This window comes from Liolophura sinensis, unplaced genomic scaffold, assembly GCF_032854445.1.
Source record: "Liolophura sinensis isolate JHLJ2023 unplaced genomic scaffold, CUHK_Ljap_v2 scaffold_23, whole genome shotgun sequence".
NCBI classification, from domain to species: domain Eukaryota; kingdom Metazoa; phylum Mollusca; class Polyplacophora; order Chitonida; family Chitonidae; genus Liolophura; species Liolophura sinensis.
In genome coordinates, this window is record NW_027017962.1 from 1 (window position 1) to 110476 (window position 110476).

Below are 110476 nucleotides of genomic sequence, written 5' to 3' on the forward strand. Positions count from 1 at the left end.
AGATGTACCCACCAAATATTTTAGGGATGGTGCAAAGTCTGGGCACACAATGACACATTACGTGTTTTGGCAGAAGTGTCACTACAGGCCACACACCTCCATTATTTTCCCTCAGCGACAATGTTAACATTTTGCGCTGAAGCTCAGTCCCAAAAATTTCGTGGCCAATAAGCTTTGGTGCATGCCTAGCCCAGTCTGTGAGAAAGAAGCCATAAAAATCTTGACCCAGGTTAACGGTGAAAATCCTGGACCTTTCTATGCCGGCAGCATAGGTGTGCCTAGCAACGTCAAGGAGACGTCACTCGCAGCCTCATCACCACCTGTCTCCTTGTGTCTTCTCGCCCAGAATTTCAAACTTTCATCATTAAAACTCATACCCGCTCACAGCTTAGACAATTTCCATCATTTTGATAAATGTAGAAGAAAATCTGCAGACTGGCAGCAAATAAAAAAGACTTTACAGCCTAAATTACAGGGAATTACATTCGTCCCTCCCGAAAAACGTAAGTTGTGTTGGGGGTGTGTGTTCATAAGCCAGAGGTCCGTGGATGGAAACGACGCCTTTCTCACGCTTGTTTTGTCTCTACTGTGCTGTGTAAAATTCCACTGCCGCAACGATGGCGGGTCACAATTCTCCAGTTTATTGAGCAACTGTCCGTGTGATAAAATACTTGGTGCGACGGCCGGGAATCGAACCCGGATCGACTGCTTGGAAGGCAACCATGCTGACCATTACACCACCGACGCAATCTTATAGGATGTGAGATCCAGCCAAGAGGTTTATTTGAACCCTCCTAGTAGTATCTGGCGTTTCTTGTTTGGCACTTTTTGGCTTGTTTTGATCAGATGCAATTGTGACGGTAGTGATTGTGTTGTGTATAGCGCAAACCCTTTCGTCTAACAGCAGAGTGGCGCAGTGGAAGCGTGCTGGGCCCATAACCCAGAGGTCCGTGGATCGAAACCACGCTCTGCTAACACTTGTTTTGTCTCTAGTGTGCTATGTAACACTTAATTCTAGCAAGCATGCCTTCTCACAAATCTCCAGTATACTCAACAACGGTCTGTGTGGTAATTGGATTTGTCCAATGTCAGCCCCAAAAAGAGACATTTCAAAAGCCAGGAGTGATGAAACGTTGTCCGTGTTTGTTCCAGCTTACTCATACACCCGTACTACCCTCAACCACAGAGCATTTTTGTCCATATTTAGACAAATCGGATATGTGGGGAAAATATAGCATTTAAAAGCTTTAAAACTGCTCAATCAAGTTCCATGCCAATGCAAACCACATCGCAGATGTACCCACCAAATATTTTAGGGATGGTGCAAAGTCTGAGCACACAATGACACATTATGTGTTTTGGCAGAAGTGTCACTACAGGCCACGCACCTCCATTATTTTCCCTCAGCGACAATGTTAACATTTAACGCTGAAGCTCAGTCCCAAAAATGGGAGAGTGTGCTAGACGCCGAAGTGAACGGACGTGTCGGTTATTTTGTGCTGTTTACACATTTGTGCAACAACAGCGTTTGTTTTTGAGACTGATTTTTTGGTGATCTGGGAGCCCACAGAGCTTGAGTTTGGCCAGTGGTTACTGTTTGGTGAAGGGCGTGTGCCCCGTTGGATCAGGTATGTCCAAGCCCGTGTCGTTTTCGCCTGTAAACAGGCCAAGCAGAACTTTGTCTGTGTCAATCTCTACACGAAGCAGCCCGGCATTTTCTGCGGCTGTCCAGAGGGACTTTATTACTTTTCTGTCAAGTGTGTTAAATATCAAGACAGAGCTAATAAGTTTTTAGAAGAATTATTTAAAGAAACACTTCTATCTCCGCGTGTCTACAGTGGCTGGGCATAATGCCCTAGTGAGTAAATCCAATGTTGTTATAAATGGAACGACGTGGTCCATTATGCCCGTGTCGTCAGTTTACCTGAATCTGACGGCCCACTGGGCACCGGATGAAATGTCAGATGACACTATCGAGGCAGCTTTGAAACCCTATGGTGAATGCCTGGGTGTGACGAAACCCAGATTTTCAGACCCGGAGCTCTCACATGTTCGGACAGGTATTCGGATTTACAGATTTAGGTGTCACAAAGTTCGTTATGTACCAAATTTTATTAATTTCGGTGGTGACATTGTTATGTTTACCTACCCCGGGCAAACTTATGAATGTCGGAAGTGTGGCCAAAAATCACACAAGGCGGCAGAGTGTAGAGCACTGTGGTGTTCTAACTGCGACGGTTTCTCCCCCCATGAGAATCCTCATACAGAGAAGGACTGTACAAATCCATGCCGAATGTGTGACTCAGGGCTTCATACGGTCAGTGACTGTTGTGCGAGAGCAATGTCGTACGCGGCGCGAGTTAAGGGAAACCTACCGACTATGCGCCAGTATAATAAGGAAGACGTCGTAAAACAAGATGACATTGATGTTGACGTCAGCGACGATGAAGACCCATTCAACGCACCTGCTATGGAACTGGTTCAAGACAGCGAGGAGAACGAAGACGAAATCGACGGGAATGGTGACGACAGCGCCGATGAAGACGTCAGCGACGACAGCGAGTCTGATAAGGAGATGGACGTCCGGGAGAATACTAAGAACACCGAAGAAGTGGATGTTGGTGATAATGAAACGTCATCAGCTGTCCCAAGGGTGAAGAATGTGGTCGTGGCTGACGTGCACGCTCCCGACGTGCGTTCACCAGTCCCAGTCGAGGAAAAGCGAGCTAAGTTGGACAATGGCAGTACAGCCGAAGAGGCAGCGTCATCTATCCCGCCCAGTTCCCATCCTACTGATTATGATGGTGTTGATGCCGATCAGTCGTCAGACTGTATGACGCCGACTCCATCTCAGGAGGGGGACACCATGCTTCTGGAATACAGGAAAAGAAAATCGCTTGCTTCTCGTGCGAGGCGGGGCCTCCGTGGCTCAGTCGGTTAAAGCGCTAGCGCAGCGTAATGACCCAGGAGTCCTCTCACCAATGCGGTCGCTGTGAGTTCAAGTCCAGCTCATGCTGGCTTCCTCTCCGGCCGTACGTGGGAAGGTCTGCCAGCAACCTGCGGATGGTCGTGGGTTTCCCCCGGGCTCTGCCCGGTTTCCACCCACCATAATGCTGGCCGCCGTCGTATAAGTGAAATATTCTTGAGTACGGCGTAAAACACCAATCAAAAAAAAAAAAAAAAAAAAAAAAAAAAAAAAATCTCGTGCGAGGCAGCGAATGAAAAGAGACAAATGATTTGTAACGTAATTAGGGCTCTCTTATTTGACCACAATGGGTATGTACGCTCTACCTTTACTTACTTGTATAATGAGCTTAAATAATATTCGTTTTGGGACTTTAAACATTAATGGTTTACGGGATCCGTCTAAACAAGAACATGTCAAGCAATTTTTTTCGATAAAGGAATTGATGTACTATTCTTACAGGAAACACACTTCGAAAACTATAATGACACTAAATATTTGCAAATCCCAGGCGATGCAAGGTGGGCGTATGGGTCAAATCGAAGTTGTGGGGTGGGAATAATTATTAGGTATTCGGTAGACTGCTTTATACGGAAAATACAGAGGTGCCCTAACGGTCGCTACATAAGCCTTAGGGTTGAGCTCAACAACACTGCTTTAAACCTTGTTTGTGTATATGCCCCTAATAATCCAAAGGAAAGAAAAGAGTTTATTTCTAATCTAGATAATGTGATGCAGGGCAGTGAGTTGGTTATTATGGGTGGGGATTTTAATTGTGTTGAGAGCATTGAATTAGATAGAGCTGGCTGTGCCACTAAAGTAAGGAATGATGGAGTGGACGAAATTAATAATTTGAAAAGAGATTTTGGTATTTGTGATATTTTTAGGAAACTGCATCCGGATAAGAATTGTTACACGTGGTCTAGGCGCCAGTGTGCCAGTAGATTGGATAGATTTTATATCCCTAACGCTGTGTTTAAGTATGTAACCCAGTGTGATGCTGTACATGTGTCTTTTTCTGATCATTCGTGTTTGTTTTTTGATATCTCTTTTGAAGATGTCATTTCATGGGGGCCGTTCTACTGGAAGTGTAATACTTCTGTGTTAAATGACACGGAGCTTGTTGATGATATTAAATCCGTCTTCCATGATATTTTCTCTGTCTGTACAACTGGTCATGCAGATCTAATAGACAGATGGGAGACATTTAAAGGGGAATGTAAAGACAGGATTCGGAGTTACTGTAAGGAAAAATCTATGAACAAAAAACGTGATTTGTTGGTACTTGAACAAGAATTAAATGCGTTGAAATCTAGTCCAATCATTAACTGTGAGCGTATTGACAATGTGAAAAAGACTCTAAATGCCCTTTATAAGTCGAATCATGCGGGAGCGGTTATCCGTGCTAAAGCTGTTCATTTTGATCAGGGAGAAAAACCAACCAAATATTTCATTAGACGAGAAGTTGGTAGGGGCAGAAAGAAGATGATCAAAAGTATTACTTGTCATATTGATTCTTCAATATCCCATGAATCTCAGGAAGGTATTGCTAAGTGTATAAGGTCGTATTATATGAAATTGTATACTGAACAAGATACTGACTCCTCCATTCAAGATGAGTTCTTGTCATCGCTTCCGATGTTAAATGACGATTGTAAAACTGCCTGCGAAGGCCTTTTGACTGAACAGGAGTTGTTTTTTGCAGTAAAAAATATGTCTAAAAACCGTTCGCCGGGATGCGACGGTTTGCCAGCAGAGTTTTATGTACAATTTGGGCCACTGTTTTCGGGTGTGTTTACGGATGTAGTTAATCACTGTTTTAACTTGGGTAGATTAAGTAATTCACAGCGTTCTGGGTTAATCACACTATTATGTAAGGTCCCCGACAATGCCGAAAGCATAAAAAACTGGAGGCCAATTAGCTTACTAAATGTAGATTATAAGATTGTTTCTAAAGCTTTGTGCAATCGGTTAAAAAATGTGATCGATACAGTTGTACTTCAGAATCAGACATGTGGAATACCAGGCCGAAGTATTTTTGACAACCTTCACTTATTACGAAATACATATGATTATGTTGAACAAAAAGATTTAAAAGGATGCTTTCTTAACTTAGACCAGGAGAAAGCCTTTGACAGAGTAGACTGGTCATTTTTTGTTCAAATGTTTAGAGAAATTTAACTTCGGACCCGACTTTTGTAAGTGGGTGCAATTATTATATACTGACATTACAAGTAGTGTTATTGTGAACGGGCACATAACAGAAGAATTTAAACTGAGTCGAGGTGTCCGACAGGGTTGTTCTTTGTCACCATTATTGTATGTTTTGTCCTTAGAGCCCTTTATAGCCGCCATTAGAAACAATGACGAAATTAATGGTGTACGGTTACCCGGCACAAATAAGGAAACAAGAGTGTCGGCATTTGCAGATGATACGACTGCAATTTTATCTGAAGTGAGTTCTGTTCCGCATGTAATTAAACTAGCAGAAAGTTATGGAAAAGCCTCAGGAGCAAAACTCAACTTGTTGAAAAGCACGGTTCTTCCCATTGGTAGCTGGGACGAAACTAACGTGCACAGTGGTGGGCTTAACATCACTACAAATTCAAAGATTTGTGGGGTATTTTTTGGACCAGATCAAACAGAACTCAATTCTGAGCGTGTTTTAAGTAAGGTAAAGAAGCATGTATCAGCATGGAATGGAAGATATTTGACCCTACGGGGGAGGTCTGTGTTAATTAATACAGTTGCTTTAGCTGTTTTATGGTTTTCTGCACAGTGTACTCTGTTGCCACCTAAATGTGTCAATCAATGTTCCCAAACTGTGTTCAGATTTTTGTGGGATAACAAGCCCGAAAGTTTGAAGAGAGTTGTCGTACATAATAAAATAGGGAATGGAGGTCTAAACGTACATAATATAGAATGTAAAATAAAAGCACTTGTTACTCGGCATGTTTTAAAATTAATTCATGGAACAACAGCGGAATGGAAATACTTTGCCATCTATTGGTTGGGTTTACCCCTAAGACATGTTTGTCGTGAATTCTGTCGTTCCAATGTCCCACATTCTGAAAACATTCCACCTTTTTATAGACTGGCCTTGAGCGCCTGGAGAGAATTTACCACAGGTGTACAGCAACCTGTAACATTGTGTTCAAGCAGGCATATTTATGAATATTTTGTAACAAAAATAGTACATTGTCCAAGAGCAATGGTGTCTATGCCGCATTTGGACTGGGTTAGAATATGGAAAACTGTTTTTCATCAATTCTTAGATCACAACTTGGTCAACTTCAGTTACAAGTTGGTTCATGACATTTTGCCCGTTAAGGAAAAACTTCTTAGGAGAAATGTAGCCACCGATGACTTGTGTGTTTTTTGCTCCCTGTCTGAAACTCGGCAACATCTGTTTGTACAATGTAAAATCGTTCAGGATGTGTTTAATGACTTTAACCGGATATTTGTTTTGTTTGCGAACTACCTACCAAATATGGACTCGGAAACATTAATTTACAAGGTATTCAATTCCACTTTTAACCAGGAAGTTAGAGCTGTGATGGTGTATGTCATATGTGTTCTTCAGTTTAGTATTTGGTGTGCACGCAACGACATAATATTTCAGAAAAAAAACAGGGATTCTGTTGGTATTGTTAAGGCCGCCAAAGGAATAATTAAAACCCGTATTCATGTTGACTTTTTTCGACTAGACAGGCCATCTTTCGAGAAAATCTGGTGTATAAACAAAGTCTTCTGTACATTACGGAATGATAAATTAGTGTATTTATTGAAATTAGCAGCTAATGTCCAATTGTTCTATTCACAAAGCAGTCATCTTTTCTGTGATATTTTATTTTAATTAAGACTGCCTTGTGATTTCAAAAGTTTGTGATAGCCGGGTATTGTGAAATCTTGTGTATTTGATGACAATCTGGGAATAAATTCAACAATTTTCAAAAAAAAAAAAACAACGGTCTGTGTGGTAATTGGATTTGTCCAATGTCAGCCCCAAAAAGAGACATTTCAAAAGCCAGGAGTGATGAAACGTTGTCCGTGTTTGTTCCAGCTTACTCATACACCCGTACTACCCTCAACCACAGAGCATTTTTGTCGATATTTAGACAAATCGGATATGTGGGGAAAATATAGCACATAAAAGTTTTAAAACTGCTCAATCAAGTTCCATGCCAATGCAAACCACATCGCAGATGTACCCACCAAATATTTTAGGGATGGTGCAAAGTCTGGGCAAACAATGACACATTACGTGTTTTGGCACAAGTGTCACTACAGGCCACGCACCTCCATTATTTTCCCTCAGCGACAATGTTAACATTTAGCGCTGAAGCTCAGTCCCAAAAATTTCGTGGCCAATAAGCTTTGGTGCATGCCTAGCCCAGTCTGTGAGAAAGAAGCCATAAAAATCTTGACCCAGGTTAACGGTGAAAATCCTGGACCTTTCTATGCCGGCAGCATAGGTGTGCCTAGCAACGTCAAGGAGACGTCACTCGCAGCCTCATCACCACCTGTCTCCTTGTGTCTTCTCGCCCAGAATTTCAAACTTTCATCATTAAAACTCATACCCGCTCACAGCTTAGACAATTTCCATCATTTTGATACCTGTAGAAGAAAATCTGCAGACTGGCAGTAAATAAAAAAAGACTTTACAGCCTAAATTACAGGGAATTACATTCGTCCCTCCCGAAAAACGTAAGTTGTGTTGGGGGTGTGTGTTCATAAGCCAGAGGTCCGTGGATGGAAACGACGCTTTTCTCACGCTTGTTTTGTCTCTACTGTGCTGTGTAAAATTCCACTGCCGCAACGATGGCGGGTCACCATTCTAAAGTTTATTGAGCAACTGTCCGTGTGATAAAATACTTGGTGCGTCGGCCGGGAATCGAACCCGGATCGACTGCTTGGAAGGCAACCATGCTGACCATTACACCACCGACGCAATCTTATAGGATGTGAGATCCAGCCAAGAGGTTTATTTGAACCCTCCTAGTAGTATCTGGCGTTTCTTGTTTGGCACTTTTTGGCCAAAGACGGGCTTGTTTTGATCAGATACAATTGTGCCGGTAGTGATTGTGTTGTGTATAGCGCAGACTCTTTCGTTTAACAGCAGAGTGGCGCAGTGGAAGCGTGCTGGGCCCATAACCCAGAGGTCCGTGGATCGAAACCACGCTCTGCTAACACTTGTTTTGTCTCTAGTGTGCTATGTAACACTCAATTCTCGCAACCATGCCTTGTCACAAATCCCCAGTATACTCAACAACGGTCTGTGTGGTAATTGGATTTGTCCAATGTCAGCCCCAAAAAGAGACATTTCAAAAGCCAGGAGTGATGAAACGTTGCCCGTGTTTGTTCCAGGTTACTCATACACCCGTACTACCCTCAACCACAGAGCATTTTTGTCGATATTTAGACAAATCGGATAAGTGGGGAAAATATAAGCTTTGGTGCATACCTACCCCAGTCTGTGAGAAAGAAGCCATAAAAATCTTGACCCAGGTTAACGGTGAAAATCCTGGACCTTTCTATGCCGGCAGCATAGGTGTGCCTAGCAACGTCAAGGAGACGTCACTCGCAGCCTCATCACCACCTGTCTCCTTGTGTCTTCTCGCCCAGAATTTCAAACTTTCATCATTAAAACTCATACCCGCTCACAGCTTAGACAATTTCCATCATTTTGATACCTGTAGAAGAAAATCTGCAGACTGGCAGCAAATAAAAAAGACTTTACAGCCTAAATTACAGGGAATTACATTCGTCCCTCCCGAAAAACGTAAGTTGTGTTGGGGGTGTGTGTTCATAAGCCAGAGGTCCGTGGATGGAAACGACGCTTTTCTCACGCTTGTTTTGTCTCTACTGTGCTGTGTAAAATTCCACTGCCGCAACGATGGCGGGTCACAATTCTCCAGTTTATTGAGCAACTGTCCGTGTGATAAAAGGCTTGGTGCGTCGGCCGGGAATCGAACCCGGATCGACTGCTTGGAAGGCAACCATGCTGACCATTACACCACCGACGCAATCTTATAGGATGTGAGATCCAGCCAAGCGGTTTATTTAAACCCTCCTAGTAGTATCTGGCGTTTCTTGTTTGGCACTTTTTAGCCAAAGACGGGCTTGTTTTGATCAGATGCAATTGTGCCGGTAGTGATTGTGTTGTGTATAGCGCAGATCCTTTCGTTTAACAGCAGAGTGGCGCAGTGGAAGCGTGCTGGGCCCATAACCCAGAGGTCCGTGGATCGAAACCACGCTCTGCTAATAATTGTTTTGTCTCTAGTGTGCTATGTAACACTCAATTCTCGCAACCATGCCTTGTCACAAATCTCCAGTATACTCAACAACGGTTTGTGTGGTAATTGGATTTGTCCAATGTCAGCCCCAAAAAGAGACATTTCAAAAGCCAGGAGTGATGAAACGTTGTCCGTGTTTGTTCCAGCTTACTCATACACCCGTACTACCCTCAACCACAGAGCATTTTGTCGATATTTAGACAAATCGGATATGTGGGGAAAATATAGCATTTAAAAGCTTTAAAACTGCTCAGTCAAGTTCCATGCCAATGCAAACCACATCGCAGATGTACCCACCAAATATTTTAGGGATGGTGCAAAGTCTGAGCACACAATGACACATTACGTGTTTTGGCACAAGTGTCACTACAGGCCACACACCTCCATTATTTTCACTCAGCGACAATGTTAACATTTAGCGCTGTAGCTCAGTCCCAAAAACTTCGTGGCCAATAAACTTTGGTGCGTACCTAGCCCAGTCTGTGAGAAAGAAGCCATAAAAATCTTGACCCAGGTTAACGGTGAAAATCCTGGACCTTTCTATGCCGGCAGCATAGGTGTGCCTAGCAACGTCAAGGAGACGTCACTCGCAGCCTCATCACCACCTGTCTCCTTGTGTCTTCTCGCCCAGAATTTCGAACTTTCATCATTAAAACTCATGCCCGCTCACAGCTTAGACAAATTCCATCGTTTTGATGCCTGTACTAGAAAATCTGCAGACTGGCAGCAAAAAAACAATAAAACACTTTACAGCCTCAATTACAGGGAATTACATTTGTGCCCCCCCCCCCCCCCCCCCCTAAAAAATTAGTTTTGATGGGGGTGTGTGTTTTTAAGCCAGAGGTCCGTGGACCGAAACGACGCTTTTCTTACGCTTGTTTAATCTCCTCTGTGCTGTGTGAAATTCAACTACCACAGCGATGGCGTGTCACCACTCTCCAGTTTATTGAGCAACTGTCTGTGTGATAAAAGAACCCAGATCGACTGTAACAGATCGACTGCTTGGAAGGCAACCATGCTGACCATTACACCACCGACGCAATCTTACAGGATGTGAGATCCAGCCAAGAGGTTTATTTGAACCCCCCTAGTAGTATCTGGCGTTTCTTGTTTGGCACTTTTTGGCGAAAGACGGGCTTTTTTTTATCAGATGCAATTGTGCCGTTAGTGATTGTGTTGTGTATAGCGCAGACCCTTTCGTCTTACAGCAGAGTTGTGCATTGGAATCGTGCTGGGCCTATAACCCAGAGGTCCGTGGATCGAAACCACGCTCTGCTAACTCTTGTTTTGTCTCTAGTGTGCTATGTGAAACTCAATTCTGGCAACCATGTCACAAATCTCCAGTATACTCAACATCTCTCTGTGTGTTAATTGGATTTGTCCAATGTCAGCCCCAAAAAAGAGACATTTCAAAAGGCAGGACTGATGAAACGTTGTCCGTGTTTGTTCCAGCTAACTCATACACCCGTAATACCCTCAACCACAGAAAGCATTTTTGTCGATATTTAGACAAAACGGAGATGTGGGGAAAATATCGCACTTAAAATATCTAAAGCTGCTAAATTATACTCCATGTCAGTGCAAACCACATCGCAGACATACCCACCAGATATTATCGGCATACTGCCAAATGTGAGTACACAGTGACATATTACGTGTTTTGGCACAAGTGTCACTACAGGCCGCACACCTCCATTATTTTCCCTCAGCGACAATGTTAACATTTATCGCTGAAGCTCAGTCAAAAAAATTCCGTGGCCAATAAGCTTTGGTGCATGCCTAGCCCAGTCTGTGAGAAAGAAGCCATAAAAATCTTGACCCAGGTTAACGGTGAAAATCCTGGACCTTTCTATGCCGGCAGCATAGGTGTGCCTAGCAACGTCAAGGAGACGTCACTTGCAGCCTCATCACCACCTGTCTCCTTGTGTCTTCTCGCCCAGAATTTCGAACTTTTATCATTAAAACTCATACCCGCTTACAGCGTATACATTTTCCATCATTTTGATAACAAGCATGCACCTGTCCACGAAAATCGGCACACTGGCAAAAGACTTTACAGCCTAAATTACAGGGAATTACATTCGTCCCCCCCCCGAAAAACGTAAGTTGTGATAGGGGTGTGTGTTCATTACCCAGAGGCCCGTGGATCGAAACGACGCTCTGCTAACGCTTGATATATCTCTTTTTTGTTTTTTTCGAGTAAGAAGTAATTTAATCACATTATTCAATTCAAAAGATGTATACAGTACAATTTACAATATTACGTATATCCTTACACGCAGTCCATTTTAAAAATTCAATATTACAAACTTTTTTAGACTGGTGTAAGATAAACCACAAATGACTTTAGCATAAAGATTAACTTGTCATCCTGCACCAAGGCCTAGTAAAACTGCTCCTATCAAGGAAATTGACATTAACCCTTGTGCGTATTTTGTTTTTAGCGGCGGCTACAATGCTGGTGACATTTCTTTGCTTTGCAACTTGAACATCAATGTTCTCTTATCTAGAATGGGCAGAAACCCAGCGTACAAGATAAAGCACGACGGAATTGAAAACATCTTGCACTATTCTGCATTGAACAAATAAATGATGCTGGGTTTCGGAGCCAGCACAAAAAACACACAAATGATCAGTTGCCACATGTCGCCTTAATAATCGCTCTTTTACAGGTAAAACATCATGCACCAATTTAAAACAAAATTATCTAAATTGTGGTCCAGGAATGTATGAAACACATTTTTCCAAATAATATGCCACCTTAACTGAGGTGAAGCTAACATAACGCGTGGAATCTGAATAACCCTGGTAATCAATACATTGTAAATAAATTTGCTGCAGTACATAACACTTGGTAGCTGTTGACCGCAATACAACTCCTTTCAAGCACTTATGATAAACCTGTGAAATGGTTGCACATTTTCTGAGTGGGGAATGTTTAGGACAGACCTAACCAGTAAACCGCAAAATATTTCCAGTCAGCGGCTGTTCCATAGATCAGCTTTAGGATGTGACGAATAGCCAAAGCTTCACTTTTACACTCAACATGGTGCACATGTAATCCCCCACATGAGTATTTATTAGGAAGCACATCTCTCTTTAAACTTTCAGGTTTGTTGTCCCATAGAAACTTGAACACAGTACGTGAACACAATGTTGTACATTTCGTTGGTAATAACATACACTGTGCCGTAAACCATAACACTGCAAGAGCTACAGTATTGATAAGTACTGAACGACCTCTTAGGATAAGATTACCATTCCAAGAAGAGACATGTTTCTTTACTTTGCCTAAGACACGCCCAGAGTTCAAGGTTGCACTCCCTTTCCCGAAATGAAATCCACAGGTTTTTGCGTTCTTCACCATGTTGATGCCGACATCGGATGTGGCGTTTGTTTTCCACTTACCAATCATTAGTGCTACAGTTTTTGAGAAATTTTTCCCATGACTTCTCGGCCAAATCTAGGACGGATGACAATGGCTTTTCTTCCGACAGCATTGCCATCGTGTCATGTGCAAATGCAGACACCTTCGCTTCTTTTTCCGTTCCGGGCATACGAACACCCCTGTACCTCAGTAAGGTATCGAATTAATAAAAGGTTCTCAGGATAATACATATAATAACGGTGAAAAGAACAAACTTGACGCACACCTCTACTCAGAGGAAATTCCTCAGTGATGTGTCCATTGAAAATAGCATTATTCGAAATATCTGTATAAGGCAAACCAACCCATTTACCGGCCCATCAGGCCCAAATTTAAACTGCTTCAAAATCTTAAACAAAAACGACCAATCAACCCTGTCAAAAGATTTTTCCTGGCCTAAGTTCACAAAACATGCCTTTAAATCTTTTTGCGCCATATAATCATAAACATTCCGTAATAAATGCAAATTATCAAAAATACTCCTCCCAGGAATGGCAAATGTTTGATTGGGCAAAACAAGTGAACTAGTTACATTCTTCAAACGATTACACAATGTTTGGGCCACAATTTTTCTAATCCATATTAAGCAAACTGTGAATTGTCAGAGTCTTTACAAAGAAGTGTAATTAATCCTGATCGCTGTGAGGAACTTTTAACGTCCCTAAAACAGAAGTTAACAACTTTGGGAAATAACTTCCCTATTACAGACCAAAATTTCACATAAAACTCAGCTGGTAAACCATCATGACCAGGGGAGTGGTATTTAGACATGTGTGAGACCGCATGAAACAGTTCTTGCTCTGTTAGAAGACTCTCACATGCCAATCTACAATCTTGTTTTAACTGCGGCGAGGTAGACAATAATTCATCCTGACAATCAAAATAGGTGGCTTGTTCAGAATACAGCTGCATGTAACACGTTCTAACACAATCAGCTATATCATATTGATGGACATGAGAAGCAGAACCATTCTTGTGACAAATAACGTTTTTAATCATCTTTTCCCCCTCTGCCAACTTCCCTCCTAATAAAATATTTCGTCGGCTTTTATCCCTTGTCAAAATGTGAGGCTTTTGCCCTAATAAGAGCACCTGCATGAGCGACTTGGTTCATTGTATTGATAGCTTTCTTAACATTTTCAATTTTTCCACGTTAGTAATAGGGTCTGACTTTAATTCATTCAGTTCTTTGTTCAGTTTTAAGAACTGACTCTTTCTTTTGAAATATATGTTCTTGCAATATTTGCGAACGACTTCTTTGCAATTAGCTTTAAACATATCGCATCTCTCTATTATATCTTCACTATAATTCTCCTCGATTTCACAATCATCAAATAAATTAACAGAGAACTCTTTAACCTGAGCAACAAACTCTTCATGAATTTCCAGTAGAAAGGTCCCATGCAATTATACAGTCAAAATTAATATCAAAATACACACAAGAATGACCGGAAAATAACACATGAGTGACATCACACGCTGTAACGTAATCTTGAACACTACATAAGACGTAAAATATGTCTAGCCTGCTTGCGCTCTGGTTTCTAACCCAGGCATACATTTTCCTGTCTGGATAAAGTTTGCGGAAAATATCATTTATACCCAAATCTTTTTCTAAATCGTTGATTTCCTCTATACACTCGTTTCGAGATTTAACACCAGAGCTACCTCTATCTAGGGCAATGTTTTCTACACAATTAAAAGCACCACCGAGAATTATAATTTCACTTCATCTCATTACAGTATCTAAAATAGAAATGAACTCTTTCCTATCCTTTCCATTATTGGGAGCATAAATACAGATTTTAAAAGATTTAAAGTTGTATTACTTACATCAGCCTTAACACTGATAAAACGTCCATGAGGACATCTAGTTACATTTTTAATAGCGCAATCTACACTGTATCTAATGATAATTCCCACCCCACAACTTCTGGCAGATCCGTAAGCCCATTTCGCATCCCCAGGAATTTGCAAATTCTTAGCGTCATTAAAATATTGAAAATGAGTTTCTAGGAGAAACAAAATATCAATATTATTCTCAAAAACCAACTCTTTCAGCCGTTCTTGTTTAATACATTCGCGCAAACCATTAACATTTAAGGACGTAAAGCGAATACTACTTCACTTCGCCACAATCAAAAAGGGAAATAATGTAACGTACATACCCATCGTGAACGTATGAAAAAGCAAACTCAATCCTTATTCATCTGCCTCCTTCGAGCGAACTCTTTCCGCTCTTTAACTGTAATTGCCAACCATCAGCAGCTATACACGGCGATGTTGATTAATCGATTGCTTGGCTATAGTCTTAACGCAGCAATCTGTAAAATGAAATGAATATGTGGCGGTTAAAGAAACACCTGAGATAAGAGAAATGTCCAGAGTAAAACTTTGGTGTTTGCAAAGTAGCTAACACGGTTAAAGAAACACCTGAGATAAGAGAAATGTCCAGAGTAAAACTTTGGTGTTTGCAAAGTAGCCGTCGGGTTAATTCACACTTCTCGGACTATCTTACGCCTAGAGATCGAGCTTAGAGCCTACGCCACCTTTATATCATACAAAAGGATCTCATATGGATTTGATCAGCAAACGGTTAAACAAGGCCACAACTAAAGCAAAAAAAAATCTTGCTGGCAATTTTTATTGAATAATGTTAAGAAACACTGTTGTGAAATTTCCAATGCACAGCTATGTTTACATTTTAAAAAAAAAAAAGAAAACATCCATTTGTTATGATGATTACAAGAGAAATTTCGACAGTTTGTAAAGAATCAACTCTTTCTTTTTTTAACGGTTTATACATGTTATGTCGACAAATAAAGACGAAAATAAAAAAAAATTGGGAGCTGGTGGAAATGACAGAAAGTTTTCTCTGAGATTATTGCATTGCCAACACCCTTACATATATAAATGGAGTAAAGAGGTTTGCAGCCGTTAGGTTTTGTTTTACAAACACAGGATTTTTAAGGAAATGCCTGCAATGTCTCATTTTGTGGCAGAGCTTGATAGTTTTACGAATTCCAAAATGTATCAAAAAAATAAAACTTCATTTTAAAGCCCCCAGAGAGAATCGAACTCTCGACCCCTGGTTTACAAGACCAGTGCTCTAACCGCTGAGCTATGGAGGCTTCATTTCTCCTTAATAGACATGAAAAGCTCTTTGACTGTAATTGCCAACCATCTGCTGCTATACACGGCGATGTTGATTAATCGATCGCTTGGCTGTGATTTTAACGCAGTAATCTGTAAAATGAAATAAATACGTGGCGGTAAAAAACAAATTGAGAAAAGAGATAAGAGAAATGTCCAGAGTAAAGCTTTAGTGTTTGCAAAGTAGCTGTCGGGTTATTCCACACTTGTCGGAGTATGGTACACCTACAGATCGGGCTCAGAGCCTACGCCACCTTTATATCATACGAAAGGATCTCCAATGGATTTGATCAGCAAACGGTTAAACAAGGCCACAACTGAATCTAAAAATATCTTGCTGGCAATCTTTATAGAATAATGTCAAAAAACACTGATGGGAAATTTCCAATGGACAACAGTGGTCACATTTAAAAAACGAAATTCAAAAAAATGAAACATGCATTTGTTATAATGATAACAAGAAATATTACGACTGTTTAAAAAAAATAAACTTTTTTAACGGATTATACATGTTCTGTAGACAAATAAAGATGAGAATATAAAGATTGGGAGATGGTGGATTTTTTTTGTTTTGATTGGTGTTTTACGCCGTACTGAAGAATATTTCACTTATACGACGGCGGCCAGCATTATGGTGGGTGGAAACCGGGCACAGCCCGGGGGAAACCCACGACCATCCGCAGGTTGGGAGCTTTTGGAAATGACAGAAAGTTTTCTCTGAAATATTGCATTGCCAACACACTTACATATATAAATGGAATAAAGAAGTTTGTAGCCATTAGGTTTTGTTTAACAAACAGATTATTTGAATGGAAACCCCTGCCACGTCTCATTTTTTTGGCAGAGCTTGATTGTTTTATGGATTTCATTATACATCAAAAAGATTTCAACTTTAAGCCTCCAGAGAGGATCGAACTCTCGACCCCTGGTTTACAAGACCAGTGCTCTAACCGCTGAGCTATGGAGGCTTCAGTTCTCTTTAAGAGACATTATAAGCTCTTTGGCTGTAATTGCCAACCATCTGTTGCTATACACGGCGATGCTGATTAATCGATCGCTTGTCTATGGTTTCAACGCAGCAATCTGTAAAATGAAATGAATACGTGGCGGTAAAAAACCATTTGAGATAAGAGAAATGTCCAGAGTAAAGCTTTAGTGTTTGCAAAGTAGCTGTCGGGTTATTGCACACTTGTTGGAGTGTGGTACGCCTACAGATCGGGCTCAGAGCCTACGCCACCTTTATATCATACAAAAGGATCTCCAGTGGATTTGATCAGCAAAGGGTTAAACAAGGCCACAACTCAAGCTGAAAATATCTTGCTGGCAATTTTTATTGAATAATGTTAAGAAACACTGTTGGGAAATTTCCAATGCACAGCTATGTTTACATTTAAAAAAAAAAGAAAACATCCATTTGTTATGATGATTACAAGAGAAATTTCGACAGCTTGTAAAGAATCAACTCTTTCTTTTTTTAACAGTTTATACATGTTCTGTCGACAAATACAGACGAGAATAAAAAAAAATTGGGAGCTGGTGGAAATGACAAAAAGTTTTCTCTGAGATTATTGCATTGCCAACACACTTACATATATAAATGGAGTAAAGATGTTTGCAGCCATTAGGTTTTGTTTTACAAACACAGGATTTTTAAGGAAATCCCTGCAACGTCTCATTTTTTTTTTTTTTGAAAATTGTTAAATTTATTCCCAGATTGTCTTCAAATACACAAAAGATTCCACAATACCCGGCTATCACAAACTTTTGAAATCACAAGCCTGCAATGTCTCATTTTGTGGCAGAGCTTGATAGTTTTACGAATTCCAAAATGTATCAAAAAAATAAAACTTGTTTTTAAAGCCCCCAGAGAGAATCGAACTCTCGACCCCTGGTTTACAAGACCAGTGCTCTAACCGCTGAGCTATGGAGGCTTTATTTCTCCTTAATAGACATGAAAAGCTCTTTGACTGTAATTGCCAACCATCTGCCGCTATACACGGCGATGTTGATTAATCGATCGCTTGGCTGTGATTTTAAAGCAGTAATCTGTAAGATGAAATGAATACGTGACGTTAAAAAACAAATTGAGAAAAGAGATAAGAGAAATGTCCAGAGTAAAGCTTTGGTGTTTGCAAAGTAGCTGTCGGGTTATTGCACACTTGTTGGAGTGTGGTACGCCTACAGATCGGGCTCAGAGCCTACGCCACCTTTATATCATACAAAAGGATCTCCAATGGATTTGATCAGCAAACGGTTAAACAAGGCCACAACTAAAGCTGAAAATATCTTGCTGGCAATTTTTTATAGAGTAATGTTAAGAAACACTGTTGGGAAATTTCCAATGTACAGCAGTGTTCACATTTAAAAAAATAAATTCAAAAAAAAACTAAAACATCCATTTATTTTAATGTTTACAAGAGAAATTTCGACAGTTTGTAAAAAATAAACTGTGTCTGTTTGAAACGGCCAGCATTATGGTGGGTGGAAACAGGGCACAGCTCGGGGGAAACCCACGACCATCCGCAGGTTGGGAGCTGGTGGAAATGACAGAAAGTTTTCTCTGAGATTATTGCATTGCCAACACACTTATATATATAAATGGAGTAAAGAAGTTTGCAGCCATTAGGTTTTGTTTAACAAACAGATTATTTGAATGGAAACCCCTGCCACGTCTCATTTTTTTGGCAGAGCTTGATTGTTTTATCTATTTCATTATACATCAGAAAGATTTCAACTTTAAGCCTCCAGAGAGGATCGAACTCTCGACCCCTGGTTTACAAGACCAGTGCTCTAACCGCTGAGCTATGGAGGCTTCAGTTCTCTTTAAGAGACATTATAAGCTCTTTGGCTGTAATTGCCAACCATCTGTTGCTATACACGGCGATGCTGATTAATCGATCGCTTGTCTATGGTTTCAACGCAGCAATCTGTAAAATGAAATGAATACGTGGCGGTAAAAAACCATTTGAGATAAGAGAAATGTCCAGAGTAAAGCTTTGGTGTTTGCAAAGTAGCTGTCGGGTTATTGCACACTTGTTGGAGTGTGGTACGCCTACAGATCGGGCTCAGAGCCTACGCCACCTTTATATCATACAAAAGGATCTCCAGTGGATTTGATCAGCAAAGGGTTAAACAAGACCACAACTCAAGCTGAAAATATCTTGCTGGCAATTTTTATTGAATAATGTTAAGAAACACTGTTGTTAAATTTCCAATGCACAGCTATGTTTACATTTAAAAAAAAAAGAAAACATCCATTTGTTATGATGATTACAAGAGAAATTTCGACAGCTTGTAAAGAATCAACTCTTTCTTTTTTTAACGGTTTATACATGTTCTGTCGACAAATAAAGACGAGAATAAAAAAAAATTGGGAGCTGGTGGAAATGACAAAAAGTTTTCTCTGAGATTATTGCATTGCCAACACACTTACATATATAAATGGAGTAAAGATGTTTGCAGCCATTAGGTTTTGTTTTACAAACACAGGATTTTTAAGGAAATCCCTGCAACGTCTCATTTTTTTTTTTTAAAATTGTTAAATTTATTCCCAGATTGTCCTCAAATACACAAAAGATTTCACAATACCCGGCTATCACAAACTTTTGAAATCACAAGCCTGCAATGTCTCATTTTGTGGCAGAGCTTGATAGTTTTACGAATTCCAAAATGTATCAAAAAAATAAAACTTATTTTTAAAGCCCCCAGAGAGAATCGAACTCTCGACCCCTGGTTTACAAGACCAGTGCTCTAACCGCTGAGCTATGGAGGCTTTATTTCTCCTTAATAGACATTATAAGCTCTTTGACTGTAATTGCCAACCATCTGCTGCTATACACGGCGATGTTGATTAATCGATCGCTTAGCTGTGATTTTAAAGCAGTAATCTGTAAGATGAAATGAATACGTGACGTTAAAAAACAAATTGAGAAAAGAGATAAGAGAAATGTCCAGAGTAAAGCTTTGGTGTTTGCAAAGTAGCTGTCGGGTTATTGCACACTTGTTGGAGTGTGGTACGCCTACAGATCGGGCTCAGAGCCTACGCCACCTTTATATCATACAAAAGGATCTCCAATGGATTTGATCAGCAAACGGTTAAACAAGGCCACAACTAAAGCTGAAAATATCTTGCTGGCAATTTTTTATAGAGTAATGTTAAGAAACACTGTTGGGAAATTTCCAATGTACAGCAGTGTTCACATTTAAAAAAATAAATTCAAAAAAAAAAATAAAACGTCCATTTATTTTAATGTTTACAAGAGAAATTTCGACAGTTTGTAAAAAATAAACTGTGTCTGTTTGAAACGGTTTATACATGTTCTGTCGACAAATAAAGAAGACAATAAAAACACTGGGTGCTGGTGGAAAAGACAGAAAGTTTTCTCTGAGATTATTGCATTGCCAACACACTTACATATATAAATGGAGTAAAGGAGTTTGCAGACTGTAGGTTATGTTTTACAAACGGTGGATTTTAAAGGAAAGCCCTGCCGTGTCTCATTTTGTGGCAGAGTTAAGTAGTTTTTACGGATTCCATTGTACAACAAGAAAAAAACCTTCTCGACTCCTGGTTTACAAGACCAGTGCTCTAACCGCTGAGCTATGGAGGCTTCATTTCTTTTATGTAGACTATAAAAGGTCTATGACTGTAATTGCCAACCATCTGCCGCTATACACGGCGATGTTGATTAATCGACTGCTTGGCTGTTTTTTTAACGCAGCAATCTGTAAAATGAAATGAATACGCTGCGGTAAACAACAAATTGAGAAAGGGGATAAGAGAAATAACCAGAGTAAAGCTTTAGTGTTTGCAAAGTAGCTGTCGGGTTATTCCGCACTTGTCGGAGTGTGGCACGCCTACAGATCGAGCTCAGAGCCTACGCCACCTTTATATCATACAAACGGATCTCATATGGATTTGATCAGCAAACGGTTAAACAAGGCCACAATTCAAGCCGAAACAATCTTGCTGGCAATCTTTAAAGAATAATGTTAAGAAACACTGATGGGAAATTTCCAATGGACAACAGTGTTCACATTTAAAAAACGAAATTCAAAAAAATGAAACATCCATTTGTTATAATGATAACAAGAAATATTACGACTGTTTAAAAAAAAAAAACTTTTTTAACGGATTATACATGTTCTGTAGACAAATAAAGATGGGAATATAAAGATTGGGAGCTGGTGGATTTTTTTTGTTTTGATTGGTGTTTTACGCCGTACTGAAGAATATTTCACTTATACGACGGCGGCCAGCATTATGGTGGGTGGAAACCGGGCACAGCCCGGGGGAAACCCACGACCATCCGCAGGTTGGGAGCTGGTGGAAATGACAGAAAGTTTTCCCTGAGATTATTGCATTGCCAACACACTTACATATATAAATGGAGCAAAGAAGTTTGCAGCCATTAGGTTTTGTTTAACAAACAGATTATTTTAATGGAAACCCCTGCCACGTCTCATTTTTTGGCAGAGCTTGATTGTTTTATGGATTTCATTATACATCAAAAAGATTTCAACTTTAAGCCTCCAGAGAGGATCGAACTCTCGACCCCTGGTTTACAAGACCAGTGCTCTAACCGCTGAGCTATGGAGGCTTCAGTTCTCTTTAAGAGACATTATAAGCTCTTTGGCTGTAATTGCCAACCATCTGTTGCTATACACGGCGATGCTGATTAATCGATCGCTTGTCTATGGTTTCAACGCAGCAATCTGTAAAATGAAATGAATACGTGGCGGTAAAAAACCATTTGAGATAAGAGAAATGTCCAGAGTAAAGCTTTAGTGTTTGCAAAGTAGCTGTCGGGTTATTGCACACTTGTTGGAGTGTGGTACGCCTACAGATCGGGCTCAGAGCCTACGCCACCTTTATATCATACAAAAGGATCTCCAGTGGATTTGATCAGCAAAGGGTTAAACAAGGCCACAACTCAAGCTGAAAATATCTTGCTGGCAATTTTTATTGAATAATGTTAAGAAACACTGTTGGGAAATTTCCAATGCACAGCTATGTTTACATTTAAAAAAAAAAGAAAACATCCATTTGTTATGATGATTACAAGAGAAATTTCGACAGTTTGTTAAGAATCAACTCTTTCTTTTTTTAACAGTTTATACATGTTCTGTCGACAAATAAAGACTAGAATTAAAAAAATTGGGAGCTGGTGGAAATGACAGAAAGTTTTCTCTGAGGTTATTGCATTGCCAACACACTTACATATATAAATGGAGTAAAGATGTTTGCAGCCATTAAGTTTTGTTTTACAAACACAGGATTTTTAAGGAAATGCCTGCAATGTCTCATTTTGTGGCAGAGCTTGATAGTTTTACGAATTCCAAAATTTATCAAAAAATTAAAACTTGTTTTTAAAGCCCCCAGAGAGAATCGAACTCTCGACCCTTGGTTTACAAGACCAGTGCTCTAACCGCTGAGCTATGGAGGCTTCATTTCTCCTGAATAGACATGAAAAGCCCTTTGACTGTAATTGCCAACCATCTGCTGCTATACACGGCGATGTTGATTAATCGATCGCTTGGCTGTGATTTTAAAGCAGTAATCTGTAAGATGAAATGAATACGTGACGTTAAAAAACTAATTGAGAAAAGAGATAAGAGAAATGTCCAGAGTAAAGCTTTGGTGTTTGCAAAGTAGGTGCCGGGTTATTCCACACTTGTCGGAGTATGGTACACCTACAGATCGGGCTCAGAGCCTACGCCACCTTTATATCATACAAAAGGATCTCCAATGGATTTGATCAGCAAACGGTTAAACAAGGCCATAACTGAAGCTGAAAATATCTTGCTGGAAACTTTTAAAGAATAATGTTAAGAAACACTGTTGGGAAATTTCCAATGTACAGCAGTGTTCACATTTAAAAAAATAAATTCAAAAAAAAAAAAAACGTCCATTTATTTTAATGATTACAAGAGAAATTTCCACAGTTTGTAAAAAATAAACTGTGTCTGTTTGAAACGGTTTATACATGTTCTGTCGACAAATAAAGACGAAAAATAAAAGACTGGGAGCTGGTGGAAATGACAGAAAGTTTTCTCTGAGATTATTGCATTGCCAACACACTTACATATATAAATGGAGTAAAGGAGTTTGCAGACTGTAGGTTATGTTTTACAAACGGTGGGTTTTAAAGGAAAGCCCTGCCGTGTCTAATTTTGTGCCAGAGTTAAGTAGTTTTTACGGATTCCATTGTACAACAAGAAAAAATCCTTCTCAACTCCTGGTTTACAAGACCAGTGCTCTAACCGACGAGTTATGGAGGCTTCATTTCTTTTATGTAGACTTTAAAAGGTCTTTGACTGTAATTGCCAACCATCTGCCGCTATGCACGGCGATGTTGATTAATCGATCGATCGGCTGTGGTTTTAACGCAGCAATCTGTAAAATGTAATAAATTCGTGGCGGTAAACAACAAATTGAGAAAGGGGATAAGAGAAATATCCAGAGTAAAGCTTTAGTGTTCGCAAAGTAGCTGTCGGGTTATTGCACGCTTGTCGGAGTATGGTACACCTACAGATCGAGCTTAGGGCTTCCGCCACCTTTTTATCATACAAGGGATATCTAATGGATTTGATCAGCGAACGGTTAAACAAGGCCACAACTCAAGCCGAAACAATCTTGCTGGCAATCTTTAAAGAATAATGTTAAGAAACACTGATGGGAAATTTCCAATGGACAACAGTGTTCACATTTAAAAAACGAAATTCAAAAAAATGAAACATCCATTTGTTATAATGATAACAAGAAAAGTTACGACTGTTTAAAAAAAATAAACTTTTTTTAACGGATTATACATGTTCTGTAGACAAATAAAGATGGGAATATAAAGATTGGGAGTTGGTGGATTTTTTTTGTTTTGATTGGTGTTTTACGCCGTACTGAAGAATATTTCACTTATACGACGGCGGCCAGCATTATGGTGGGTGGAAACCGGGCACAGCCCGGGGGAAACCCACGACCATCAGCAGGTTGGGAGCTTTTGGAAATGACAGAAAGTTTTCTCTGAGATTATTGCATTGAAAACACACTTACATATATAAATGGAGTAAAGGAGTTTGCAGACTGTAGGTTATGTTTTACAAACGGTGGGTTTTAAAGGAAAGCCCTGCCATGTCTAATTTTCTGCCAGAGTTAAGTAGTTTTTACGGATTCCATTGTACAACAAGAAAAAAACCTTCTCGACCCCTGGTTTACAAGACCAGTGCTCTAACCGCTGAGCTATGGAGGCTTCATTTCTTTTATGTAGACTATAAAAGGTCTATGACTGTAATTGCCAACCATCTGCTGCTTTGCACGGCGATGTTGATTAATCGATTGCTTAGATGTAGTTTTAACGCAGCAATCTATAAAATGAAAAATTGAGAAAAGAGATAAGAGAAATGTCCAGAGTAAAGCTTTGTTGTTTGCAAAGTAGCTGTCGGGTTATTGCACACTTGTTGGAGTGTGGTACGCCTACAGATCGGGCTCAGAGCCTACGCCACCTTTATATCATAAAAAGGGATCTCCAATGGATTTGATCAGCAAACGATTAAACAAGGCCTCAACTAAAGCTGAAAACATCTTGCTTGCTCTTTAAATAGAATAAACTCTGTCTTTTTAAAACGGTTTGTACATGTTCTATCGACAAATAAAGACGAAAATAAAGAAATTGTGAGGTGGTGAAATGACAGAAAGTTTTCTTTGAAACTATTGTATTGCCAACACACTTACATATATAAATGGAGTAAAGAAGTTTGCAGCCATTAGGTTTTGTTTTACAAACACAGGATTTTAAAGGAAACTCCTGCCATGTTTCATTTTGTGGCAGAGTTTAATAGTTTTACGGATCTCATTATATAACAAAAAGATTTCAATTTTAAGCCCCCAGAGAGAATCGAACTCTAAACACCTGGTTTACAAGACTGCTCTTTGACTGTAACTGCCAACCATCTGCTGTTATACACGGCGATGTTGATAATTGATCGCTTGGCTATGGTTTCAACGCAGCAATCTGTAAAATGAAATAAATACGTGGCGGTAAAAAACAAAATGAGAAAAGAGATAAGAGAAATGTCCAGAGTCAAGCTTTGGTGTTTGCAAAGTAGCTGTCGGGTTATTGCACACTTGTTGGAGTGTGGTACGCCTACAGATCGGGCTCAGAGCCTACGCCACCTTTATATCATACAAAGGAATCTCCAATGGATTTGATCAGCGAACGGTTAAACAAGGCCACAACTGAAGCTGAAAATATCTTGCTGGCAATTTTTATGGATTAATGTTAAAAAGCACTGTTGGGAAATTTCCAATGTACAGCAGTGTTCACATTTAAAAAAATAAATTCAAAAAAAAATAAAAAGTCCATTTATTTTAATGATTACAAGAGAAATTTCCACAGTTTGTAAAAAATAAACTGTGTCTGTTTGAAACGGCTTACACATGTTCTGTCGACAAGTAAAGAAGACAATAAAAACACTGGGTGCTGGCGGAAATTACAAAGTTTTCTCTGAGATTATTGCATTGTCAACACACTTACATATATAAATGGAGTAATGGAGTTTGCAGACAGTAGGTTATGATTTACAAACGGTGGATGTTAAAGGAAACCCCTGCCATGTCTCATTTTGTGGCAGAGTTAAGTAGTTTTTACGGATTCCATTATACAACAAGAAAAAAAACCTTCTCGACTCCTGGTTTACAAGACCAGTGCTCTAACCGCTGAGCTATGGAGGCTTCATTTCTTTTATGTAGACTATAAAAGGTCTATGACTGTAATTGCCAACCATCTGCTGCTATACACGGCGATGTTGATTAATCGATTGCTTGGCTGTGGTTTTAACGCAGCAATCTGTAAAATGAAATAAATACGCGGCGGTAAAAAACAAATTGAGAAAGGAGATAAGAGAAATGTCCAGAGTAAAGCTTTAGTGTTTGCACTAAATCGAGCTTAGAGATCGAGCTTAGAGCCTACGCCACCTTTATATCATACAAAAGGATCTCATATAGATTTGATCAGCAAACGGTTAAACAAGGCCACAGCTAAAGCAGAAAAAAGTCTTGCTGGCAATCTTTATACAATAATGTTAAGAAACACTGTTGGGAAATTTCCAATGCACAGCTATGTTTACATTTAAAAAAAAAAGAAAACATCCATTTGTTATGATGATTACAAGAGAAATTTCGACAGTTTGTTAAGAATCAACTCTTTCTTTTTTTAAAGGTTTATATATGTTCTGTCGACAAATAAAGACGAGAATAAAAAAAAATTGGGAGCTGGTGGAAATGACAGAAAGTTTTCTCTGAGATTATTGCATTGCCAACACACTTATATATATAAATGGAGTAAAGATGTTTGCAGCCATTAAGTTTTGTTTGACAAACACAGGATTTTTAAGGAAATCCCTGCAATGTTTCATTTTGTGGCAGAGCTTGATAGTTTTACGAATTCCAAAATTTATCAAAAAATTAAAAATTGTTTTTAAAGCCCCCAGAGAGAATCGAACTCTCGACCCCTGGTTTACAAGACCAGTGCTCTAACCGCTGAGCTATGGAGGCTTCATTTCTCCTGAATAGACATGAAAAGCTCTTTGACTGTAATTGCCAACCATCTGCTGCTATACACGGCGATGTTGATTAATCGATCGCTTGGCTGTGATTTTAAAGCAGTAATCTGTAAGATGAAATGAATACGTGACGTTAAAAAACTAACTGAGAAAAGAGATAAGAGAAATGTCCAGAGTAAAGCTTTGTTGTTTGCAAAGTAGCTGTCGGGTTATTGCACACTTGTTGGAGTGTGGTACGCCTACAGATCGGGCTCAGAGCCTACGCCACCTTTATATCATACAATAGGATCTCCAATGGATTTGATCAGCAAACGGTTAAACAAAGCCTCAACTAAAGCTGAAAATATCTTGCTGGCAATTTTTAGAGAGTAATGTTAAAAAACACTGTTGGGAAATTTCCAATGCACAGCTATGTTTACATTTAAAAAAAAAGAAAACATCCATTTGTTATGATGATTACAAGAGAAATTTCGACAGTTTGTAAAGAATCAACTCTTTCTTTTTTTAAAGGTTTATACATGTTGTGTCGACAAATAAAGACGAGAATAAAAAAAAAATTGGGAGCTGGTGGAAATGACAGAAAGTTTTCTCTGAGATTATTGCATTGCCAACACACTTATATATATAAATTGAGTAAAGATCTTTGCAGCCATTAGGTTTTGTTTTACAAACACAGGATTTTTAAGGAAATCCCCGCAATGTCTCATTTTGTGGCAGAGCTTGATAGTTTTACGAATTCCCAACTGTATCAAAAAAATAAAACTTGTTTTTAAAGCCACAAGAGAGAATCGAACTCTCGACCCCTGGTTTACAAGAACAGTGCTCTAACCGCTGAGCTATGGAGGCTTCATTTCTCCTTCATAGACATTATAAGCTCTTTGACTGTAATTGCCAACCATCTGCTGCTATACACGGCGATGTTGATTAATCGATCGCTTGGCTGTGATTTTAACGCAGTAATCTGTAAGATGAAATGAATACGTGACGTTAAAAAACTAATTGAGAAAAGAGATAAGAGAAATGTCCAGAGTAAAGCTTTGTTGTTTGCAAAGTAGCTGTCGGGTTATTGCACACTTGTTGGAGTGTGGTACGCCTACAGATCGGGCTCAGAGCCTACGCCACCTTTATATCATACAAAAGGATCTCCAATGGATTTGATCAGCAAACGGTTAAACAAAGCCTCAACTAAAGCTGAAAATATCTTGCTGGCAATTTTTATAGAGTAATGTTAAAAAACACTGTTGGGAAATTTCCAGTGTACAGCAGTGTTCCCCATTTAAAAAAATAAATTCAAAAAAAAAATAAAACATCCATTTATTTTAATGATTACAAGAGAAATTTCCACAGTTTGTAAAAAATAAACTGTGTCTGTTTGAAACGGTTTATACATGTTCTGTCGACAAATAAAGAAGACAATGAAAACACTGGGTGCTGGTGGAAATGACAGAAAGTTTTCTCTGAGATTATTGCATTGCCAACACACTTACATATATAAATGGAGTAAAGGAGTTTGCAGATTGTAGGTTATGTTTTACAAACGGTGGGTTTTAAAGGAAAGCCCTGCCGTGTCTCATTTTTTGGCAGAGTTAAGTAGTTTTTACGGATTCCATTGTACAACAAGAAAAAAACCTTCTCGACCCCTGGTTTACAAGACCAGTGCTCTAACCGCTGAGCTATGGAGGCTTCATTTCTTTTATGTAGACTATAAAAGGTCTATGACTGTAATTGCCAACCTTCTGCTGCTTTGCACGGCGATGTTGATTAATCGACTGCTTGGCTGTGGTTTTAACGCAGCAATCTGTAAAATGAAATAAATACGCGGTGGTGAAAAACAAATTGAGAAAGGAGATAAGAGAAATAACCAGAGTAAAGCTTTAGTGTTTGCAAAGTAGCTGTCGGGTTATTGCACACTTGTTGGAGTGTGGTACGCCTACAGATCGGGCTTAGAGACTACGCCACCTTTTTATCATACAAAGGATCTCTAATGGATTTGATCAGCAAACGGTTAAACAAGGCCTCAACTAAAGCTGAAAACATCTTGCTTGCTCTTTAAATAGAATAAACTCTGTCTTTTTAAAACGGTTTGTACATGTTCTATCGACAAATAAAGACGAAAATAAAGAAGGTGGTGAAATGACAGAAAGTTTTCTTTGAAACTATTGTATTGCCAACACACTTACATATATAAATGGAGTAAAGAAGTTTGCAGCCATTAGGTTTTGTTTTACAAACACGGGATTTTAAAGGAAACTCCTGCCATGTTTCATTTTGTGGCAGAGTTTAATAGTTTTACGGATCCCATTATATAACAAAAAGATTTCAATTTTAAGCCCCCATAGAGAATCGAACTCGTAACACCTGGTTTACAAGGCTGCTCTTTGACTGTAACTGCCAACCATCTGCTGTTATACACGGCGATGTTGATAATTGATCGCTTGGCTATGGTTTCAACGCAGCAATCTGTAAAACGAAATAAATACGTGGCGGTAAAAAACAAAATGAGAAAAGAGATAAGAGAAATGTCCAGAGTAAAGCTTGGGTGTTTGCAAAATGTTGGACTGTTGTACGCCTACAGATTGAGCTTATAGCCTACGCCACCTTTTTATCATACAAGGGGATCTCTAATGGATTTGATCTGCAAACGGTTAAATAAGGCCACAACTAAAGCCGAAAAATTCTTGCTGGCAATTTTTATAGAATAATGACCAAAGACACTGTTGGGAAATTTCCAATGCACAGCTATGTTCACATTAAAAAAAAGAATTAAAAAAAAACAACAACACCCATTTGTTATGATCATTACAAAAGAATTTTTTACTCTTGAGAAAGACTCATTTCTGTTGCATTTAAATGGTTGATACATGTTAGTAGTATAGAGCGTTGCGAACGTGTCTTATTGATGCGGAGGAGGTAGACGGAGGAGTTGAGGCGTGGGTGTCGTTGAGTCCGCGCTCTGTCGTTGAGTCCGTGCTCTGAGCAATGGGATGATCGCGCGGTTTGTGCGCCTGAATTTCGTTGACGTTCGCGTTGACTGACTCATGGGTGACCTCCAAAACTGAACGTCGGCTTGCAAAGTTGGTAGCTCCTTTAGCTCCATGTCGCCTTAAAACTGACCATTGGGTGAGCTTCAATCCGCGCCCAACTGACAAAGAGGACGATGACGGAACTTAATTTTGTTGACAAATGCATGTACACATAGAGAAAAGCATTTAATGCATATACTGGAGAATAAAGTATAAAGCATATAAGAAAAGAATAAATAAAATAAAATTAATAAAAATTTTAAAAAAAAAATAAAGAAAATTATATAAGGGATAATTTTACTGAGAAGTAGTATTAGTATTTTATAGTATAGTGTGTGTAGTGTAGTATTCGTATTGTATAGTGATGAGGGAGAAGGGAGCAAAACGTCGGCTTGTAAAGTTTGGGTGTTGAGTTGTGTGGCGCCAAAACGGGTCAATGAGGTGGTTGGGTTGGGTGTGTGTGTTTTCCCGCTCGGTAATTTCGTTGAGATCCGCACTGGCGTCGTCCAGTGAGCGAGGAGGATGAGGGTGTCGTGCCCAAGAAGGGAACAAAACAACATTATATAGTAATTAGCGTTAATCAAGTTTCTTTCGCAGATTGCTAAAGAATGCAATTACAGTAATAATTTGGTTCATTTTGTCTTTCATTGCCCAGGGTATATTCTGGGCAATATCTGAAAAGATTTCATTCTCCGAATGGCTCTTTCCACATGGATCCTGACCTTGGCTATTGAACGACTTTCAATTTCTTTCTGAGTCAAAAACTTTCCTTTACCCCACTTGCGTTTCCTGGTAAATGCTGGTATGGTCAGGGTGGCATGTCTCAGTGTTAACAAGTCACGTATGTTAAAGCCCCTGTCAGCCATGAAATCATCACGTGGTTCAATCAGATCAAGAATACCGCTATGTTCTGTGATATACCTGTCCGATGCATTTCCGCCAAAAAGATCTGATAGGTAACTTATTGTGCCAGCTGGTGTTACTCCTACACCAGTAAGTAAGTAATTTCCCGGTGTTATGTGATTTATAGCTGCTGTAAGTTAATGCCTGGGATCCTGGAGCTCGTGGTCTTTGAAAGAAAAACTCTGTACAGTCTATCACCGCTTGCGTTTTGGGAAAATGTTTCTTAAAACTGCTGGGCATGAATCGCTTAACTTGTGTCTGCATATACAAGCCGGAAATGCTTCTTTCTGCCTTACATAATTTCAGAAATACTCACTCTATTCATTATAAAGATATAATGTTGCATGGGATATTTACATTTAGAAATCATTTGTGTCAACCATATGTTCTCCTCACTGACAAGTGTTTCTCCAGGAACATATGGGTAATGGGGGTTAGCCAGTCAGATATGACAGTGTTCTTTGTGATCTGGTTCAACCATTTCATCTTCTGACACGTTCGTAGAAGAATTTGTCAACCTAAAAAGGGATGAAAATAACAGATGTAGAAAAATTTAATTAAAGGATACATGAAGTATAATTAATGTAGTACAAGTACGTTCCCAGTTTGGATGACTGTCATTTTCGACAGATTATTTATAAGTTTACCTTTGAGACAATTTCCTACATGAAGTCAAAGTACTAATGAGTCGATGGTGGCACATTATTTCATCTTCGAAACTTCAACACTGCCCACTATACCAGGTTATACTAGCTTACATGAATAATGTAGAGACAGTTCTTTCTCCGAGTCTCAGAGATAACAAGAAATAGCCTATACATCAACAACAACATCAGATGACCAGAGTTTTGATTAAGCGAAGAAATGCTAAATTTAGAACGGAAATGGCCATACTAACCGCCTGTTTGTGTCGGATTTCCACGGAAACACCGTCGGCAAAGGGCTGTCTGCATTCGGACCAGCACCTCCGATGAAATGTAATGAGCACACCCTTGAGAATGTATTCGGCACCCAGCTTCGCTCACCTCGAGCCATGTGAACCCATGCGCGACGCAAACTATTCTGTTTTCGAGTAGGAAATTGATGAAAGGTAACGATACTTGCTTTCTTTGTTGTGTTTTTTCACTGCAGCGTTGCATCCCGGAACACAGCGAAAGAAATTAGGCATTTTGGCTATCAATTGTCAAATTCTGGCCCTACCGCTGGGGCTCGGATGATGCTAAATTTATCTTCGATGCGAAAGAGCTCTCCTTTTCAAGGGCACAACTCATGATCTCGAATTATACGTATTAGGATCATGTTAATGAGAATGTCATTATTTTGTTTAGTGTCTACGCTGCGATGCCCCCGTCTAGTGAAGACACATCGCCTAAAAAAACATCGACTTTTCTGTCTCAGTTGGTATACCCGAACACTCGCCGTAGTATAAACACCTGCCGTATTTCGTACTATAAATGGTCCAATTTTCGATACTTGAGATTTACTTGTGAACTGCATTCGAAGTGGCACAGCGAGTGTTACATAACCGTATGCAATTGTTTTGCTTTGTGGTTTGAATCTTAAAGCATTGATGACAAGGCTCAAACATGTTTGGTATGGAGCGAAACATTTTAGGACAGTTTTAACAAGGGGAATAAATCTGGGGTGTATTATCATTGTATAATGAGTTACTTCCCCTGAATTTTATGGAGCGAAACATATCACCCACCACTGTTCGCTTCTGCACATACACGAAAAGGTATGACTGCCGATTCCAACAGATAATTATGTGACATGACAAGCTATTCTATAAGACAATCCAGAAGCTAGAGACCACATGAAGAAATTCGTCCCGCAAAAATATTACACAGCAATATAAATGTACCTTATGGAATTCATTCCAAAAGATTGTTAAGGAATTTCTTTCAGTGTGGGCCTGCATAGTTACACAAGGCTTAGTTCTACCTTCAGTTCAGCCCAGCTTATATTTAGCCGACGGGGATACCGAGACAAAAGAGGAAAAGAAAACAAACAAAAATAATAATATTTAAAAAAATAAACAAATAAATGCCAGGGGCTCTTTAATTTTCAACATTATTCATACCTTCATTAAAACACCATTTTATTTGCTTTGCAATGAAAATGCATATAGCCGCTTACCTGCCAAAGCATAGGTAAGATATCAGCATTTAAACACAGGGCTGCACATCTAGCTTTATACATTAATTCATAACACTGACCACGCTTTATTCATACATTTTTAGACAATGTTGTATATATCAAAGTTTTTAGAAATATAGGATTCTCATAAACACTAAGAACCTTTGGAGAGAAATGTGTACCTTGTTGTAAGACCTGTGTTGATTTCCTCAAGCCACCATTAATTTGGAGTGGTTATCTCCGCTTCTTGTAAAGATGTATTCCCAAATGTGCCAATTTTCATGCATTTTAAGATAATGTTGTATATATCAAAGTTGTTAGAAATATAGGATTCCCATAAACACCAATAATGGTCGCCCAAAGTTAAGCTGGTCACCTAAATGGCTCTTTTTATTTTAAAACGGTCATTCAGACAACCATATATGAGACTGTCGACCAGTGTTTACACGGTGTCATTCAGACGACCGCATATAACAGAATGTGGTATATGACTACTTTTGGTCGACCAGTGTTTACACGGTGTCATTCACACGATCACATATGTTGTACATGTCTGCCTTTGGTAGACCAGCTTTATACACAGTGTCATTCAGACGACCGTATATGAGAACGTCGATGTCGCGGCACACTCACACACTCACACACTCACACGTCACTATCCTCCTCACCATCATCATCATCCTCCCTGACAGGTCCCGAGGACCGTCTATTATGAACCATTTTGCAAAATCTGCAACGTCCACAGTAAGTATTATATGTATCATAAACCGCTCACACCCCGTAATATTAGTGGTCCCGTAGACCTCGTATTTCCAATGATATGTAGCCGCCTTATAATGGAGATATATAGATATATAGCTATATTGATAGTCTCTTCTGCACTGTCCAACAGTATATATATTAATTTATATAGAATAATGACCAAAGACACTGTTGGGAAATTTCGAATGCACAGCTATGTTCACATTTTAAAAAAAGAATTGAAAAAAAAACATCCATTTGTTATGATGATTACAAAAGAAATTTTGAAAGTTTATAAAGAATAAAGTCTGTCTTTTTTAAACGGTTTATACATGTTCTGTCGACAAATAAAGACGAGAAGAAAAAAATTGGGAGCTGATGGAAAATTTTCTCAAAAACTATTGCATTACCAACACAGATACATATAAATGGAGTAAAGTAGTTTGCAACCATTAGGTTTTGTGTTACAAACACTGGATTTTAAAGGAAACTCCTTCCATGTCTCATTTTGTGACAGAGTTTAATACTTTTACGGATTCCATTATAAAACAAAAAAAACTTTTAAAAATCTCTCATTTCTGAGCAGAGTGCTGAGAGTAAGCTGTTTGCGCGTTCTGAACTAGAACGTATCCTTTCATATCTCAGCAGATAAGCTTGTGTGCTGACATTAAACTCCTTGCGCGTTCTGAACTATAAGTCATCTTCTCATTCCTGAGCAAATCAGCCTGTTTGCTGACTCTAAACTGCTTGCGCGTTTTGGACTAGAAGTCATCGTTTCATTTCTTAGCAGATAAGGTTGTTTGCTGACATTAAACTGCTTGCACCTTCTGAACCAGAGCTCATCTCATTTCTGAGCAGATAACCCGGTGTGCTGACAGTAAAATGCTTGTGCGTTCTGAACTACAACTCATTCTTTCATTTGTGAACAGATAAGATCAAGCGGTTGACAGTAAAATTTTTGGGCGCACTCGCTTCGAAGTCATCTGTTTAATTGGGACCAGATAAGCTTGTGCGCTGACAGAAAAATGCTTGGGCGTACTGGACTCGAACTTATCTCTCCATTTGTGACCAGATAAACACGTGCTGTTGACAGTAAAATTTTTGGGCGTACTCGATTCGAAGTCATCTGTTTAATTGGGACCAGATAAGCTTGTGCGCTGACAGAAAAATGCTTGGGCGTACTGGACTCGAACTTATCCCTCCATTTGTGACCAGATAAACACGTGCTGTTGACAGTAAAATATTTGCACGTCCTGGACTCGACCTTATCACCTCATTTTGTGCTAATAGTGAAATTTGTGACCAGCTTTACTCATTTATTTATTTATTTGATTGGACGTTTTGCACCATATTCCAGAATATTTTACTTATATGACAGCGTCCAGCATTATGGTGGGAGGAATCCGGGCAGTGCCCGGAGGAAACCTAGACCTTCCCACGCACGACCGGAAAGGAAGCCAACTTGAGCTAGACTTCAACTCCCACCGACGAGGTTTCTGTCTTGTGACCCGATAAGGATGTGTGCTGACAGTAAAATGCTTGCACGTATTGGACTCGAACTCATTTCCTCAGCTGTGGCCAGAAAAAGTTGTGTGCTGGCAGTAAAACGCTTGCTGGTACTGGAATCGAACTCCTTCCCTCGGTTGTGAACAGTGAAAGATGTGCGCTGAGAGTAAAATGCTTGCTCGTCTGAAATCGAACTCATTCCAATAGTTGTGTCGAGATAAGGATGTATGCTGCCAGCTTGTGCGTATTAGACTCGAACCCATTCTCCTCATTTTTGACAAGATAAAGATGTGCTGTTGACAGTAAAATGCTTGCGCTTGATTACAAGGGATTTTAAACTTCAAAACATTATTGTGATTGATTTTTTTTTTGATTGGTGTTTTACGCCGTACTCAAGAATATTTCACTTATACGACGGCGGCCAGCATTATGGTGGGCGGAAACCGGGCAGAGCCCGGGGGGAAACCCACGACCATCCGCAGGTTGCTGACAGACCTTCCCACATACGGCCGGAGAGGAAGCCAGCATGAGCTGGACTTGAACTCACATCGACCGCATTGGTGAGAGACTCCTGGGTCATTACGCTGCGCTAGCGCGCTAACCAACTGAGCCTCGGAGGCTCCTAAAACATTATTGTGAAAGAAAACATACTAAACCAATGTCTCTTGCTATACCGGTGTTTAATGGATCTCATGAATCCACTAATGTGGATACACAACGGAACGATACATATAAATAATACAGATACGCCATGTTGGAGATTGAACTGCATCAACAGGCTCAGTCACTGTTCTTGGAACTGGGTTGAGGCTCATTCGCTTCTGAGTTGAAGATGGACATAGAAATCTTCGGCATACCATCCTCCCATACAAACACCCTCACCCCACTGTGGGATTAAAGAAATTTCGTTAGACCATCTGTTTAGTCCATTTCTGCCACTGCACTAGGGACAAGGGTGAGTGAGTGCTTGGGGTTTAACTTGGGGCTCAACAATTTTTCAGTCATATGACGACGAAGGAATCATTAGGGCGCATGTACGTGTAATGTGCCTCCTTGTAGCAGGACGGATTTCCACCGCTCTTTCATTTAGTGCTGCTTCACTGAGACGACTTACCGAAGCCGCCCCGCCGGAGCCATTATACTGATACGGGTCAACCAGTCGTTGCACTATCCCCTTCATGCTGAAGCCGAGCGAGGAAGTTACAACTTCCTCTTTTAAAGTCTTAGGTGTGACTCGATCAAGGATTGATCTTGGATCTACCGGTCCCGAAGCGGACGCTCTACCAGCTGTGCTATCCGGGCCGGCCGCTATTGACAAGGAGCTTTCTGGCTAAATAACAGGAGATAACTCACGCCCTATGGAGTTGAATTCCCTGCCACATTGTCAGTCAACACTGGATGATGTAAATGTACACCTTACCAGTGGGGAATAAATGTAAAATCAGAAATCTGAAATATACACCTATAGTTCACTTGACTCTGATACGGATATGCTCTGCTCTCACCACCCCACTCCCTACATCTTCAATGTCTACCTTAATCCTACCCCATAAAACTCACAGGCCTTCGTTTATCTGATAAATTTGAATGACATAAATACAAAGTATGTTAGGGCTCAACCATCAGAGTCGTTTGAAGGTCAATTCCCAAACATATATCATCAAAGCACTAAGACGGTGTGTAAAGTTAGAAAATAGGACTGATTGATGCAAAGACAAGCAGCTAGCAGATTTCAATGATAACCCAAGGGGGCAGGGAATGTTTTAGGCAAATGAATTCAATCAATATCCAAATCGTGCATCATGCTCTGGTTTATGTCATTAATCAAAATACGTACTTCAGATGCGCTTTGATAGCCATCTATTCATACAGCCACCGCAGCGATATAAGTCAATACGATGAATATACAATCTCTGGCCCCGGGTCACGCGGTATCGGACATGTGAAACGGCAGACATTCGCTATATACTAGTATACTTACTTAGTCCGGCTTAAATCAGATGGCGTAACAGTTCCCTTCTCTAACTCTCTCCTAGGTTTGTAAGATCAGAAAAGATCAATACTCTGAGCTCTATGGATATAGAGCACAACAGACTTACAGTATAGAGAATAAAGCAAGAGAAGCGTCAGCAGCGTGGTTGTTAGTAAATAGTCACACGTAACCAGTGAAATACAGCCTCTTGTCATTTTACCCTGGAGTTTTATTCTGACAGTTCCTAACAGTGCTTAAATAATACCACAGTTCATTCTTCCTAGCAACACGTCTTAAGCATAGCTAGGCAGAAATGTGGTAATGTTACACGCGCTTGCAATTTATCAGACATCACTGGTCTAGAATTACTCAAATTGCTGCGTTGTCATCACATTTAATAAATAGTCATTTGGAACCAATGCAAAGACGCCAGGCCTGGGAAATGGCCAGCCCACCAACTGAATCCTGTTTTATGCGAGAATACAACAGATAAAGGACGCACATGCCCCCATTCTTTGATTGGAGTTGTCAAACATTTGTACCAATTCGAATCTATCTGTCAGTTCACAAATGAATGAAAAACCATTTCGCTCCCCAAAATCCGGGCGCAAAGTGCGATTAGGCGAACAACCGTATGCTGAGCTGGCGTACTTACCGTGTGTGGTCTAATATGCGGTCCCCATGTTCAGGGTTGAGGGTGACTGCCGAGTCCTCCACCAGAGCCCCCAAATCGTTCCACACGACTAGTCTCTCAAACTTCAGGATGATCCTCATGTCACCGTCAAAATGTCTGGTCAACATGCTCTCTATTTCTGTTCAGTGGATGCAATCGGTTAGTAATAACATTACTAAAATTAATTACTCATGTTATTAACAAATAAAATAAAACAAATACAAATCAAGAAGAAAAAGCTTATAGCGTGCCATCTAGTCAATTTTCGAGATACTGTTGATGTGTAGATCAGTAAACCTTTGGCTGTTGTATGTAGTAATGTATTTATTTACGTGATTGTTGCTTAACGCCGAATATATGTATTGTAGTGTTGGGATATATACTATTTTGGCTTGACTGACTACACTCGAGCTCTATGTTGCAACCTCGACACAATATAATTAAAGATTAAGGGAGAGTAACACTAGTGGAGCGAGAACAATGTGATAGCTGGCAAATACATGGTCACCCGAAACCGGTGAAATATGGCCTCTTGTCAGTATACCTCAGTGAGGGTTTTATGCCAGCTGTTCATGGAATGCATCAAGAGTAGCAATTTACACGCCCCTAGCTCCACGGCTTTAGCAGAATTAGGTCAAAAAAATATCGCAATTTATTAGATGCCACTAGTCTAGCATTAGTCACATGAAATGAGTCAACCTCCGAGTTTTGACAGCAAACAAATAGTATAGAATGGTAATATAAATGCACTGTAATGTAATCGTTCTCTTACCGAAGGCATAGTGTAGAGTAAGATTGTACTCATACTTGTAAGCTGAGGTCCTCTTACCGAAGGTATAGTGTAGAGTAAGACTGTACTCATACTTGTAAGCTGAGGTCCTCTTACCGAAGGCATAGTGTAGAGTAAGACTGTACTCATACTTGTAAGCTGAGGTTCTCTTACCGAAGGTATAGTGTAGAGTAAGACTGTACTCATACTTGTAAGCTGAGGTCCTCTTACCGAAGGCATAGTGTAGAGTAAGATTGTACTCATACTTGTAAGCTGAGATCCTCTTACCGAAGGCATAGTGTAGAGTAAGACTGTACTCATACTTGTAAGCTGAGGTCCTCTTACCGAAGGCATAGTGTAGAGTAAGACTGTACTCATACTTGTAAGCTGAGGTCCTCTTGCCGAAGGCAAAGCGTAGAGTAAGATTGTACTCATACTTGTACGCTGAGGTCCTCTTACCGAAGGCATAGCGTAGAGTAAGATTGTACTCATACTTGTAAGCTTAGGTCCTCTTTCCGAAGGTATAGCATAGAGTAAGATTGTACTCATACTTGTAAGCTTAGACCCTCTTACCGAAGGTATAGCAAAGAGTAAGACTGTACTCATACTTGTAAGCTTAGGTCCTCTTACCGGCTCGACCTGCAACTATGTTCTTTCCGTCACCCAGTATCTTGGCATCATGGCTGAAAAACTTGGCCACAAGCGTAGCATTCCTGCTGACTCGTGCTTCATTAAAGTCTATGTAAGACTTTTCTAAAGCAAATCGCCATTCTGAAAGTCACCAAAAAAAAAAATGAACACCACACACTTTACAGAAAACTGATATTCCTGGAAAACTCCAGTGGGTGTCGATTAGGTTTCTAAAAAATCAAAACAAATCCTCACAAATATTGTGATATACAACATCAATCAAAAAAATAAGTAAAAAAATCTTTATTTCATATTTAATTTTAATGCTTTCTTTAAATGTATATGAAATAAAAAAAATATGTGTCAGAAGAAAAAATGATTATCGGTGGGCAACATTGTGATAGGTTACTTGTAAAACAGCCCTCCAAAATCTGAACTTTCTCAGACAGTTTGTTAGTAACTTAATTTTTCTTTAAATGTATATGTAATAGTAAGAAATTACCTGATAAAATGAGTATTTATTCAGTATTGATTGAGTGCTTGGGGTTTAACGTCGTACTCAACAATTCATTCAGTATTGTGATAACGCTCATTTAGTCCGTGTGTTAATTGCTAACTATGTGTGATATGATCTATAACAATTTATTCTGTTAAAGCTAATAGGAAACTAATGTAGAATTTGGTTTAATCTCAGACTAGTTCGACGCAGTAAGAGGCAGAAACTAAAGACCTACTAATTACCAATCTCGTTCATACAACTCACAGTCACCGCCATTGCCAATGCATATGAAAGTCCAAGAAAATGCATTTTACTGAAACATGGAGAATATGTACTTATATATGAAAGTGCTATAACATCACTGAAACAACATATTCGAGAAAAAGCTTGTTCAATGAATTACATCGTATTGCTGGGGGGATTTTATGCAAAAGTTTGCTTAGATGCAGATAAAAAAAACATTAGTGAGAAATGAGTGGCCATTATGAATCATATAAACCGATAAAAAATTTAAATGTTAGACTTTAGGATTGCCGGCTTCCTTAGGTAATCAATAAAGACTATTTAAAATGATACCCAATTAAATGATACAAAACCTGGTCAAATGTCTCCTTCTCTGTTGAAAAGTTTGTCTGGAACAAAGCTTCACTTCCGATTGTCTTTTATCCTCAGTCGAAGATTAAGTCTGAATTAAGGTTACAGTGCATGCGTATATATACTTGGACATTGATCCGGGGGCAATCTGCCTCAAGGTAGATGGGCGGGCGATTGCAACTATTTGCAGCTTGATTATAAGTTGGTAAAGTTTCCAAGGTCACTGCAATTTTCTCAGCTGTTTATTGGACCTGGGGAATTGTTTAGGTAAATTTCTGAAGATATAGCCTCGCCTTGAGACTGTGAGAGAGGATAACAGAGACTGCTGCATGTAATTTTCTTTATGCACCTGTGCATATCTAAGCTTTGTATTGAGTGTCCTGTACAATGCTCCACATTTATGCACTTCACAGCGTACAATCTAGGAACTCTCTAATCAATGCATCTCCTTTGGAATAAAATAAGACGTGAATAGCTCGTGGGTATTTTGTAAGACCCTTTATCAGACTCTATCGACCTTGAGATCGTAAGTGTTTATTAAATGATAGGCTTTCCCCCGAGCTTTCCTTGGCCTCATTAACGCCAGCGATGTCGCAGTAGTTAAATATTCTTGACCACTAGAAAAAAATAACAAATAAATGAACAAATAAATAACAAATAAATGAACAAATATTTTAACTTTGTAGAAAAATTTGTACAAAAAATTTTGCGTTTTTTGACGGAGGCCGTGAAGGAGAGCGCACCTGCACACATGTGCATTCTGTATGGTGTAGAAACAGGATGAGCTATGTCCAGACCCTGTAAGAGAAGTTACAGTGTACGTAAATGTGGAACCCGCGTGTTCAATGCAGTGTTTGATGTTTAGATGTTAAGCACCGAACTAATTGTTCACTTATGTGACAGCGGTCAGGTTTATGGGTGGAGGAAACCCGAGTGCCCGGTTTAAACCACTGACCTTCGACAAGTACTGGACACATCTCCTGACCTAAAACCGCAGGAGGGAGAGCATGGGCTAATGCGCTGACGACCGAAGCCACCAAAACGCTAATTACCCGTGTAAATGGACCGTCTACTACTCCCTGTGCTTTCTTGTCACGTGGTTGTCAGTGGAATGTGATGCGTTATGAGTAATCCTAGACCAATAGGGTCTGATAAACTGTCATTATTATCACTACATTTTTTAACAAACTTTGTTTAAGCCATTGCACTACGGAGTGTGGTGCTACAATTTAACAAATTACAAACAGTAAAGAATAAAACCTCTTATTGTGATAAAGATGCCTGATTTCATCGCTTTCATATGGCCACGCATTCTCGCCACTTCCATATGGTCACGCATTCTCGCCGCTTCCATATGGCCACGCATTCTCGCCACTTCCATATGGTCACGCATTCTCGCCGCTTCCATATGGCCACGCATTCTCGCCGCTTTCATATGGCCACGCATTCTCGCCACTTCCATATGGCCACGCATTCTCGCCGCTTCCATATGGCCACGCATTCTCGCCACTTGCGTATGGCCACGCATTCTCGCCACTTCCATATGGTCACGCATTCTCGCCGCTTTCATATGGCCACGCATTCTCGCCACTTCCATATGGCCACGCATTCTCGCCGCTTCCATATGGCCACGCATTTGTCGCTATTGCTCTGGTCTTACTCCTAAGGCTGTTTTACGCTCTACTTATGTTTGTTGTGTCTCTGATCAGTGGCAGTAGAATAGTTATAGGTAAGAGCCGATTCTCTAAAATCTGGGTTCTTTAGCCACGGACATAGAATATTCCATGTTACCCTGAGTTATGCATTATACCTAATCCACCCCTACTATATATGTCCTTGTCGTCACGCATGATTTAATATTTGCAAGCAACATTAATTAAGTTTATTAACAAAGAGACAAAGCGATTTAACCTGCTAACATAGACTGCATTTCGCACACGGTCTTCTATAAACATACTTCAAAACCATGTCACACGTTTCTTTGCAGGCTTTATGGTAGGCTACAAGTTATATTGAATGATAAAGCCGACTAGACCAGGCCTGATAGAGGAGCCACAGTATCAACACTTGACTGCGTGTTATATCAAACTTCTGGTGATTTATTTATTTGTTTGTCGCACTGAATAACATTTATTTATTGGTTTTCACTTCTATGACGGAGACAGGATTACAATCGGCGGAAACCATTGAAATCTCGAGGGAAACCCAACGTTTCTATAAACGTAAGAGTAAACAGGCACCGATTCCACAAAATAAAACATTAAAAGTTTGACCATCTCATAAATGTTGTCTTAAGACAAACGTGTCCTAATTTCTATTTTAAAAATGAGAGCGCATTCATCTCAGTGTTAGAGATGTATGCTATTGTTACCAGCGCTTTCTGAGTTCTCCGTCTTTAATGGTGTAGGTAATGAGCATTATCATTATAGCCTATCTAACCAGATGTGTTAGTTGTGTCTATGTATGTTACAATGTATCAAAGTTTGACCAGTCATTCGCGATAAGTACACACCGGCCTATGGATTTCTAAGCAGGACATTACACTAATACGTGTAAACAGTAAAGTGACGTCATAACTACCGTTAAAAACTGGCTCATGTGCATGTTAGGATCAAAATGGAATTTGCCGAGAAAATCCCCGTTAAAGTACCGTTAGTATAAAAAAAGGTTATACAATATTAACCGTAAATCCTCCTGTAATATTCCTTTCCTTCACATTAGAGGTGGTTGTTACATTATTCTCGTGTATCATTACATAACGCAGTGGTTGTTACACTATACGCGTGTATCACTACATAACGCAGTGGTTGTTACATTATACGCGTGTATCATTACATAACGCAGTGGTTGTTACATTACTCCAGTATTATTACATTTATTTATTTATTTGATTGGTGTTTTACGCCGTACTCAAGAATATTTCACTTATACGACGGATATGTGGGGAAAATATAGCACTTAAAAGCTTTAACACTGCTCAAACAAGTTCCATGTCAATGCAAACCACATCGCAGATGTACCCACCAATTATTATAGGGATGGCGCAAAGTCTGAACACACAGTGACACATTACGTGTTTTGGCACAAGTGTCACTACAGGCCACAGCCCCCATCATTGTTAACATTTAGCGCTGTAGCTCAGTCCCAAAAATTCCGTGGCCAATAAGCTTTGGTCAGCCTCATCAACACCTGTCTCCTTGTGTCTTCTCGCCCAGAATTTCAAACTTTCATTGTTAAAACTCATACCCGCTCACAGCTTAGACAATTTCCATCATTTTGATATCTGTACACGATAATCGGCAGACTGGCAGCAAAAAAAAGACCTTACAGCCTAAATTACAGGGAATTACATTCGTCCCTCCCAAAAAACGTAAGTTGTGTTGGGGGTGTGTGTTCATAAGCCAGAGGTCCGTGGATCGAAACGACCATTAGACCACCGACGCAATCTTATAGGATGACAGATCCAGCCAAGAGGTTTTAATTTAACCCTCCTAGTAGTATCTGGCGTTTCTTGTTTGGCACTTTTTGGCGAAAGATGGGCTTGTTTTTATCAGATACAATTGTGCCGGTAGTGATTGTGTTGTGTATAGCGCAGACCCTTTCGTCTTACAGCAGAGTGGCGCAGTGGAAGCGTGCTGGGCCCATAACCCAGAGGTCCGTGGATCGAAACCACGCTCTGCTAATAATCGTTTTGTTTCTATTGTGCTATGTAAAACCATGCCTTGTCACCAATCTCCAGTGTATTCAGCAACTGTCTGTGTGGTAATTGGATTTGTCCAATGTCAGCCCCCCCAAAAAACGTTTCAAAAGCCAGGAGTGATGAAACGTTGTCCGTGTTTGTTTCAGCTTACTCATACACCCTTACTACCCTCAACCACAGAGTATTTTTGTCGATATTTAGACAGAACGGATATGTGGGGAAAATATAGCACTTAAAAGCTTTAAAACTGTTCAATCAAGTTCCATGTCAATGTAAACCACATAAGATAAAACCATCCAGGGTCAATTCCGCTCTATGCGTTAAACTTCAATGCCTTTAAGCCATGACTTAAACATTCTACAAATTTATATTTTGAGGCTAAATGTCTCTACCACACGAGCCATCTTTTGAACAATTACATATCCTGCCATGGAATTTAGTCTATGTGCTATAGTGTATTTCAATCGATGAAGTTAGAGCTGAGAAGTTCCAGTGTTGCTGAATATATTTACATAAACTCTGGCGAGTTCTCTAAGAGTTGTGATCACATCTGCTTGTACCGAACTGTTTCTTTAGACTGTATCACGAGACCTTTCGTCTACGTCTCAAATATTAACTTAGTGTGTTTTTGCCTTGTTCCAGACAAATAGTCATGGTGGACAGAGCAAAGTATATGATTTACCACAAAGACCCTGCAGGAAACACTATCAAGTTTTTCAACTACAGCCGCACACCACTGCCCACAATGGTGGGTGACCAGGTGGCCTGTACGGCCCACTGGAAGGACTTTAAGGCCAGGCCGGACGATATCTACATTTGTAGATACCGATACTCTAAATGCGGTAAGCACATATTATTTCACGACAGACATGATAGCAATTAAAAACTGGTTTGTTCACACAACGGTAGGGAACAGCTGTAGTTACTTTTTTGTAGGACAGCAATGTTTTGCTAGCATGGATGACTTGGCATCGAATTAGCAGACAAAGTTCTGACCTGGAAACAGGTGTTATAGGCCGTGGACACGTAATTATACCAAAAGAACTGCGTAACGAAGTCTAGAATTCGTTATCTAAATCTTAATGGATGGTTTTCATTAATATAGCTGCGTAACAAAGTCTAGAATTCGTTATCTAGATCTCAATGGGATTGTTTTCTTTATACACACATGTGTATTACCTCACACGGTTTTCATTAGGTTAGTAGTCATTAGATGTCTTTATGCAGTAATATACATTTCTGTATGTAAAAATTGGACCATACTGCATCACCCTGGTGAGCAAAACACCAACAGCCTACGAGTTTTCAGTCGTAATCAGCTAGAGATTGGACTAAATTTTTGTTTTCTGCTGACCATGTTTTTTTCCGCCGAACACTTTTTTCTTTGACCAAAAATATTTCACCTTATTGATTTTGGTCGCCTTTGATATTCAAAAATGTTTCAACCATCATTTCTTTGGTCACAGACCTCTTGATCAAAGTTAGTTTTCTTTCCCCCTGCCATAATGATGGCTGCCGTCATATAAGTGAAATATTCTTGAGTACGGCGTAAAACACCAAACAAATAAATAAATAAATAAATACTTGGCAACAGTAGTCGCTTAACGACATAAAACCAGAAGCGGCGGGTACTGTCAGGAATTTAACACTTAGCACTTAACACAATTGAAAGATCAGATAGGATAATCCCAGTAAAGTAACATCTACAAAGACAGTTGCTTAGCCTGATGGAATGGGGTATCCTTCCATAATATAAACTGACGGCCAAAAGAAACTTTACGACTCATAAATTAAAATTTAACAAACATTTTCAACAAATTCGGTCTGCTTAACCCAGTAAAAATCAGAGTCCAAGCATATTCCCATTTGGGTAAAGCTACATGTAAGCCCATACCAATCCGTCGCAACAGAAAGAAAAAAGATCTAAAACCCCTTGACCCGTGGACGGGCCGAAACAGCAATTTCAAAAAGTGTATAAAACGTTAAAGTCAGTATGTCAGACTTGCACGGTGTGTAAGAAACACCATAGTGATGTCATGACTGACTCCAGAACAACGCGAGAGGGCCCTGGGTACGGTGGCTATGAGGGCCACTCATGCTGACATTGCAAGAACTTTTGGTTGTCCTCGTGTAACCGTTACAAATCTGATGCAGCGTTACAGGCAGACAGGACGGACCTCAGACAGGCCAAGAACAGGCAAACCTAGGGTAACCACGCCCAGGGAAGACCGATACTTGCGTGCCTTGCAACTGCGAAATCGCTTCCTGACTGTGACGTCATTATCACTGAATGCGTTAGGTCATCGGCTCAGTCGGCAGACAGCGTCAAGGAGACCCCGGGATCACGGAATCCGGGCTTATCGACCATTCAGAGGGCAGTTATTGACGGCCCAAAATCGTCGTCAGAGGTTGAGGTGGGCCCTAATTGTACGGCGTTGGCTGCGACGTGATTGGCAACGGGTCGTCTTCACAGACGAAAGCCGCTTCTGTCTGCTCAGGGCTGATGGAGGACAGCGTGTATGTCGTCGAAGAGGCGAAAGAACGATGAAATCATCGATGGGAACTTAAAAGCTCGGCGTTACGTGGGTGACATTTTACGTCCAATTGCTCTGCCCTTCCCTCGCCAGAATCCACGTGGTGTCCTTTAACAGCATGACACCTCCAGACCGTCCATACAGCTCAAGTCGTGCAGAACTTTTTTGACGCCAACGATGTCAACGTCTTACCATGGCCTGCATGTTCCCCAGACGTGTCTACCATAGAGCACCAGCACCAACTAACTTTCAGCTAGTCGGCAAGAACTGGCACAGGCTCTTGACGAAGTATAGCATAGTATCCCACGTGACCTCATCAGACGACTGATTTTCTCCATGCTTCGGAGAATTTGTGCATGCATTGAAACAAGGGGTGACCCACACAAGGTACTGATGAGGCGACTTCATCAAACAACTTTTTTCTTACTCACCCGAGTGGTGATCAAACTTCTTTTTACCCCAACCCCAGTTGGGCATATGTGATGGCTCTATGGGCTGATGTACATTTCCTTACTTTGGACGTGGATGACCTAACATATTGTTTTTCAATATATTACATTTCCAGCATCTGTTGTTTTGTGTTATTACAAATTTGGGCCATTAAATCTGTGGTAAAGTTTCTTTTGGCCGTCAGTTTACATGAGTGGTATACAACATAAATTAATATATGCTTAACATAAAGTAAATCGCCACGATATGGCTGAGATATTGCCGATGTGGCGATAAGCCATAATCATTCATTCATTTATTCCCTTATATTACAGGCTTGTATTTGTTTAATAAACGAAATTCACATCCAACAAACCTTGATTTTCATGTGGTACCTTGTAAACGAGGAAGACAGTAAATGGTGGTTAGAAAGAAATTGCACATTACCTTATATTACTGCCGTTAACGGCAGGGAGAAAACAGCCGAAGAAAACATATGTATATATGTGCATAGTGTGCTTGGGTCTAGAAAGGAAAGTGAAGGGGGGGGGGGGGGGGGGGGAGGGTGGCTACTCAACTCCTGAAAATTCAAGAGAATGCGTGTGCATAAAGTATTATTAAAAACAAAGACAGAGTTTTCGTGTTTTCTAACATCACTTCTTACCTCATCACCGTGACCCCAGTGAGACGTTCAAGACTTCTGTGCAAAATGTGCAAGTTGTTTCAGAGATGTTTTTATGTATGTACATAAAAGGGGGTATGTGATGTGGGGTCTTACGTGATAGTGACAGTGGTGTAAAGCAAACTCTGTCAGCAACCTGCGGATTGTCGTGGGTTTCCCCCTCTGCCCGGGTTCCTCCAACCATAATGCTGGCCGCCGTCGCTATCCCTTGTTGGCCGTCGTATGCATGTTTCATCCAGTCTGGCTATCCCTTGTTGGCCTTCGTATTTCATCCAGTCTGGCTATCCCTTGTTGGCCTTCGTATGCATGTTTCATCCAGTCGGGCTATCCCTTGTTGTTATGTAAATGACAATTTAAAATAGTGCGACTATGCTATGTTATTGTGACCCTTGCTGGCCAAGCATCTATTGGCCACTGCCGAAAGTCAACTAACATACACACAAAATATTACACACAAAAACAAAAGTAGATTTGGAATCACCGGCCCATATAAAATTCAAAACATTTTATGCCGTCATATATTCAAACAATGCATGGCATCAAAAGTTTTAAAGGGATTTTAATGTTTTTTAAACTGTATGTAACTGGTATTGTTCTATATGCATATCAACTGTCAAAAAGCATTTATCCATTAGTTCTGTCCATCAATTGAACTAGGACCTAGAAGAGAGGTGTAATATTCAGATCTCAGAACAAAGGCACTAAGCTTCCAGCTTTCAGTTTGAATAAATAAAAACAAATAAATAAATAAAGAAGTATCAGATTAATAAAACAGAACCGTGTTTCAGGAACTAACTGGACCTGGGAAATCATTAAAATGTTGTTGTCGTCGACCACTGAATACATGAAGGAGAACAAGATGAGTACGATGATGGAAATACAAGACCTGGATGCCCTGGATGCCATGAGCTCGCCTCGAGTTCTCAACACGCACCTTGTTGTGCATCAGCTCCCTCCAGACGTCCTTGCCAAGGGCTGTAAGATCCTCTATCTGCTCCGCAACCCCAAGGACGTGACCGTGTCCGGTTTCTACCATCATAGAAACTTGGTCAAAGTTTACGACTACCACGGTGACTGGTCGAACTATTTCCATCTTTGTTTGGAAGGAAAAGGTGAGTCACGTCTGGTAATATTTACATCGTCATGTAGAGCTCTTGTCAAGGAGCGGCGTAAATGAGCCACCAGGAGATTTTTGTCCGTGTAAATATTTTATTATTTATTTGATTGGTGTTTTACGCCGTACTCAAGAATATTTCACTTATACAACGGCGGGCCTGCATTATGGTAGGAGGAAACCAGGCAGAGCCCGGGGGGAAACGATGACCAACCGCAGGTTGCTGCAAGACCTTCCCACTTTCTGCCGGAGAGGAAGCCAACATGAGGACTGGACTTGAAATCACAGCGTTCGCATTGGTGAGAGGCTTCTGGGTCATTACGTTGCTCTAGTGCGCTAATCAACTGAGTCAGGGAGGCCCCCTGTGTTAATGAGTGACGAGGAGACATTGTCATGGTAAATGAGTGATGAGGAGATCTTGTCATGGTAAATGGGTGACGAGAAGATATTGTCTTAGTAAATGAGAGACAAGGAGATATTGTAGCGGTAAATGACAGATAAGGAGATATTGTCATGGTAAATGAGCGACAAGGAGATATTGTCATATTAAATGAGAGACAAGAAGATAATGTCTTGGTAAATGAGCGACAAGGAGATATTTTAATGGTAAATGAGTGACAAGGCGATATTGCCATGATAAATGAGCGACAAGGTGATATTGTAATGGTAAATGAGCGATAAAGAGATATTGTCTTGGCAAATGAGTGACGAAGAGATATTGTCTTGTTAAATGAGCGACAAGAACATTTTGTCTTGGTAAATGAGTGACAAGCAGATGTTATCATGGTAAATGAGCGACAAAGAGATATTGTCATGGTAAATGAGTGACAAGGAGAGATATTGTCACGCATGTGAGACTTTATGCTTCTGTTTTGCATAAAAACATACCTAAGGCAACCTCGCCATAAATCTTGATAGAACAAGTTATACAACCAATAGCTGATATGGTAATCATTGTCAGAAACCTTCTTTGGAGTGAATGCTCGTAATTATATACTGAAGCCTGTGCGTAATGGGGCGTATTCGTCGTCCATCTGTTTGAGCTATGCTTCATTTATTTGCGTATAAATCAAAACAATGGGAACTCCGAATGTTGAAGTGAAAAGTTCCAGTGATCTGCTCTGTCTATAACTTTAGTGTCGTTAATTAGAATGTGCGTGAAAATGGGAGAAAATGTGAAGAGATTAGAAGTTAATTTATCTGGAATTGTCGTATCTATATCTGGAATAGTCGTATCTATATCTGGAATTGTGGTAATATCTATTGTTTGGGGCAAATTTTCACAATCCATTATATAGGTGTTAAAAGGAGGCTTTATCAATTAAAAAGAAATCACGTACACTGAGCCATAGGTTAAAATCCTTAAAGGAACTTACTGTGTTTAAATAGCTACCCACTACATGTCTCTATTATTATGTCTCACGCAAAATATAAATATATATATATATATAATATATATATATATATATATATATATATATATATATATATATTTGGCTTCAGTGTTGCGGAGTTTCCCTTGTTTTGTTTTATACAAAACTACTACATAGAGAATTACCCAGAACTACCGATTTACGTCATGCACTATGAAAAATCTCAAACTGGTACGCGTGACATTTGTATGCTAAAGACAGTATTGAGAAACTGGAATAGGTAATGTATACACGTGTTACAGTAGAATTTACGTCCATGTAACTTTATGGCAGCATAGGGAAACTGGACTAGGTAATATATACACGTGTTACATTAGCGTTCACGTCCATGTAACTTCATGACAGTTTTGGGAAACTCGACTAGGTAATGTACACACGTGTTACAGTAGAATTTACGTCCATGTAACTTTATGGCAGCATAGGGAAACTGGACTAGGTAATATATACACGTGTTACATTAGCGTTCACGTCCATGTAACTTCATGACAGTTTTGGAAACTCGACTAGGTAATGTACACACGTGTTACAGTAGCATTTACGTCCATGTAACTTTATGGCAGCATAGGGAAACTGGACTAGATACACGTGTTACATTAGCGTTTACGTCCATGTAACTTCATGACAGTTTTGGGAAACTCGACTAGGTAATGTACACACGTGTTACAGTAGCATTTACGTCCATGTAACTTTATGGCAGCATAGGGAAACTGGACTAGGCAATATATACACGTGTTACATTAGCGTTCACGTCCATGTAACTTCATGACAGTTTTGGGAAACTCGACTAGGTAATGTACACACGTGTTAGCTTTTACATAGCCCTAGCAGTTACTCTAACTCTACGGAAAACTGGACCCTGTATCGTATACACGTATTAACACGGCGGATCTGTGCTAGCTAAGCGTGTGTCACCTTCTCTCTGGATCAATCAAGGCTTTATCTACAGGGGCCACTCAACTCTCCAAACGTATTGGGAAAGTGTGTGATCATCCAAGGTGTTGCTCCGGTGTAATAAATATTCTCATGAGCGACCAAAAGGGTAAAGACTATATCTGAAGCCAAGAGCGACATGGAAACAATGATCGCTTCTGTGTCGACTCCAGCTCACACACTGAGAGAAACTTGGAAACAATGATCGCTGCTGTGTCGACTCCATCTCACACACTGAGAGAAATTTGGGGAACAGTATGGTGAGTCGGACACCAAGACATCAAGTTTAAGTTTACCTAAAATTCAACAGCCTCACAATGTCAAGCATTAACTGAAAATATTAGATGTAAACAAGCGAGAGAATGTGCAACGTATGCGAGGACGTGCTTGAAATTCAAGAAATTGACCTCCCCACAATGAACTGAACTAACTGTTGAAGAAAGTAAAAAATAAAACTGTTTGTGGGGACGCAGTTGGAATTTAATTATTATCAGTATCGCTAGTCAATCTGGTGAAGATACGTTCATGATAAACTGGTACAATATGCTTTTGTTGATGAACTACCAGCTGAAATGGTCAAGCAAATACTGCTTCATGCTATTTCTCAAATATAATACTTCCAACAATTATTTGTGCTGTGTTGCAACTGACCTTCAATCCACAATCCTTCCATGAAATAAATGTTATAAAGATGCCTTCCCTCCACCCGAAGTCGATGAATTTTCTTTCGGAAATTACTCTCTAATTGATGTCAATAACGTTATTGGTAATGCTAAAAATCCTTCTTCAGGTATTGATGCAATACGAACAACCATGTTTGGACTGGATTCTATAATATTATATGTAAACATCTGAGTTACTTTATAAATTTGTGTTCTGAAAATGGTGCAGTTCCAGTCGCAACTGCATGGGTAATACCAGCATATAAACCATGTGACAAACAGGTATTTGGCACATAAACCATGTGACAAACAGGTGTTTGCCAAGTTTCGTCTCATATCAGCTCTTTCATTTGTTGGTAAATTCGTCTTTTGTTGATAATCATGAAATAATTTCTTCCATTCATAACGGATTCAGGGCAAACTACTCCATCTCTATAGCTGCTATGCCTTCACACGAAAAGCATGTTCGAGCGGAAGAGTCAAAAACTTCACCATTACCCCCGACTTGTGAAAATTATGACATTTTTAGGATTGCAATTCAAAAGCATGTTAAATTGGAGAACTCGCAAATGAATTGTCTAATAGACATATGAAAATATCTAAGATTTGAAGGGTCATCAATAATATTTAATCTTGTCAGAGCAAAAATTCGTTGATTCTTTGTATTATTTTCTTGTATTCCCAAACCTGTCATACTGGAGCATAGTACTGGGTGATGCTTATATTCCGGATCTTGCCCAATATATTTGTGAAATAAATGAAATTTAAAAACTGAAGTGCATCCGTTATATCCGTGTAACCCTGTAACAGAATTGGGGAACTGGACCTGTAAGTTATATAGCCTATATACAAGTGCCGTAGAACTTTGCTTCCTTGAAGCCCTTTGACAGCACCGGGGAACTGCGGAACCTCGTTTTTAAACGTATACATGTTCGTATAGCGGCTATGTCCGCTAAGCCCTCTGACAGCATTGGAAAACTTGACCCAGTAACGTTCACGTATTACATTTCCGTAGCAGTTACGCCAATGATACCTTTTGACAGAATTGTGACAACCATTACATTGTGATGACCACAAACTGCATTGTGATAAAATACGATATACACGTGTACTTCACTTTTAACAGAACTTCACTGACGAGGCAAAAAAACTTGCCGAACTAATGGGAGTCCAACAAAATGATGACTTTTTCCAGCGACTGGCTCAAAGATGTGACATAAAGAACATGAAAGCTGCCAAACAGTCGACGTTTTCTTCTGACGAGCACGCCTTGTGGAGGGACGGTGAGGCGCGCTTCCTACGCAAAGGTCAGTATTTTGAAATTCGACATATAGACAATTGCTTGCTTGCAACTTATCGTTGGTTTAAGCTTCACAGATCATTCTACGATTTGGTGTCGCTATATATACAGATCAGTCTCACTACCGACGCCACAGCTTCGATGGCCCAAAGATTAGAGCGTCCGGCTCGAAATCCCTAAAAGCATAGGCTGGTATGTCATTATCAAAGCCGCCATTATATTTTCTGGAAAACCGTCGAGTTAAATTTAGCAGTATATAATCAGAAAATATCAAGTGGACTGAGTATTTTTTGTTTTCTTATAGTCTCATTCAAAATATTGTATAGTAATTCTTCAAGTCTTTCTCGCACAGACGAAAAGTGGGATCAATCCAGGCCGTTTATATGAGAATTTGTAAATTTCCTCCCTCACAGTTCGTGCAGATTTCACGTCTAGCAGTCATAGAAGACTGCTCATTTTTCACCGGCATGGTGCGCATACATGTATGTGCGTGACACGTGCGAAAGTTCGTTTACCCCTGGCACTACGCAGGGTTTCTTCAACATGTTAAAACTGACATCTAAACCAGATCTTAAAATGAGCAATTCTTGGGTGTGGCATTAAACAACCAAGGAGAAAAATAAACAAATAGTAAATATATATTTGTTCTTGCTAAAAATTACAATTCGCCAGCGGTTATGACAACTGTACTGTCATTGGATGAAAGCTATGCGGTACACTTTTGACTGCTGCCTTTGCGGTGACATTGGGCTCGGTCCTAGTCACCAATGCCAGGGAATGGCTAGGCGAACTTAAAACTAGGTATAATGACGGGAAGCGTTTCTGTTTGTTTTACCATCCATAACTCACCTGTTTGTTTCTTCGTTCTATGCTTGTTCTATTATGCGTGAAGCGACACCTAGATGTCTAGATACATATCCTCTTAATTTCCTCCAGGGATCACTGGGGACGGGAAACGCCATTTCACCGTGGAGCAGAATGAGCGGTTCGACGCCGTGCTGAAGCAGAGGCTAAAGGGTAGCCATCTCAAATTCATACACGAACCCTGAACTGTATACACTAAATTAGTGTAAACAACTCCACCGTAAACACTTGTACCTTTGTACCTCTCTAAACACCTGTACCTATTCACCGCTTCAATAGGCCTGTATATAACCAAACACAAGTGTACCAAACTTCACGAAGACAGAGTACACGACCATACATTATGTCTATATACCCGGTAAACAGAAAAATGCTGAAATCACATCAAATGTTGTCTTTTTTTAATGCCAATAAGCAACTGGTGATGATGAGAAAACGTTACAGTTAATAAAACCACCACTCTAGCTAGTGGTGGCAATTTATAACACAATCAACAAATACAAAGCTGGTCCCTTTGAGATGTCTTGACTTGTACCAATATACCCTCTATCTGTAACTACATCTTTATCTGTGCCATATCCACAAACATCAAGTTTGTCATGTACATGTGTTTGTAGTTCACGGGTAGGCAAAACTCAGCTCCGTGATAATACTTTCATCAAAAGAGCGTTCTACTGGTCTAAAGGCCCGATAGATATAATGAATGTTGGCATCCTTGGCACACCGATCTCCAGCAAGAAGAGGTATACTGCTGAATAACAAAGGACTGGGGTAGCAACTCCTGGTATGATTGGTTCATCTCTACCAGTAGTAAGCGAACAGGTTCTTTAACTTGATTTTAAGTTGCGCGAATCACAGATAAACACAAGAAGAATGGATATGGACGTTTAACGTTGGATGTACTGCACCATGCAGCTCACAGCTCACTCTATACAACCTTGCTGTATACAATACTGTCAAATACTAAGCTTATATCAGTGCATCCAAACCTTTTCTCTTGTAAGTAACCACACTTCCAGCACAGACCTTTTCAATGTATCAAATAGAACAGGAAGGAGATGACAACAAACTGTTCTCAATTCCCCCCCAGATGTGAAAAAACTGGCCCAGTAAAACTGAGCAGCAATTTTACAACCCTGCTGTATACCCGAGTAGGTCTGCATATAAATGTACATATATACACACAGTGTAGCACCAACTATTCCAAATATCGACAAGTTAGCACTTGGGGAAACAAGTGTAGAAACTCTTGACGTAGCCAAGCAAGGCTGGTGTTTACATAATGTTTCAATAGTTATCTTGGATATTGCTTATCTCTCAGACTTCATTGCAAGTCAATCATATTTCAACTTTGTATGTTGTTTATTTGCACTGCTTTTGTACCAGAACTGCATAACCCAACCTTCTTGGAACCAGCTAACTTTCTTATATTTTAAACCGCAAACTTGAATTGTAGCTTACACTACATTCAATGGAGGCAATCTGGAGTTCAGAACAGGCAGCTAGGATATTAACTTTATTTACCAAACAGTACTTTTCTTTTTTTATTCAGTTTCAAAAGTTAAAGTGGACAAATGCTTAAAATATTTCTTTTTGGATCAATAATTCTGAACAGGGTAAATGAGAGCAGTCTTCCCATACAAATGACAGAAATGCCAAAACGCCAAATAAACATCCAAAACTTGGAACACAGAAGTAAACATTCCTGGTTGGTCTCCGTCCACCGAGGAAACAAAATAATGTAGTAAAGATTGAAGAGGATCATGCGCCCATAAATCACAGTCTTGTACACTGACCTATGCAATCAGCTCAGCTGAGCCCATTCAGGAGAGGAGCTATCTCTGCATGTGGATCAGCTCGACAACAGGCGAGTCCATCAGTGACTTTCTCTTCACTCAGACTGCAGTTCACGCGTGTGGTTGGTACATCAATGCAGGAATTCCCATGCACGTGTTGTCTCTCAGGTTCTGTGAATGCCAAGCCAGGGGTCCACTAGCCCGTTAGTCCCAGCTTTCTTCATCTCCACCCCCAGCACCGCCAAATCCATCTCCTCCTGTGTCGTTGTCAAACCAGTCTTGGTCACCAGGTTTGCTACCAAACTGTGAACAGATCACACAAACATTACATACAACCAGGATCAACCATGCAGACTTAGCATGCTAACTGGTACAAATCAACTCAATCAATCAATCAATCAATCAACACGACCACTGAACAAGTAAGGAATGTTTACCATATTGTCTTCACTACTGCTTCACTGTAAACTTCTCCAGGTGCATTAAACTGCATAGCGGTGAAAACCATACCAAACCAAACCACTTGACTGGTCAATTGAAGCAAACAAAAAGTTGAACTGATAAAGATGGAATGTACAGGTATTCAATGTCTGCCAATGCACTTAACCAGTTGATCTATATACTTATATTCAACCTCTACTAATAGACTCAGTTTATAATTATACTTGATACAATGCCTTGGCCAAGACACTCACCCGGTTGCCCCTCATATCCCTGGAGGCAAACTTCCCTCCCACACTGCCAAACCCACTGCCCATACTGCCCTGAGCACACTCTTCCAACCATTCAGGCACTTCTTGGTTAGCCTACAACATACACAGCTCTTATCCACTCAGATCACGTTGCCAGCAGTTGACAAATTACAATGAACATTGGAATTCTTAACACTTGGGATTGAAAACTGTTCAAATCATTTTACTGTCGAGACTGATGAACTGGAAATTTTTCCGTAGCTGATAAAAAGTAAAGGGACGACATTTCTTAATCATCAAAATTCACAATCTTCTCGAGGCTTTCCGAGATAAAATGTCGGTGAGCAAGCATGCAGGGAGAGTACAAGCCAGGCAGAGAGAGTAAACGCCATTGTGAGCAGGATGGTAATTGAAAAGAAGGCAATCCTCTTGATCAAGATCAAACTTAGGGTAGTATTTATGTCCATCAGCAGGGGTCAATTACTGTTTTACAGCAAGTAAACTTTGGCTTTGAAACATAAATAAAAATTAAATTAATACAAAGATTCAATTTGTGAAATTGACGTTAAGACGCTAATGAAGTAAGGACAACTCACGTCTCCCAACACTCTGACCAGATCTCTAGCCACGTCCCCGTCAGCCTCCCTATCAAAAAAGCTGGTAGCTCTTCCTAAATTGCCACATCGTCCCGTTCTGCCTATACGATGGACGTACTCATCTACACCTTTTGGAAGATCATAGTTGATGACGTGTTTGACCTCAGGAATGTCCAGACCCCTAGCTGCTACAGAAGTGGCTATTAATATAGGCGCTTTGCCGCGTTTGAAATCTGCCAAAGCCTCCTCTCTTTCTCGCTGAAGTCGGTCGCTGTAAAGAGACAAATGCTGGTTAACTTTTTTTTTCACTTAGATCAATGCCAATATTTATATGATGATCTATCAGCGTGCACATTCTAAAACAATAAAATATCGCACATCTTGAGATGATTTAACAACTCACATCCTGACACACTACGATATCAGCACCTAACAGTTTGACATCTCACATCCTGACACAGTACAATATCAGCAATAACAGTTTGACATCTAACATACCGACACAGTACAATATCAGAACCTAACAGTTTGACATCTCACATCCTGACACACTACGATATCAGCACCTAACAGTTTGACATCTCACATCCTGACACAGTACAATATCAGCACCTAACAGTTTGACATCTCACATCCTGACACAGTACAATATCAGCAATAACAGTTTGACATCTAACATACCGACACAGTACAATATCAGCACCTAACAGTTTGACATCTCACATCCTGACACACTACGATATCAGCACCTAACAGTTTGACATCTCACATCCTGACACAGTACAATATCAGCAATAACAGTTTGACATCTAACATACCGACACAGTACAATATCAGAACCTAACAGTTTGACATCTCACATCCTGACACACTACGATATCAGCACCTAACAGTTTGACATCTCACATCCTGACACAGTACAATATCAGCACCTAACAGTTTGACATCTCACATCCTGACACAGTACAATATCAGCAATAACAGTTTGACATCTAACATACCGACACAGTACAATATCAGAACCTAACAGTTTGACATCTCACATCCTGACACAGTACAATATCAGCACCTAACAGTTTGACATCTCACACCCTGACACAATATGATATCAGCACCTAACACGTTGACATCTCACACCCTGACACAATATGATATCAGCACCTAACAGTTTGACATCTTGACACTGCACCTTTTCAAAACCATTTGATATCTCACATCCTAACAGTACAAAATCTCATATCCTGACATGGTACATCATGTTCATATCTCAATACCACACACATATGTATATCAATTTCTCAAACTTTATCTTAAATTCGTCAATCTATCATCTTCGTCTTACCCATGAATACTGGTTGTGGGAAAGCCTGTCTGTGATAAGAACGAGGCCAAGAAATCTGCATTTCTCTTTAACTCAACAAAAACTAATGTGCGGTCAGAACCTGAGGAAGAAAAAGTAACAGACTGTCAATGATACCATGAAAACATTAACAAAACTTTGTCAATTCTTGACAATGAAAACGAGGACAGCTGAAGTATACCATATTGCTTAAGTGTAAAGCTCTATCTGGTCCAACGCAACATGCTAACAATAAGTATAAATGTATATGGATCTGGCCTCCACCAATAGAGTGTTGAGACTGTCTGTTTTTGAAGTTAAAGGCATTACCTAATTCAAAAATAGACCAGGGATGCAAAACCTAAAGTCAGCGAAGTAATGCACTTGCCTGATTCTCCTAATATATCACAGAGCTTCTGTCGCTTGTCTTTGCGTTCCACCTCCAGCACCTGCTGCGTGACGTCAGTGTTTGCCCCGCCTACACGCCCCACCGTCACAAACAGGTAGTTGTTGAGAAACTCTGAGGCCAGCTTCTGGATTTCCTCAGGGAAGGTAGCACTGAACATGAGAGTTTGTCTTTCAGTGTTGGGAGGCATTCCAAACTGTTCCACGATTTTTCTCACCTCTGGCGCAAAGCCCATGTCCAGCATTCTGTCAGCTTCATCTAATATCAAGTACTTAATTTTACTTAGCCCTATCTGCAAAGACGAGAGTTTCTTGCATTACTGAATGCAAATCATTCAAACAGCCATTTCAAACAGACATATCAAATACACGTGTAAATTATGCATGAAATAATGTAGAACATTCCCATATAAATGATCCGACTTTGATGGGGTATTATTATGAGGTATAATACTTCAACGAGTCTTAGCCGAGTTAGCTGCGTTAATGTTGAAGCAAGATTTTCAGCAATATTTGAAATACATGAAGAGTTTCCTTCAAGAATGCAAAACTTCAGCTAAGTGTATACAACACTGAAGCCGTGAAGATGATAATTTACAGTAATTAATATGCACAGAGGAGACGCAATGGAATATCCGCTATGTGTCGTAATTTAGATGCATGTATATCTTCAGGCCAATAAATGTAGCAGTTTTTGACATAGCAGTTTTTGACATACCACCCGTAATATTTACTTTACTATTGATTCTAATATTCCAAGTTTTGCATTCATATGTGTATTACACAGTTCAACACATGCGGTACCGATGTAATGAACACTGGAATTTACAGTAATTAACATGCACAGAGATAATCAAAGAAGGAACATCCCCAACTGTGCTCTACAAAGGTGTAAAACCTGAGTTCAATACACATAGTACTAAGATAGGACCTGTAACATTCTGTTTAACACTGAATACTCTCCCTGGTATTGGACGCCAATGCATGACATAGTTACACCTGTACTTCAAACACAACTAAAACTAGATAATTTCCAACCACAACCATCCACAGGTTGCTGGCTGACCTTCGCATGTGCGCCAGGAGCAGTTGTGTTCAAGCTGTATCCTTACTTTGCCCTTGGAGATGAAGTCCACGAGCCTGCCTGGCGTACCGATGACGATATGGGCGCCTTGTTCAAGCTGTCGCAGCTGATGGCCAACACTCGTGCCTCCATAACAGACTACTGGTCTCAACATGCTACCGTGGGAGAATTTCCTGGCCTCTAAGAAGATCTGACTGGCTAACTCCCTGGTGGGGGCGATCACCAGAGCTTGAGGTTCCTGGGTGTCTGAGAAAGCGCTGCCAGACAGCCCATTCTTCATCATACCAGTCAGCACAGGTAACAGAAACGCAGCCTGTGTGAACAAAACATTGTATCTGTGAGCAAAGGTAAAAGAAACGCAGCATTTGTGAAAAGAACATTAGGCCTGTCCACACAGGTAACAGAAACGCAGCCTGTGAGAACAAAACATTGTATCTGTGAGCAAAGGTAAAAGAAACACAGCATGTGTGAAAAGAACATTAGGCCTGTCAGCACAGGTAAGAGAAATGTAGCCTGTAAGAAAAAAAAAAACATATCTGTGAGCACAGGAAACAGGAACAGCCTGTGGGAACAAAACATTGTATCTCTGAGCATAAGTAAGAGAAACACAGCCTGAAAGAACAAAACATATCTGTGAGCACAAATAACAGAAACGCAGCCCATGGGAACAGAACATATCTGTGAGCACAGGTAACAGAAATGCAGCCCATGGGAACAAAACATATCTGTGAGCACAAGTAACAGAAATGCAGCCTGTGGGAACAAAACATATCTGTGAGCACAAGTAACAGAAATGCAGCCTGTGGGAACAAAACATATCTGTGAGCACAAGTAACAGAAATGCAGCCTGTGGGAACAAAACATATCTGTGAGCACAAGTAACAGAAATGCAGCTTGTGGGAACAAATGATCATCCTTTTCAGTGCAAGGAACAGAAACAAGGCCTGTGGGAACAAAAAATCACACATGCTATGTATGACAGTTGCTAATTCCTCGCAATTGTTTTAGTATTCATTGTGTAATATAATCATTTGACTCCTGAATAGTTTACTTCAAGGCCGGCATGCAGGTCGAGGAATGCAGACAGAGTCTTAAGCAAGCATCCACTATTCATCAGGTAAATAATAATTTACGTAAAAATGGAGAAGCAACTAGATGTCACTGGCCAGTTTAAATGTGTCACTTAAAATGGCTGTAAGTTTTTTGTTTGTTTGTGGTTTCATGTTAAATTCATTATTTTTGTCGGAACAAGAATTTCTTCTATTTGGTCATCCCAATTGCAGACCTATCTTTAGTGCTGCATCACTGCAATACCATGATCAATATACCACACCATGTAAATATGGCTATGAGTCAGACTTACGCTGTGAAATTGAGACAAACAACATGTGTATTAGACAAGCTCAAGTTTTACCGATTTGTAACATGTAAATCAAAGGGAAGGACATATATCACATAAAGCTCATAATGCACTAGGCATTAATAATCATCACTTGGAACAAAATGTTGCCGAGAAAAGGCAACGTTTCAATGGTCTAACATATGACAGGCGTTTACTATAAGTCAAATTATAGTACAAGTACAGGCAATTGCCACTCACAGTGACGACATTGGTGCATGTATGAATGATTGGAGTTTTATGTCGTATGACGGGGAGAAGTCATTAGGTTATGTAGATGTACTGTGTCATGCTGCATAAGTAATGCTGCCACTGAAACATCGTGCCGAAGACACAAGGCCCAAATTCTGTTAAATATTACAATGTTATAAACTCCAGAAACAATAAAATTTTGAATTCAAAGCTCACCGTTTTGCCTGAGCCAGTCTGCGCACACCCCATGAGATCTCTGCCAGCTAGCACCGCTGGAATGGCATACTTTTGAATAGGTGTTGGCTTCTCATACTTAGATTTTTTCACATTTTCATGAATCCTGGGATAGAGTCCTGCCTCCTCAAAAGTCCTGATGGCAGGAACTACTTCATGTCCTGTGCACTCTACACGGATTGCATCATATTTGTCAAAGTTAATGCCCTTTTGCATTGACAGGAAAATTTCACTCTCATCTTCTGTGGGATCCGGGGGAACGTAGATTTCTACAACAAAGTCGATGTCAAGTAGATACCAGCATTCTTGGCTCAAAAAAATGACATTTTACCCATGACCCAACACTCAAGTACAACAAATACCTCTGAAGCATTTTCCATGTACGACATAGAAAAATAAAGAGATTTACAATTAGCACGCCTTCCTAATGAAGTAAATGAGCACACAATGAAAGTGCGGGAACTTAACATTTGTCTGCTTGCAAAGGGCAAGTGGAAAATGGAGGCTTTTTTCTGTCGGTTTATTGCACTGTAAAAAAATTGCAGATCTGAACAAATGTCACATATATGGATACCCTAAAATATTTGTGACAGGAGCAAATCCTGAACTCACTGAGTCTGACAACCATTCTAGACCGGGGACCTGTACTGATCATGTAATGATGTGGATTTTCCAGTTGTAATTTCCACTGTAATTCTGAGAATTAAGGGGTGCTTGTTCAAGAATTTCTCACTGTGACTTTGTGCTTTTACATCCGCTGACTTCATGCACATCACCGCCAGGCATGTAATCGCCTGTCATTTTGCCAGGAAAAGAATGCTCAAAAAGGATTGACATAAAAAGATGGAATAAACAGGTGACCATTCAGAAACCCTTGGCGCGCTACATTTAAGTTACATTAATTCGAAAGTTGTGGGTTTCCTGCAAATTCCTTGCTGAACATGAATGCTAAAATAGTGGATCTGATACTATAAACAGACTTTATAATTCTTTGGCATACGGTCATGTTTTCTACATGTTTGGCGTGCAAAATATGCCACAATCCTACAAGTAGGTAGGTCTGGATTTCCTCCAACATAATGCTGGCCGCTGTCCTATAATGAAATATTCTCAAGTATGGCGTCAAACATAAATCAAATAAATGAATATTTTGAAAGCAGATATGGGTATTACTTAACATATGCATGTTTTCCTAAATGTGGAGAACATAACTATTTACATCAGCAGTTGTTTTATCAGTTGCTTGCTCTGTTGCACGTCAACTTTTATGAGGGCAACTTGTTTTTTGAAAGTCCCTTATCCCTGGGCAAGTATGTACAAAAGTGTACGTTTCAGCAGTATATGACCATCGCAATAGTCAACCAACACTGTACTAACTCGACTAAGGGACAAAAAAACAAGAACTTTTTTCCAATAATATTGGTTTTTTTTCCCTCATTTCCCCTGGTTCTTACATGACTCACCTCTCTTATGCTCATCTCCTGCACTTGGACAGTCTCTGGCTAGATGACCAGCTTCGTCACACTTGTAACAGTTACCTTAAACAAGAAACAAAATGAATTTCAAATATAAGATTGATAATCTTCCGCACACATATTACTTCATAAATTTAAATTACTGAAAAATATATCTTATTTTGAAAAAAGAGGAATTAACATTTTTCTGGCTTTCATACTTTCACTCCGATAACCCGATTACAATCAGAATCAATTTTTTATGATTTACCTCCACCTCCCCTTGATCCACCTTCACTCGCATTTGGGCAATCGCGAGCCATATGTCCTTCTTCCTGACATTTGTAACAAGCTCTACCTATGAACACAAAGACGTGAATGCATTCACCTTTTACCACCTAACCGTACTATTTATTATATAATGAAGTAGTTGAAAATAGTTTTCTTCTCAAACTACACATTATTCATATCTCTCTAATGTTTTTATTTGCGAAAAATTTGCCTTTCTAAAAAGTTTTATTTGAGGGAAAAATCCTACATACGAATTCACCACCAGCGTGGCCCTTGTTACGAGATTCACCACCAGCGTGGCCCTTGTTACGAGATTCACCACCAGCGTGGCCCTTGTTACGAGATTCACCATTTCACAGACTGAAGTAGATCCAATCTGTTTCAATGCTTAAAACTACACATCATTTGCATGCATTGTATGCTTTTTTACCCATATAAACCGAGGTCTAAATGACACAAAATTAACCAAACCAAAATATATATGTAACGATATATATACAATGTAACAAAGAGATCCACTTAACAGTGGTTTGTAATAATGTGTAAATCTTCGAGTAGTAGCATTTAGAGAGTTGCGAAATATGAAGCAGGGGAATACCTTTTTGGGATAACAACTTATATGACCCAATGACCTTGAAAAAAAAGGTCAAGGTCAACAGGGTTCTTCCTTAAGACAAAGTGTAAGTGTGAATTTGGCTTAACCACGCTGGAGATATCATGTGTGCAAGCCTTTTATAAAATTTAATCTAAATGACACCAATCAGCTTAAACTGTTCTAGAGATAGAGAGTTTACAATTTATTTATTTGATTGGTGTTTTACGCCGTAATCAAGAATATTTCACTTATACGACGGCAGCCAGCATTATGGTGGGTGGAAACCGGGCAGAGCCCGGGGAAAACCCACAACCAGCAGCAGGTTGCTGCCAGACCTTCTCACGTACTGCTGGATAGGAAGCCAGCATGAGCTGGACTTGAACTCACAGCGGAGAGTTTACAAGGATATGGACATAAGGATGGATGGGTGTTGCCCACAACAACAATACCCCTGGGCCAATATGGGTTAAAGGAAGAATAGCTGAGACTGAAAGCCTCTTAAGTTTTGACAGACTGTCATCGCCAATAAATAATACAAAACCCCGGAGACAATTTAAAGGATACATAAGAAGAACTCTAAAAAACAAAGAATATTGTTTTAATGGAACTGCAATTTTCAAAAAGCTGAAGTTGTTAAAAATTTCCATTTTTTGAGGCATATTTTATATCTCTGAACAGCCCTGTGAATTATTTTCTTCACATTTTCCATGCATGGTCAATAAGGCTCAGAAATGATGTCAACGATGAACCTATGAGCTCCGCGCTGTCCATGAAGGGTCTTATCCCCCACAGGGTTGTTTTGACAGCTATCACCTTTGACATTAAGACTGCAGGCCATTTAATTTCTAGACTGACCACTTGGGTGTTAGGACACCTGTAGTTTTAAGCCCATTTTTATGCCAGTTTTAAGCAGAAAGCTAAAAACCTTTTGCTAACTACACCCTGGTGTATTGTTTCACTCACATTTTTCACTAATGACAACATCTAAAATCATTTTATTCCTGGAAACCCCTTCAAATGGGACAGCTTACCTCCCCCTCCTCTGAAACCTCCTCCAGACTCTGCATTAGGGCAGTCTCTGGCCATATGACCTGTCTCTTGACATTTGTAACAGGTGCGATCTGCAAAACACAACAGGACCCTGAATGAGTTTCCTCCAAATGTAGTTAACTATTATTCTGCTTTACATGCATGCAAACATAAGCCCAATACCTGCAGTACTTTTTGAGACACCACCGTCAACATTTACCTTAACACTGGTTCCACAATTATTGTACGCAGACACTCGGGGTGTGGCATTAGCTCCGACTAGGCTGAAAACATGCCTTAATTTGTTGAAAATGTTGAATGAAACGGTCCAAAACATGATCTATCACACTTTATGGTGAAACTTTGTTCCAATTTTCAACTCAATATGATAACGCATTTTGAAAACGATGCTGTAAAACTTTGGAAGTTCAAAAATAGAACAAAATCTTGAGTCTAAAACTTAAACTTGATCTGTAACTCATCTTTGTGAAGCCTTGTTCCAAGTTTCCATTCAAAATGGTCCCCTGGGCTTTGCCTAGTTTCCCCCCACCATAATGATGGCTGCCGTCATATAAGTGAAATATTCATGTGTACCGAGTAAAACACCAAATAAACCAATTCAATAAGACGCTCCATTTATAAGATGAGGTGGAGACCCCTACTAGATGTCGTCCACGCGCAGAGGAACAACAAATCCATTTTAAAGGGTGTTCCAGTAATCATATCCTCTTCTTTTCAAACTTACAGCCACTGTCTTGTAAAAATAGGAACGTACCCAGTAGTCATGACGAAAACAATGTAGCCATAATTCTGACATTCAAAGCTGGGGTAAAACTCGCAGGAGAATGCTATATCAAACACGCTATCTGACCAGCACAGTCCATCGGTAAGCGGCATTTCACTCACCTCCACCACTGAAGCCCCCTCCTCCAGGTCCATCTGAGAAGCAGAATAAATTAAACAATAGCACAGAGCAGGAAGACAAGCTCATCACAGAATAGCACATACATGTAGCAGATATACAAACCCATCACAGCATAGAGCATACAAAAATAAAAGCCTATCACACAACAGCACACAGGTTACTCCAAAGCCTCTACTAAGGGAGACAAATCTTGCATCACTTTGAACAGTAGTGCCCTCCACACACCTTCACAACAATACCTGTAATCATGTATAATGTTTGCTGGTACTCTTATATAAGGCAGAAGGCAATATTGTTCCATGGGTTACTTCCCCTTGTAGGTGGCTGTTTGAATAATCTCCTTGTCAGAAATAGGCAGGCCCTATTGAAAAGATAAGCTCACATACAGGTGTAGGCGCTAGCCACAACGCTGATCATATGTGCCTGGGGTAACATGCAGGTGTACTTATTATTTCTGTGAGACACTAGAGTACACATATACATGTATGTGGATTAGGTAAGAATGGTATTGGTGATGACAAGTTTGAAGACAGTGATGTACTTACTTCTTCCCCCGAATCCGCCACCCCTAAAAAGAAAGTAAAACCAGTCAGTTCTATTTGTTTCACTTGACCTTGTGTGATACATTGATGATTTCGATATATTATATAGGTACTTTTTACATTCATTACTATTTCATTCATAAGCCCCTTCAAGCACCTGACAAGAATCAAACTGCATGCAACACTGAAATAACTTGACAAACTGCAATAAGAATTTCTTAAACCGATATCAACTGGTAAAATGTTTCAACTATCTTGTACTTTAATATTTAGTACAGCTTCATATGCTAACAAAGTACAGAAAACCAACACTTAAATTTAATCCTGCATGCGAAAAACAGCACATTCTGCAAATTTTCAAACATTAGCCTGACCATTTTCAAATTACTGAAGAACATTGCCACAATGTGACATACAAATGCCTTGACCATGTTGGTGGAAAATATGTGGCCTCTACAACTATTAACATTTTCTAAACGGGTCACATTATCATCCTCGGCTGGTTTCTGTCACCCAGGCCCCATAAGAAATGACAGGAGCGGAATATAAGAGTTCCCAGCCACAATGTGCCAGTAATTGCACCGAGGAAAGCGCCTAACTCACGAGGCCATGGCACATCCCTCCAATAAAACTTCATTTTACTGGGTAATGAACAGAGGTGTACTGTAAGAGACTAATATAAATACAAAATTCACTTACTTTGGTGCATCAGAATCTCCAAATCCACCTACAAACACACACAAGAAATGAATAAAAGCAAGATGAGACAAAATGAAAGAATCCGAGTCTTAATGTGCCCCTGACCATGCTATTGATAATTATACATCATAGCATGTTTTATACTCTGTGTATCAGGAGGGAAATATACAGAACTTTAAATGTTCTACAGACCAAAAGACACCACCACCAAGCCAAAATGTCTGACACACTGGATACATAACCCTGTCATAACGCTTAGATTTATTGCCACTGCAGGTCAAGCTTTTAAATGAGAAGATAATTATGACAGAGTTATGTATCCAGTCTGTCAGACATTTTTGCTTGGTGTTGGTGTCTTTTGGTTTATAGAACATTTAAAGTTTTGTATATTTCCCTCTTTAATATACTGATATATGGATTGCACGATGCCACAAGTAAACAGCTGATCATACTTTACAACTGTTAATACGGGTAAAAAGGAGCACATACTGGTGATACCTATGGTTTTTAGCATAACTCGTCTTATTGAACATAAAATGCCATAAACAAATGATCTTTCAAGAAAATAACATATTAGGAATTCATTTCTCACTTTAGGCCATTTGAAAATGACTGCTGCGCAGAAAACTCACTCCATAGACCTGTTGACAGCACATATAGGACTTGCACAATGCCTCCAACAAAGGCTTTCAATACTTCACAATGTCTATACAATGTATAATGTGTAACAAGAAAAATGAGCCTTTATTGTAACATTTTTTTCTCAGACATTAGTTCTTCAGTATTTAGAAAGACGAGTCACTGGTAAGTCTTAAAGGCCAAGACATCACCTGGTTAAAACCATATTTCAATCGAAAGCAGGGTTTACCAGCTTTCTCAAAAACTATCACACTTGACTGTTTTAATGAGAATTCAACGAGTAAAATTTAGAGCAAAATGTGAACACTGCACAAATGGTTGGTGTGAATCGATGCAGACACCTTGAGAATTGTATCCAATCAAACACATTGCTATCAGATTAGGCAACCTAAGTTAGGGCCATTTCACATATTGTGGGATCGCAAAGAATGTTAGACAATAGTACACCGCATTCATCTCCCCAGTCAACTCTAGGCCTAAGGACTCAAAGTTCAAATTGTACAAACATTTTTTGTCATTCATTTTACCGTTTAATCAGTAGTTTCTAACTAACAAATGTCAGAGTCAGTGAAAAATTCATTGGGGATGTCGAAGGTTGATGGGAATGAGAAAACGGCATCTCACCGGACAATGCTTAAATTAATTAAATCTTATATGATTTTTTTTTTCTCGCATTTTATGAGAATTGAAGGATTTATATTTTGCTCCTTTGTCTTCCTTGCATACAAAGGGTGATTTTTTTTTTTTTCTGTTATAAAATACAGCAAAATTATTGCTTCAGAATTGAGCATGAATCTAGCGGAACAACAATCTTATTATAATTTTGTAAACATTTAATAGGGGTCAAAATCACCAGCACAACCGCTCCAAAAGTACGACCTGCACCAGGAATAACCCAGCCGTGCATCTGCCGGCTTCTTAACTCACTTGCTCCCCTAAAACCACACAGCCCTCAATACTGCAGTCAGATATAGGCTTCCTCCTCAGCAGGACTGATAGGCTGCTGGCGTCGCCGTGCTGTAAATCCCATGCTGCTAGCTTTACGGTAAACAATTGGTTTGAATAATAATATTGATACCCAATGATTCACTGTCAATTTGTATTTCGAAAAACTGATCTGAAAATATTAGTATTGCATTCTGTGTGAATTCTGACTGAAATCGTGTGAAAATTCAAAAACACTCCCAGTGCTTGTAACGCTCTATGTCGGAGCCGGGAGTAAAAAAGGACTCGTGTTTGATTATACCCGTTGCAAGATCGTGTATATGATTGCAATGTCACTGGCTATCATCAGTCTACATTTAGCAACAATAATTTCCCGGGTAAATCAAAAAATTAACAGGTAAGCCTACTTCATTCAATTTCAGGGAGTTATTCTTGCTATATATCTTGACAACTACAACAAAAATGTTGGGCAAAGTTGCCGTTACCACAAACTTTGCCAGGTATTTTTGATTGCAGTCTTCACTGGCTCCAAATGAAGCTTTATTGAAACGCATGTGTCTAAATATTAAAGAAAGAGTATTTTATGCAATCAAACTGCAATCTGACTACAGAGATTGCCAAAAAAAGCTGACCCATTTTCCCACAAAATTTCCGCGAGTGAAAATTTGAGCGTGCTGCCACTTTGTACAGCTGGTTTCATTGGTGGGTTTAGGCCACGTGACCAGCTTTGAGCCTATTCATTGGCCAGTTGAGACATGGCTTGTCCAATTGGCTTTATAGGTGCCAGGGCACAGGTTTTTACTGGCAAAATAATCGCACAATGACCAAATATGTCAAGCTGTACTGTGACTTTTCTTAGATTTTATGGTCTATAGTTGTCTAAGAGGGTCCAAAAACAACACGTGAATTTGGTTTTATGAACAAAAAAAAAACATGTATCTTTTCAGTAGACTGTCGCTTTGAATCATTTTAGACAAAAGAAATATAAGCTGTTGTGAATTACATAAAACAAAAAACTTATTTGCAACTGAGTTTCTGGGCTTTTTTTTCTTTTTCTTCAAGGGAAGTAATTCCTACCAAAACGACTTCACTCAGGTGAAGATCAGTGTCTACATTTCTTTTACAATATTTTCAGTTCATTTATGATAATGATGAAATGCTGTGTGAGAAAATATACATTGTTATTCAACATCTAGGGCAATATATATATATTCTACTTCAAATTATGATTTCTGTTTCTAATAATACTGCTTCGGGGATATATATACCCATCAAACATTGTTATTCAACGTTTCTTACAGTACATATAAATTATGTACAACGTCTCTCACAGTACATATAAATTATGTACAACATCTCTCACAGTACATATAAATTATGCACAACATCTCTCAGTACATATAAATTATGTACGTCTCTCACAGTACATATAAATTATGTACGTCTCTCACAGTACATATAAATTATGTACGTCTCTCACAATACATATAAATTATGCACAACATCTCTCACAGTACATATAAATTATGTACAACATCTCTCACAGTACATATAAATTATGTACAACGTCTCTCACAGTACATATAAATTATGTACAATGTCTCTCACAGTACATATAAATTATGTACAATGTCTCTCACAGTACATATAAATTATGTACAACATCTCTCACAGTACATATAAATTATGTACAATGTCTCTCACAGTACATATAAATTATGTACAACGTCTCTCACAGTACATATAAATTATGTACAACACCTCTCACAGTACATATAAATTATGTATGGTTATTCAAATTATAACTTATAGAACTGTTTCACAAAAAGACAATGTTACTCAACATCTCACAGAGCAATGTAGATGTATATCATCCTATTTCCAAATTCAGTGACCGGCCCCAAATAGCACAGTTGGTAGCGCGTCTGCTTCGGGAGCAGTAGATGCAGGATCAGTCCTAAGTCGAGTTACACCTAAGACTTGAAAAGAGGAAGCTGTAAGTTGCATGAAGGGGATAGTGCAACGACTGGTTGACCCCATATCAATATAACGGCTCAGGCGAGGCAGCTTACTTGCCTTCGGTGGTCTCAGTGAAGCATCACTAGATAAAAGAGCGGTGAAATCCATCCTGCGACAAGGAGGCATATTACATACACCCTAAAGATTCCTTCGTCGACATATGACTGAAAAATTGTTAAGTACGATGTTAAACCTCAAGCAATTACTCAAATTCAGTGCAGAATTATTTACAGTCCATGAACAAAGTTCAATTCAGTGCCATCTCACACATGAAACAGTGTCTCTATTCCTCAGTAAAAGCATTTACGTGATAAGGCTCAAAGCACTCAACACAGAAATTCACATTGCAAATTTGACATCCATATTTTGATTCTTTAATGGATTTTCTGTCCCTGACAACATCTGCACATTTTTGATTTAGGCATGACTGGGGGGCCAATGTGATTGTCCATGATGATCCGTCTCAGTAAGCTGATACCTGCGCTTTTGTTGAAAATTCCCAGTAAGTTGTTTCACTTTCTCTTCACCCACAGAAACAACTGGGCCAGGTATTCCACTTTCAAAATCAGCCATGACGACGTCTGTGAAATTATTAGTGACCCACTTCCTCGTTTCAATGGACGGGCTCGAAGTTGCAGCGGGTAGCAGTCGTTGTTGTTGTTGTTGTTGAAAACTTCCATCGCCTGCTCCATGCTTCATTCGGGAGCGTAACTGACAAAGTTAATTTTTCCTCCTCCTCAGACATTGTCCCCATCGTCATTTACATCTGACACTGAAATATCCGATCCCAAATGTCCCAAATGTCGTTTGACGTAAAGCCTTTGAACTCCCCATCGTCACTCGAGTCCGCCATAGCGGTAGCTCGAATGTTTACATGTAACTAAGCAGAGGCATCTGTCAAAACTGTTGTTACACACAAACAAACGAATGAAAAGCCTGCAACGACTGCTGACTGCCCAAGGTCTCCATTAGACTATATTTCATTGGTTTATTATCGGTATATTTCTTTTTACTGCATCAATAAGGGCCAATTGAAACCCGTGTTATACGCGGCTCAGGCCGCCTCCTGAGGAAATGAAGGCATGACACAAGCGCGGCTCAAGCCGCTCGCGAGGACGAAGGGGCATGGCTAGCCTGCGGATATATCCGCTCGCGAGAGCCAGTTGGTTAAACTGTAAATGATATAGCAGGCTTATTGTATCAACTGTTCAAGCAGTGGAAGAAATATCTTTCTAGTATGTGTAATTCACTTTGCTGTTGACAAAGGAGGCGTGCTGAAGCTGTATCATGACGAAGTTTCAATAAACTTTTACTGGGTTGAAAAAAAAATCTCAAAAAACATTTCATGCCAGTGTAAGATACCTTGAATGGTAGTCTTTCACTGGACATAAACATTAGTCAGGTGACAGCCTCTAGTCAAAACACCCAGCACTAATACTACCGCTAACCATGCACACTTTAGGCTCTGTACTTAGTTAATTTAATCTTTACGAAGTTAATTTAACCTTTATGAAAAATGTTAACATCTATATTTTGTGTGTATAAACATATATCAAGGTATGTTTATACAAAATTTTTGCTGCACTTTTTTGTGATCAGGTGGTGCTTGACACATGGCAGATCAGCTGATGACATGGAGCTGAGCATTTGAAATACTGGCTCTAAAGACAAAGAAAATTTAGAAAATTTGCGAGCACACCATCGTAGTTGTAGGAGATATGCTGATTCAGCCATGCCTATTAAAAATTGGGGGCGATGGACCAGGCTATTGTCACCCTCCACCCACACCCCATCAATTGTCCACACGTTGCCTAGCCAGGCTCTTAAACAGATTTAGTCAGTAACGTATTTAGTATTATATTTTTCTCCAGTTTTATGAGTCTGTCTTTAGACAACGAAAAGTCATTCTCAGAAATTTATCATGATGTAACCTCCTTGTAACCTGAACGATCGTTTGCAACTGATTTCAAGCCCTGCATTCACACGTCAGGCAACGGTAAAAACAGTTTCAAGTAGAGCTTGAAAACAAAAAGAATATGCTAATAATGTCACACAAATACATACAGTACCTCTAGAGGTGACTTTCACTAAAAATATGAATGGGAATTATTTAAAAACCTATCTGCAGTTATTTATATGTTAAAATATGCAATGTACTGAGTAAGTAAATTAAGTGAGTTACCTCCCTTAACAGGCTTTGCAATGATTTGGTCCACCAATTTGTGAGTATTAACCACTTTTATCCCGACTCCTACCGGGTCGCTGAAATGCTTTGGGTAAAATAAGTGAGTTACCCCCCTTAACAGGCTTTGCAATGATCTGGTAACCCAACTTGTGAACATTAACCACTTTTATCCCGACTCCTACCAGGTCGCTGAAATGCTTTGAGTAAAATAAGTGAGTTACCTCCCTTAACAGGCTTTGCAATGATCTGGTAACCCAATTTGTGAACATTAACCACTTTTATCCCCGACTCCTACCGAGTCGCTGAAATGCATTAAAAAATATTTACTTTAATGTTGTGTGTGATTTACTCAAAGGCAGCCCATTTTTTGCTGAGGATTGCCACTGCTTCTACAGCATGGCCAAAGTAAAGTGGAAAACCAGCCAGTGAGAAGTGGCATGTACTCTAGACAATACAACTACGACAAACAGCATAGAAAGAAAAACCAGAGCAGCAACGACGCTGTGATAGCTGGCAAATGGTCATACGTAACTAATGAAATACAGCTTCGTCAATTTACCTCAGTCAGGGTTTTTATTCTAACTGTTCATGTAAAGCTACGAGGAGAATTTCAACTGCAAATTTGACTTCATACTGGACTTCATACTGGAATTTTTCAGAACATTTAAAGAAAAGAAAACATCTATACAACCTATATCTTACATGAAAGAGCTACACTTTAGGTTAAATAAAATAAATAAACTTTGTCAGCAAAATGTCAGGAGCACGTATTATTTGAGTATTTAATAGTTAAACACCGAAGGCTTAGAAGTCACCTTTACGCTGCCATTTGAACAGATTACATACGTCATCGTGCTTAACTTTGCCCTGCAGCTCTTCAGGACATTCCAGGCACAATTTGACAGACAACAGTTACACATGTGGGCATGATGTGGCCTTCTAGCACATCCTGAACTCTTCCTTTTAAGAACTGGCTTTCACAGACCTTAAAACCATGATTATCACGGTACATGTATGCATTTAACTGCGACTGGAAATGCATGTTAATCATATGGTAAGAGTAAAACATTAAGCACCTTGCGTCATAATGAATATTCAAGAAGAGAAAAGGAGGTTTTTCACTAGACAAGCCTAAAACACGGCGAGGCTATCAATGTGCCTCAAATCGGTGGATTGTGAAGAACATGACAATGTACAAAATCATTCTTCTCTCTTATAAAAAATTTTAAAAATCAAAAGAAAAACAGAACTCGATTACACAGTTTGTATGGCTCTTTCACTTAAGGTATAGTTTGCATAAATGTGTTATTTTCTTTTAAGGAATAATTTTTACAAATATTGTTCATAATATTATTACAAACTATGAAAAAGGTATGCCTATGCTGTGAAGATGCCTCAAACTGAGTGTAGCTATTTCTGTTGCTGACATGGAATTTTTTCTGACAATATTCAGTCATAAAATTCAGTTTTAATATCCATTTTACAGGCTGAATATCAGTTTGTAAGATAAACATGTATGAGTACCTTCAGCTTTAGACAAGCATCTCAGAAATATGCCCGTCTAAAAAAATGGGCACACATGGAAAAGGCTCTGTGCTCAGACGTAAAACCTAATGCATGGAACAAGCTGGTTTGCCACGGAGCTACAACATGAATCTACGCACCCTACTCCTTACAGGCGCATGTGCCGCTCTCTACACTTGCTTCACATCACTGCCACTAGTAAACAATCTTGACCTTTGGATTGTTTAGGCTTAGCCTCACCACTGGTGTTCTCGCGCCAAACTAAGTAATCAGCATTCAGTAAGGTAATTGTTCCAGGTGTTGGTTAGAATCATATAGTGCATACTTTTGGTAAAGAAAATGTGTACATATCTAGTACAACTAGTACATGTGTACATATCTAGTACAACTAGTACATGTGTACATATCTAGTACAACTAGAAACAAAGGCTGAGACAAAGTTGTCGTGTTTTGCACATTATTTCCTGTCTCATCACCATGATCCCAGGGTGACCTCTGCGCTGTTCCAGATATCTGTACAAATTTTGCTTTTGGTGACAGTGATGTAAAGCAAACATAGAGAGCACTACTTTTAACAAATATTGCATGGAAAGCAATGACCACTGAGAATGAAGGAAATGATTATAAATATGGAAGGCATAGGTACACCTGAGCTAGACCTACTTGCATCAGATGTTCATTATTCAGAAGACAACCTACCACCAAATCCTCCACGCCCACCTCCACCTCCACGCCCACTTCCGAATCCTCCACCTCTGCCAAATCCAGAGGATGTCTGTAAGCTGTCATTGTCACCCCAGTCCCCAACGCCATCACTGGACTTAGCGAATCCCCTACCACTGCTGCTTCCAAATCCCCCACCTCCACTGCTCCCAAATCCCCCGGCCCTGCCAAATCCACCACGTCCCCCTCCTCCGCCTCGTCTAGCTCCACCAAACCCGGCGCTGGGCTTGGCCTCCTCTTCATCCCCCCAGCCGTCGCCGTTTGAGGCACCATTGCTGGCGGAACTTCCAAATCCTCTGCCACCAACCGGAAATCCTCCCCTGCTGGACGAGCCATTGGACTGGGAAAAGCCACCCCTGCGGCCGAAGCCTCCACTCCCTCCTCCAAACCCATTCACTTGGTTCTCCTTGTTCTCCTGTGAGGCCGCCATTCCAACGCCACGCCCAAATCTACAAGCAAAATAATCCCATTATCTTCAGTTCTCCATTAGACACAGTGTGACAGCTGACCATACACAATGGGAATTTAGGCCTGACAGGGAAACACATGGACACAATGGGTACGACATTTACCACAGCCCTCAACACCTTACCATTCAAACGTTTGCTTCGGATGTCTTTCACAGTGGTCTTTACATGGACACTTCATTTAATTCTTTTATTCAAGTCCAAACTGAAAACTTGTTTTTGCTGGGGGTGCCAATGGCCTGTTTAAGTGAACATAAAGTCAGCCACTAGATCTGAATTAATTAATAAAGCAGTATCCGAGAAATGTTTTAAAAATATTTTTAAAATTCTACACCGCTTATCAACAGAGAAAAAAATAGCAAACAAAAGTCAGTACCTGACTACCCATTTGGTGACGCCATTTGGCTATGTTACAGCCATCTAGAGCGACATCACAGAACCTATGAGCCCTCCCATATCATCTATATTAAACAATGGGACGATGAGAAAATACAACAAAAACTCCTGATACCCAAACAAAGAGTATCAGGTCTGTTCCGTGTTTCAAGGGCCAATGTTTCGTTTAGTCTGGCGCTTGGTCAGGGCGATGTTCTTGGACACAAGCGTGGTGTTTTAGCGATTCTGCTCATCCTCGATCGTCCTGCATGGGTGTATGCATTTGACCTAGCTGGCTGTACCGAATTCAGGCAATTTACTAACACATCAGGACCTTCAGATTGAAAACAGATCCTTTGATTCAGATTTGGGGAAGACATTTTCGTAATAAATCTGACTTTGCTAAGGAAAATTAATGCAAAGTCAAAAGGTTTTTCTTCAAGCAATGACTTTCCCGAGGTGGTTTTCTTGCCAGCTCACCCTGAGGAGTTTCTGTAGTATCCTCCCAACATACACACTGTGACATGGGCAGCAGTTCTCAGTTCCCTGTTAAAAAATGTTTGGTTCCAAATCCATCAGTTAAACACTTAAACTAATCGCAAAATCAAATTTATTGCACCAATATCTGTCTGCCCACTATAAGAAACCACACTGAAAATCCAGAGCTATTAGTTTTTTTTGACGTAACGGCCAATTATCACACGACGCTTTCAGCACTAGTGATTAGCCAAGTTCATAAGAGCTTCTACAAGAGAATTGTAGGCTACTCAAAGTGAATTGTCCGTCAGTGCCACATCCCCAATGTTGAACTTATTTTCTCGGCTTTCAGAACTTATAGAATGTTTTACACATTTTTCTGTTATAACTGTGTTCTATATCATTTTTTCTATGTATATATAGAGGCAGACTTGATGTTCACTTTACAAAATAGGTTTGTAGATTAATTTTTTTCTCTTGAGTAAGAATGTGTATGAACATATCGCCAGTGTCTGTAAAAATAATTGTGCTTATACCGTGACGTTACTATAGGATGATACTGAATAACCCATTAAACATCTTTTTAAGTTCTACCTCACTGGAGTTCTTAACGCCATCATCAAGAAGTTTTCACTTAATATACCACGGTCGGTTTTACAGGTGGAGGTAACTAAAGTGCCCAGCATAAATCATTAACCTCTGGCAAATTACTGATGAACTTTTCTACATGTGACATCAAGGCCTGAAATATTACTGATATTTTCACTTGCCCAAGGGGGTCAACCAAAGTCCCAAAACCAGGTTTCCCCCCATTTACCTGGCTTACCCCCATATCCCAACGATTTTGGGGTTCAGTTAATTTATAACTTTTACAAACATCAGTGGTTCAGGGACGAGACCTTAACTTCCTCCATCCCACCACCCAAAAATCACACGTGTAAGCGAGTATTCTGTCAAACAAAAATAGTTTCAAAGACCTGTTTTTACTTTTTGGTCATCCATGCTTAGTCATGCTTTCAAATGATTTCCATACAAACATATATACTGCAAAAAATTGAAAAAATTGGGTAGTACACAGTTCTCCCCTAGTACAAAATAAACACCAAGTGAAATGTAACCTCTCATGGTTTTATCAATAGTATTGCTGATGTCAAGTTCTTTTCGCACTTGGGAAAGATGCATATTGTGCCAAAAGTAAAATCTGTAGAAAATGCAAATCTAGGATCAGAGCACATAATCAAGTGATCTCACAAAATATGTCTGCTGATTAAACAATCACCATTCAAGAGAGTCACTACAACATGTATAAGTCTCACAGTCAGAACCTGACTCTTGTCATTACACACAGTCCCTTGCATCCTTGCATCACGAAATGGTTTTTGTCTTCATGCCCTAGCACTTTTGTCAGGCTGTGAATCTGGTCAATTGGAAGGACAGTCAGCTGATAACACAGATTCATAGTTGAATCAGCTCGCTAATGCTGCCATTGCTATCAGTGCTGCAGCATTGTGTAGAATTTTCTAGTTTAACACTTTGTACGAGGTTAGAGGGATACTAGAGAAAGGTCTTAATCTGCCTTCGATGTCAGGGTGTTCAAAAAGGGCAAGTAGCAGGCTGCAGACAGCTGTCTACTGCTGCCCCTTAGCCGCCTACTTTGAATATTCTTAGTATTTAAATCAATAGTAATTGTGAAATAATGACTTTCAATTCAGCCACCTACTTTTGAGCTCTGACCTTCTCCAATTCTAAATTAAAACCCTGCCTTCGATGTATTTCAAAGCACTGTCTACTAGTTTTTTCTACCCAAATTTTTCCCCCAGTGTGTTGAAGGATGCGCTGCTTTGATGTCCCTCGTCGCGTGATGCTGTTGTAACAGGTACACCACCAAAGTTGCCCCCATCAATGTCAATGTTCCTTAGAAATTCTTGCATGTAGACTGCAGGTTGCGATTTTAAACCTTAGAGAGCAACAATTGTTGCCTCTAATTTTTGGGGAACTTGGAAAAGCAAAAGCTTGTCTGAGTGGAATGATTTTGACAGAACAGCTAGTGGGTGTAAGACAGCCTTCATGAAATGCAGCCATTGCACTCCCTTAAATCTCTGTGCCTCTTCTCCCTCACCATACAAAACATTTCCAAGATGGTCATGAGTAATTCTTCACTTGCAATGCAGAGCAACTACTACATCTGCCAACCATCTGAAGTTTTTCATATCCACAAAATGCTTCAGATTTGACTTAGTTGAGCCTTCGTCAGGAGTCTCACTGAATACAGATGACAATGCCCGTAGATCACTCCGTCTTTTTGTGAGAATACGTATAAAATTTAAACACACCATTACCTGTTGCCTCAAACTGTTGTAAATAATTGTTCTGCTTGACTGAATCTAGCACACCCAATTTGATACACAATGAAATGATATCGCCTGGGGAATCTGTCTCTGGATTTTTGCTGCGGTGCCATTTAGCCGTCCCATATTAACTGAAGCTCCATCATAGTTTTGACTTACTAGGCTGGGGAGCAATAGCGCAGCGTAATGACCCAGGAGCCTCTCACCAATGCGGTTGCTGTGAGTTTAAGTCCAGCTCATGCTGGCTTCCTCTCTGGCCCTATGTGGGAAAGTCTGCCAACAACCTGCGGATAGTCGTGGGTTTCCCCCGGGCTCTGCCCGGTTTCCACCTACAATAATGCTGGTCGCCGTCGTATAAGTGAAATATTCTTGAGTATGGCATAAAACACCAATCAAATAAATAAATAAATACTAGGCTGGGATAGTCTTTGTTTTCAGGCGACAGTTTTTTCAGCTGACAATCCAACACTACCGAGGCCTCAGTTTATACCTTCCACCAAACCATCGGCATGGCTGTGTTGCAAGTCTAGCACATCAAAGAGCTGGACTTTAGGTTGACCTTGTACAATGTATCTGAGGTACCTCCTGTTCTATGATGCCACAGTCTGTACCTCCATCAGACATAATGGTGACAAACTTTGTGTTTTCCAGTTTTTACAGATTTTTTGGTTGAGTGTTTGTGAGATCTCCCTAACAGAGTCTACAGCCACTGCTATTCAAATAATTTTTTCTCAAGTCCAGTCCATTTTGTTTCTGCATCTGCACTATCCACAGGAAACCTGCGTATGGCCTGCAGTGCTTAGCGAGAGTACATACTGTGTTAGAGGGACACAAATCTGACAAATCGATCCTTCGGCATCACTTTCTGAATGGCATTAATTTCTCCAGCAGACCATATGATGGGAACTTGTGTCCTGTACTTTTAATAGTGTCCTTAGGAAATCAGTTTGTTTCATTTCTGTAAACATCGGCGAAGACGGGTGACGCAATGCAAACACGACAGCTCATTTTGTCTCTGTCAAATTGGAGCCACGGGAATGCCTCCAATCAGTTGTCTTGAAATGTTTGTGTACGCACTTCTGCTTCATATCTGCATTTCTTACTGGCCCTGTCCTAAGCGGCCCTTTCAGAATGCCCAGAGATCGACTTCGCCCCTCCCCTAAATATTTGAAATATTTATTTTCCACTCGTTGTATATATTTATTTATTTATTTATCTGATTGGTGTTTTACGCCGTGCTCAAGAATATTTCACTGATACGACAGCGGCCAGCATTATGGTGGTAGGAAACCGGGCAGAGCCCGGGAGAAACCCACGACCATCTGCAGGTTGCTGGAAAACTCATTATATTATATATTCCACTCATATTGTCCTCATCAGAGTAGAACTGTCATTTTGTCTGCAGCGAGTCTTCATTTAGGCATGCGTGCGCAGTCACCAAACTTTCTGTTACCATGGCTGGGCTACATTTATCTCACGGTTAGCAGAAGCCCGATTAGTGGGCTGAACTAGTACATTTTTGTACACAGTCATGAACGCATAGTGTGTTCGCAAAAAAAATTTGTTCATTGACGAGCACATACATAAAGACAATTAAAGTGAGGATAAAGTGTTCTGCTATATATATTTTAACCTGCCTGACCAGGCAGTCTGCAGCCTAACATGTGGTTGCCCGAAGCGAAAATTAGGTTTTCCTGGGCTACCGGAACATCAAATTATCTGGGCCTAGACATACAGATCTTAAATACTGGTGAAAGACAGAGAATGGCCACAGTTGTGGCATCTAAAAATACCCCATCCTAGTGGTTAAAAGACAAGCATCATTCACTACTACAGTTATTCATCAACCTTTTCCATGATTGCAAGGTGTTTATTCATGCATATTCTGACGGCATTATTCCGTGTCGACTGATAAAATGATATTTTTTGTGAAGCCCTGAAATACGCCAATCCAACCAATGTAGTTTTAAGTTGATCTTTCACATGGACAAGGAATGAGGGTAGATCACAGCCCACTTCCCTTTATTCTTCTTTCCCTTAACCTGGTATGCTTTTCAGTGATCAGAGCATCCTGTCTTTCACAGGACACATTGCATTTGAGCGGAGAAAGTATTATTTTTAGAACAGATGATTTGACATGTATCTATTCACCCAAACTTCATCCATGAACTCAATTTGAAACTTTCTTTCAAAATTCGATAGTTTTAAATTTCTTAAATTCTTCAGATTCACAAGCCTTGTTACTGAAAACTTACCCTTTTCCAAATTTAGGGCCTCCACCTCCAAAGCCTCCCTGTAACAAAGAAACAAAAAAATAAAATATGTATGTTCCAACCTACTACGTTAAACTTACAACAGAAGCCGACAAATTAACAACATCTGAACAAGCCATATCTTTGGCCAGAGAGTGTCTGTGTCTTTGAGACGCCCTATTCAGGGAAAATAACGTGGGAAAGATAGGGAAAACCGGGTTGAAAGTTGAAAATGAGACGGCCTGATCATAAATTCTGGCTAATTCTATGAAACAAGCACTATGTCAAAACCATTATAGCCATCACTGGTAATAGTGAGCACATGTCTGGGACTTGTGTGTCTTGCATTACATGTACCTGGTCAAAAGCTATAGACAGAATCAGAGCAATGCAAAACATGCAGTTCGGTGTAAACCAAGCCAAAAGAAAAACGGAAGCCCCTGATGACTACGGTTGGGAAGAATTTCTGACTTACTCGCACATGTTTTTTTATCAGGTTATATATTTCAGAGAAGGATTGATTCTGCTTTAGTAGGTGTTTATGAGGAGATTTTGGAAGGCTGTGAATTTAAAAACCCACGCGCAGTAGATTCCACCAGTAGATGAAATCAAATCAGCAGTACGTTTCACAGTGGACATAGCTAGAACTCTGTATATTGTGCGATCAGCCGGTTGTTTTCGGTCTACCACAAAGCACTTTGGAGTCACTCAAAATGAGGCTACACCTTGTTCCTAAGCGCCTCCAGAGTCACGAGCTTGTCCACACGTACAATGTCTTATATACATACGAACCACAAAACAGAAGTAAACAAAGACTGGGAATAAGGTAAAAGGTTGTGCAGTAGTCGACGGCGCAAATGTATGACAAACGGAGGCCACGAAAACGAGTTGAAACGCAAAATTGCTTCTTTAATTTTCTTGCATTTGTCAAATTTAAATTTGAATTGTTCTTCGAATTTGGGCTCTTTTGTTACGTTTATTTGGGCGTTCGGGGGTATTTCTATTTACCACCCGTTCATTCAATATATGTTATTCATTAGTTAGATGTACCAGAATATTGTTCTGCAAAAAGTACTGTTGTTCATTGTTCCCTTCCAGTACAAATGTTTTACAGAATGAAAAGACCTGATTGTAAAATAAATAATTCGTTTTGTTGAATAAAGCTCACATTTATCCTGTTTTTACTTGTTTTATGTCTTGCATTTAACTTAGCAATAGGTTACAATGGCCAGTTCTTGAAAACAATGTACACTCCTTCCTAATATCTAGACATACCTGAAATCGTCAAGACATGCTGTCAAAGACAGCTGTTCGAACTTCCAACAACACTTGATGTTGAACTCCCACTAAGCCTACTTTCACTGGCATCGCTCGTGCTGCAAATGGATGTTGTTGCCAATGTTTCTCGATGCGCAACTGAACAGAATTTTTGCTTTGCCTAGTCATGCAAAGACCCCGACGTAAGTTACGCCGTCCACATAGTTTATGAGGGACTGCAGTGACTGTCCACTGATGCCTCGAATCTTTGCCTCTCCGCAAATCTTGGAAATATGTTCTGAACATACTTTGCATTGGAGTCTAGTCAATCATTTGTCCTCACTCGTATCATATGGAAAGTCGCCTTGAAAATCCCACAAAAGAAATGTTTTTGTCCGTGACAGACTTAGAAGTTGTCCCCTTACTTTTCGACATTTTCATGGGAGATCAACTTACTTTCTGACTTAGCTGACTTTAAGTGTGCATGGTTATGTGGAAGTCTTTAGTGTGGAGGCGCATTTAATACCCGAAATGCTACACAGATTGCTATGAGCGCGGGCCTCTCGTCGTACAAAATGCTGACTACAAATGTACTACATCTGTATTTTATATTCCTGACATTCACTTGATCAGTAGACATTCAACGGGTTACACATGCTTTCCTGAACCCAAACTTTTGGCTGATAGAGCCTACCTTTGTCGCTGTAATCTAGTACTATCTCTGATGTACAACCCAAATCTTTTCAGTCAGAAATATTCGTAAAGAGCAACTGTTATGTCAAAACATATTCTGTGTTCGGAATGTACCATGTAATGTTGCAAACCCGAAGCAACGACTGGCATTTCTATCGAAACATAACTTGCATTTTATTGAAAAAAAAAAAAGGTAATATCAGTTTGTCTGTTGTTGGGCGAGAATGTAAACTAGACAACCGCAACTGATTGTATAACGTTACTTCTTCAATGAACTTACGTCACTCCACGTAATAGCAATCTAAGATTTATGACTCCTTCTGAGGATGTGGTAAAACTGAGGGTGACTGCCGGTGTTAGTCGCTGAACTTTTCAGTTTCAGATGCTCATTGTGAAAAGTACATTCTTAAATGAACTGACGTCATACCCTCTACCACGTCATGTAAACAACAGCCTCTGTGTAACAAGTCAAAACATTTCTCATGCACCAGCAAACTGCGTCTAGGTGACATGATTGTTGTTGTTGTTGTTGTTGTTGTTGTCCCAAGCCAATAACAGTATAAATTTTCTACAATGCATGTCTTGCTGGTCTTTCATACTTACACCTGTGGGCCTCGTAGCTGTATCCTCATCTCCCCAGGAATCTGTCATGGTGTCACTTAAATGAGATCTGTATCTCCGGGGCTAATAATTCCACAACAGACGGGATTTGACCTCGTGGCCTTGCTCCCTAAAATGGCCGATGTCAAAAGTGAAAATCGACGTTTTCCTGGAAGAAAAAAAAAACGAATTTCATCTTAACACGAGCAACTCTTGAATGAGGACTGACCAACTTGCTATGAACAATCGATGACTGGAAACATTCGCGCACAATGAAAATTAGGTCACGGCGAGAAAGACGTGCTAAGTGCAGATTAGATACCTCACAACCTGCTGTCGAGCAACGAAGCTGATCTCCCGCCAACGTCGCACATGGATTGTCATCCTAAGCGGACAACCAGTTGCATATCCCTCCGCCAGGAAGCAAATATAAATCCTGTTGAAGCAATCAACCTTATCGACGAGTAATATATCTTTTGGACTACAGATTCACAGTATGCTTAAAATGCAAGTATAAAATGAACTATAAAGGGTAAACTTGTTACTTTGTATTTAGGATTTATGTTTTGTCGCGCACTGAATTACATATGGTGTTGTGTGTTCTCTAACCTCATCTTCGTGTGGTTCAATGAGCTGTACACTTGGCCTTGGTGAGAACTTCAACACTTGGCCTTGAGCGAACATCTATGTCTGCTGAATGCCATTAAGGTTATGTTCCATTGTTTCACCACTCTATCTGACATCTTTGAAAAAAAGGATTTAATTACACGCATGATTGGCGTTAAACATCAGGAGTAGGCCTACTAGGCTATCACCGTATGCATACGAGGCTACCACTTAGGCTACTAAATACGTTGATCTTGATGCATAGGCCTACATGTATGTGGCCTACCATCAGTTGTCAGTGGAGATAGAGATAGGGGGTGGGGGAGTAACTATAAATCTAGTAGGCATGATAGGCCTGTACTAACTCGGCCACAAAGCTACAGTGTACTGAAGTTTCTACGAGTAAGATCATACAAGTAGGCCTACATTCTACATTAATATATGTTAGAGGCGACGTCGGAATACGCATTCACACAATAAATCACACACTACATGAAGCACACAGACCACGTGACACATTTGGCACGAGCTCTCTAAAAAAAAGACTGCACAGATTTGCACATCCACAATGAAGTGTATCAGTGGTAGGCCAACACATGTTTAAATGGGCTTATGGTACTCAAGTCATTGTTGGTGTATTACATGAATTACACAATTTGTGTACTGCTTGTACACAAATTATGTTGACGTGCATTTTTGCCATAACAGTGTAGACAATAGTGGTGAGTACTTAACGACTCTGCATGCTCTGATTTGTCTGGTTTGTGTGTCATTGGATAATCACGCTTAGGTCAATACAAACGTTCACCCATTCAGTCTTAAAGGCATTACGACGTCATGCCAAGACTGCATGATGTTAATAGACTGTAATCAAGCGTTTGTTATGCTTCCGGCAGGATTAACACAACAGGAGGTCGCGATGCGTTGTTACAGAAACACCATAGCCGTGCTTGCCCAACTCCAGAGAATGTTCCATGCAGGACGTAAAGATTGTCCGCGCTGCGGACGTGCACGCCCAAAGACACGTGCTCAAGATCTGTGGATTCCATTAACACACCTCTGAAACAGACGTCAAACAGTCGTAGAAACCGATCGAATCATTCCAGATCATCGGCGCATGAACCCACAAACCGTAGGAAATCGTCCGTCGTTGACACCACAACATAGTCAACAGGGGCGTAGGAAGCTATAATGAAAAGTGGCGTACGCGCGTTTGAACGTGTTTTAAGAGACAAAAAAAAACATAACCATCCTCAAGGCTGTGATGAAGAAGGCCGATAGACCCTACTTCACATTTTGGAACAAATTTAGTTTTCGGATCGCTTCCGTACTTTACATGTATATACTTACTTTCCATTGAAATGCCTATACGCACCATGTGAGTTGTGAAATATTTACTCTAATAGCGCATGCGGATAAACTTAACAGTGTTTATTGCACATTGACCAGAGTAGTCACGCCTATAGTCAGCGCCGAAGAGAGGTGGTGGGGTCGTACACACGGAAGCGGAACGATTGTCCCATTTATAGGCGAGAGTCCAGGGGCCACCGAGACTCCGGAAGCTCCGTGATTTCAGGCATCCGGATACTTCTTCTAACAAATTTCGACAAATTAATGTAAATACAAACAGATGTAAGGACCCTTGAATTTGAAAATATTGAAAAGTTGTGTGCTAAGATGGAAGTCATCTGAAAAAAACAGGGAAAGCCTCACAAAATCTCACGGCAAAAGAGAATTACTATCCAGCATTATGATAAGAACCTAAGTAAACTCGATAGTTATATTCTTTCGTTCTTTGTGATAGAAAACATGCAGGCTTGGCTTCATAAAACATTAGCATCGTTTGTAAGTATTATCGCCTTGCTGATACCACAAAATAGGGCAAACACTGCACTGAGTTTTGCTGGGTGTCGGAGGATAAGAGGCCTTCCAGAGGAACTGAGCAACGTGACGCCCTCCACAACACGTTGACACAGGCGTATAACATGGTTCCGCGAGCCTTTCTTGCTCGTCTGGTGACTTGAATGAGACGCAGCTGCTCAGAAACCGTCTACCCTCGTGGTGGACACACCCATTACTGAGCTTGCCAACCTTCAATTTGATCCTTCCTCCGTCATTGACCTTGAAAGCACGTTAGTGACGTGATTTGAATAACAACTTTTGGCTGCCCATTGGCAGTAAGTTGTTCTTCGATCATGGGCAGAAAAGAAGTCTCAAAAATGGAAGAACAATATATTTATGTCTATCACAGTTATCTTGTTAAGTGAGTGTAGAATATAGCATTGTTTATATCCATGATATTTCGATTATAGGCCTAAACGTGCACATAGGCGTACATGTATCTCTGCCCGGTTTCCTTCCACCATATTGCTGGCAGCTCTCGTATAACTGAAATATTTTTGAGTACTGCATAAAACACCAATGAAATAAGCCAAAACTGCCCGCAGTTTTCGGGCTTCCAAGATGTCTTCAGGCACTATTTGCAGCTTCTGCCTCAGTACAAGAGTGTCCTCTCACACTACAGTAGATACATAACGTCCATTAAGAAACAGCCTGGTGCTTACATGGAACGTTAACACCGTGCATCCATTACACTGCTGGCCTGCATGCAATATACAGCTACGGAATATGGGCTTTTTTCAGTTATTTGAAACTTGACAATTCTTTTCTTTATCAACACAGCTCAAAACATTTTAGTACACAACTTGGACATATGTAACCCTAACCGCTCACTAATTTTCAGCTTTTCAGCTGTAACAGTTTTCTGTCACGTGACCTTCAAAAATGTAAGTTTTCGCGCTTTATTCACAATTTCAGACAAAGCTGTGTAAGATAAGTAAAAAATGTTAAATGTTAAATTTCAAAAGTTTGTGGTCACATGACGTGCATGTAAATGAGTTTATTTCTTCTAGTTTCAAGGTATTACCATAGTTTTTTAAAACTTTTTTTCCCTTTCAATGCCCTATCGGCTGATAAAATTCCAGCTAACTACATGGAGCAAACGCCTTTCAAGAAAAACGGTTTTTAAAAAGTCGGCTCCGACTAAAATTTGAGCTGCTATAGCACTGGTATTATAAATCAGAGTAGAATTTGTAGAGCAAAGATGGAAGTTTACTTCTATGTAACTCGTTTCTTGAACACCAGCGGTATTCTGTCGACACGTTGACAAACATATGCAATTTGGGAGGTTTTTGATTAAAATCGTAAATTGTGGAAAAACTATGTCAGACAGAAAAAAACTATTGACGGATTCGGACGTTTTATCTCAAACTACACCAAGTAGCGTACTTTTGAAATTTAAATTCAACAATGACATGTCACGTGAATACATATGCAAATAGGTGAACTTTTACGGTTTTTTTACGCATGTGTTTAAGTTTTGCAAGCTTTAAAATTTGACTTTATGCACATGAAATTTTAGCTCACACAGATAAGCCGTTCTGGCGCGAGAAAAAGAATAACAACAATCCGTACGATGACAATAGGCTTTCTGAAGTGTTTGGCTTGGAAGCCTAACATGTAAAGCTAAAGCCTATACCGCAGTTTGCAATCTACACATCGATACATATGGCTTCACACAGGCCGCGTATATATAAGACTGAGTAGGCCTACTTCATGTTCATTCCTCACACAATGTTTCGGCCATAGATACAAAGTGGCGGGTTGACCATAATCTTGATTAATATATGGTGAAACATACACTCACCATGTAAACATGACTACACCAGTGGGCCTATGACCTTCCTTTTCAAACTATATCGAGACACTTGTTTCTTAATGCCTCAAGTACGCGCGAAACGAAGACAAAAACAAACTGCATAAAATGTGCGACTCAGCTGTAGCTTTTTTCACAATCGACCTTCTCGTATATATATAAACAGATACAAGTGGCAGTATATTCAGTTCGGTCACCAAAACTCCCTGTCTCATACAGGATGCTATACGTTGTCTAAAGAAACATGACTCCGGCCTTTCTTATTAGGCCTATAGGCCCGGGTGTTTTTAGTATTATTTCATAAAACAAGCCGTAGTCTCAAGCAGTACCCGTCACTCCTTACATTTGCTGACTTGCCCTATAATTAGCTTAGACTGTAAGACTCTTAAACTTTTGACAGTCAGTTGAACCCTAACACACTACACATGTGCACGTCGCACAATAGATACATGACATCATGTAGGTAAAATCTGGGGACTGAATGTAGGGCCTAGTTGATATTTAAATATTTCAGTTGTGTTGAATTTTATTAAGTTAATTGTACTTGTTTTTTTATGCCCTGCTATTTAACAAATGGATCGGATTGAAAAGAAACGACCAGTTGTTCTCTTCATAAAAGTACATTATGCCTTGCTTTCAAAAGTTTGACGTTGGTAACGATGTGAATTTGCGTCTGGGGAATATATTTAGGCGGGCAATTTAAATTGATTGAATGAGTTTTTCAACAAAACTTTTATGGGATCGAAACTCTTATATTCACAATACCGGAGCTATGTCAGATTTAGCATGTCCTAGATGGGTGCATATGTTGTTAGAATTGTGTATAGTTTGTTCAGGAAACAGCTTAATTAAGCCTGGTGTGATGTAGACCTAGTCCGGAAGAGAGGGGTGGCCCTGGAGATAAGCTGTAACGGCTCCCCAGATGTCACGTATATATCAATATGCGCCCGGGACACCCCGTCAGCTTCCACAGATGGCGTTATGGTAGGTAGCACTCTTTTAGGGCCTTGATGGGGAGGGGTCTCAAGGTGGCGAGATGGGTCCCCGGACGGCGTGATCAGTCTCCGGACGGGGTGATAGGCCCCCGGTCGGCGTGATGGGCCCCAGGTCGGCGTGATGGGCACCCAGATGCATGGTGTGATGTCTCAAGATGACGAGATGGGTCCCCGGTTGGCGTGATAGGCCCTCGGTCGGCGTGATGGGTCCTCAGATGTTGATCATGGGCTGTCTTGGCCGTAATGATTTGCCCTAGAATTGTGCTACCAGGCAGCGAGCGCACTGTGTGTACATGTGCCGTATTATGCGAAAATAACGAACTTAATGTAATCCATGCATATCAACCGTCCTATCAACCGCTTTTTGTCACTGTGGAGTCACTGTATAAATTCCTCGCCCCATCGAGGCTGAATGGGATTGAACAGACACTTGTGTAATTAGCAAGCATCTCAACCAATCACCAACCGTACCTTAACTACTTGATACAGGTGCATCAGCCACAATTAAATTACTATGCTACAGACAGTTTGCCACCCACGTGAATGGCGCTTGTATTGCAAGATGCTGTTTTTACATTTAGTAGGGCACAAGAGCAGACATATTGTGAATTTTGGTGACAGTTTTGACAGTTGTGTATACAGCCTTCTCCAGGTAGTGCACAGCACAAATACTACAGTCCATGCTGCACAAAATAATATTCGAGAAGGGGAAACGCAATGAGATGTTCATTTTATGGATTGGTAACTTTTATACTGTTCAGATTAAGAGTAACAAAGTTTCCACCTTCGCGCGTTTTAAAGGAAACTACAGACTCTGCAGTAAATGGGGTTTTGTAGATGATACATCTTTTCTGGGTCTGTATTCACACAAGGACCAAAAAGGTTTGCTGTACATGGTGTCTGTAACATAAGAGGGATAGTTTCAATTTTCACATTGTAAGTTATCCTTACCTGGATAGTAATATACCTATAGTAATATACTTATATACCTTCATATATCCGATAGTAAGGGCCCTGCATAAGGCGAGTACATATCTCACCTTGTAGTATTTGCTTGATCCTGTGTGTTACGTGATGATTTCAATCAACCTCACAAGTTATTACTGCAAAAACTGGCCCGTCGGACATATTTCGTCTGATCCCTTCTCTCCTCTTTTACATTGAGTACAGTTCTCTTGTAAGTAAAAGTGAACGGCGTGTTCAGAATCTCAAGCACTCTGCTTCATACGTGTGTGTAATTCCGTCTATCTCATGGCTAGTTCTTTGGTGGTTTGTGTTGAATGTCTAACTGAGAGTTGGTCTAACGTTTATTATGGTAAACGGCTGCATGGTACTTACGGATGTTTGTTTCGACGCCTAGAATCAAAATGTCGTAATATCGCCTTATTAAGGATGTTTTCAATTGCCTTGCGCTATAAATAATTAATACCCAATGAGAAATAAAATTGTATTTTCCCTCGTTCTTGTATATTTATTCAAACAGTAGCCTGACAGCATCACAATTCAAATGATATTCAGAAAATTTAAATAAAGGAAATATTTACATGCCTTAATTGCATATTTACCATTGATTAAAAATAAACACTTAAAAGGCAAACATATGTTTGACACATTAATATTCCAGGCCTTTGGTGCCATTTGTCTGACCATGATCATGTCATTCTCTCTGGAATCACATGCGTGCACAGACGACAAAACTGAACAACACGACAACCTCAGCTTATATTCACTGCAATCACATGCATGCACAGACGACAAGTGAACAACACGACAACCTCAGCTTATATTCAGTACAATCACATGCATGCACAGACGACAATTGAACAACACGACAACCTCAGCTTATATTCAGTGCAATCACATGCATGCACAGACGACAATTGAACAACACGACAACCTCAGCTTATATTCAGTGCAATCACATGCATGCACAGACGACAGCTGAACAACACGACAACCTTAGCTTATGTTCACTGCAATCACGTGCATGCACAGACGACAATTGAACAACACGACAACCTCAGCTTATATTCAGTGCAATCACATGCATGCACAGACGACAATTGAACAACACGACAACCTCAGCTTATATTCAGTGCAATCACATGCATGCACAGACGACAGCTGAACAACACGACAACCTCAGCTTATATTCAGTGCAATCACATGCGTGCACAGACGACAAATGAACAACACGACAACCTCAGCTTATATTCAGTGCAATCACATGCATCCACAGACGACAGCTGAGCAACACGACAACCTCAGCTTATGTTCACTGTAATCACATGCATGCACAGACGACAATTGAACAACACGACAACCTCAGCTTATATTCAGTGCAATCACATGCGTGCACAGACGACAATTGAACAACACGACAACCCCAGCTTATATTCAGTGCAATCACATGCATGCACAGACGACAATTGAACAACACGCCAACCTCAGCTTATATTCAGTGCAATCACATGCGTGCACAGACGACAATTGAACAACACGACAACCTCAGCTTATATTCAGTGCAATCACATGCGTGCACAGACGACAGCTGAGCAACACGACAACCTCAGCTTATATTCATTTGTTCCCTGTATATATGGTGCTATTATGAATATTAGTGTTTTATATATTACAACAAGAATTGGAGTTCTAGTATTTCTACATGACAAAAACGTGACACTGATCCACATGTCTGTAGTATCCAAAACGTGTGATTTCTCCTGTCTGTATTATCCCAAACGAGTGGTCTGATCATCGATTTCAGTCAAAACCTACAAGTGGAATGAAATAGATAATTCAGAGCATGCGACCTCGACTACAGGACTTGATGCTGTGTCGCTATAGTAAGATAGAAAACCGGGCGACAACTACGTTTACCAGCTTAACAACATTTTACAGGTTGTGTGTCAAAGTCAGTTTTCCTTGATCCAAACCAGATGTGAAGGCCAACTGTCGTTTTCTAAACCCATAAACATCTGCGAATGTCTGGTCGATATTTTGGGAATGTAACCACGCTCCTGTAAGAATCGAACTCCACGAGACCTTCCGAGTTGTTCCCCTTTGTTCGGAGAAAACACCATGAACACGTACTTAATCTGCCGCACATCGAAGAGTCGATCCGCTAGATGTAGAACACCATATTCTTCGCCACCAATGTCCATCTTTAAAATGGCGCTTTTGAACTTCACATACGGCACAATGTCCTCTAAGCGCATTGTTTTTATAATTAAGTGATCATGTCGGTCTTTGTCGGTAATAATGTCCTTGTCGATTGCTATAGGATACGCCGCTCCGATATCTCCTTCAGGTATTTCCATGCGGGCATAGCCTCGCTCTGGCATAATCGCCGCTTGTATGATTGAAACTCTATCCCGGAAGTTATTTATCTCTACCGACCGTTTCATGCGGATGGCGGTGAAGTGATTTGCCTCCACAGCCACCACGGGCCGCCCCATGGAGGCCGCGACAAGGGAGTAGGTGCCGAGGTTTGCGCCAATATCAATCAATCCCAGCTCTGAATCTGACGTCAGCGCCACCTTAAAGTCCTCCAAAGTGTCCTCATCCCACGTGCCATTAAACAACAGCGATCTTGAAATAATGGCGTCCTCATTTGGGGGATAGATACAGATCTTAACCTGGGGGGTGGCGGCTGCCCGTAACGGGACACAAGCCAAGCTGTTAAGGGATCTGTCCTTATCAGCCAGATCCCCCACGGGCTCTCCTGAACGGACCACATTTCCTGACGGACTCTCCGCATCTTGCACTTCACCATTAAAGTTTTTACCACTAAGTCTTCCTGAGGCTTGCAATAGGTTCACACGTGGCAACAAGTCATCATCTAAACTGGTGAAAAAGTTGTTCTGTCCACGCTGCCTGATCAATACATATATCAGACAACCAATAACAACGAACGCCAGAATTTGCCAAGACTTTACCTTGCGACGCATACTTGTGAGAAATGCCATACCATAACTTCCGTGTAGGTCTCTGGTGCTGAGGCAGGTATCCGCTACCGAAACACGCTGGGCTGACGAATGAAGTTTGTTCCTTCCTCCAGGTGAATGATTCTTTAAGCCTCCGTGCACCTTTGGTTGTATATCACGCTGCATCTGATGACAGGTATGCGTGCGTACCCGTATGGGCCTTCATAAACTGCTGAGTGACTGGTGACAGTATGGCTAGGATAGTCCCCCCCCCCCCACAAAAATCCACCAACGACCCTATTCTCCTATTATTCTGTTCAGGTGACAGCTGCTTATACCGTACAACTGGATGGCTTACATCTCGTCAGTAAACAGAGCCATTCATTTCGTATGAGCAATATTCCACTAACTTCTACCAAGACACAAATACTTATAAAATAAACATATTCACAAGTTTACCCTTCATTAAAGTATGGCTACACAATCCTTTCATGTTATTGTCTGTTTTACATAAGCTTCATTTAATTTTGAGGCTAAACCGCGCACCTTATATCTTGGTTATAATATGTGAGTACAACTGACCAGATATATTGATCACGTGGTAACACGTGCAACAAAAATAGACTTTTTTTCTGTCGGGCTTTGAAAGATCCAGGCCTATAAACTTATTCAGATCAATGAAAAGTCATTTCTGTTATTCGCTAATATACATATTTTCCACATGCATTCATACAATACATTGTTGCGTTTCCAATCAAATCCTTAATACACATCTTCACTAAACCCGGCAGCCAGCAGTTATGTTCCCTTTTGAAGCCTCTGTACAGAAGCGACATACCGGTATTTCAAGTTTCAGTAAAAGCTTAAGGCCCAAAGATCTGGAATAGATTGCTTTAAATACCAATCTGTCGCCTTCTCTTTTTAAGTCTAAAATTCGTGAATATTGGCAGCAAGGATTAGCGGCGTCTTAATCGGTGTATCCAGTTTATTGTAATCCATTAGCTGTGTATTTTTGTCTTGGATTTGTTTTAATTAAAATACCATTCTTTCTATAAAGAAAAACATTGTTTGTCAGATACTGGTGAAATAAACCACGAATAATAAGCAACTACGTTCAGTGGTATAAATACATGATTCTTAACGACGTTCATGTAGTCTGCAATAATAATCCAACCTAACAATTCATACATTTAAATTGGTTTATGTTCAAGACAGCTGTTAAAACGGTTATTTTAGACATATGTCTTTCCGTCCACCTGTTAAGCCGTACGTCCGTCAGACAGTCCTACTCGTCAGACCTACATGTGGCTTTGTTAACTTTTTATGTATCTCAACATTCCATGGTAATGGTTTAAAACCTCTTACATATCTAACACATTATGTGTTAGACATGAATTATGAGTTTACAGTGTGCTGCTCATTTTATCTAAACCTTGAGGATTTCTACACGCAATCAAAAAAATCGCCATACTATGTAAGCCACTACTATGGTCGACTTTCGTCTCTGAGACTTTCTCTTCTCGACCCCCATCCTCATATAATATCACATGCATGGGTGAGACAATTTGATATCAAATGTACCGTACTCAACAGACCCTCTTAAAGTGTCAGATGTGCCGACCAGGCGCATGTAGACAAGGATATCTTCCCTGTTAAGAGAATACACAGACAGAGTGAGAAGAAAGTCAATAACGTTATCTTTGGCGAAAGTCAAATACTTGTCAAATCGATAGGTGAGGTGCAATATGTTACTGGTTCATGTGCGGGGCTGAATTATACGTGAGGCAAGCTGAGTATATACATACACATATATACACAGAGCAATATATAAGGTGGACAGGCATCGTGTGCTGAAGATAAAATTCTACAATCTCTCCTCTGGATCGAAACAACAGAGAAAATGGTATGTAGATGTAAGTGTAGCTAAAACACCACCATAGTTTCCGTGGGTAACGTGGGAAGCTTAATTCTTGAATATGTACAAATTATCCTGACATACGTGTACCACACAAACGTTGTCACATGATCAATGATCGGAACCATTAGACTGTTGAGTTGAATACGGAAGACTGAAAACGAGGAGCACCTTTTGCTTGAAAGCCTTTGTGTGTGGAAAATTGAAAAACCGAGACTGAAGGACAGTTAGTGTGTGCCACCTGAGTACTTCGTGTGTGTCGTTTGAACAGTTCGTGTGTGTTGTTGTAATAGTTTGAGTTGAACAGTTAGCGTGTGCCTCTTGAAAAGTTCGTGTATGTCGTTGAACGATCAGTGTGTGCCTCTTCCACAGTTCGTGCATGTCGTTTGAGCAGTCAGTGTGTGCCTCTTCCACAGTCTGTGAATGTCGTTTGAGCAGTCAGTGTGTGCCACTTCAACACTTCGTGAGTGTTTTTGAATAGTTCGAGTATTGCCGTTTGAAACTATAGAACCCAGGCTTTACGTTCCCAGCAAGCCAGCTAACATCAGATGCCCGGCAAAGTACTTGTTGGTTGCTCTGATTATTGTCTCCCTGGTCATAGCACTTTTGGGATACCTGGCCAGAGAGAGACACACTTCAGCTGTAGTAGCGCTACCCGCTGATGCACCCATGGAGGAGCAGCAGTCAGGGTCTGCCTTCATGGACACCGCGAATAACTACAAACCTTTGACAAAAGAAGGGGAAAAGGAACTGACCCTTCAAGACGCACCAAAACGCGAGGAAGACAACGTTTTCATACAAGTGGGCTCAGTGGCACAGGCATCTTTTCAAAACAAAACAGGGAGCCAAGAAACGAATTATTTGGAGCCTGTAAGCGTTTGGCAAGCTGTTGAAGACAACATGCCGCAAACATCACAAATACCAGCGAATCACCCCGTCACCCAGTCAACGGTAAACAACGATTCTGGAGATTTGGGTTTACTGGGACGCCCTTTGGTCAACGTTATGGTCAAATGAAAAAGAGAAAACGGCATGGAACGAAACGGAGAGTTTAAGTGGAAACAATACGACAATTATCAGCAGCAACGGCTCACGGTATGGGTCAGAACAGGCAGTCCTTAAAAGTGGGTTGACTCGAGAAATCACCAGGACGGCACACTCGAGGGTAACTGCACTGCTGCCCTCCATGCCTCAATACCAGCAGCACCCGGCTCCTGGGCGCTACGATCATTTTGGTAATCGGATACTCTCATCGCCACCACCTACGAAAACAGCGACTCTTCCTCCTATCGGAAACTTGCCGCCTCCTTGTGACGATTATCCGTCATCTTATGTGAAAGATTTCGTATCACACGCCCTCCACACCGGAGACAAAGAGGATCGATACATTCTGCAGGACTTCGAGAGAGCCGTAAAGTCTAACCAGGAGTTAGGCATCATTGAGATCGGCGTTGACCTTGCCATGTACAGTCTGGTCGCTGCCAGTATGGGGAGGCCAGCAGTTGTTCTGCAGCCTAACCACATCTGCGCACAAAATCTTAGGAAAATGCTACAACTAAATGTACTGTCTGATTTAGTCACTGTGAAAGAGCTAGGTATTTCGGACAAGAAAGGGTTTGGTAGATTCATTATAGAAGGTCATGAAAATGTCGTTATTCCTGTGTCCGAATCTGACGTAACGTTAGAGAGGCTGGACAATCACGTGATCGTCAACACTGTTACACTCGATGGCGTCACTGAGTACGTTAGATTTCAAAAGGCTATCCTCAAAGTTAACACCGGGCGATTTCATCCGTCCATGTTTACAGCTGCAACAGAACTTTTTAGTAAAATAAAGATCCACTACGTATTTATGAACTGGAAATATGATAAAGCCAACGAAGAGTCTGCCATCAGGACGATTTCTTTCCTCAAGAGTCAGGAGTTAGAACCCAGATCTCGACTTAAAAACGGTTTCGGTCTCATTACTGCTTTCTATAGGTATTGGCCAGAACACGTGATTTGGGGTGAACAAATTTCCTTGGTAAATAACATACAGTATGTACACTAATGGTGGATTAACTACCTGAGCGACTTACCACGATTACGCTTCACATGCAGAATCACGTGGTTTAGCCTTTACCACACAGCATGGCTTTGGTAGGAGATGCCTTCATACGCCGTGCAAAAGCATAAACACTTAGCAAAGTGCTATATCCACTAAATCATTCCGTACAGTAACACAATTCTGCTGAGACTTCTATTGTTTGCCTTTATACTAGTAAACTACTAGAATTTTGTATATACAAATGTACATAAATACTATAGGTGGCTATTTGAGTGACATTTTACGTATCCTTGGGATAACAAATAAAATTTTGTCGAAATATTAAAACGTCAAACTTGCGATTTCTCAGGGTGTTTTTTTGGAGTATCTTTCAATTTGCACTATGCTAAGCGTATTGGTGGATCGACAAGTTAAAGAAACACCACGTATCTGCAAGTTACAAATTAATAGAATATAGGCCTAATGTTGTTTAACTTGCTGAATATCTGACACTTTTCTTCCATGACATCTTACATGAGTGTACGGGTTTGTTTTGCTCAATTCCTTTCATTTCACACCGAACACATCCATTTCCTTTCTCAGATACATCCATTTCCTTTTCAAGCTTGTACTAGAAGCTGTTCATTAAAGGCCTTTCATGTCTAACCTTCAAACGATCAGACGTCTGATTACATTACATCACGCACTACTGTTTACAATGGTAAGTTTGGATCCTTTTTTCGCTGTCCCCACCAGAACTTTATTTACATTACATCACGCATGTCTGTTTATGATTAGTAACTTAGGGTTCAGTTGTGGCTGTCCCCATCAGTAGTTTTATTACTTTACAACAAGCACGTCTCTTTGCTTATGATAAGTAACTTTGGATCGAGTTTTCGGTGTCCCCACCGGTAGTTTTATTACTTTACAACAAGCACGTCTCTTTGCTTATGATTAGTAAGTTTGGATCGAGTTTTCGCTGTTCCCACCGGTAGTTTGATTACTTTACAACACGCACGCCTCTTTGCTTATGATTGGTAAGTTTGGATCGAGTTTTCGCTGTCCCCACCAGCAGTTTGATTACTTTACAACACGGAGGTCTCTTTGCTTATGATTAGTAAGTTGGGATCGAGTTTTCGGTGTCCCCACCAGCAGTTTGATTACTTTACAACAAGCACGTCTCTTTGCTTATGATTAGTAAGTTTGGATCGAGTTTTCGGTGTCCCCACCGGTAGTTTGATTATTTTACAACAAGCACGTCTCTTTGCTTATGATTAGTAAGTTTGGATCGAGTTTTCGCTGTCCCCACCAGCAGTTTGATTACTTTACAACACGGAGGTCTCTTTGCTTATGATTGGTAAGTTTGGATCGAGTTTTCGCTGTTCCCACCAGTAGTTTGATTACTTTACAACACGCATGTCTCTTTGCTTATGATTGATAAGTTTGGATCGAGTTTTCGCTGTCCCCACCAGTAGTTTGATTATTTTACAACAAGCACGTCTAGTTGCTTATGATTGGTAAGTTTGGATCGAGTTTTCGCTGTTCCCACCAGCAGTTTGATTACTTTACAGCACGCACGCCTCTTTGCTTATGATTGGTAAGTTTGGATCGAGTTTTCACTGTTCCCACAAGTAGTTTGATTACTTTACAACACGGAGGCCTCTTTGCTTATGATTGATAAGTTTGGATCGAATTTTCGGTGTCCCCACCGGTAGTTTGATTACTTTACAACACGGAGGCCTGTTTGCTTATGATTGATAAGTTTGGATCGAGTTTTCGGTGTCCCCACCAGCAGTTTGATTACTTTACAACACGCAGGTTTCTTTGCTTATGATTAGTAAGTTTGGATCGAGTTTTCGGTGCCCCCAGCAGTAGTTTTATTACTTTACAACACGCACGCCTCTTTGCTTATGATTGGTAAGTTTGGATCGAGTTTTCACTGTTCCCACCAGTAGTTTGATTACTTTACAACACGCACGTCTCTTTGCTTATGATTAGTAAGTTTGGACCGAGTTTTCGTTGTCCCCACCGGTAGTTTGATTACTTTACAACACGGAGGCCTGTTTGCTTATGATTGGTAAGTTTGGATCGAGTTTTCGCTGTTGCCACCAGTAGTTTGATTACTTTACAACACGCACGTCTCTTTGCTTATGATTGGTAAGTTTGGACCGAGTTTTCGTTGTCCCCACCAGTAGTTTGATTACTTTACAGCACGCACGCCTCGTTGCTTATGATTGGTAAGTTTGGATCGAGTTTTCACTGTTCCCACCAGTAGTTTGATTACTTTACAACACGGAGGTCTCTTTGCTTATGATTGGTAAGTTTGGATCGAGTTTTCACTGTTCCCACCAGCAGTTTGATTACTTTACAACAAGCACGTCTCTTTGCTTATGATTAGTAAGTTTGGATCGAGTTTTCGCTGTCCCCACCAGTAGTTTGATTACTTTACAACATGCACGTCTCTTTGCTTATGATTGGTAAGTTTGGATCGAGTTTTCGCTGTTCCCACCAGTAGTTTGATTACTTTACAGCACGCACGCCTCGTTGCTTATGATTGGTAAGTTTGGATCGAGTTTTCGCTGTCCCCACCAGCAGTTTGATTACTTTACAACAAGTACGTCTCTTTGCTTATGATTAGTAACTCTGGATCGAGTTTTCGCTGTCCCCACCAGCAGTTTGATTACATTACATCACACAGGTCTGTTCATGATTGATAAGTTTGGATCCATTTTTCGCTGTCCCCACCAGCAGTTTGATTACTTTACAACACGGAGGCCTGTTTGCTTATGGATGGTAAGTTTGGATCGAGTTTTTGCTGTCCCTCCAGCATTTTGATTACCTCACAACGCTGAGGCCAGTTTGCTTATGATCGCTCAGGTTAGATCCAGTATCTTGGTAGAACATATGTTACATCCATACTGTGGATGACGACGGCTGTTTCACGATTTTGATTTGTGTTTTACGTCATGTTTAAACACCTTCACATTAATGGCAATCGTCATTTGGGGAAAATATATTTGACTTCATTCGCAAGACATCAGAGCAGTGTGCCTCAAGTGCACGGTCGATGATCGCTATGGTATTATTTTTATCTGATTTACTCTCGTTTTCAGAAGGCAATAAAACGTATAAAACGTGAGTCTAGTATGGTAACTTGATAGTGTCTCTTTGTTGCATACCGGTGTCGACGTATTTAAAGTGCTGTATTAGTGGAATACACCAGACATGACACTCCGTCAGTCATTGTGTATATCGTTCGTTCTGGTCGAAGGTCGAATGAATTAACCAGCATCAGTACGCTTTAGGTCAGCCTACTTGTGCGATCCGTCTCGCAGCTAAAAAAGGCATTCCAGTTGAATAGAACTTGAATTTACACACGTAAAACCAAGAAGTGCTATCATAGTTTACAAGCCACGTACATTAGTATTTTAGAACATACTGTAATAGGGTACAACTTTCACCGGGCCTAATCTATGCGTCGAAACAGACATTCGTATACCATTCGTCAACAAATAAGGCCCTTTCACGTCAATAATCGCAAGGCCTAGTCCCAAAAACGACGTATAACACAAACCACCGAGTGAGTGAGTGCTTGGAGTTTAACGCCGTACTTAACAATTTTTCAGTCATATGATGACGAAGGAGTCCTTAGGGTGTATGTAATGTGCCCCTTGATGCAGGACGAATTTCCACCGGTCTTTTAGCTCGTGCTGCTTCATTGACACGACTTACCGAAGGCAAGTAAGCGGCCCCGCCCGAGCCATTGTATTGATACGGGTCAACCAGTCGTACTATCCTCTTCATGCTGTACGCCACATTGCCGTTGTTGACCCATTGCCGTTACTGACCCAATGCCGTTACTGACAGTGCAGTTACCGAGCCAGTCGCGTTGCTGACCAATTGCCGTTACTGACCCATTGTCGTTACTGACAGTCCCGTTACTGACACAGTGCCGTTACAGAGCCACTGGCTTTACTCATCACAGGTTAGAACGAGAAAATACACAGAAAACGGAAAATGCAGAAAATAACATTTTATTTCAGCTAATACCCTCCATGGGTAAACTACCAGATTGCTCATGGAAATGCTTACAATCAAGATCACTCTCTTAAACATGTAATATCAGCTCCAAAAATAGAATATTTTACCTGTTAAGGATACATGATCATTGGCGAGGTACAATCGATGGTACACAATCACACGATGATGAACATATGCCACAACGTCGCTGAGATATGGCTACAGACAACTGTCAATATGACCAGGATACGACTAGAGTTACCACGAAAAACCAAACAAGCACAGGAATTCCAGACACTAGTACTTAGTTCGCATACGCCAGCATACATGGCATTATTCGGGACTTAGCCTGCTCATATCCAACCTCGTGTAAACTTACTATGCTGATACTACACAGAGGTGGGAGATAACATAGGTGAAATCTGAAGGCTTATGCATTCATAACTGATCACGAAAATAAAAAGCATTAATATTCCAGGAATGTGAGCGTGCTGAAAGAATTTGAGGAGAATTAACGTAAATGGCAGACTCAAATGTTAATTTCCTCAGTGTAAAACAAAGTAACTGTCCCGTATAATACCGATGTCCCTCACAATAACTAGTATAAATATACATTACCACTCAGTGTCTACAACACCAAAGAAACACGAACCCCAGCATAAATCAGCATTAGCTTTGTTTTCGGTGCACGGTGTCTTAAGAAGTATTACACAAGAAACTCCCACAGTGATATCATATTAAAGAAAAGAAACACATATCTGTTCATGAAGTACATGGGACACGACTTGAATACTCCACGTACACGTACGTAGATGAACTACTACAATCATTTATACGACGACTTAAGCCCCAAACATAGCGAGACTTAAATAACTGGGACCTGAATCCAGGGCTCATTGCAATTCAAATGTACCAGACAAAGCCAAACTCCGTACACATGTAACGGAAGAAACTGATACAAAGAGATCAGAAATACTGAAATACACACTCTGTACTGTATGTGAGCTTAGCACAGGCAGTTTAAACGGGCAGCTTAGCATGGACAGCTTGAAAGTACAATACCTGAGACTTTTGGCAAAACATCAATTGAGCTAATCCAAATAATTTTCTTTCAGAAAATACGAGTATATTTATACGAGCACATAGCCCAAGTTGGAGGTTGTAGGCCTAACCAGAACATAGCCCAAGTTGGAGATTGCAGACCTGATCAGAACATAGCTCAAGTTGGAGACTGCAGACCTGACCAGAACACAGCCCAAGTTAGAGGTTGTAGACCTGACCAGAACAGAACACATCCCAAGTTGGAGGTTGTAGACCAGATCAGAACATAGCCCAAGTTGGAGGTTGTAGACCTGACCAGAGCATAGCCCGAGGTGGAGGTTGTAGACAACTACATCAGTAATCAAACTCTCGTTTAATAAATTTGATACTACAGGGTCAATCGTTGGAGATCATCTATGTATTTCACAGAATTACTTAAATCTTGTGATTAACTTTCTTGACCTTAAAAATACCATAATTCTTTTCAACCACCTGTGCAAAAGGTGGAAGATTAACGGTATATTTCATGGCACTTAAATCAAAAAAAGCCGACAAAAGCACTGATGAGTATTAAGAGGGTTTAGATGAAAATTGTGATGACGTGTACAATATTGATCACATGTAAACCTCCTTTGCCTGCTACTGAGCACAGATAGCCTCATGGAATGTGGCAAACCAAAAGCTATAAAGAAAAGCCTGGAGTCTTTATCTTCATGAACAGAACTGAGCTTTGACAACTGTTGTAAAATGACAATAAAAGACGATTTGGAATTAAAAATTAGTAATATTGTCATCAGAAAAAGCAGACCAGATAACACGTAGCACACCATGTTTGAAAATCAGTGACAGAATTCACTACCTACACGCAAAGGTTATTTTAGCATCACAAAACGTTTAACTTGTCACAGTACTTCACGGAATGATTACGGATGCTATTGGCAAAACCAAACTTGTCCCTCTATACACATAAAAGGTTGCTAACTGATTTTGTAGTCTATAAAACTTAGAATTGGTATCAAGGATACCAAAGAGCTTGCCTATATGAGACACATTAACGTAAACCTTCAGTTCAATGCATAAAGAACTGCAACTGTGAAGTTGGTAATTTATAGTAATTAATATGCATTCAGAGCATCATCGATGAAACATCTCCCTTGTGTCATTCTGCTTTATATGCATATAAAACTTCATGTCAATACCTTTACTTTTTAAGACACACTAAGTCAGGAATTTAGTACTTTTTCGGTATTTAATATGAACACACCCAATCAATCACCGAATATCCCCCTACATGTGTGCAAACTCGGAGCTCAATACCTGCAGTCCTTTTTAAGATACCACCCCTAACATTTTGTTTAATATTATTTTCTCTATTATAGGACGCAGGCACCGATGCTCAGGGTATGACATAATCTACGTCTGTCCTATATACAGGTGAGCTAATCAGGACCAAACACATATGAGTGAATGATTAAGGCTTAAATATTTCAGAGGCATTTAAGGTTGGAAACGATATTACATATGAGATTCTTATCAATATCATAATTTGTGGATGACATTTCTATGTTAGTGTCTACATGAAAATGTCCTTCTTGAACAAACAGAATTTCTACTTGATGAAGAATCTCTTTCCTATGATTTATGTTATGAAATATGTCTTGCATCCACTTTGGCAACATTGCAGCCATATTTTGGCAACAAACATGTATGTGAACACATTGTAACATGTATGTGAGCACACTGTAACATGTATGTAAACACATTGTTACATGTATGTAAACACATTTTAACTTGTATGTGAACACATCATAACATGTAATTGAACACACAGTAACATGTATGTGAACACATTGTAACAAGAAAATGAACAGCTCATAGGAGTTTCAGGCTTCTGTATGAAACAAAAATCAAGTATGAACATATCTAAAGTTCATTTGAATAAGTTGGCTTGTTTCAAAAAAAAAAATGCCAAAATGAGTTTGTAAAAGATGAAACATAGCATGGAGAACTACGACAACTCCATTATATAAATACATACTTCAGCATATTCTAAATCATAAAGAGAAGAGAGCAACAAAGATCTATCTGCTGCACTATCAATTTGGCATACAACTGAAGGATGATGTAATAGTGTGAGGTGCAGCCCTCCCCCCACTTCTTGTGCATGATGCCCGTGTGTGTACCATGTATTGTAACACAATATACCAGTACTACCACAACAACCAGGGTAAAGGTAGCAACTAAATATACCTTCACATGTTCCGAATGGCAGTTACAGAAGATCAAAATAAGACACGACTGAGGAGTGTGGCAGATGACTGAGTAAAAAAGTCGGCATACATTTGCAAAAATGTCCACAATAATGTGTAAACGAGAATGTGTACATTTGTGGACCTACACAACTCTGATTTAAACCAAAATTAAACTGGATAACACTTGTAAATTAGGAATAAGGAGCATCCTTTCAGTCAAAGGAATTTCCAAACCATATAGTACACTGTATGTGCACATTTCAACATTACTACTGGTCATCAGTGTCACTACTGGCAAGTTTTTATCTGGGCTATGTGCACATTGGTAGCTATTTTAGGGAAGACATTTAATAAATGCAAATACATGTACATGTGTAAAACTGTAATCGTATTGATTGAGTAGTAAAAAATACTGTAAATCATCTTACTGTAAGAGCACTGTGTTTGGGCTGTTGGATTTTAAACTATCAGTCAGGTGTAACCTATACAGAACGGAATTTCATTCAAATATAACACTCACTACGTATGTGTGCACTACAAATCTGTACACCACAGCAGATGTTTGCACCACAAAAGGGTACACCACAGCAGATGTGTGGACCACAAAACCGTACACCACAGCAGATGTGTGGACCACAAAACCGTACACCACAGCAGATGTGTGCACCACAAAAGGGTACACCACAGCAGCTGGTGCACCACAAAAGTGTACACCACAACAGATGTGTGTACCACAAAACGGTACACCACAGCAGATCAGCCTATTTTCAAAAAGTGGGGCCGGCTTATCACCAAAATCTTGATCCACTCACTAGTATGTCACGTGGACCAATCGCATACGAGCATACCTGAGCCTTAGAGAGTTACAGCCAAGCAAAAGTGGGTTCACACAATGGCTGCTTCCCAAGATCACATTTACATGACTTCTCATATACGCTGGCCTAAACAGCGCCCGAGGGAAACGCACGACCATCAGCATCAGGAGGTTGCTATATCTTCCCATGACCTGAGAGGAAGACAGTATGAGCTTGTGAGAGGCTCCTGGGTCATTGTGATGCATTACCACCAGGTCACAGATGCCCCTTCAAAAACTCTGACAGCAGGCAATTCAACTTTCTAAATTCAGCATGCCTCCTGGTTAACTCCCTTGTTGTTAATATCTTGTGTCATTGTCTTAGCACAATCCAAAAACCAACAAATAAACCAAACAATGATGTGCACACATTTTAAAAAAAAAAAAAAGTCTTCACCTGTGAATTTCACTCTTGTCAGCAAATCTTAACCAGGTAACACCTTGCGTAATATGGCCCTGCAGTTTCCAGGGTAAAAACAACAAATAAAAATTGTAAACTCTTGTGACAGCTGGCGCCCTTGGATTTTCACATCGTAACTATACATATAATAGGTTTGCTGTATTGTTTGTTTTTAAAAAAATCCAAATTAACAAAAGAAAAAAGGCAAAATAAGAACTAAGAATCAATGCTATGTAAACTGACCTTACATTCAAGCAGACTTGGGATTACATTTTTGCTCTTTGAGGAGCTGCAATGCATATATAGGTGAACATCACCCTAAACAGATACTAAATACACCGTAAGACTGGCTAAATCCACAAAAGCTTTCGTATAATGTTTATAAGTTGAAAGCAGGAAACAGCCAACAGCCCAACACATAAATTTTATGTCCGATTTCTGTTATCTTTGATGTAAAAGCAGATGAACTGTGGAGTACATGATCATAAACATGATCATAAACATGATCATAAATCATGAGTAACTGGAAGCATTTGTACTGGATTACCATAATGCAGAACACGCTCTATTCGAACATGACAAGAATGAGTCTGTAAGGTGTGCAATAAGAAACTGGCTTTTCAGGGTTCTGCTTCTGGAGAGGCATCTGTGCCAAAATAGCGGTCGCCAAAGTTACCTGAAGGATGAAATATAAAAATATGGTCAAATTACACAGTACATATACATACATGTAATGGTAAATAGTCAATGGAGCAAAAGGTACTTTGTACTTTTCCTAAAACATACTTCAGCTTGTTTGAATTTTTAGAAACAAAAAAAAAAAAAAAAAAAAAACAACTGAGAGAGAGCTGAGATACCAAGTGCACATCACAAGGTACTATAGTACTCTCTACAACTTGCACTATTTATGCCCAACAGTTACCTGCTTCAGCCATACATAAGGAACTAGTTGACTGAAGACCATTTACAACCACTTAAACCCTTAAGGAACTCACCTATTCCAGGTAGAATGTGGAATTTGTCATTGACTTCCTTGTCAACATCTGTAGTGACAATCTTTACCTTGGGAAAGGCATAGGCAATTGTGTGGACACCTGGAAAAGTTATACAGTATTAGAAGAAGTGTTGAACGACATACTCAACAGTCAGCTCCAGGTTGATGCATCAAACAGAACATTCAAGTAGTCAACGCACATACCTAACTCTGCCATTAGTAGACTGTGCACTGTGATATTCTCCTCTGCTGTGTTGGTGTTCACAGTAAACTCATGGTGTGTTATGTCATATACCTGACTCTGCCATTAGTAGACTGTGCACTGTGATATTCTCCTCTGCTGTGTTGGTGTCCACAGTAAACTCATGGTGTGTTATGTCACATACCTGACTCTGCAATCAGTAGACTGAGTAGTGTGATATTCTCAACTGCTGTGTTGGTGTTCACAGTAAACTCATGGTGTGTTATGTCACCTACCTGACTCTGCCATTAGTAGACTGTGCACTGTGATATTCTCCTCTGCTGTGTTGGTGTTCACAGTAAACTCATGGTGTGTTATGTCACATACCTGACTCTGCCATCAGTAGACTCAGCACTGTGATATTCTCCTCTGCTGTGTTGGTGTTCACAGTAAACTCATGGTGTGTTATGTCTCATACCCGACTCTGCCATCAGTAGACTCAGCACTGTGATATTCTCCTCTGCTGTGTTGGTGTTCACAGTAAACTCATGGTGTGTTATGTCTCATACCTGACTCTGCCATCAGTAGACTCAGCACTGTGATATTCTCCTCTGCTGTGTTGGTGTTCACAGTAAACTCATGGTGTGTTATATCACATACCTGACTCTGCCATCAGTAGACTCAGCACTGTGATATTCTCCTCTGCTGTGTTGGAGTTCACAGTAAACTCATGGTGTGTTATGTCACATACCTGACTCTGCCATTAGTAGACTCAGCACTGTGATATTCTCCTCTGCTGTGTTGGTGTTCACAGTAAACTCATGGTGTGTTATGTCACATACCTGACTCTGCCATCAGTAGACTGAGTACTGTGATATTCTCCTCTGCTGTGTTTGTGTTCACAGTAAACTCATGGTGTGTTATGTCACCTACCTGACTCTGCCATCAGTAGACTCAGCACTGTGATATTCTCCTCTGCTGTGTTTGTGTTCACAGTAAACTCATGGTGTGTTATGTCACATACCTGACTCTGCCATCAGTAAACTCAGCACTGTGATATTCTCCTCTGCTGTGTTGGTGTCCACAGTAAACTCATGGTGTGTTATATCACCTACCTGACTCTGCCATCAGTAGACTCAGCACTGTGATGTTCTCCTCTGCTGTGTTGGTGCTCACAGTAAACTCATGGTGTGTTATGTCACATACCTGACTCTGCCATCAGTAGACTGAGCACTGTGATATTCTCTGCTGCGTTGGTGTTCACAGTAAACTCATGGTGTGTTATGTCTCATACCTGACTCTGCCATCAGTAGACTCAGCACTGTGATATTCTCCTCTGCTGTGTTGGTGTTCACAGTAAACTCATGGTGTGTTATGTCACATACCCGACTCTGCCATCAGTAGACTGAGCACTGTGATATTCTCTGCTGTGTTGGTGCTCACAGTAAACTCATGGTGTGTTATGTCACATACCTGACTCTGCAATCAGTAGACTCAGCACTGTGATATTCTCCTCTGCTGTGTTGGTGTCCACAGTAAACTCATGGTGTGTTATATCACCTACCTGACTCTGCCATCAGTAGACTGAGTAGTGTGATATTCTCCTCGGGCACATCATGGTCCAGTAACACACGTATTGCCATCATGGACGCGGCTCCAGTTGCCACAGTAGCGTCCATCAGCATGATATGATGTTCCTTCATGTCCTTGGGTAGTTTGATGTAATGGAGCTGTCAAATACAGAACAGTCATCACGTGTATTTCTTTGAATATCTGATGGTCAACAGACCCTATATTTATGCAATGCATTACGTTTTTGCTAAATGGACATTCACTACTAACCAATCATGGAGAGAAATTTTAAAGGCCTGCCAGTCAGGTAATGGTCAAAGGTCCCACCCTACAAGAAAAAAGTGTTCCCATGAACGTTCAAGTACCAAATATCCCATGTTATCCCACGCTTTTAAGCACTTCATCTCTCCATCTCTGTGTCTAGGGTAATGAAAGGGAACTTTTATTCTTGTCCACAAAGAAACAATTTTAGGTTGTTATTATTACTGGTTTTCTCATTTGTATGTGTACACTTGTACACTAGAAGCCACAGACAGTATGTGTACACTTGTACACAAGAAGCCAGAGACAGTTTGTGTACACTTGTGCACTAGAGGCCAGAGACAGTATGCGTACACTTGTGCACAAGAGGCCAGAGGCAGTATGTGTACATTTGTACACTACATGCCAGAGACAACAATTCAAAGTAAAACAGTGTTATCCTACTTCACAATTCTGATCAGAGATAACTGTTGGTACATATGATTTGGTCTGTTCAACAAACCATGCCTTTTTTGGTATTTTGTATTTTAATATTCTCTTGGACATTATCTCCTTCATATGGCAGTGTTTCCTTGCAGCAGGCCAGTCTCAAATTGAATGCTCATGTCTACTGTGCAACATGTACCGCACAGGAAAACCACAGCAAAGACCAGACATGACACCCTACCTTGCCACAATATACGTCACACTACACAAGTATGCTTGGCTTATTTCATCTCAATTTGACCATCAAGTCAAAGATATTTTGCATGATCGAGGTTTTACATTGTTTTCAAACATTATTTCAGCCATATAAAGACCAGACATGATATCCTACCTTGCCACAATATACGTCACACTACACAAGTATGACCAGTGCTTGGCTTGTTTCATCTCAATTTGACCATCAAGTCAAAGATAGTTTGCATGATCAAGGTTTTACATTGCTTTCAAACATTATTTTAGCCATATCATGACAGTGTCTCCTAGTAACAGGCCGGATCCAATGCGGACACATTTACTGTGCTGCCTCACTGAATCTCCACACTAAAGACACCAGACACTCACAATGGGTCATACTTGGTATATTTCTCTTAAATTACCGATGTATTTATTTATTTGATTGGTGTTTTACGCCGTACTCAAGAATATTTCACTTATACGATGACAGCCAGCATTGTTGTGAAAGGAAATGGGGCACAGACGGGGGAAACCCACGACCATCCGCAGGTTGCTGAAAGACCTTTCCTCTTATGGCACGAGGATTACTGATGTAACAGTAGTACGACTCGATCTGGCCCTGAACCCCAGATGTACCCAATACAAGGCACATGCTCTACCCACAGGACTGGATTGATCTGCCACTACTCCTGACCCTCCTTGGTTATCCCCAGGTGTCTTACCTCCGGCTCTCCTGTGTCGTGATTGGTCTGTATCAGAATCTTTCCAACCCTCACATCCTTCATCACCTCACACAGGGCAGGCTCCATGGTCTCCCCTGCCCTCAAGATGGACACCCCACAGATCTGACACAAACAGACAACATGGGGATCACACTTCTGACAGACAACATGGGGATCACACTTCTGACAGCCAACATGGGGATCACACTTCTGCCACAGACAAACAATATGGGCATCACACTTCAGACACAAACAGACAGACAACATGGGGATCACACTTCTGACACAAACAGACAACATGTGGATCACACTTCTGGCGCAGACAGCTAACATGAGGATCACACTTGTGACACAAACAGACAACATGGGCATCACACTTGTGACACAAACAGACAACATGGGGATCACACTTCTGACACAAACAGACAACATGGGGATCACATTTCTGACACAAACAGACAGACAACATGGGGATCACACTTCTGACCCAAACAGACAACATGGGGATCACACTTCTGGCACAGACAGACAACATGGGGATCACACTTCTGACACAGACAGACAACATGGGCATCACACTTCTGACACAGACAACATGGGCATCACACTTCTGACACAAACAGACAGACAAAATGAGGATCACACTTGTGACACAAACAGACAACATGGAGATCATACTTCTGACCCAAACAGACAACATGGGGATCACACTTCTGACCCAAACAGACAGCATGGGAATCACACTTCTGACACAAACAAACAACATGGGGATCACACTTCTGACACAGACAGACAACATGGGGATCACACTTCTGACACTAACAGACAACATGGGGATCACACTTCTGACACAAACAGACAACATGGGCATCACAGTTCTGACCCAAACAGACAGCATGGGAATCACACTTCTGACACAAACAAACAACATGGAGATCACACTTCTGACACAAACAGACAACATGGGGATCACACTTCTGACCCAAACAGACAGCATGGGAATCACACTTCTGACACAAACAAACAACATGGACATCACACTTCTGGCACAAACAGACAACATGGG

The 110476-nt window shown here is 40.2% G+C and overlaps 4 protein-coding genes and 16 non-coding genes across 20 annotated transcripts in view; 5 read left to right on the forward strand and 15 right to left on the reverse strand.

The window, feature by feature from the left end:
* Window positions 1–675: 675 nt before the first annotated feature.
* On the reverse strand, window positions 676–747 carry Trnag-ucc (transfer RNA glycine (anticodon UCC)). The gene has a single exon. It is a non-coding gene; the product is annotated as a tRNA-Gly (tRNA).
* Window positions 748–902: 155 nt separating this feature from the next.
* On the forward strand, window positions 903–974 carry Trnam-cau (transfer RNA methionine (anticodon CAU)). The gene has a single exon. It is a non-coding gene; the product is annotated as a tRNA-Met (tRNA).
* A 6870-nt stretch (window positions 975–7844) lies between these two features.
* Window positions 7845–7916, reverse strand: Trnag-ucc (transfer RNA glycine (anticodon UCC)). The gene has a single exon. It is a non-coding gene; the product is annotated as a tRNA-Gly (tRNA).
* A 166-nt stretch (window positions 7917–8082) lies between these two features.
* Trnam-cau (transfer RNA methionine (anticodon CAU)) lies at window positions 8083–8154 on the forward strand. Its single transcript has one exon. It is a non-coding gene; the product is annotated as a tRNA-Met (tRNA).
* Window positions 8155–8919: 765 nt separating this feature from the next.
* Trnag-ucc (transfer RNA glycine (anticodon UCC)) lies at window positions 8920–8991 on the reverse strand. The gene has a single exon. It is a non-coding gene; the product is annotated as a tRNA-Gly (tRNA).
* Window positions 8992–9157: 166 nt separating this feature from the next.
* On the forward strand, window positions 9158–9229 carry Trnam-cau (transfer RNA methionine (anticodon CAU)). The gene has a single exon. It is a non-coding gene; the product is annotated as a tRNA-Met (tRNA).
* Window positions 9230–15746: 6517 nt separating this feature from the next.
* Trnat-ugu (transfer RNA threonine (anticodon UGU)) lies at window positions 15747–15819 on the reverse strand. The gene has a single exon. It is a non-coding gene; the product is annotated as a tRNA-Thr (tRNA).
* Window positions 15820–16736: 917 nt separating this feature from the next.
* On the reverse strand, window positions 16737–16809 carry Trnat-ugu (transfer RNA threonine (anticodon UGU)). Its single transcript has one exon. It is a non-coding gene; the product is annotated as a tRNA-Thr (tRNA).
* An 890-nt stretch (window positions 16810–17699) lies between these two features.
* On the reverse strand, window positions 17700–17772 carry Trnat-ugu (transfer RNA threonine (anticodon UGU)). The gene has a single exon. It is a non-coding gene; the product is annotated as a tRNA-Thr (tRNA).
* An 808-nt stretch (window positions 17773–18580) lies between these two features.
* Trnat-ugu (transfer RNA threonine (anticodon UGU)) lies at window positions 18581–18653 on the reverse strand. Its single transcript has one exon. It is a non-coding gene; the product is annotated as a tRNA-Thr (tRNA).
* An 887-nt stretch (window positions 18654–19540) lies between these two features.
* Window positions 19541–19613, reverse strand: Trnat-ugu (transfer RNA threonine (anticodon UGU)). The gene has a single exon. It is a non-coding gene; the product is annotated as a tRNA-Thr (tRNA).
* A 1755-nt stretch (window positions 19614–21368) lies between these two features.
* Trnat-ugu (transfer RNA threonine (anticodon UGU)) lies at window positions 21369–21441 on the reverse strand. The gene has a single exon. It is a non-coding gene; the product is annotated as a tRNA-Thr (tRNA).
* A 773-nt stretch (window positions 21442–22214) lies between these two features.
* Trnat-ugu (transfer RNA threonine (anticodon UGU)) lies at window positions 22215–22287 on the reverse strand. The gene has a single exon. It is a non-coding gene; the product is annotated as a tRNA-Thr (tRNA).
* A 4030-nt stretch (window positions 22288–26317) lies between these two features.
* Trnat-ugu (transfer RNA threonine (anticodon UGU)) lies at window positions 26318–26390 on the reverse strand. Its single transcript has one exon. It is a non-coding gene; the product is annotated as a tRNA-Thr (tRNA).
* Window positions 26391–27171: 781 nt separating this feature from the next.
* Window positions 27172–27244, reverse strand: Trnat-ugu (transfer RNA threonine (anticodon UGU)). Its single transcript has one exon. It is a non-coding gene; the product is annotated as a tRNA-Thr (tRNA).
* A 15219-nt stretch (window positions 27245–42463) lies between these two features.
* On the forward strand, window positions 42464–53680 carry LOC135481336 (sulfotransferase 1C4-like). The gene is made up of 5 exons (XM_064761174.1): window positions 42464–42498; window positions 44190–44389; window positions 47981–48318; window positions 52458–52638; window positions 53568–53680. The coding sequence occupies exons 1-5, from the start codon at window positions 42464–42466 to the stop codon at window positions 53678–53680; spliced, it is 867 nt and encodes a 288-aa protein (XP_064617244.1).
* On the forward strand, window positions 43458–43529 carry Trnam-cau (transfer RNA methionine (anticodon CAU)). The gene has a single exon. It is a non-coding gene; the product is annotated as a tRNA-Met (tRNA).
* A 1330-nt stretch (window positions 53681–55010) lies between the features above and the next one.
* On the reverse strand, window positions 55011–83652 carry LOC135481339 (ATP-dependent RNA helicase DDX4-like). Its single transcript, XM_064761177.1, has 16 exons — window positions 83594–83652; window positions 83275–83440; window positions 80725–80762; window positions 74779–75251; window positions 66768–66795; window positions 66072–66094; window positions 64604–64693; window positions 62958–63044; window positions 62696–62770; window positions 61215–61501; window positions 59436–59720; window positions 58307–58616; window positions 57922–58021; window positions 56580–56850; window positions 55987–56097; window positions 55011–55594 (listed from the first exon to the last, which is right to left on the reverse strand). Exons 2-16 carry the CDS (start codon window positions 83320–83322, stop codon window positions 55496–55498), a joined length of 2325 nt encoding a protein of 774 aa, XP_064617247.1. The 5' UTR covers window positions 83323–83440; window positions 83594–83652; the 3' UTR covers window positions 55011–55495.
* Window positions 83653–90976: 7324 nt separating this feature from the next.
* Window positions 90977–92679, reverse strand: LOC135481335 (uncharacterized). The gene has a single exon (XM_064761172.1). The coding sequence runs from the start codon at window positions 92553–92555 to the stop codon at window positions 91503–91505; it is 1053 nt and encodes a 350-aa protein (XP_064617242.1). The 5' UTR covers window positions 92556–92679; the 3' UTR covers window positions 90977–91502.
* Window positions 92680–105514: 12835 nt separating this feature from the next.
* Window positions 105515–110476, reverse strand: part of LOC135481328 (uridine-cytidine kinase-like 1) — a 19812-nt gene continuing 14850 nt past the window's right edge. Inside the window, exons 11-14 of the mRNA XM_064761165.1 lie at window positions 109411–109533; window positions 107760–107925; window positions 106016–106114; window positions 105515–105696 (exon numbers count right to left, since the gene is read on the reverse strand). Coding sequence (XP_064617235.1) covers window positions 105641–105696; window positions 106016–106114; window positions 107760–107925; window positions 109411–109533 — 444 coding nt within the window. The 3' untranslated portion in view covers window positions 105515–105640. The remainder of the gene's footprint in view (window positions 105697–106015; window positions 106115–107759; window positions 107926–109410; window positions 109534–110476) is intronic.

Excerpts from the sequence above, each read along its gene's own strand:
- LOC135481336 (XM_064761174.1), top strand. The coding sequence starts at position 42,464 with ATGGAATTTGCCGAGAAAATCCCCGTTAAAGTACC. Across the intron at positions 42,499-44,189 it reads AAAATCCCCGTTAAAGTACC|ACAAATAGTCATGGTGGACA; the intron begins GTTAGTATAAAA and ends GCCTTGTTCCAG. Across the intron at positions 52,639-53,567 it reads GGCGCGCTTCCTACGCAAAG|GGATCACTGGGGACGGGAAA; the intron begins GTCAGTATTTTG and ends AATTTCCTCCAG.
- LOC135481339 (XM_064761177.1), bottom strand. The coding sequence starts at position 83,322 with ATGACAGATTCCTGGGGAGATGAGGATACAGCTACGAGGCCCACAGGT. Across the intron at positions 61,502-62,695 it reads AGGAGATGAGCATAAGAGAG|AAATCTACGTTCCCCCGGAT; the intron begins GTGAGTCATGTA and ends ACTTTGTTGTAG. Across the intron at positions 58,022-58,306 it reads TGATATATTAGGAGAATCAG|GTTCTGACCGCACATTAGTT; the intron begins GCAAGTGCATTA and ends TTTCTTCCTCAG.
- LOC135481335 (XM_064761172.1), bottom strand. The coding sequence starts at position 92,555 with ATGGCATTTCTCACAAGTATGCGTCGCAAGGTAAAGTCTTGGCAAATT.